This window comes from Poromitra crassiceps (assembly GCF_964638095.1).
Source record: "Poromitra crassiceps genome assembly, chromosome: 3".
NCBI classification, from domain to species: Eukaryota; Metazoa; Chordata; class Actinopteri; order Beryciformes; family Melamphaidae; genus Poromitra; species Poromitra crassiceps.
In genome coordinates, this window is record NC_139625.1 from 31,176,426 (window position 1) to 31,320,604 (window position 144,179).

Here is a 144,179-nt window from a genome sequence, read left to right on the forward strand (position 1 = left end):
AGTCAAAGGAGGTAGAGATAAAATGTCTAATAAAAGACTATCATATTTCTTGAAATAATATGACAAGTGCCTATGCACCCAGGGGCGGACTGGGATCCTAATTCAGGCCGGGCATTAGATACCAAGCAGGCCAGGCCGATACGGGCCGACGCGCGTGCCGGCGAAAAATTTGGGCCGTCTGAAGCTCAATTTGGGCCGTTTGAAGCCCAATTTGGGCCGTTTGAAGCCAGATTTGGGCCGTTTGAAGCCCAATTTGGGTCGTTTAAAGCCAGATTTGGGCCGTTTGAAGCCCAATTTGGGCCGTTTGAAGCCCAATTTGGGCCAAGTCCAATTTTACAATGAGATGCACCCACTTTAACCCTGAATAAAGTAATAAAACCACTAGTAAACCAGTAGGCGGCGCCTGGCCTGCTGTTCAGTGAGTGGCCTGGCCTGGAATGCAAAAAAAAAAAAAAAAAAAAAAAAAAATTTTTTTTGCAGGCCAGGCCAGGTCAGGCCACCGGGCATTTGCCCGACGTGCCCGATTATGCAGTCCGCCCCTGCATTTTCAGGCAACAAAACATTTGTTCTAGTTTTTAGATTAAGCTGTTATTTTGCTGTTGGGCGGTTGATATTTACATCAGCCACAATGTGCTAATTGTGGGGCAGGTACACTGTGAAAGCTTTCATAATCTCAGGAATTCAGCCTCCAGTCTGGGAGCCTGAAAAACCTGCAGGCTCATGTTTTATTTGCTCTGGCAGATCATTCGCATTTGCAAATTGTTCTGGCGATGTCAGGCTACCTCTAGCCTGCTGTCAAGTTAAACACTCAATGAGATTTGGTGAGCTGTGGCGTCTTGGTAGCGTCGAGGTAAAAGCACTCGCCTACCACCGCGGAGACCCTGGGTTCAATTCCCGGCAGCCGTTGGGGTATGAGTCCTGGTCGCTGCACTAGTGCCTCCTCTGGTCGGTCTGGGTGCCTGTTTGAGGGAGGGGAACTGGGGGGAATAACATGATCCTCCCATGTGCTACATCCATCCTGCTAATGAAACTCCTCGCTGCAGGTGAAAAGAAGCGGCTGGCGACTGCACATGTATCGGAGGAAGCATGTGCTAGCCTACAACTCTCCCCAGATCAGCAGAGGGGGTGGAGCCACGACCGGGACAACAGGGAAAATGGAAGAGCTTGATAAAAACAAGGTTTTGTGAGGCAATAAAGAGGGTCAGAAAGTTATCTCTTAGATTTAGACTTAAAAAACTTGAATGTCCTCCTCCAAGGACCAATCTCAGCCAGGACCATGTCAGGCCAAATTAGCATTACAGAGTTTGTGAGCTACTTTTAGAAATAGGAGATCCAACTTTTAGTGACCTAGTTTGTTACAGAAAGTGTTAGAATTGACAAGAGCGCTCATCGGGAAGCAGGCTTTCCAAATTGTAACTCAAAATAGCATGTAGGGTGACTTGATATGCCATCTGTATTCAGTCCTGACGCTAACACTATATACTGTACATGAGATCACCAAGTTGGGAAGCTGCCTCTTTCTTCTTTTGGCCTCTCTTTTGTTCTGCGTCATTGCAACACAGCTGGACCGGGGGACTACAGATCCCCATGCTACAGATCACACATACTGTAAAAGATGAGGAATTCATGATCGGGCATCAACGCCCTCGTAGTAGGCGCCGTAGGGCTGCACCGGCACAGCTGGCGAGCAGCTCCCCGAAAATGTGACTCAACACAGCTGACGTGAACAGCGCAAGTATAATATAATGCAGATGGGGACTGGGGAGGTAACAGGAGAGTGAAAGCTATTACCAAGTATATGCACTACATTCTCTCCATGGGCTAACTTCTAGTCATTGAAATCCTAGTGAAATCACACAATTTACCTGATGCTGCCAGATGGATGGTTTTGTTCTGATCTGATGATCTCACATGAATCCAGCTGCCTTGGCAGGTTAGGGGACTCCCCTGCAACCCCCTGCTCAAGCTGACGTTGGAGTAGACTAGAGACAGTAGTCTGGTCTACAGTAGGTCTAGCTGCTGTCGGCAACGCACCAAGTCGAGGCTGACTATCTGTTTCCAGTTTTACTTTGACATCAACCCAGAGACAAAATAACATGAACAGATAGTTCCTATAGTGACATGGATGTGGGCTGTCACATTGGCAGATGCATACTACATACTGTATTTGCACCATTTGATGCAATTTCATTGTTAATGACTTTGCCTGATGCGGTACGTCCAACCTTCTCTAAGACATTAACCCGTAATGCTTGTTCCGTGACTATTAGTTTGAATTATAGGAGCAGGAAGTGGGAACCTTCCAGTGTATGCAACCAAAAAAAACCCTGAGGGACTCCAACTGTACTCTATTACATTCAAACATGTTGTTTGGGTTGGGAGTACTTAAGTGGGCGTGTGAAAGGGAGTTAAGAAGTGGGAGCAGACAGGGGAGGATGGGGGGGGGGGGGGGGGGGTGGAAGTTCCATTTCCAACCTTTTTCTCATTCTCTGAGGTGGGGCTCAGAATAGTGAGCTCAGGCCGGCTGGGTTTCGGTTTGGGAGATTCACAAGAGTTGAAGAAGGACTGGATAAAAGGCTCCAGATGCTGCCCTTTCTAAGGAGGGAAAGCAGCAGAGTACAAGTGACAGTGAAAGTATCATTTCTCATCAAATGTTCTATTTGTTATATAGACGAACAAAAGTGACTGCTTGCATCTGCTGTGATGTGATGGAAAACATTCTTATCATGAAAACTTGGAAAACATTCCGTCCGCCTATCTAAGGCATGCACCCACCCACCCAACCACCCAACCAACCAACCAACCACCCACACACACCCCCCCCCACACACACACACACACACACACACACACACACACACACACACACACACACACACACACACACACACACACACACACACACACACACACAACTTACCTCTTTTATCAGTTTGCTGGGCACTGACTTAATGATTTTCCCTGTGAAACATAAATAATTTATCATATTTCTCATAGTGATGCATGTTCTGTCACATTATCCCTTCATTTGAGACACAAATATATTTTTCAATGCAACACAAGATCCCTCTAATCAATCACTTTCAGGGTGTGTTTGACACATGCTGCTGCTGAAACATAAGCCATCTCCCTGGCTTTGTCACATACTCTACATCCCATTTAGTCCAGACTGGGCCCTGTGTTGTACCTAGGTTGACATCGGGCAACATCTTGTCCAGGAACTGAGACTCCATACTGTGAGGGGACAGGAAGTCAGCCAGCAGCTGGCTGTTGCTCAGCTCGGGGTGCTGCAGAAGTTTCTGCAAGGGAGACGGATACAAATGACACTGATTATGTTTGGGTTTTTCTATACTGGGAGATCTTAAGTGGGCTGGTTTATGTAGTCCAATTAAGATGTTGTCAGGTTTTCTATGGAGCTGGGATCAAAAGTTGTTGTCAACCTGAAATCGGCGACTATTGACAGGATGTGATGTACTGTAACTGTCCTTTGTGCTTTAAAGTAGAAATGTGGCATGGATGACAGAAGAAAGAACGTGTGTATGGATGAATTGGTAGAAAAAAGGGCTACAGTTTGAGATGACATTTAGAAAAAGTGCAAATAAGGGAAATGAACAGCTGTCAGTCTGCACTTTAACTTGATAGCATTTCTTCATAGCCACTGTGTCATTTCACATTCCAAGTATTGAGAGTACACAGCCAAAACATACAGTAATTGCCATCCAAATACTTGAAATTCAGCTTCTAACATTCTGGAAGAAGAGTCAAATACGTTTGGCCCGACCCGTCAATAAAATGCACATTGGGGCAGGTAAACTTAAAATCAAGCAAGTGAAGTCAAACACAACTTATATTATGATTTTTGGGTAATATATGTTTCCTCCACGTATTCTGATCACATTCCCATTTCCCAGTAGACATGAGGCTTATTTCCCGGTCAAATTGAGGAATAGTATACTGTATGTTTGGTGGGAAATTAGCACGCGGTCATTTTAAAATCAGGGTCACTGCTTTCATTTTCATCTTAGAGACAGCACTCACAGCTGTATGTTCAAATTATTTCCACCTTTGATAGACAAAAGTATAAGGCTTCTTTTTGAATTCTGGCTCATTTACAAACACATCGACTGACGGGCGGCGTGCCTGTCAAATACAATTGTGAGTGAACTTAATGAACTTCCTCTGTTCTCCCAGACATCTCTACCTGAAGGTATTCCTGGAACTCCTCCCGTTTGGATGTCAGGAACTCGTAATTCTTTGGACCGATGATTCTCTTGGAAGGCAGCTGTGCGTCTGGGAAGGAGCCTACAGAAGGTGTTATGTTTTACAGAAAATAAGCATCTGGGACAGTGATACTCAACCTGAGGCTCTACAGCCACATGCGGTTCCTTTATGGGTAGTTGCTGTGGCTCTTTTAAGCCATAAATTTAAATAAATAATTTAATACAAATAAAATAAAAGTAAAAGGAGGAAAGGGACTTTTTTTGGATTGTGGCTCTTGCAAAGATTTTTTTTTGGTCACTGTGGCTCCTGAGTAGGGCAAGGTTGCGTACCACTGATCTGGGAAAACAATAAAAGCTATGTGTCTCTCTCCACTGTAATGTCACTGCCAATATCAGTCCCTAAACAATGCAGCACAGTGATGAAATTTCTTGCACCCCTAAGGCTGAGGTTCACAAAATAATGTCCTGTGATTTTATTAGGAAATCCCTCCCTTGCGCTCCAAAAGAGATGATGAAATACAGTGCAAACTAAAGCAATATTTTTGTAGAAAATAAATAACCTACCATGAAACTCAGTGAGCTTTGATTCAAGAACGTAGAACTCCAGGTATCTTCTGTACACAGACCAATGCTCAGTCTCATGCCCCACTGCAGACAAACACAGGGCAAACATATCATAAGAGGTTCTGCAATGACCATCTCTATATTAAATACATCAAGCTCAGTAAGGTAAATGACAACGGTAAACTCTTTATGAACGTAATCTAACAGTAAAAGGTAAATTTTTAAAGCGGCACTATGCCTCATCACACATTGGTGGCTCCGAGTAGCAGTGAAGGGTAATCTGAACTTCAGCACACTAATATTTACCAGCCTGACCGGGGGTGGATGGACACTCTTCTCTGTTGTAACCCTACTTTTTGATATAGGCTAATAAGTGTATTTGTACATAAAAAAGAAATCACGCAAAGTGTAGCTTTAAATGTGTCTGTGAATAGGAACGGAATGTAACATGTTCTACTTTTGATTTGTCAAGCTTTTTTTAGTGCAAGAAGGATGTCCTTTCTCTTCCAGATTAGAGGTCGACCCATATGGGTTTTTCAATGGTCAATGCCGATATTTAGAGAGCAGGGTGGCCGATGGCCGATATATAATGCAGATTATTTTATTATTTTATTTTTTTGCATTCGATAAAATACAATGATTTAAACATAATAATGAATGAGAGTATTTGGGTAAAAAAAACAAGTAGCCTATAATTCCATTCTCCATTCATGGACATTGATAATCTAATATAACAAATACATCTAATATAAGATGGTTATCTTAGCCCGTAACATGCTTTAGATTTTAACAAAGAGTTTGGAAGACGATTTGTCTCGCAAACTCTCTCAATATTATTACAAAAGTGTGTGGGCCTGAAATTCGGCGTGGGACTGCGGGAATCGTGCATTTTTCTGGAATTCACGCATATTTTTAATTTATAATGCGGGACTAATCCTGCATCTGTTTGCGGGGGCCGATGTCTATTCATGTAGTAATCGTGAACCTTGAGTATAAATTGTAACGGTACATGTTCTTACCCTGCAGGCATGTCATGCTACATGTTTTTACCTACGTAATAATCGGCCTTGTGAGCGCAGGCAGCGGCTGATGTCGATTAATTAAAAATGCCAACAGTCGGTCTAACTCTAGACTCAGCCTCACCTGCCTTCCGGTCATTGCGCTCCACATCGATACAGAACACGGGAATCCTCTCCCTCTTCACATCGTCGTCATAGAAGTCGATGTAAGGGATGGTGATGTTCCAGGCAGACAGGTTGCGGGGGGTGCTGGGGGTCGATGCCGCCTCCGCCTCCATAGGGGAGTCATCCTCCAGCACCATCGTGGCCTCCTCCACCTTGGACAGAGGGAAGCGGGGTGGGGGTGGGGGGGAGAGAGATAGAGACATTAAGGTTATGATAAATATTTGCTGGAGATATGGGTCAAACACATGCAAAGCACTGCAGGTATACTGTATATAATGAATAAGAATTAATGAATGTGTATTCCCAAAGTCACCAGTGATCTGTCTCATCTGTGTCTCTAATGGCCCATTGCCACCACTGGTATTAGCGCGGCCCCGCCCAGCGCCACTCGCTTTTTTGTCTCATTCCACCGGTCAAAAACCTGGACAACCCGGGTTGAGTCATGCTAGTTTTAGTCCCTGCTTTGTCGGGGGGTTCCAGGGCTGTGGACCTGGTACCATATGGCCCATTTCCACCGCAGGTAGTAGCGCGGTCCCACTCCACTCGACTCGATAAATGGTCTCATTCCACCGGTAAAAACCTGGACAGCCCGGGTTGATTTGGGGTTGAGTCGTGCTACTTTTGGTCCCTGCTTATTTGGGGTTCTAGGGCTGTGAACCCGGTACCATACGGTGACGTGAAAACATTATAGACGACTGATTGGTCAGGCAGAATCGTGTTTACTCTGTCTATCTACTGACTGTCAATGCAATGCTGCATACTAGGGATGGGCATTTCTAGCAAAAACACTATTCGAAATTCGCTGGCCAAATTCGAATTTAATTCGAATTTCGAAAATAAATAAATAAATGTAAAAAAAAAAAATTTTTTTTTTTTTTTTTTTTTTTTTGTGAGTGAAATGTTGCATTGTCTCCCCTGATTCTAAGTCTACGGCTTTATTAATTAATATAAAAAGCTTCTGCTGTGGATTTTTAGCTCAAACAAGCATTGCACCACTGAAGTAAAGAACATGTTACATGACATTGACATTTTCGAAAATAAAAAACAGTTTTGACAATCATGAGTGGTTCATTAAATATTTAGTAGGCTCAGGTCTGAGTGCCAAAGGGGTGCCAAAGTCACCCCCTCTCCCTCTTCATGGGATTTCATCTGCCATTAATTTTTCCATAAACCTTGCTTAAAATGCTTATAAAAATTGTTTTACTTGCTCAAACCAAGCGATTTGACTATACTTAGAATCAGGGGAGACAATGCAACATTTCACTCAAAAAAAAAAAAAAAAAAAAAAAAAAAAAAAAAAAAATCGAATTTCGAATTTCAATAATAAAAGTCGACCTTGATAATAACAACGATTATTCGAAAATTCGAAATTCGATGCCCATCCCTACTGCATACCAGTTTAGTGGGCTTACCTTCTCTTCTGTTATGTTATTTCCATGTCTTTTGTGTTGCTGCCTTCGCCTCTGGTGAAATAAAATCGTGACGGTGGTTTCAATTGTTTTGAGAGAGAAAAAGTGCCGCTGCTCAGGAAGCCCTTGTAGTTGAGTGCAGCGTCGGCTCCGCTAGGCCGCAGGCGCTTTGGTGAAGCCGCGGTCTTGCCTGGTGAGAGGCCGCCGGGGTAGAGGCTTCACTCTGTAGCGCAACCCCCGCCCCTCGCGCAGTGCATGCATGTGAGTTTGACTAACAGCAAAGTGATATCCATTCTCCTGGCCGATTGTCACATTTGCCCATGTAGGTCATTTAGAGGCACCAGTATTTCATAAACAGTTTAAAAGTTCTGTGGATGGATTTAATTTTAACGTTATGTTATAGCCTACTTCGGCTATAGGCGGAGGACAGATATACGGTCGCTATGATGACCAGTTGTGGGCGGGGGTGGGTGATCGGCGGTCGAAGCAGAACATCCATTGGGCCGAAACGAGTAGAGCCGAGTGGTGACGAGCTGTGCAGGGCTGTAAAATGTGGTGGAAATGAGCCAATAGAGTGACGTGAAAACACTGCAAGACGACTGATTGGTCAGGCAGAATCATGTTTACTGTGTCTGGATACTGTCTGTCAATGCTGGATACCAGTTTACCTTCTCTTCTGTTATGTCTTTTGTGTTGCTGCCTTCGGTTCTGGTGGAATAAAATCAATCTCCTTGCTCAGCCTTAACATGACGGTGATTTTCAATTGTTTTGAGAGAGAAAACTCCACTGCTCGGGAAGCCCTTGTAGTTGTGTGTTACGTCGGCTACGCTAGGCCGGAGGCGGGGGTTTAGCGGAGGCTTTTCCTGGTGTGTGGCCGCCGGGCTGGTGGCTTCTCTTCTCCCCGTAGCGTAACCCCCGTCCCCCGCGCAGCGCATGCATGTAATTAACAACAAATTGATATCCATTCTCCTGGCCGATGGTCTCATTTGCCCATGTATGTCATAGAGGCACCAGCATTTCATAACCAGTTTAAAAGTTCAGTGTATGGAGTTAATTTTAACGTTATAGTACAGATATGCGTTTGCACAAATGTGCAGTTGTGGGCGGAGGTGAGTAAACCTGCGGTGCAAGCAAACAGTCTATCAGGTCGAGATGAGTAAGGCCAAGTAAAGAGTAGAGCCGTACTGTGCTGTTATATGTGGTGGAAATGAGCCATAAGTTCACATTGTACCTTTCTGCACAAATAAGGCCTAGGCTTTCCCCCATCAAAGTTCATGTAGGACCAAGTCCACTGAGACTCGACAAATACGGGAAATGCAAAAGATAACATAGGAAGTCCACTTACAGTCAGTACAGGATGTGCAATTACCGACACCCAGCCAACTAACGGGAACAGCACTGTTTTACTGGGCCAGCTAATGAAGAGCAGTTATGGTTTCTACACACATATGTTGTGCCAGGTGAGCCCCTGGCCTATAGGCAGCAACAAAGGAAAAAGTAGAAGTCTTGGGTTCAGCACTGTGCAAATATAACATACCAGAGTTTTAGTTTAGCTTACTTTCCTCAAGCAAAGCAAATACTAACTCATTGTCATACGAGCCTGCATTGTGTTTTCACAGCAAATACTTCTACCTTAAAGGTCCCAATTCGTGCAGCTGTAACCTCTTAAAAACGTGTGTCTCTGGTCCATAAAACATGATTCTGGATTAATTTGTCGAAAATATAGCAACCCCGTTTGTTGTGACGGAGTTTTCACTTCCTCATCTCGTCGCTTCCCAAGAACGGTCTGTTTCTATAATATATTCAGAACTAACAGTTCCCATTGGCCGCTGAGGGAGAGCCCGCCCCAGGCTCCCAGCGGCCAATCAGATTAGCGTCTGTGGACCAGCACGCTAGGTTGCGAGTTATCGTTAACTTAACGGTTACTACGCTAAAGAGGACATCTCAAAATGCCTAGACTTACCGAATGCACCTCTGCAGTTGCTGGATCACGTACAGTTGGCATCGCTCCAGCTAGAAGTGTTAATTTTGTGGCTATAGACAAAATGGTGCAGGTAGCTTGTGTGAGAGAGACCCGCGCAGTATGCGTGAGGAAGCTTGTGACGTCCCAATAGACCCTTCTCACGGGGGCCATTTTGTGTCAAATTGGCAGGGTAAACACAGGTGCAAGCAACACACTAATGAGGGTTTCCAAATTCCAATAATGTTTTGCTTGCACCTGTGTTTACCCTGTCTTTTCGACCCAAAATGGCCCCCGTGAGATGGGTCTATTCCCCTCTGGGCAAACGAAGCGTTTGTGGGTGTGGCTTGGAGGAGACTGCAGGGGGAAGCTGGATAGGGACAAATCCAACTGTGGCAGTTCTGAGCTTGTGACCACTCATTACAGGGAGGGCTGACAGCAGTATATATGCATTTACAAGTAAAAACAGCTTTTGCACGGAATGGGACCTTTAACACATTGAGTGCCAAGGACGTCTGTGCACATCCTAAAAAAAAGTAACGAGGAGTGCCAAGGACGTCTGTGGACGTCCTAAAATCATAATTCATATTATTCCATAATTCTGCTGTTTAAGGTCGTACCCAGCCAGTGAGCATGAATCCCTTCAAGGGATCACACGGCGCCACCTTAAACATCGTCACGGAAGCTGCGCCACCCACCTCAGATCCTTTACTTTGTACAGGAGAAAGCGGAGAAAGCCGTGATCAAAGAGGAAACCGATGCATGCTTCAGCCAGAGCCGTATATATTGCTCTGTCTGCAGCGGAGAGTGGGCTCGGCTGCATCCGCGCTCACAACTGAGCTCTTATGCTTCTATCTATCTCCACACGATTTCCTGCCAGAAAGCCAGCATCCGAAGCCGAACGGCCAAGCCTTTTCGTTCAGTCGCGTTTGCCAGCGCGCATCATTTCCTTGATGCGCGCTGGGATCCGTCCGGGGCAAAAACGGAGTCGAGAAAACAAACTCTGTGCGTGTGGGAGGAGCCCGCAGCTCAGAGGTGGAGAGGGGGGGGGGGGGGGGGAGAGGGCACGCAGGCTGCACGAGATACATCTAATTGCAGCGCCGCAGAGCCAGCTGGCTACGCCTCTTGACACGGTCTGGCTACGCCTCTTGACACGGTCTGGCTACGCCTCTTGACACGGTCTGGTATACACATCACCCTTCAAAATAAAATACTCGTTATTTTTCTCTTGATTTAAAGAATTACAAGAACAATTATGCTTTCTATCTTCCACACTGAGCGTAGTTAGGCTCGTTTTCAACTCACCCAACACATTTTGTTTTTCATACTGTATATTTTATGGATTTGGAAAATGTTTCTAAATCATTTTTAAAGGTTGTAGACAGAGTAGAGTTTTGCTATACAGTATTTACATTTCTGTATAAAATATTTGGTCAAAATAATTACATTGTTCATTAAAAATTAAAATTTTTTACCTTCAATGAATATTCAAAATTTGACAGTTTCAAGTATAAATGGTGGTAGTGCATCAATGCTATATTTAATCCATAAATAAAAATAAATAATATAAAAATAAATAAATAAATACATACATAAATACAAAATAAATGAATAAATAAAAATAAATAAATAATAGGCTACAAAAAATAAAAAATAAAAATACATAGCTAAAAAAAAAATCAATAAAGTCTCTGCCTTTATACACTGTTCTCAAACTTTTTCATGTCAAGGTCCCCTAAACTAAAACAAATTAGACCACATGGACCCTCATTCGATCATATTTGATCAGGGTCCCCCATCTGATATTAGATGTTTTATTAGGAGATAGTGTGTGGCACCCATGGCCAACATTCTGTCATTGTCAACACAAAAACAGCCCTATATTGCAGCAGACAGACAGACAGACAGACAGACAGACAGACAGACAGACAGACAGACGGGGATCACAGACAAAGCTGTCTGTAGCAGGGCTGAGCAAGTGGCCCTGGCTGAAATATCAGTTCTGGAATGAAGGTGATTAACGTTATTTCGGTATGTTTTATGTTTGTCATTTTTATGTTGTCCTCTCCATGTGGCCATGCTTGCAAACTTATATCAGCTATAACAGATGTGTATGTTACATTAATGTGCTTTCAACAGGTAGACAGACAGTCAATATCCTACTTTCTGACTTTCTGTCTGTCTGCTCGACTGTCTCACTGTCTGCCTGTCTACCTGACTGACTGTTGTCAGACTGACTGCCTGTCTACCTGTCTGTCTGTCTGCCTGACTGTCTCACTGTCTGCCTGTCTACCTGACTGTCAGTGTCTGAACTGACTGTGTGTTTCACTGTCTGTCTACCTGACTGACTGATGTCTGTCTGTCACTGACTGACTGACTGTCTGTCAGACTGTCTACCTGACTGACTGACTGACCGACCGTCTGTCTAATTGTCTGCCTGACTGTCTCACTGTCTGCCTGTCTATCAGACTGACTGCCTGTCTACCTGACTGTCTGTCTACCTGACTGACCGTCTGTCTGTCTCACTATCTGCCTGACTCTCTCACTGTCTGCCTGTCTACCTGACTGACTGTCTCACTGTCTGCCTGACTGTCTGCCTGTCCCACTGTCTGTCAGTGTCTGAACTGACTGTGTGTTTCACTGTCTGCCTGTCTACCTGACTGACTGATGTCTGTCTGCCACTGACTGACTGACTGACTGTCACACTGGATGTTATGTAATTTAGTGTATAGCTTTGTTGCTTTGAATTTGACATTAGGCCAGGCATGACAATCAAGGCCTCTTTTAGGGCTGTGACGTCTGACCCCTTTTGTTTTTGCCCATCCTTAGTCGCCAGCTTTCTGCACCGCCCAGCCACCGTCATGGTCTTCGTCACCAGTGTCCGAGCCGGCATCCTGAAAGGTTCCGCCTGTGTCGTTGGTGTAGAGGGCGTACAACAGGTGTAGAGGGCGTCCGGGAGGCAGGGCCGAAGGGTGGAGCAACCCTGGACGATGGCCCGGACACCAACGACACAGGCGGAACCTTTCAGGAGGCCGGCCCGGACACTGGTGACGAAGACCATGACGGTGGCTGGGCGGTGCAGAAAGCTGGCGACTAAGGATGGGCAAAAACAAAAGGGGTCAGACGTCACAGCCCTAAAAGAGGCCTTGATTGTCATGCCTGGCCTAATGTCAAATTCAAAGCAACAAAGCTATACACTAAATTACATAACATCCAGTGTGACAGTCAGTCAGTCAGTCAGTCAGTGGCAGACAGACATCAGTCAGTCAGGTAGACAGGCAGACAGTGAAACACACAGTCAGTTCAGACACTGACAGACAGTGGGACAGGCAGACAGTCAGGCAGACAGTGAGACAGTCAGTCAGGTAGACAGGCAGACAGTGAGAGAGTCAGGCAGACAGTGAGACAGACAGACGGTCAGTCAGGTAGACAGACAGTCAGGTAGACAGGCAGTCAGTCTGATAGACAGGCAGACAGTGAGACAGTCAGGCAGACAATTAGACAGACAGACGGTCGGTCAGTCAGTCAGTCAGTCAGGTAGACAGTCTGACAGACAGTCAGTCAGTCAGTGACAGACAGACATCAGTCAGTCAGGTAGACAGACAGTGAAACACACAGTCAGTTCAGACACTGACAGTCAGGTAGACAGGCAGACAGTGAGACAGTCAGGCAGACAGACAGACAGGTAGACAGGCAGTCAGTCTGACAACAGTCAGTCAGGTAGACAGACAGACAGTGAGACAGTCGAGCAGACAGACAGAAAGTCGGAAAGTAGGATATTGACTGTCTGTCTACCTGTTGAAAGCACATTAATGTAACATACACATCTGTTATAGCTGATATAAGTTTGCAAGCATGGCCACATGGAGAGGACAACATAAAAATGACAAACATAAAACATACCGAAATAACGTTACTCACCTTCATTCCAGAACTGATATTTAAGCCAGGTCCACTTGCTCAGCCCTGCTACAGACAGCTTTGTCTGTGATCCCCATCTGTCTGTCTGTCTGTCTGTCTGTCTGTCTGTCTGTCTGTCTGTCTGCCTGCTGCAATATAGGGCTGTTTTTGTGTTGACAATGACAGAATGTTGGCCATGGGTGCCACACACTATCTCCTAATAAAACATCTAATATCAGATGGGGGACCCTGATCAAATATGATCGAATGAGGGTCCATGTGGTCTAATTTGTTTTAGTTTAGGGGACCTTGACATGAAAAAGTTTGAGAACAGTGTATAAAGGCACAGACTTTATTGATTTTTTTTTTAGCTATGTATTTTTATTTTTTATTTTTTGTAGCCTATTATTTATTTATTTTTATTTATTCATTTATTTTGTATTTATGTATGTATTTATTTATTTATTTTTATATTATTTATTTTTATTTATGGATTAAATATAGCATTGATGCACTACCACCATTTATACTTGAAACTGTCAAATTTTGAATATTCATTGAAGGTAAAATTTTTTAATTTTTAATGAACAATGTAATTATTTTGACCAAATATTTTATACAGAAATGTAAATACTGTATAGCAAAACTCTACTCTGTCTACAACCTTTAAAAATGATTTAGAAACATTTTCCAAATCCATAAAATATACAGTATGAAAAACAAAATGTGTTGGGTGAGTTGAAAACGAGCCTAACTACGCTCAGTGTGGAAGATAGAAAGCATAATTGTTCTTGTAATTCTTTAAATCAAGAGAAAAATAACGAGTATTTTATTTTGAAGGGTGATGTGTATACCAGACCGTGTCAAGAGGCGTAGCCAGACCGTGTCAAGAGGCGTAGCCAGACCGTGTCAAGAGGCGTAGCCAGCTGGCTCTGCGGCGCTGCAATTAGATGATGTTGGGCTGCACAGACACAACACCACGCCACCACATCAGAAAACACCAGCCAGAGTCAGTGAATGTGCTCGAAATTAGAGTGCAAAAGGTATTCATAAAAGTGACTATATCTTGGAAAGTAAAAAAAAACGACAGAAAACCCTTGAAAGTGCACTTTTTTCAGAGGCTGTCATTTCATAATGGAACTGTCTAGAAACAAAATTTATTCTTTGGAAGAAGCAGGAGTGTTCAATGTTTCATTAAAGTCCAGCCCCGTCAATATAGCCATAATAGAAAAAATTCTATAGCTGTTTTCAACTGAATGGAAGTGAATCTGGCACAGGCTGCAGACAATTTTACTGAAGCGCTGTGGCACTCAATGTGTTAAGGGAAAATGTGACATATTTTAAATAAATAGCACATAACCCTCAAACTTCAGAGCAGCACAATCACCTTCTATGATCATGAACAACTCTTTCAGTGCCAGAAAGCAGAGATCTAAGACCAATTCTGGACCAGGAAACACATGGAAGACAGCTTTTCCTTTTCTTACTCAGCTATGCCACCGTGTGGTAAGGAGCAGTTTCACTACATGTTGTCAAACTGGCAGCTACTTTTTGCCAGACCCATGGGGTCGGCCTACAGAAGGCTTTGTCGGTCGGTCTGTCTGTCGGTCTGTCCCTCTTTTCCTCCCTGGAGGTACACAGGGGGACCGTGCAAGAGTCATCCAGGCTGGGATGCACTATTGACGGATAGATTGAGCGGGATGAGAGCCTCCTTTTATGGAGCTTTTTTCCATTTTTTTCCATTTTTCGTGTGGTGCTCCAGGACGGACCCCCGTCATGGCGCAGAGGTATGCCCGGCCTCGGTGGCCCCCTCCCGGGTTGGGAGGGGGGTCTATCCCCCCCCCCCCCCCCCCCACCCAAAAAAATATTTTTTTTTAACTTTTTTTTTTCTTTTCGCTCTATCATGCAGAGAGGTTGGTCCCGGCCTCGGTGGCCCCCATCCCGGGTTGGGAGGGGGGGTCGACCTACCCCCCCCCCCCCACCAATTTTTTTTTCCGCTCTATCATGCAGAGGTTCGTCCCGGCCTCGGTGGAATTTGTTCCTTCTGGGTCTGGCAGAACCAGGTCTCCTGGTCTTGTTTCAGTGGTGGTGGTGGTGGTAGTGTAACGTGTAACAGAATTCAAATGGCATCAGGATCAGGTTTGAAGTAGTTACTTTTTTGTGCTTTTGAGTTGTTGTAAACAAAAACAAACAAACTGATTGGCAATGAAAGAAGGGATTTTTGTTTTTCACCCTCTTATTTATGCTTGTTATTTTTATTTACGTTAATTGTCAAGGTTGTACTGGTCAGATGTTACAAAGTACTTTCTATTTATACAACAAGTTATTTATTGTTCAGAAACCCAACCCAACTTGGGTTGTTTAGTTTGGGGATATTAAGTAAAAATGTAGGAATGATATTACATCCAAATAGAAAATTCCTTGCATTCCTTCCTCTGATGAACCCAGACACCCAGCGTCATTTGTGTTGACGTCCAGAGTCTAGTTTCTGACTATCGGACTATCCCCTATCAGAGTGTGGGCATTACAACACATTTTATTTCAAACATAACATTTTTGTTCATCCTTATCAGTGGTATTCTTGAATCTTTGCAGATGTAAATAGGGGCATTGGTTTGTAAAGCAGTTTTAACTACTTTTTCTAAAATGCTTCTTGAGGGCAGCTCTGCTGTAGTTCAATTTCTGTTGTCATTTTTCTGACATATTTTTGCATTGCAAGTTGGAGGAGATAGTTTTATCGGCAGAGGGAGGTTCTGCAGCACTAGAATTGAGTGGGTATGGGTTTGTGTGTAGCTCAGTCACCATATCATCCTCTCCCTCGACGAGGCCGTAGGATGGCAGCATGGCTCCCTCCATGGTGGTGCTCTTGAACACTCCTTTGATCTTACTGCCAATGCGGCTGATCCCAGAGGACTCGCCCCTTTTCGATGTGTTCCTGTGGGCCAGAGGGAGAAGTTATCAGATGCCGGAGCGCGGTGACAGAGGAGCGGCGCATGGCTTCGGCACAGCGCATGCAGCTTGGGAGAGGGGACAGGGAAGGAAGGAATGAAGGGTCGAAGGAGAGGAAGGAACGGAGGGAGCAAGGCGCTGCAGCCAGGTATCACGAGTATGCATGAGGAGAAAAGCCAAGGTAGCCAAACCCGAACCAAATATTCAATTCGCAGCCATTTCACAGAGAAATGCCTGGCTTGCAGGCTCAAAAGCGAACACTGTGCACAGTGAGCAGCCTTTTCATTAGCAGATATTGCAATGTCTGCTTCCATGGGGATCACAAAGTGAGACTGGTGGCCCAAGACTTTCAACTCAACTTTCAGCGATCACATACACTGAATGTGATCAGTAACCAGCCAATCAGCAAAGCCACACAATATCACAGGTGTTCTGAGTGACTGCCTGTCAGATAAAAGTGAAATAAAAGTCACCATATGGCACATGGTGATATACCCGATACACAAGACATACAATCTCATTCAGAAATGTAACACGCAAAGTCAATGCATTGTAAATAATAATAATAAAAAATAAAAATAAAGCACAGGCATGTTTATTACCTAATACAATACAACAGAGTATAGGAGGAAGGACATGTGACAAATACAGAAAAACAGGGTCCCATGCATTGGCCCCACCATGCAGGCATCTGGCCGGGACTGGGGGTCATGTGGGGGAAAGTGGACAGACGACATAACATCACACCGAGTGACCTGTAACACACTGATGGACCCTGACTTACTTGGGTGACGTGTGGCGGTGGGTTAGAGAGCCGTATGGGAAAGTTGTGAAGGTGGACTGGGCATGGAGGGAGTTAAAAGATGCAGGTGAAGAGCTGCCAGATGCGGTGAACAGGGAGGACGGGGACTCTGGGCTCCAGTCCCAGGAGCTATGAGCAGGATCACACCCCCCGCGGCATATCAGGGCAGGCGGGATCGGAGGGGACAGACAGTCACAGACATAGCACAGTCCATGGAGGTGAGACATGGATGGAATGACGGGCGGACAAACGGGCAGAGTGGAAGGGAGTTAGTGAAGAACAGACATGGAGGGAGTAAGCCAGTGAGGCTTGTGGTTGGTCAATGTTCATGAATGCAGTAGCAGTAAGAGAGCCATTCTCTACCATTTTCCTCCTTTGAGTGGCAAAACTCATGCTGCTATGATCACTGCCTTTATAACAAGATCGTTCTCTCAACCAGATGGAAGAAAAACGACGTAAAACCAACCAACACGCGACCTAAAGCACCTTCTCGGTGGACAATCTTCAGAAAATAATTCTGTAATTCTTTAAGAAAACCCAATAAAAAAAATAAAAAAGCAAATAAATGACAAATAAAACCTAAGCCTTTTATAATGCATATTATATCTGTGGTGAGCTGCATGATTCTTGCTTAAAGTTGATTAACATATTTGAATAAGGTCAATCTTCTCATGAGCCTGCATTTCACAGTACTAATACTAAATAGAATAAATATTTATCAGTCAAATTATATTATCAATCACCCAGTGGCATGTAGAATTGAACCCCTGGTTGCAGCAGGGAATTTGTTAAAAAGGCAGTAGGATCTTCCTCTGTGGACCACAGTCAGGCAAGTATATTGTTGCTTTTGTTTCTTGCGTGCAGCAGCAGTGCCCAGCCAGCCACTGTTCTGATCACTACATTGATGCCATATACTCACCGAATGTCATCCAAACTGAGGCTATTTCTGGAACAATATTCACAAGGAGTTAGTGGCAGGGCCCCACGGCTACAGAGACACCACACCCCGCGATAAAAACACAGGAGGTGACACCTGGCTCTGATCAATTCACTTTCAGTTCAACAAAAGCTTTCATTATACTGCACAATAAAATAAAATAAATGTTTTACTGTTAAACACATCCTTGCTTAACTTTTGGAACTGAATTAAGACAGAGCTGAAAGTGAATTTACATGTATATTGGAGGCAGCTGGCACATACTATATTCTGACTTTACATAGCAGTCGCCATTGCAATATAGAGATTTGTGAACAGTTAACAAATATGTCAACTAAACAAAGAGGGAAAACAAAAGTATCAAAGAATTTCAGAAAGGACAGAGCAACTTGAGTTTCACCTGGATGTAAATAGTAAACACCACAACTGATATTCTGATTCAAATCAACTACCCAGTAGGGCATTCTGTGTCCTACTGGGTAGACTATAAAGGTGATCTGTGCCTTAGGTCAGCTAACTCATCACTCAACATCACAGGTGAACATTACAGACAATACTTTGTTGTTGGGTCACGCACGCACACACACACGTGCACACACACACACACGTGCACACACACACACGTGTGCACACACACACACACACACACACACACACACACACACGGTGCAGTGACACCTGACCTACCTGCTCATTTTGGAGTTCCTGGCAGGGGACTCGGCCCCTCGCAGAAGCTGCCGGAAGTACTGGAGAAGGACATGGAAAGAGGAAATAATCCACACTCAGTGTTTAGGTATGTTAATGCACTCACACCCTCCGTATGTTACTACTGCTATATAATCACACCCTCCCTATGTAACTACTGCTATATAATCACGCCCTCCCTATGTAACTACTGCTATATAATCACGCCCTCCCTATGTAACTACTGCTATATAATCACGCCCTCCCTATGTAACTACTGCTATATAATCACACCCTCCCTATGTTACTACTGCTATATAATCACACCCTCCCTATGTAACTACTGCTATATAATCACACCCTCCCTATGTAACTACTGCTATATAATCACACCCTCCCTATGTAACTACTGCTATATAATCACACCCTCCCTATGTAACTTCACTGCTATATAATCACACCCTCCCTATGTTACTACTGCTATATAATCACACCCTCCCTATGTAACTACTGCTATATAATCACACCCTCCCTATGTTACTACTGCTATATAATCACACCCTCCCTATGTAACTACTGCTATATAATCACACCCTCCCTATGTTACTACTGCTATATAATCACACCCTCCCTATGTAACTACTGCTATATAATCACACCCTCCCTATGTTACTACTGCTATATAATCACACCCTCCCTATGTTACTACTGCTATATAATCACACCCTCCCTATGTAACTACTGCTATATAATCACACCCTCCCTATGTAACTACTGCTATATAATCACACCCTCCCTATGTAACTACTGCTATATAATCACACCCTCCCTATGTAACTACTGCTATACAACACACTCAGAGTGAAGGTATGTTAATGCACTCACACCCTCCGTATGTTACTACTGCTATATAATCACACCCTCCCTATGTAACTACTGCTATATAATCACGCCCTCCCTATGTAACTACTGCTATATAATCACACCCTCCCTATGTAACTACTGCTATATAATCACACCTTCCCTATGTAACTACTGCTATATAATCACATCCTCCCTATGTAACTACTGCTATATAATCACACACTCCCTAGGTAACTACTGCTATATAATCACACCCTCCCTATGTAACTACTGCGATATAATCAATATCATAGAGCAGCGCTCTGTATAACACGGTTTAATTTGGGACGGGGGAAGGAGTGGTGATGGGGTATATGTTTAAACTCAGAGCAGACACAAAGGCGTAAGTCGGCCTTTTTTATTTATTTAATTATTAGACATGGATTCTAAGAAACAAAGCTGGAATATGATTAGTTTCCAGACACATTATCCATGCAGGGCAGTGGCTTGCGGTGGACAATGGCTGTTTACTGGATTCAATGAGAGAGCCTGTGAGGAGTGAAATCTGGCTTGGCAGCTTGGCATAATGCCAGCGTGAGCCCATTGGGCAGTTGTGTGTCTGGTAGGATGACACGCTCGGTAGCGGTTGGTGGCAGAAAGATCGGAAGAGACCAGGGCAAGAGAGTCGCTGAATTCCAAATCGGCCCTCAATCCAGCATTTATCCCATATAGTCTTGTTATATCTAAGAAGACAATTGATAAGTATAGTGAAGATATAATGACGGGCCATATTAGGCAGATAATGCATTTATTGCCATATTTCTAATACCAAACAAATCATTTCAAAATGACAGAAGATATTAAGTCTTTTATGCCAAAACAACCAAAATGTCAAATGCAATGCATGCCAGATAAATGCCAGTAAGGGAAACAGACAATTAATAATTTGAGTTGTGCCTCAGATTGATTTGTTACTGAGTATAGACGCTAACCTCATCGCTGTGACAGAACATGGTGATTTGTTACTGAGTACAGACGCTAACCTCATCGCTGTGACAGAACATGGTGATTTGTTACTGAGTACAGACGCTAACCTCATCGCTGTGACAGAACATGGGGGTGAAAACATTCTCCAGGAGGGACAGGACGTGCTCATAGGCCTCAAACAAACACCTCATGGTCTGTAGCTTCACCACCTCCGGATGCGGGCCTTCAGCGACTGGGGAGCAGAACACAAAACACATTTGATCATACCATTTTATGCAAAAACTTTTCAAACATACAAGTTAGCAAAAAGAATAATAATAATAATAATAATAAATTCAATTTATATAGCACGCTTTAAAATCCAAGGATTTCACAAGGTGCTTTACAGATGCATGATAAAAAACACGATAAAAACAAAAACAATCAAGCAATCAAACAGGGAAAAAGATATAAAAAATAAATATAAAGGAATAGCTACTAAAAGAATAAAAAGATAAAAGGATAAAAACATAAAAATATAAAACATGTAAATGGAGAGGGAGGACCCTAGGGGAAAGCTAAAATAAATAAGTGGGTTTTGAGTTTTGATTTAATAGAACAAAACACATGCAAAAACATTGCCCTGATGAAGACTCTTTGAGTCGAAACGCGTTGGTATCCCCGTCTAGAATAAAGGATTTTTAATATTATTCCGAGTGCCTCGGATGTCCTTCTCTGCTCCATTCAATACCTGGGGAACTTCCTGCAACCACACTGGACAGCTACCTCTTTTTTATCTTACATGCAAAAACAATTGAGTTGAGAAGGACTCTCTTCCAAATATTCAAATTCTAATAGGTCAAGTAAGTATTTATTGGCTGGTGCCACCAGGGGCGGCTCCAGGATTTCAGTTTTGGGTGGGCTCAACAAATGTAGGCTGGGCCCATCAAGATGGGCGGCACCCGATTTGGCGGCACCCGAAGGGTGAATTTTGAGGTCTTTTTTTTTACATTTTTAGCGATATTTAGAGGAATATCTCATTTAAATTAATGATTTGAGGGCTTTTTTTGACCTTTTTTAGCTACACTGTACATTACAACAACAACTGAAGCGCCAAATTTAACTCCCGTCAGTACTTGAAGTCTAATATAACAGTTGTATTTTTCTTTTATTGTTAGAAAGAGTCAGGAAACGTTTTTGTGTGTTTATTTTGTATTCAAATGTTCGTTTTAAAAATTAATTAATTAAAAAAACATATATATATATTAAAAAAAAAAAAAAAAAAAAAAAAAATCTGATTGGGCCTGGGGAAAAAGTGGGTGGGCCTAGGCCCGCCAGGCCCAATACTGGAGCCGCGCCTGGGTGCCACAGTAGTGGGCTGTGTGCTTCTTCAAGAGCCATTTGACATACTATTGCGTATTTCTTCCACTATGAAGGGGTCGAAGCGGATCTTGTCGATGCTCTCGTCCAAACAGTAGGTATCGTAGATCTTCTTCACCTCCTCGTGAAGCAGCATCTTCTCGGAGTCGGACAGCTCCGGGCAGAGGATCTTATCATTGAATTCCTCTGAGAAGTTCAAAAAGACAAATCAAGCCCAACATCCCAGAAACAATAGTGCAGAACTGTGGTAACCATGACTATATGATTTTTCCATTTGTTTCTTGTACAATACCAAAGGTGGAGGAAGATTTTAGGGGGAAAGAAAAACTTAGGAACTAATTTCTTTCATTTCTGGTTGTCAAGGTGGTGGCAGAGAGAATAATTTGCTTTTTAGTTTATATGTTTAATTCCGTTTTTAACCCGGTTTTGGGTCGATTCATACAAACATCACAACTCGATTAGAAGCTTGATAAGAAGTTCATGCTTGTATTATCAGAAATCCAGTTAAGATGACTGACTTAACCCGGTATTAAACAGGTTACTAATGGCATGGAAACACCATACTCCATTCACTCGGTTTATGCTGTGTGCACAAACTCTGAGTGTTATGGGTGCAAGCAGTCATTTTCCGCCTGTATTAGAAATATTTAATAATAATATAAAAGATTCCCCTTTGGGAAGTCGGTTAGAGTGGAGGGGAGGCAATGTCAGACTGAAGAAGGAAATGGAGTGTAACGAGTTGACAATTCAGTCTGTTATCAGGCTAGAAATAACCTACGAAAGTGGACCTTTCTATCTGTGGGTGGGACATTACAGGAATATACTGTTCACTGGTTTAGTCATGGAAACAGGGATCCTCAGTTGCAAGGTTTGAAAGACCTTAACCAGAGTAGAGCTAATAGCTGGGCTACACATTAAAACAATGTGTACTGGGCTACACTTACCGACTGTGAGGCAGAACTGGAGGACATGGACCGCTCCCTCCTGCTTCAGAAAGTTCATGAAGCGAAAGAGCAGGTCTTGCTGCTCCCTGATCTCCCTCAGCTCCAGCTTCAGCACCTGGTGGAGGGGAAGGGGGGGGAGGTGGAGAGAGAGTGAGAGAGGGGGGAGAGGCATGAGGGGAGAGCACAGAAAGGCAACTGCAATGTTCGCCAAACAATTCCTAGATGTTCCTCCAATTTCTTGTTACTGCAAGTCGAGTGAAGCGTGTGAGGTGAGGCCGAAACTACAATACATTCAACCTGCAAATAGCTGTTGTCGGGGTGAAAAATTGTGTCTGAAAAATATATGTTTTCAGGAACTAAGAAAAACAAAAACAAGAACCCTTGTTTTTAGCTTGAATCGTGCATTTTTCAGCTTATAAAATTGGTTTTGAAAATGTTTCATAAACCCAAGGGTCATAGAACTTCACCTACCCATAGTGAAGCATGTAATCTGAAGTTAAGACAGCAATGATAATACATACTGTATTAGTACATTCTGCTGGACGGGACAAAGTACTTACTGAGGCCTTTGTGTTTCGATGATCAGAGTACTTTTGCAGGAAAGGAACCAAAGTTGAGGTCGGCTCTGTGGCTTCCTCGGGCTGCAGAACGGGTAGACAACATGGCAGCCTTATTCACTCTGAAGAATTAGATAATACTCTGTAGTAACATAGGCTATTTCAATACTCAGTACTCTGTAGTAACATAGGCTATTGCTATTTCAATACTCAGTACTCTGTAGTAACATAGGCTATTTCAATACTCAGTACTCTGTAGTAACATAGGCTATTTCAATACTCAATACTCTGTAGTAACATAGGCTATTTCAATACTCAGTACTCTGTAGTAACATAGGCTATTTCAATACTCAGTACTCTGTAGTAACATAGGCTATTTCAATACTCAGTACTCTGTAGTAACATAGGTTATTTCAATACTCAGTACTCTGTAGTACCATAGGTTATTTCAATACTCAGACTCTGTAGTAACATATGCTATTTCAATACTCAGTACTCTGTAGTAACATAGGCTATTTCAATACTCAGTACTCTGTAGTAACATAGGCTATTTCAATACTCCGTACTCTGTAGTAACATAGGCTATTTCAATACTCAGTACTCTATAGTAACATAGGCTATTTCAATACTCAGTACTCTGTAGTAACATAGGCTATTTCAATACTCTGTAGTAACATAGGCTATTTCAATACTCAGTACTCTGTAGTAACATCGGCTATTTCAATACTCAGTACTCTGTAGTAACATAGGCTATTTCAATACTCAGTACTCTGTAGTAACATAGGCCATTTAAATTCTCAGCAGTTGCCCGTAAACATCAATACACTGTTCAGCATTTACTTACAGGGGAGTTGTCGATGAATAGCAAAAGCAAATGATTCACTGTGTCCTGGAATTGAAAGACACCAGTCACAAAAAGTTAACAGAAATCTTGAAATATATTGTAATTATTTACTTTAAGCATATTTGTCTTGTCCTACTCCATATTACTCCTATAACTATTATTCCTATTAAGGTCCTAGTCCACAAATCCTTGTTATTCCAGTAGCATGCTATTATCCATGGCCTGGTTTACCAAACACAAATAAACACAAATAAAGAGTAGTCTTGGACTGAGATACTGTATCAGCTAGGGGGCGTCCAGTGATATCAGTTCAGGACTACGTTTGATTTGGGTTCAGAAAAGCAGCCCATAGTGTGTCTACACTCACAGGATCAGCCAAGTAGTCCATGGCGGGAAGGAAGACAGAGCCAGCCAAGACTTCTCTTATCAGCAGAGTAAGAGATCTGAGAAGAGCGGACAGACGAAGCAGTAGGAAGCAGAAAGAGGAGAGAATAACCTTTATCTACCTTTCTATAGGGTCAGCAGTGTCAGGCTTTCTCCTTAGGGGACAGCAAAGTAGATTGGTTGATGCTGTGATATTTTGGGAGCTATGTGGACGTTGCGTGACCTTTGTTGCACTGAGTTACCTGCAGTCTGAAGCCTTCGGTGGCAGGATGTAAGGGAAGAGCAGCTCGGTCAGCTTCCGGAGGTACAGGAGCTCGTCTCTGCGACTGCGGAGCGCCACGTGCAGATCAGGGCCGTATTCCTCCAGGGCAGCTTGCTGGAGAAACTCAGAGTTCTTCACTACAGAGGAGAGCAAGACAGAGAGCAAAGAGTTGGCTTCATTTGGCCTTTTGATTATGTGGTCATAAGAGAAAAGACGGCACATTAGCAATACCTTTCTGCCTCGCTTTGCTAATTATTTCAATGTGCTTCATGGAAACTTTAAGCAGTTTTTGTGTGATGAGGGACGACACATCCACCTGAAATAAACATAATACATTTAGTGTGTGTGTGTGTGTGTGTGTGTGTGTGTGTGTGTGTGTGTGTGTGTGTGTGTGTGTGTGTAATGTATTTGTCACCTTTTGGGTTCGACGGACCAACACAGCCGCAAAGAAACGCAAAGTCACTCTCAGCTCATCAACAAATGCCTCGTCATCAGTGATGTCTCTGCAAAAGAAAAATTGGAAATGTAATTTCTGTCAGCACATAAAATGTATAATATGACTGCATTATATATTTAGGCTAGCAAAGAGTACAGGAGCATTATCATACCTATACCAAGGATATACAAAGTTTTCCAGAACCAGCTCCAGAATCTTGAAACAAAACAGCTTCTATTAAAAAGATTATATTGGAGAGAAACTAAATTTAATAATGATCATAAATAATGTTCCATGTCGATACATTACCTCTGAAAGGGAGGCATCCACTTTAGATGGAACTTTCAGGTCAAGCCATGGCTGATAGTTTTCCAGTAATAACGTCGGTCTGTCAATAAAAAAGGGTGGAAAAAATCTTTACAACAGTACACAGAATAAATGCAAAGATATGAACAGGGATAAAAACAGTGACTGTCCAGAGTGTGAAGGCGGTCCCACAGGTGTAGGCGGCAGCCAGTCTCTCCCTCAACTTGTGTTTGCACCCAAAAAAGCCTTATATCAAATATACCATATGGCCAGTTTCAGAGGCTTACATCAATATATACCATATGGCCAGTTTCAGAGGCTTACATCAATATATACCATATGGCCAGTTTCAGAGGCTTACATCAATATATACCATATGGCCAGTTTCAGAGGCTTACATCAATATATACCATATGGCCAGTTTCAGAGGCTTCGGAGGATTTGTGACACTGAGAATGACTTTGAGCACCAAGCCAATGACATGTATTCTAGATTTGAACAGAGGGGTTACAACAAAAAGATTCTCAATCCAGTTCTTTACCAGAGTTTTATCTTGGACAGAAAGCAACTTCTGAACAAGAGACCCCCCGTGAACAACAGCCATTTAGAATCTATTTTATGACAGATAGTACAGCAACATGGCTTATGACATTAGGCACATCACTAAAAACTGGGAGTTCTTACTCAGTGACCCCTCCCTCTGTGCACCATTCCCGGAGCCTCCTGCCTTCTCTTTCAGAAGGGCGCCAACACAGAGAGACAGCCTGGTGAGGAGTCACCAACTGGCCCCCAAACCCACCACCTGGTTCCCAAAACCTAATGCCACTTACAGGTGTGGCTCATGCAGTCATTGCAATAACATAAAGAGAGACAACACATTTGTGGATGTCTTCAGTCACAGGAATTTTCAATGTCGGAGCGTTGCAAATTGTAATATACTACCTTTGTAGTTTACAGACTTGAATGTGAGTGTGGCTGCTTCTACATTGGCCGCACAAAACTTAAGTTGAGGGAGAGACTGGCTGAACACAAGTATGCCATTAGGACCAACAACCCCAACTACCCAATGGCTCAGCACTACAAGACTGTGGGCCATACCAGTCCTGACACTTTGAAGGTCATGGCCTTAGAGGTCATCCCAAAAACACAAGAGGAGGTGACAGACTCAAGCACCTTCTTAAACGTGAGACTTTTTGGATCAACACCCTCAGAGCTGCTGTCTTTCCTGGTCTAAATGAGGACAATGACTGCTCTCCCTTCCTTTAAAACTTTTCTCTAAAACTGTTCTATATAGGTGACATGCAAGTATTTTTTTTAATCAAAGTGTGATCTTGGCTAATGTGACAATTCACTTATCTGTGCTCACCCCAGCCCCCTTATTTTTAGATGGAAGATTTACTTCAGTGTCTTTTCCTTGTAGTTTGTTTTTATTGTGTGTGTAAATTGCTAAACTTGTTCATTTTCTTCTATACTGGTGTTTCCTTTAAATTAGTCTCGCTAGCCAGCCTCTCTTCCTTTCCGTCAGAGAGTCTGGCGTCGCAGGTTTCCATTGTGGGATTGCGAAAAAAAATGGTCTGTTTGGGTTAGCCAATCATCCTCGTCTTCGGGCGGTGCTTAGCGTTAGTGCCCTTGGAAAATAGTTTCGGGGTGGAACTTGTGTCGGCGGAACATTTACACAGGAGGAGGAGAGCTCACAGGCATAAAGTCACTGTTAGACAGCAAATGTTCTAAACATATTCTCTTGATATCTTTACAACCATCCACCGAAAGTGCCGAGCAGGCCTTCTTTATTGCACAATCCAAATTTTCTTCAAAACTTGCCATTTTCAGCGTGTAGCAATGAGTTAGCCTGTAGGTTTCTGCCGTTAGCTTTCTACGCTAGCTAGTTAGCGTTCGGCGGGAGCATTACAGCGACACACATGGGAGCGGAAGCCGATCTGATTGACATATGGTCGGAGCCAATGAACAGAGCGTGACAGAGCTTGCAAGCGGGGGAGCGGATATCCTGCTGCCACCGAAACAGCTGCTCGAATGGGAGAGCAGCTTTAGAGCAGGGGCGGGCTGATCCCCGTTGCCTGTTTCCACGGCGCCAGACTCTCTGATGGAAAGGAAGAGAGGCTGGCTAGCGAGACTACTTTAAATAGGTAACACCTCACCCATGTGACTCCACCACATGACCTCCCTGCATGCTTTAAATTCAGCACCTGTATGTTATTGCAATTATACCCTGATGAAGACTTTGTAAGTTGAAACGCATTGGTCTATATCCCTGCTTTATTAAAGGATTTTTAAAACTACTTCAGAGTGCCTTGGATGCCTTTCTCTTGGCTGCCGCCTACACCTGTGGACCTCCTTCACACTCTGGACAGTCACTGTTTTTTTTTATCCCTGTTCTCCCCATCCTTGAGGAGCACCTGATTTTTTACCTGACAAATTCTGATTGTTACTCTACAAACTCGGGTTAATTGACCCAATGCAGCACTCCCATCTCCATCTACACAAACGCAAAGATATGTTTGGCCACTAGAGGGGAGTGTGACATCGAGTACTGTTCTCTGTGGATTGAGCACTTTTAGCAATCATCATCACTATTATCAATTGTGCAATGCACCTAAAAAATTATATCAGTTACATGTTGACAAACCAGATCCTACTGAGATCAAGGCTGACATAGGAGATATTATATATATGTATTTATTTATTTATTTATTGACAGAGGATATTCTCTATTAAGCCAGAGAACATACCTTGCGGCCTCCAGGCAAATCACAGCAAATTCAAATACCCTAACCACAACAATGAATGCAGCCAGGTAACTCACCTATGCCTTTTGCACTTGATTTTTCCACAGACAGCACAGCTGTGGCCCAGTGGAAACAGCTCCTGTTGGTACGACTGATAAGAGAGTTAGATTACTGAAAGTGAAAACCCAGTGACAGTGTGATTCTGCGACACACTCAATGACCCAGACAGTGTAGTCCTACAGGAGTAATGGGGAGCCATATGCCTGACTCTTCACCCCAGAAGACACCAGACCTAACTATACCCATCATTAGGGTCAGGTATAATCCCATTGTAATTCCAATTCCAATTAAATATCAACTCATCTATCCTATAACACTCTTTCATCCACCTATTATTTAGTGTAAGGCTTACTGTAAGGACCCTCCCACTCTCCTGACTGGCTGAAGTTGCAGGAGCCTGGTGTTGGGGTCATTAGGCTAGTTGTTCTCAAAAAAGTGGGGTTCAAGGACCCCCCGGGGTCCTTGAAGAGGTTCCAGGTCGTCCCCAGCAAAAAGGGTAATTATTTATATTTACTATTATAAAATGGCTCTCTCAAATCAAGCAATCTGATTGGTTCACAGCCATTGTATAATTCCAGTAACCGAGTTCAATAACCCATGGCCATGGGTTATTGGTTGCCATGGCAACTCTCTTACTAAGAGAGTAATAATAAGGCTTACCTCAAATGACAACGTAGAAAAAAAAATGGCGGAGACAGCTGTCAGATCCTTGTGAATCGATCTTCGCTTATAACTTTACTAATACTTCGCAGAAAATGATGTTTTGTACAAGAATAGATGCGGGCTAATGTCTTCTTTGCAAAAGAAAGGCTGTTAACTCCGCATTTAACCCCGCATTTAACCCCGTAACGTTAGTTGGTGTCGGGCAAGCCCTGAGAATGCAACGCTGCGCTCGAGCTGCCTGGGTTTCCAGAAAGCTCTCAGCCAAGCGTCAGGATTGGCCAATGTCAACTTCAGTCTCCAGAACGATCCAATCAAATCACCCGCAGGTCTATCTTCTTGCTAGAGGTCCCGCCTTACAGTAGTGTTTCACCTGACTCTCAGAATACCATGCCAGTCGGACTTATAGTGTTATTATTATTATATTATTATACTTGGAACCCTTTTATAAAAGCAATATAGCACTCGAGCAGCGTGTGTTGTGGAATATATCCCCCTGCTCAGTTGTTATCCACGAGGCCGCAACAACTGATCAGGGGGATATATTCACCACAACACACTTGCTCTCGTGATATATTGCTTAAGTAGAATTCCAACCATAAATAACACCTGGGACCGTCTCAATGAAGTAACAAATAAGGGGAGTCATACACCAAAGCAAAAGTTAAAACAATAATTTATTAACTAAAACTAAAGAGAAAATAACTAAACAACACAAACTACAAAAAACAAATAAACAGAGCAAAACATGCATCGGTGACGAAGACTGGGCCCAGGTGCACCCAATCAGCCTAATGACCACAACAGCAGGCTCCTGCAACAGGGCCAGGAGAGAGGGAGGGTAACTTGTCACAAAAGCTAAGCTTTTGTGACAGGGGGGGACCCTGGGACAAAATATTATCAAATGGGGGTCTGTGATCTAATAGACCCTTTTCACAGGGGGGCAGGGTAAACACAGGTGCATACAAAACACTAATGAGGGTTTCCTACTTCCAATCATGGATGTTGGAAACCCTCATTAGTGTTTGCTCTTGCTCACCCTTGCTCTCTGACCTACCTTGATCTTTGGCTGGATGGAGACCAAGACATTGGGCAGCAAAGACTCAGGTCCCAGAGAGCAGTAGAAGGTGACGACTCCAGCCAGGAAGGACCAGAAGACCATTATTATGTGGATATATCTATGATAAACACAGGGAAATCAAGCTGCTGTTGACTAAATGGGAAAGTAAGAGGCTTTTATTGCACTCAAAATGATTCGCCTACAGGACAGGTGTGAGGTGAATTGGCTTGGACAGGACTGACCGGTTGAGCAGCACGGTGGACAGCAGCAGCAGCAGCAGCAGGAAACAGAAGAGCGGGTACTGTCTGCCCAGCTCTCTCAGCCGCTCCAGCTTCACCCTGTGCCGCATTCTCTGCACAAAAGCTCGGATGCATCCCATCATTGTGGCTTTTGAGTGCACATGTATAGCCTATTACTGTAAAATAACATGTAGCCTATATAAAGAACGCATTGTGGAACGACCGTCTTTCAAACATAAGGGTGTGCAGCTGCGACATAGCATAACGATCAACTCAAAATCTTGTCATCTCGTGCTACCGGTATTTCATATTTACTTGACCAGTATGGTGCAATAATATATACGCCCGGCATCAACTACACCACTTACCGTGAGTGGTGCTGTATGGCGTATGTTGAGGGCCATTTTTGCACTGTTTACGCAGGCTGCCTGTTTGTATAGGATCAACGCAGGATTGGCGACGTATACAGCTGTCAAGCCCCAGCCGGATCAGTAGCAATTATCCTACATCATCTGCGTCTGGACCCCGCTGCCAGTCTCTGCAGCGCCTGGAACGTTACAGCTAATGGCCGCTGTCCTCAAACTGTCAGTTCTCTCCATGGTGGAGCAACCAACGCGTGCTTCAGCGCTGCAGACGCATGATGTCACCTCCGCTCTACTGCCTAGTGCCATATTAAACAAACAAGGGCATCACCATGTACATCTTATTATCCCCATAAAACGTGCTATTTATCCTCCATGTACCCACCACTAGGCGAGTAGGAGGAGGGGGGGATAAAACAGATCCAAATTAAAAACCCCAATACGAGGGATCAGCCGAGCAGCATTTTGGTAAACAAACCGCGTCACTGGGTGGCAACGGAACCCTATGCAGCCTGTTTGAGCGTCTGACTCTAGCCGGCTGACCGTGTTTACAATTTAAAAACTGTGACAGCTCACACAACTTTAACACGACATGCATATATTGTACATCAATCTCTTGGGCTAATTCTGCTCTCACTCAGAATGTCAAAATATAAGCGATGTGATGTAGCCTATACTTTTTGAGATATTAAAGCGGGGTTACGCATTTTTGGGTGGCAGTGACGTCACGCTGATTCGGTAAAATACATTAAATAAAAATCTACAAAATAAAATTAACTTTAGTTTACCCACCATGCTGTACTCAAAGCAAATTCCACCAACCTCGTTTGTGTGGTCATTAATAAATGATTGATTGATTACATGTCACAACCTGATACTGACCTTGGTCTAATCTATATACATACATAGCTACATAGCCTACACTATATAAAAGGGGCTTAGGGTAATCTATTTAAATTGTTGTCCCACTGATGTCATAGGATGCATTGTGATATCACTGATGTCATCAGTGATGTCATAAGAGCATAGCAGGTAAGCCTAGGAAATGAGTGCACGAGATGTGCCTAGTGTTAAAAATGTGGGCTGGCAAAACAGTCCTAAATGCCACTCTGTAAATTACCAAACATACATTTGTCTAATGACAAGTTGAAACGGAGACCTGATATAGCATCATCCCAGTCCTTCATAAAGGGTTAAATGTGAGAAAACAATCCTAATTTGTATATTCCCTTTGAAATTCTCATAAAGGTAGATTCCAAAAGCATACAACATAGTACACGTCAGTGTTACCTATAGAAATTATGTCAAGACCCCAATAAGCCAATTGGGTCCCAGTTCCCTTGCCAATGTACAAAAAACAGTTGCCAAACCTGCGCTTTCCAGACATCAAAGATCAGCCAATTGGCTACTCAGGAAGATGTCATCGAAACAGTACGACACAGATAGAAATCAAAAACTTTATTACAAAAATAAGTTACACTCACCTCCATTTTACAGTATAAAACAATTTATTTGCAGGAATGCAAAAAACGTTGTTGGCCACCAACAATAGTTAAAATTGCTAACATCTTTTTTTCAAAAGGTGGATGTAATGATTTTATTGAAGAGGGAGTTAACTGTATACAAAACCGGGGATTGAATAGCACAGTTTCCTTTTTGCTATACCTGGAAATACAAATCATTCACTGCAGTATCCCTTCTACCACTAATGTGACTATGATCCCTCACCAAATCATAGCAGCTACAAGAGGCACACATGCTCGCTGGCTGGGCATTATGGCAATTCAGTCATCAACCAATCAAGATTCACTTGAAAGATCTACTGCACAGTTGCTGTCTTGGGAGCTGGGAAGGGATCATTCAAGATTTTACATGATTTGGAGAATAATCGCATTATGATGGGTGTTCTACATTACTTCTGACAATGTTCAAAAATGCTTTGTTGGTATAAAACAAATCCACTGGAATATACAGTGGCACAAAAGGGACACTGCAGGGCTTTATTTTTTTTTAATCAAAGGCAGTTGGATGCCCCTGCGATGTTGAAGCCTTTACAAAAGTAACATTTTATCCGAAAAACTATACAACCAGTAACTACATACTCTGAAGAAGCAAGGCGGCTAATTCAGTTCAAAATAGGATAAAAGCAGGGCTTGTTCAGACTCATCATATGAGATTGTTTTGCATGCCCAGTTTGACTGTTTGCAGTGTCAGAGCTGCAGCTAAAATGACTATATTACATTAAGTACATCGTTTTTTTTGCGCTGCTGCTCTTGTGCATATTTTGTATGAAAACAAGCCCTGCTTTCATCAATATAGTTTCCCTATTTACAGTACAGGCCGGGTAGTTTAGTCCTCTGTACTGAGGTAGTCAACCAACCCTTTAAAGACTAGTTCTGAAAAGAACCACTTTCCTGGAATGCCTGACTTCTCCATGCCAGGTGGGTACACCCTAAAAACCTGCAAATGTTCTCTTTCAAACATCCAAATCAAACGATTAAGATTAACATGGATATTCCGACAATAAAATTGCGATTAGCACAAAAATATACAATAGCATCAAGCTCCTTTGAGCCACTTCAAACCTAAGAAACTTAAAAAGTGCAAATTCTTCAATAATTATTTAAAAAAAAATGGCATGTTCGGGGACAGGGAGGGGGGAGATTGTTAGGGCAATTCATGGAGCCTGGTATGTAGGGGCGGGGTACAGGGGCTCGGGGCAAGGAGAGGTGGTGGCGAGTATTCAGAATCCTCCGGTCATCTTTTTAAGGTGGCAGTTTAAGAACAAAACAAAAAAAAAGGGGGGGGGGGGAACAGGGGGATGCTTCTTCTGTAAGGCTGGAATATCATTGGACCTTTTTGTCGCATTTTCTTCTGTCAACATCCATCGCAGCTTACGGTGTAACCCCACACAGCAAGTCAGTCTCCACTGTGACAGGTCAGGACCGCCCTCGGCCGCGTTTCCCTGCTGGACCAATGAGGAGGGATAAAATTAGAACAGAAAAAAAATCAAGACACCCACCTCACACATTCCACATCAATCAGATTCAGAATACATACTGACAGTTTCATGAAATACTGTGATATTTAGGATGAAACTGATTGTGTTTGATTGTGTTTTATGTTCTGAAAGATCTTTGTCTGCTGGCAAACGGAGCAGGCCGTCTGCTAGCCCTGAAAGAGGATACCTGTCAGGGAGTACTTATGAAGCCAATAAGCAGCTGTAACTTTTCAAATGAAATTAAAAATGTAATCGAAAGCAATGAGTGTGTACATTTGTGTGTGTTTGTGATTATTACCAGCACATAATTTCCATAGTATCAACACTAGCCTCAAAACTCACCTGTTCAAGATAGCCTACTCACTGTGATTGCTTCCCCCCCCCCCCCCCCCATTTCTTATCGTTAACCTTTATCTGTTGTTTAGTGTATTTGTGTTGCCTCGCCTCTATTGTTGCTTATTGCGCTTGTTTTTACCATGTAAAGTGACCTTGGGTGTCCAGAAAGGCGCTTGTAAATAAAATTTATTATTATTATTATTATTATTACTACTTGTGTTGTAGGAAATCATACGACTTCCCCAAGCCCTGACTCTTTTCATATACAGTAGGTTGTTTTCAGGTGACGTCACGTCAAGATGGCGACCGGGGTGAGACCACTGACTTGTTTGCAAACCACCTGATCATGCTGGTGGGCAACCAGCAGCAGGCCACATAGGAAGTGATAGGACAGCACTAGCAAAATCTGATAAGGTGGGAAAACTGCTTCTCTTCATTGCATATGGCTCATATCCTATGTTTTGCAATCTTCTGGCGATACCTGCAGCGTGGAGCGGCATCCAACCTCTTGCATACTCGCTTTCCTCCATTTTCCATAGTAGCTCTGGGAGAGCTGCCCCTCAAACGTCACCCGAATCACGTGGTCGACAACAAGCTATACCAATGCACGAGCCATGTGATTCCCCTGAACTTTCTGCTCGATATCCTTTTCTGCAAGCCGTGATTGATAGCCAAGTCAATTCAAGTAGCACTCTGACAATCTAAGCTTCTAAAAGTCTGAACCGGCATAGTTTGGTACCGGGGGGTAAAATATGCATTTGTCTGCAACTGTCAAATAGTGCTGAATTAAATTGATTGATTAACAACTTCACAAATGCTAAGATTCGCTTGCTTCTGTTTTGTATATTATAAAATGAATAATCAACAAATATTAATTTTATGAATTATAAAATATTTTTTCCCCATGGCACAAGCCAAATTCAGGTCAGTCAGGTAACATTTAGTGAGGCTTGCGTTCTAGGTTCCCTCCTCCTGCACGTGCACACCTGTTTGCCATTTTATTTTATTTATTCATTTGAGGGACAATGCACATTAACAAATATTACTGTGGATGTGCCAGTGTTAGCCAGATGGCTAATTTTCAAGTGCTGTACCTTGGAACTCCAGTTCAAATTGCCAGTGCCTCACACACACTGACAGGAGTATTAACCCTAACATACATGTCTTTGATGGTGGGAGGAAACCGGAGCACCCAGAGGAAGCCCACACAAACTCCACACAGAAAGGACCTGGGACAGACTGGGTTCGAATCCGGGAGGTTCTTGCTGTGATGCAGCAGTGCTAACCACTGAGCCACCTATCAGCCTGTTTGTCCTGTTACTTGGTTCCACGGCCGCCTTCACCTGCCTGCCATCAACCAATCAGCTCAGACTCATCCCATCCAGCCAGCTGTTCCCTGTTCCTCAAGCAGCACGGCTCCTCTCCATTTTTGCACAGGTGGTCTATTTTATTTCTCTCTCTATGTTATCTGCAGAATTGTGTTAATAAAATAAAAATTATAAAAATATTATTTATTTATTTTTGCTGCTGGTCAAACCATTTTAAGACATCAATTTGGGCTCTGGCAACTTGTGATGGCCATTTGATTTTTTTTTTTTTAATATTGACTGATTCATAGAAAAATAAATTCCTCGATAATGAAAATAATAAGTGGCACCCCTAGTGTCAAATATGGACCGATTCTCCATTCACTCCGCTTACCTCTGCTAGTCGCAGGGCCTCCTCGCTGGGAGAAGCCCACTCGGCCCCTGGGTGTGATCGAACCGCGGCCCCTGGTCTGGCTAGCACCACCACGGACTCCTCCCCTGGCTCCTCGTCCTCGCCCAGACCCCTGGAAATCCTCATAGCCATAGTAGGGGTCATCATAGCCGCCCCGGTAGTTATGGTAATCATAGCCATAGTAATCGTAATAGTCTTCATAGCCATAATAGTCAGGGGCGTAGGAATAGCCTCCTCGGCCACCCCGTCCTCGGGCTCTTGTGGGTGGAGGCATGTGGGGAGGCCCGTAGTAATAGTAATCGTCATACCTGAGAGGATACACACGTTTTACATCACTTGTCAATATCGCATCGTGCTTTACACTTAAGACTGTATGGTTCAAATATCATAGCTGTGAGTTTTATTTTTCCGTACATCTGTGTTTTGGCGGCTTGTCTCTGGGCTTTGCGTTCTTTCCTCTTCTGGTCAGGGGGCTTGGCGAAGACAATTTCAATGTGCTCTCCCTCAAGGTCTTTTCCGTTTAGATCAGCCAAAGCCTGCAAAGGTGATCAGATAACATCCAATTACCATAATCTCTGCGATAACACTGATTGAAGTCAGGGTTATAGAGAAACTGCTTGAGTGTCTGTCCAGAGACATGAAAGATCTTTCTCTCCATACCTTCACAGCACCATCTCTTTCCTCGAAGTGAATGAAGGCATAGTCTTTCAATTTCTTCACCCGCTCCAACTTGCCAAACTGACTAAAGGCCTTTTCAAGTATCTCCTCTGTAACAGTGCTTGCTAGGTTCCTCACAAACAGCACCTTGACCTGTGAATGGAAACGCAATGTTGAGGATATTGTAAAAAAGAAGAAAAATAAACTTCAAAGACAACTGCCAAGATAATTAAAGTCCCAAAGTTGTTCGGGATGCCCAAGTTCCCATTTTTAGAAGACATAAAAGCATCGTTACTACGCAGTGTTTGTTATAGTTTTTATTTTTTTGTGGGGATAATATGTAGCTCCTAGCCCCATTTTACGATAGGTTCCATTTTGGTGTTATTGAGTAGATATTATTTAAATATTTACATCATGATGCATGCAGAGCGGTGCTGCAACTGCATATTTTTGGGTGGGCTGACAAAGTAGATTACATTATACATTTTCCAGCTAGAGAGGCCACTATGGCTAAATCAATGTTAAATACCGCTTCTACCCCCTACCACATACAAAGGGATAGTTAACTTTTTAAAGTCTAGCCCTATTTGCTATTTACCAATGATTGTTGATTGGTACAAGTTCTTTCTCAGCACAATCCATACTGTTCCTCATGCACGGCTGCACGCTCTGGAAAGGTGGGCAAAAATGTATGCAAGGCCAAAGTGGTCACGCTCCTGTATGTACAAGCTGACTGAGGCTCACTAAAATGTCATCCACAGAGCACACAAAGTACATTTCAGTGAGCTTCAGTCAGCTTGTACATACAGGAGTGTGACCCCATTCACCTTGCATTTGTTTTTGCCCAACTTTCCAGAGCTACTATGAGGAACAGCATAGACCCTTTTTATGTTTGTAAACTGCAATTACATATTTTGTGGGCGGAGCCGAACTGGTTGCAGAAAGTTACAACTAGCGGTTCAGCTGTCATAGAAATCTGGAAGATCCGGACACCTCCTCCGCGTATTTTAAAGCTTTGACAGCAACAGACAGGTTATCTTAAACAAATTAGCTAACTCTTTCAAAGGGGTGAGGTTTCCTGACCCATACTCACCGTCAGGATTTGTCTACATCGCCAAAGTTGAAGTGCCGGACATCGTCATATTCCTAGTGGGAATGTCCAGCGTCTACCAGGGGTTCCCAAACTTTTTTGGCTTGTGACCCTATTTTGACGTCACAAAAATCTAGATTATCAGTTTAAACTCAAAACAAAACTAAAAATCGCAAGTGACCCTAATCATCTTCGGTAATATTAAATTGTGTGTGGTGTAAAAAACCAATCAATCAATCAGGCGACCCTATTTGAATTCCAGGCGACCCCACTAAGTTTGGGAACAACTGGTCTATACGGCACAAGATGTCTTTTTCCTGTATTCCGGGGATCTCTCTACATTACATTACGTCATTTGGCAGACGCTTTTATCCAAAGCGACTTACAATAACATATCTCTAGTTTCGGCTTCACTTGCTTCCTCAGAGTTTTGGATACCACGATGCGTGTGCAACTAACCCTGTGATGTCCACTCCAAGTGGGCCTATTGATTGTACTGAGAAAGAACTCCACCAATCAACATCATCATTGGTAAGTAGCAAATAGGGCTAGACTATCCCTTTAAGACAACATGTTAATGGGGACCTCTGACCCCGTGCCTTACCTTGGCCATGACCTCTGGATCTGGGTCCTCTATGGGATCGGCCCACTCCACGGTGACCACATTTCCCCACACCTTCACTTTGCCACTCATGAGCCGGCGACGTGCCTGAGCCGCCGTCTTGTGGTCTTCATACTCCAGGAAGCAGAAGCCCCTGTTCTTCTTCTTGTCGTCTGGCTGGTGGTACAATATGACATCATTTAGGCCCTCTGTGGAAACGGAAAAAATGGGAGAGACGGGGAGTAGAGGCGGCAGGTGGTTAACTGGATTCATTCTGGATGGTTGACTTTCCAGAAAGCCACCTACTGTAGACAACTAGTGAAAACAAGTCAGTGGTTGGGCCTTTCCAAACAGGCAGAGATGCAACAAACTACAAGTAAAGATTCATTGCATTTTCATAAGCACTGAAATGTGACTTTAATTTCAAAAACGCAAATGAAGAAAATAGCAACTTCTTGCTTGAAAGTCTTCTGGAGTATATCAAAGTGTAGGTGGACTTTGCTTTGATAAGGCTATAATAAAATGTCTGCAATCACAAGTACAACAAATGCCTAGTGTCTACCAACTTCAACAAGTTGGGAGTGCCCAGTCAGATCTAAGGCGGGTAAACCATCATGGTAACAAGACGGTAACACAAAGAGGATATGTTCCAACACACCTCATTTCACAATACAACTACACTGCCGTCAAAGCTTCAAGCACCAATCGTTGAGATAAAGGGTATTTACACACCGCAGGTCATATCTTGAATGCAGTGTGAATACAATTATAAATTGCATTATAAATGGCATTTATGCGAAGAGGTATCCAGTCAGATCTTAGCGGTAAGCTGTCAGTGTAACCATAGTTACTACAGAATATAAGAAAAGATTTCATCATTTGGATACCACATCAAAGCTAAATGCAATTGGCCACAAAGTTTAAGATAAATGAATTCACATAATCAACTATCTACTTGGGTGAGCCAGCAGTGTTCACACTGTGCTGAACACAACCACAGACACCAATGTGCCTTGTCCCCTCAACTCTACAAAAAGAAGAAGAGATCATTGTCAGTCACACTGTGGTGCTTAATAAATTATACCTAATCATCTAAGACACAGGTGAGGAGCATTGTACCTCTGTACCGATGGTGGGCTGTGCCCGAGTGGGCCGACTCTGGTGGGGGACCTCCATAGGATAGGAACAAAGAGGATATGTTCCAACACACCTCATTTCACAATACAACTACACTGCCATCAAAGCTTCAAGCACCAATCGTTGAGATAAAAGGTATTCACACACCGCAGGTCATATCTTGAATGCAGTGTGAATACAATTATACTTTTGATAAACAGGTAAATTATAAACTACTTCAAAATGCTCGGTTGAAGCTTTGAATAAAATGTTACAGTAAAAGTGTTGCATCAAAATGATGTTGACTCACCTGTGACTTTTGCAAATTCTTCAACAATCTGGTCTTTTGTTTTACTCTTGGGGATGGAGCCAACAAACAGCCTATTATTGGCCACAGAGATGCACACGCCAATGTGTTTGCCCGGTCGAATTTCATTGTTGTTGCACTGTGGAAGCACAGAGGACAGTGAGGAAGCACAGAGGACAGTGAGGAAGCACAGAGGATAGTGAGGAAGCACAGAGGACAGTGAGGAAGCACAAATTGAATGTAACGTTCCCAATTCTATGTATTAAATTCTAACCCTCGACCCTCAACATTTGGGAAGGCTAAGCCACACAACTAGTTCGTTATAATCTAACGTCATGCTTTGAAGGCAACTTTACGACGATGAGCCACGGCAACGGCCAATCACAACTCTCGTGCAGCTGACGTCACGCACGTATCGTCGCCGCTGAGTTACATTTTTGAGCAGCCCCCGTCATACGGGGAGGGCGGGGCGAGGCTCTGACGGATGAGTCTGTTTAGGCCTTTAGGGTGACTAGTTTGCATTCCTGTTTAAGAGAAAACAAGTTTGTCCATGTGACATTGCCGTAGCTGCTGCGCAGTGCGACTGCGCGCGCACTCATGTATGGAGCAGTAGCACCCAGCAGCTCCTTGGTAGAAACATAGTAGAAATGGTGTTAAACTATCTATCTTACAGCAACACTCAGCCACAAGGAAAAGGTTTCAAGGCTCATTACTGCTTGAAGAAAAGCTGATATTCTGTCTACTGTTCCCTGGGCCACCTCGGCTCCATTCAGGAAGCTACGCTAACGATGCTAACGTAGTCTTCCTAAGGTCTGGCTCCCTGTGTCAATAGAGTTCCAAAGTCACCCCCTCTCCCTGGGATTTCATCCGCCATTCGTTTTTCCATAGACGTTGCATAAAATGCTTATAAAATTTGTTTTACTTGGTCAAATCAAGCGATTCAACTATACCTAGAATCAGGGGAGAGAGACCACATAACATTTGACTTTTGTTTTTTAGGGGTGGGAGAATTTCAATGAAAAGTCGACTTTAAACTCACCAGATTTCCTATAGTGTTTTTGATAGAAATGCCCATCCCTATAACAGACATGGTTCAAATACATATTTCAAATATCATAGAGGTGCTGTAAGTGATTCTGGAGGAAGGATTGAGTCAACACGGTTCTCATTCCCAAGAAGTCAAATACTGGCGCTTTGGATTGTTGGTGGGATGATTCAGAACACCAACCCAAAGCCTTGAACACTTGGGAATGAGAACAGTGTTGACTCAATCCTCTTTGTGGAGTTCATTCTCCTGATTGGATAAAGTAGGATGGGATACCAGAAAAGTTTAACTTCCGGAGACCCATGTTACTGACTAAACACTATATCAGTGATTGCTGTCAGAATATAGTCAAAATACTATGTTACTGCGCCTACTCAGGGCATGAAAAACGCAGTCTTGGGTGCGTCGATATAGAGGACGGCAGTGGAAGTATCCACACTATCTCAATGAATTAAGGCTAGAAAAGCCTAAATTCATTGGTGTGCGGCTACATCCACTGTAAGAATATAGAACCACTTAAGACAAATATACCACTTACAGCAGCTTTAAGCATAGGATTTAGCCAAGAGAACAAAGTAAGCTGATGTCGCACCCCGAGACTTCAAACAGCCCACGTGTCTCTTTGTTGTTCTGATTGCTATTGAGGTGACGTACCAATTTGACGGCCTCCTGTGCAGCTTCTTTAGTGCAGAAAGTGACAAAGGCGTAGCCTCTGTTCAGGCCACTGAGAGGATCCATCATCAGGCGGAGGTCCCAGATGGGTCCTGCTTTCTCAAACAGCGGAACCAGCTCATCTTCAAAAAGGTCTCTTGGGATTTTCCCTACGAATATCTGCCAGGTTTGAGAGCAGAGATAATGGTGGGTGAAAAAAGCACTCCCGATTTAAAATGTGTTTGTGGAAAAGAAATTCAGATAGATGGCATTTATGCGAAGAGGTATCCCGTCAGATCTTAGCGGTAAGCTGTCAGTGTAACCATAGTTACTACAGAATATAAGAAAAGATTTCATCATTTGGATACCACATCAAAGCTAAATGCAATTGGCCACAAAGTTTAAGATAAATTAATTCACATAATCAACTATCTAACTTGGGTGAGCCAGCAGTGTTCACACTGTGCTGAACACAACCACAGACACCAATGTGCCTTGTCCCCTCAACTCTACAAAAATAAGAAGAGGTCATTGTCACACTGTGGTGCTTAATAAATGATACTTAATCATCTAAGACACAGGTGAGGAGCATCGTACCTCTGTACCGATGGTGGGCTGTGCCCCTGAGTGGGCCGACTCTGGCGGGGGACCTCCATACTTCCTCTGGCCTGTTGTCACATCGAGCGTGTAGCCAGTCCTCTCCAGCAGAGCCTGATCAACAAGAAAACAAGCTCACAATATTCAAAAGGTCGAATAAATCCAAGTCTACAAAAAGAAAAAAAAAGAAAAAATGAGGCAACAGTTGCTTCTATGAATGTGTTTTGAGTTGCATCCTTGGATGCATACAAACACACATCATCCGCCGTGATGAAAAGGTGGTCAGATGCAGCCTGTCATCCCTTCAGCACCACACACTGCAGGGACGCTGAAGCAGCAGAATACTGATGTCTGGCAGTAGGAGAACCTCTCATCACAGAGACTTTCTCCCCAACTGTTTCGACCCAACTGCCATCCGCCTCTTCAATGAGACCCGAAAGCCCCCACAAATAAGGACTTTATCCCCCCCCGGCTCAGTAACAGGTCGGGGAACCCCCCCCCACGGACAATGTCTGCCAGGTTGAGAGCAGAGATAACGGTGGGTGAAAAAAGCACTCCCGATTTAAAACGTGTTTGTGGAAAAGAAATTCAGATAGATGCCATTTATGCGAAGAGGTATCCAGTCAGATCTTAGCGGTAAGCTGTCAGTGTAACCATAGTTACTACAGAATATAAGAAAAGATTTCATCATTTGGATACCACATCAAAGCTAAATGCAATTGGCCACAAAGTTTAAGATAAATGAATTCACATAATCAACTATCTACTTGGGTGAGCCAGCAGTGTTCTGTGCTGAACACCCACCTCCCCATGATATGTCACTTTAAAGGACTTTATATTTTGCACTTTATAATTTGTGATTGTTTTCCTGTATTGCTTCGTATTCTACTATTGATGTAACCGCTGTGCTGCATACTTGCACTAAGTCAAATTCCTCGTTTGTAATCTGATTAGTTACTGTGTAAAGTGAATGTTGAAACTTCAAAGTGCTGTATTGCTACAAGCCTAAATCACATTTTGTCATGTTAGTAAATGCAGCATCAACTCTTACTTTGATTTTGGCCTCATCTGGTCCTTTATTGGAGTCTGACACTTTGGTCCCTTGTTTCTCTCGCTGTCTGTACGTCTTCATAACGCCACAAAGAAAGGCACTTTTGTTCTGTAAATCCAAACACAATCAAGTCAGTGCTATGGCAACAATAGTCACACAACTTTAAACCAGTGGTCCATCTTGCAGATAAGATCAGCGACAGCCAGGTACTCTTTGTGCAATCACAATGTAATTATATATTGCCAATGATGTACTACCACTTTTCTATACTGCTGGAGGGACCATCACATAGTATGAAGGTGCCAGAAATCAAAGTGCAAAGTGATTCAATCAATCCACTGTGCCTGGGTGGCACATGCATACCTGAACATGTGAGAGGTCGCTGTCCTTGAACTGCAAAAGGACTTGCAGAGCACCTTCCTCGTTGAACTCCTTCAGAGCCTCAATCGCTCGATCATCTAAGTCACTGTGTGACACCAAACCTGGAGGGGACAGACACACAGAAATAGAAAAGATAAGCTGCTGACGAGACAGAATGAGAAACATTGCATTGTGACTCCCCCTTCCCCATGTAGCTTAAGCCATTTAAGCACACAAGTGTCAACTGAAACAATCATAGAGAAACATTTGCATGCAAGTCAACTTGCATGGCAAATATCTTAAAATCATGCAATGTGTCAGTGTAGGCTATCATTGGGAGTGAGGAGCTGGATATGCCTACTCTTATGGAGCTGTATTCATTCACTCGTCAGGCTGCACTTTATTCTCCAACCAACACGTTTTTGCAGAACTAATCACAACAGATGTGACAGTGTAACGTGATATGCCAGTGCCCCTCTATACTGAGCCTGTCTGCATTCTGCTCTATGGAGGGGGGGCCCTTCACCTGTCCCAGGCAGCCACACACCAGACAGCTGCTGCCATTGTTTCTGGTTCAGCCCCATCTGGCCTGAAAAGGCCAGGCCAGTACTTTTCTAGATCTGACCCGCCAAACAAGTCCCAAAATGACCCCCAAAATTAGCTGCTGCAGCTCACCCCTGTGGACACTTTTGAAAGATCTGACCAAAGTGAGTGAAGAAGGCGTGTAGGCCTAAGAAGATCGGAGCCGAAATTCCACCTGCCACTTTTGGAGCCATGCTTATACCCATTCATCCCTCTATAATAAGTATAAAAAAAAAAAAAAAAAAAAAAGGATTTGGGGTGGGGTGGGAGATGTAGTGATGCGAGACTGGACAGGTTCACTGAGAGACTCCCTGGGAGACTAGAGTAAAAAAAATTCAAGGTATGAATGAAGACAAATAACTCGCCCTGACACCAGTGGCCGTGCACCTTATTAGGAATGCAAATGCAGCAATCATTCACTCATTTTCACACCAACTCTGTGTGATTTACAATTTTGTATCACTGCAGTACCCATTTTGGTAAGAAACCACAAAAAGTTGCTTCAGGATCCCAATTCCCACATTCAAAAAGGTGATAAAATGACAGCACATGCAAGAGCTTGATTGAAATAAAAATTTGTGTATATGAATATGCTAGGATATTCACTGTGCCTTACCTGCTATGTAAATTTCATCTAGTTTTTCAGCAACTTTCTGTGGTAAACCAGCTTCTAATAAAGTCTGGAAGTGCTCAGAATGGGTAACTGCAGCAGAGGTGTCCATTGGTTCTTCTGGACCATTTCCATTAATATGTTCTGTGGCCATGTCTCCAGAAATCTGTGTAAATGCAATGAGCCAAATTAATCCTGGGTCAAGGGCAAGACTTGGGATGTGTTCAGGAGAGTGCAAAGTCTCAGACGGAAGTTTGACCATTTTTGACCTTGCATACAGAGTTAAGTCATATTAATAACACACATTATCAATGCATAGGGAATACCATGCCAACGTTCAAAAACAGTATATGAGTCCTGTGGTCCCTGCAGTCAGGAGACTTTTCACTCTCCTGACTTCAGACCTGCAGCTCTCAGCTTGCATCAGGCAATAGACCTGAGCAACCCGTCAAAGATATGGGCAGTTGACACACATTTGGATATCATGCCCTACTCTCTAAACCAACATAAACATACCTAATTAACCCACAGGGATCAATACCTTGTCATCTTTGAAACATAAAGTAAGTACAGCTCGTGTCAGTGGTATTTTTTCTGTTCTGGTTTGTTTTGGGGTAAGAAGTTTGCGCAAAGTTCACTTGCTAACGTTCTATCTCAACCCTCTCCGCCGCTGCTGTAGAAGCCTGGTCTGGTCTCTAAATTACATGTTAGCTTACCTTCTCCCTGCTGACTTCAGCACTGGCTAGATAGCTGATACACGTGTTCCTTCAACGACTGAGCCCCCGTTTCCGGTGGCTGACCAGTGAGCAAGCATGTATCCTTTCGCATACTGTCGACTGACACTGTGGCAGCAAATACTTTAACACTGGCGTAAATTCTCCACTGCCTGGCCATCATACCAATGACCAAACCAGATGAATTTTGATCTATTCGTTTTAAGCGACGGAGAATCTGGGCCACTATGTAAAGCAGGGATCCGACTGCTCTCCATTCACATCAATGACAACGCTGCTGGCCTCACCAAAACGTGGAGGGGACTACCTTCTGTTTTGGCCTAACGTTAACCTAGCTCCACTCAGCTAGTATATTAGCTAACATGCAAACGACATTTTATAAATAGTTCGATAATAATCTGATTTTCTTCAACAGCACGTGCTCTATTTTTACTGTTAATGCATTTATGCAATGTTTTAAAGTACCCTAGCTAACGTAGAGCAGTCTATTAAAATCAGCGTGAAAGCGTGTTGCATGAGTTTATAAATTTCCGGGAATTAATCGAGCCTAATGTTAACGTTACATTTAGCGGGGAGGGACTGACTCGCACACGTTACAGCTAGCTAGCTAGCGTTAGTTTGTATTAGCCACTATTAACGCAAAATAGTTACTTTCATCAGGACATTGACACACCTCACTTGTTTGCGTTTTTTATGAACGCACCTGCATTTACTAATCCTGCAGGGATCGAAACATGCTGCACACGAGTAAGTTTGGATCGCAAATTCTTGCTAAGCTAACTGGCTTTAGCTAGCTAACGTTAGCATACAATGACAATGAGCATGTCAATTCCTTGATCTGTCAAAATAGGCTAGCTTAGGTTAGCATGCTAATTCGAACGGAATTTCAGTGAGCCCATTGTTACAACGACATTTGTCGGTGTTGACTTTAGCAATTGTCAAAGTACGACTCATAATTTTTATTAGATCTAACGAGGCCTTGGAGGCTAGAGGTCTAGCTAGCTAGATGCGTGGTTTGTCAACGTGCCGCCACATAGGAAGAGTCCATTTTCAAAAAGCCGGTCTGGAGAACTCGTTCCCAACCACCACCAGTTTCCACATTGTTTGAAACACCACCGCACGACTGAGAGTTTTAGCAATCAATTAAGCAACAATCACGTGACCAATTAGTAGCATTCGCCATACCTGCCGATGGATCACCAACTCGTATGGTGTTGATAATTTCGGAAGATAAATGTGATAATTAAAAGAGAGAAAAAGTGTAAAACTCCCGGCACGGGTCCGGCTTCAGTCATTCACTCTTGAGGATGTAAAATGGCTGCCACGTTCACGCCGCGAGTTTTGTCTCGTCGATGGGGTTTCTTGGACACCCCTGCACGGGCTTGCCTTGTATGCATTTTATACTACAGTACAGCAGCAGATCATCTGCTGTAGTCAGTGGACGTACATACAGCAGCACAGTGACACACATCAGAACTCAGAAACATGCGCTGCAGAGAAGCCACAGTTTTTATGGCAAACCTCGTTGCAAGGGACGTGAAGGAGGATAAACTTGGATTTGATTTATCCTTCTTTTATTCACAGCAAAGTTTAGATTGACATAAACAGGCCTATTCATGACATAAATTATTTGCGGACTAGTCATCAAATTATATATATATATATATATATATATATATATATATATATATATATATATATATATATATGTATATATAAGATATTTATTGTCACTCCGTTGTATAGCCTACAAGTGTGAAATTATTATGCTGTGGGCTGTGTTACAGACAAGGTGCAGTAGGTAAATAGGTACAAAATCACAGCAAACCACAAATAGAGCACACAATCACAACAACAATAGGGCAAACAATGTAAACAGTGTAGCCTATGTAAGGCAGTTGAGGGAAACAGTAAAATAAGAAAGGTAATAAAGAAGTACCGTAATAAGATAGCCTATTAAAATAGAATAAGATAGAATAGGCTACATATCAAAAGTGTCCACTTGTCAGTGGATGTGTGCAAATGACAATAATACAGGTGTTTGTGTTATTTATTGAGGAGTCTAGTGGTATTCAGCAGACGGTTTGTGCGTGCTTTCAGGGCCCTGTATCTTCTCCCTGTGGGCAACAGGGAGAACAGGCTGTTGTGCGAGTGGTTCGTGCACGGTGTCCTTGATGATCTTCCGGGACTTCCTGAGGCACCACTGATTGTACAGTTCCTGCAGTTTTGGCAGCTCACATCCTGTCACGTGCTATATATAGGCTATCAGATCCTTTCCAAAAAATTAGAATATCATGGAAAAGTTAGTTTTTCCCCATAATTCCTTTCAAAAAGTGAAACTTTCATAGATTATAGATTCATTACACACAAAGTGAAATATTCCTAGCCTTTATTTGTTTCATTTTTCATAATTGTGGCCTACAGCACCAGAACCCTAACCCCAAAACAGTATTTCAAGAATTAGAATAGTGTGAAGAAAATCAGCAGTTACTTCTCAGTTATGACTGACTTCAGCCTCAGTCCACTCCCTCTGAATCTCCGCTATATGTATGTATATAAATATATATATATATATATATATATATATATATATATATATATATATATATATATATATATATATATATATATATATAGTTAGACCTATTCGAAGTGTGGGTGTGTAGGCATAATGTATTATGCCTTATTTTGTTTGCCCATTGGAAGACAAAAAGTTGGGGCCTTTTATTAATTGTTAGGCAATTGGCAGAGCCCATGCTATCCTTACCATTTATAAGTAGGTCTACGTCTGCTTCTGAAAAGATGAAGTAGTTTGTGTTGCTAGTGTCTTAAATCTGAATCTTATTTAAAAGTTAACTGAAACATTTGCATGCAAGTAAAAACAAAGTGCGAAGAAAAATGTCACACTGATATTTCTTTGATATTCCTATAGGGACTACTTGTCTGTGGTATTCAACAGTGAGTTTATCATGACTTCATTCAATTGTCCCAGTGGAATTGGGCAAATTAAGCTGCCATGCCTATAACAAACCTCTCTCACACTATAGGTGCAAAATCGGTGGCTCACAAAGTCAACAAAGTGGGGATGGCATGTGGTCCTCCAGGGGTCATCGAGTTGGTTCCTTGGGGTCCCAGTAAGAGGTGGATGAATTTAGGGCAGTGAAATAAAGTTATGAAATGACTTCTAATGAGAGGTTTCTCTCCCCCAACAGTAGAATTGTCCAATTCTGTGCCGAATCATATCCCAACAACAAAAACCTTTGCGGATGGGGGTCCCTCAGACAAAAGCTGTACATCCAAATGTATATGTAGTGTGTGTGTGTGTGTGTGTGTGTGTGTGTGTGTGTGTGTGTGTGTGTGTGTGTGTGTGTGTGTGTGTGTGTGTGTGTGTGTGTGTGTGTTATACAAACATGTTTGGGAATCCCTGTCCTAAAAATGTTTACAGTGAACTGGACTGCAAGGTAGAGAGGTCCCACTTTCCACCACACTGTGTCACCCTCCTCATGGATTTAAGAGTAGCTAGATGAACAAAATAAGTAAGTGAGAGTGTGCACATACGGTATATGGCACACATACTATAGTTATGTTGATACGTTCCAAATCAAATCCGTTGATCCTGGTTCAGGCCCGGCGTTAGGGGCGGGCCTGACCGGGCCGGGCCCCCCCATTCAACAAACTGGCCCCCCCATTCCAAAAAAAAAAACCCTTTTTTTTTTTTTTTTTTTTTTGCTAAAAACGTTTTTCCGTTTTTCTGTTTTATAGTTTAACATGGAATCTGGCTGTCATTAGGCATTGATTAACTGAATGCTATTGCTAACTGTTACTTTGAACATCCATTTGCAATGATTCTGGCTGGATATTAACTATTGTAAATTTGTCACAATGAATGCAATTTGTGCACAATGTGTAAATACACTTAATATTAATTGTTTAGGCCTAATTATTTGTAAAGTCACAACACATTAGAGATGTGTGTAGTTCTTCACAGATTTAGCCTCTTCATTTTGCTCTCAAATGCACCAGGTTGACGAATTTTACTTTAAAATGTACAAAATCTTCTTCCGGGGGAGAATCCCCCCGGACCCCCCTTGGGTAGCTTGGCCCCCCCAAGCTAGAGGCAGGCCCCCTCTGTAACTTGGGTCTGGAGCCGGGCCTGTCCTGGTTAGATCTGGTCTAAGAGATTTCCAACTGACTTAACAGAAGTTAACAGAGAGCTCACAGACTCGTGCTCAGGAGGGTCGTCTCGTGCGTGCCCCCAAACAAATGGTGTACACACCACGTCTATTTTCTCTCCTCCTTAACCTCTAATGACTTGTTTCTTGCTGTTTGGATATATTTTATTATTATTGTTTAACTTATTTTCCAAAATAAAAAGGTTTATCCAAGATAGAACTATTTTTGTTCTTTCACTTAGAAGTTTTTGCATTCCGGTAAACTACATCTTTAGACTACAGTAGATATACACAGGACGCACTATGGTGTGTGTAATTGAACCACTGATTGATTGTACATCAGCAGTGTTAATATAATGACAAGGCACTGATATTGGTGCTGATATCAAAATGTGTCCATTAATTAAGATAGAAACTTGTCAATTCAGCTCTAGCAGGCAAAATATATTGGTTGCTAAATTTTGAAATGCAGGATTGCAGAGGCAGAAGGCTGAAATTGGGCATCGAGGTCAAGTGTGTATGAAGGTGTGTTTGTGTTCATGACGATTGATTGCCAAAATTGACTAAACGCAGGTTGGCAGAGGCAGAATATGGGCTGCCCCTACCATCCTGCATTTCGTAAATTTCCATGTGTGTGGGTGCAGCTATTACGAATTTGCGCTTGTTCTCACCAGTGGGCTAGCTCGGGGGTTTTACTAGTCTGGATGTTTCGGGACCCGGGGGCGTGATGCGGAATGGCAGGAACCAGAATCTGGTTACCAGATACGTGTGCACCAGAAAAATCTTCCGTGTAGCTAACGTTAGCTAGCTAAAGCCTGATAACACGAGGTGACTAAAAAGTTACATAGTACACAAAACAAAACTTTGATGCAATATGGCATCGTTGCCATTCGTGGCGACTAGTTAGCCTACACAACTCGAATCGGCGTTTCAACAGGGGAACGATAAAAATGTGGCACGTATCCGGTTTACATATTCCGGTTCCGGGGTATAGGGTGGAAAGACACACAAGAGGTGTAATTCACAAATGATGGGTGCCAGGCTCTTCTCCTCGGGAAGAGCCTGGGTTAGGGTTTTACAGAGGAAGCTGTGGAAGTGATCCTGAAAGCTGTAGTTCCTCGAATGGCCACTTGAGGCAGGACCCGGAAGTGGCGTCGTTCCTGTTCACTCCCATGTTAAAATGCCCCACTTTGTAACAGTGATTAAGCATGTTTACAACTCGACCGGAGCACGGTTTTGGCCTGTATAGTTAATTTCACCTTTCATAACAACTGTGGGGGGGGGGGGGGGGGGGGGGTATTTTTATATAACTCGCCCGTTTAGAATAAAATAGGCGATAGAAAAGACGATGTTTTGGGGGTGATTAACAGGTCGCCTGTCCAGTGATCACGCAGCGTGCCGATCACGGACCCAGAGCCGTATAATAGAAGAGTTCCGACATCTCCATTCACTCCAATGGACCAGTTTTTTTCCAGCAAGTAGAAAGTGGAACTCTTGAGTAAAAAAAGCAGCACTGTCGAATTGCAGGAAAATAGACAGTGTTGTACTTTGAAAGGGTTTTTCATCCCTTGAAATGAATCAAATTGTACATTATCGGCTTTATTTTAGCATGCAAAAGTAGCATGAGACCCATTCCTGGCTGTTCATTGGCTAATGAGTCTCGCATTTTGGTCCTCCGCTGACGCCACTCTCTTACTAGAGGACACTACACGGACCGATAGCAGGCAGAGCTGCGGCTCTGGGAAACCCCCTCGTCTCGTGCCGTCTCACGCGAGCTGCGCAAGGACCCCAAGATGGCCACGGACAACACTTTGCTTCCAAACGTGAGTACAAAAAACAATGGATGACTTTGTCTATAATAAAATATTTGGGTCAGTGGTTCTCTCACGCACGCACGCACGCACGCACGCATGCACACACACACACACACACACACACACACACACACACACACACACACACACACACACACACACACACACACACACACACACACATACACACACACACACACACATAAAACCATCCATCCAGGGAAAGTCAAATGAGTGTGAAGTGTATTTGCTTTTCCAGACACTTTCAGTTCATAGTTACACCTGGGAGCTGCCCCAGGCCTACAACTGGAGCCACTGAGCACCTCATTGGAGCAGCCTTGCTCAAGGGTACCTCAGCAGTAGTTATTGATGGAGGGGAGAGTATTACTCATTCACTTTCCTCATCTCTATTTTCCCCTGCCACTACTGAATTTGAACCAGTGACATTCATCTCACAAGCGCACTTCTCCCGTTGCCCCTAAGGTTAAGGTGAAATAGAAATGATATCTTAAAATTAAAATGTCATTGTCATATCCACAACAGTCAACATTGCAGAATACAGCATCTATTCCATCTATAGCACTATTGAGAGAGACAGACAGTCAAGTTTATTTATAAAGCACATTTACACAACCACAGTTGACCAAAGTCCTGGACAGGTTGCACACATCAAATAGAAACAACAGTTAATAGTAAATAGAAATGATAAAAGCGCAATAAACACAGTAAAAGGAATTTGGCACAATAAAAGATAATCGAGTGTCAGAGCTCAGCTCAAATCGAACGCTAACAAGAATAGGTGAGTCTTCAGCAGCAGAAGCTCGGTCGCCCCTAGTTTTAATTCTAGATCTTGGCACATCTAAGAGCATGAGGTGATTTGATCTCAGTGCTCTAGTGGAGTGTGATGGTGCAGGAGATCAACTAAATAAGCAGGTGCAAGCCCATTTAGGGCCTTAAATACAATTAGCAGGATTTGAAATCAATCCTGTAGCGGACAGGAAGCCAGTGTAGGGAGGCCAATACTGGAGTTATGTGCTCTCGCTTTCTTTTTCCAGTTAAAAGCCGTGCTGCAGCATTCTGCACCAGCTGGAGACGACGCAGAGACGACTGGTCTAGATCCACATACAAAGCATTACAGTAGTCTAGCCGAGAGGTAATAAAAGCATGGATGACTCTCTCCAAGTCTTTTGTGGAGAGATAGCACCTTCACTTTGGCTAGCACTCTTAACTGAAAGAAACTGGATTTGACAACAGAACTAATCTGTTTATCAAATTTAAAAGAGCTGTCAAAAAACACACCAAGATTTTTAACAGGTGAGTGATTGTAAGCAGCTAGAGGGCCAAGAGTACCAACACATTAATCCAAAAGATCAGGTCGTCCAAACAACAATCTCAGTCTTGTTTTCATTAAGGTTGTCGGTTGAGGAAGTTCAACTCCATCCAAGACTTGATATCATTTAAGCAGTTTAACAGAGGCTGCATAGGATTTTTACATTTTGTTTTTAGCGACAGATACATTTGGATATCGTCGGCAAAACAATGAAAGGGAATATCGTGCTTCTCGAAAATGGACCCCCCAGGGGCAGCATATATAAAAGAAATAGGATGGGGCCCAAAATTGAGCCTTGGATGACCCACAAGTAAGTGCGGCCGCAGTCGAGGAGCAGGCCCGCGGGAAGTAGGGGTGCTGCAGGTGCTGCAGCACCCCCTAGATTTTTTCCCAAAAAAAAAAAAATTTTTTTTTTTTTTTTTTTACAAATGTAATTAAAAATATTTTGCAGTGCACTATGTTCCTTTCTTGTTTAAGAATGTTTTGGGAAATGAAAATGTAGCCTATTTAAATAGAATTATCAACAATAACAATCAAGGAAGTTACATGCTTGTAGGCTAGAGAAGAAGAAGAAGCGCGCATGCACGCACATGTTGTGTTGAACCAACCAACAACCAATACGAATTGTTTAATCTGGCAATAAAGAAATGTGAACTTGACATGCTATTTTAATCACCTACTCAAAAATGCACCTCCCACTATACAGCAAAGAGAGGAGTCAATGTTTCTTGATATATGCCATTCAGATCAGAATAATTAGTCTAGTCATTAAGTTTGCTGATAATATTTCTATCATGTTAAGTCTGTGTCATGTGTGGCAATACTAGTGTATTCAGAGCAAATAGGGAGATATAGAGCATTATCATCATGCTATATATCTCCCTCTTTGCTCTGAATGAGTGAGAAAAGGAGAAAATACTGAATAATTACATCACAACAGTATCCTAATGTTAATTTAAAATGAGAGATTCCTCTAAATATGGCAAAAAAATGTAAAAAAAAAACGTCCAAATTTTTTTCGGCGGGGCCCTTGCGGGCCCCACCGAGAGTCCCTTCCTCCCAGCACCCCCTGCTTCAAATGACTTCCAGCGGCCCTGTCGAGGAGTATTCGCCTAGGGTGGATAGAGAAGCTCCCATCCGCCAAATTGGACTGAAGCCACTTGAGGGCCATGCCTTTGATGCCACACTGCTTTAGCCTTCATAAGAGGATCCACCGTATAAAACACAGCTTTCAAATCTAAAAGCACTAGTGCAGCAGGATTTCCTGCGTCAACGGTTAAAAGCTCATTAAGAACTTTTAAGAGAGCTGTTTCCATACTATGACATGCTTTAAAACCAGACTGAAACCTTTCATGGATGCCATGATTATTTAAAAATCTTTGCAGTTGGATGAGAACTACCTTCTCTAAGACCTTTGACAAAAAAGGCAACTTTGAAATTGGCCTGAAATTTGAGAGAACTGAAGGAGTGAGAAATGACAGAGAGACAGTGAGAAAGAGAGAGCTTACATTTTTCCATCAGGGGAAATGTAAAGTTGTGTAATGACAGCATCTGCCAAGACATCAGCTCTTAAAAGCCTCTGAAACAAAGTTAGCGTGGGCTGTTTGACAGGTTCATACTTTTCTTCTTGCTGATGTCCAGCCAACCAATAAGGCACTTAGCAATCCCGTGACCTTAATAAGGGACCTCAGTTTTAAAGCTCCCTTCAGTCCCATCATGACGTTTTCATAATGGTCAACTGCCATCCCCTATTAGGCCTCATTGGCACATTACAAATGAGATGAGATGTCATCTAGATATGGCATTCTGCTGATGTACACAGTACACACATTGTGGCATGCTAAGGCTTGGAAGCCCTCTGTATGTGTCATGAAACAAGGATTTAGCATTTGAAGCAAGTGCCAAATCCATGATGTACGATATTTTGAAATAGAGTAGGAACTACTTTAGTCAATACATTATGTCTGTGTCATACCAGTAGTACTGCATGATCATTACATATTATGCATGATCAGATCGTAACAATTCAACGTTACATGCCGGTGTTCTCTTTTACATATTGCATGGATTATTTCATTCAGAATGTCTTAAAAGTTGTATGCCGTTAAGTGAAGTATGCGTGCTGTCACTGTACATATCGCCTCCAATTGTATTTGCTTCTCTGCTGTGTGTATTTTATAGGTGATGGCAGGTGATGGCATAATTAACAGTGCGCATGAAGACTTGTCTTACTGCGTTTGCTTACTGTCCAATGCCAAACGGTCAGGTTAAAATGTCTCTGATGATTGTATCTTCAGACTGTGTGTAGCACATTTTTGTCACAGTACATGTTTACCAAAACATTATATTTAAAATTAAGTTTAGTGCTGGCACTGTTTAGTCTTGGCACGTCTCCAGATATAAGAGAAAACACAAAGAGCAGTAGCAAAGATTAGTAAATCACATAACATGGCACAGTCTATTGCCGTAAAGAACTCTAAACTTCTCCCAAATGGAACTAAGCACTTGCCTTCCCTTGTCTCCAAAGCCCCCCCCCTCCCGCCTCTCTCTCTCTCTTTCTCTCTCTTGCTCACCCCTCCTCTACACACATTCCTATGAACTGAAACTAAGTACAGTACTTGGAAAATACAGAGATGGAGCTGATGCACGAGCACAAACCTGACACCTTCAGCATGGTGAGACGCTTGATCAATCAGTGGAAGGGATCTGTTCCAGCATGCAGGTATGTTTTTAATCAATAGGCTTGTGGACACTTACCATGTTTGATGTCAAATTAAAGAGAAGCACCCTTCAATTCACACATGCATATATGTTATTCTTCTTGTGGTATAGGAGAGTTCCCTGGTTTCTGGCTATGGGAAAGAGAACGTTTATTATGCCTCCGGCGGCGATAGCCGAGCTCGGTTGTCCGTCCATACGTCCGTCCGATGTTCGTTAACGCGATATCTCAGGAACACATTGACGGAATTTGGTCACATTTGGCATAAAAACGTCCACTTGCTCAAGGATGAGCAGATAACATTTTGGTGGTCAAAGGTCAAACCAGTGGCATGGCAGCGCACAGTAGCAATAAGTGCAAAATTTAGTTTGTTTTTGTAGAAATGTTGTGCCCTGTCAAATGACCATTTCACAGCCATTTGCAGTTAAGCGGCATGCTATTCAGGATATTTACGGTAGTGACCCACTCTACTCTGGGTCTGATTGGTTGCCTTCCATGGCAGTGCAAGAGAAAGACCGTGCTGTGTATCTTGTATAGTGCTCTCATTCCAATGTCCTGATTTTGGATGGAGTAACATTACAGATCCGTTGGAGATTAAAATGTTGATGTGCGAGTCATTAATCTTGGTGTGGCACTGATTGACAATCCAATTTGAAAATGGCACTTCATATAAAAAGGTTGCTGACCCCTGGTCTAGGGGGATGTGAGTGGTGGTGGGAGGGGGCGTGATCAGTAAGGGGGCGGGGCGAGGGGGAAAAGGGACGTAGCTAGGGATAGGAAGGTTGTAGAGAGTCAGGGTTCGAGGGTTGGGTAGAGGGAGTGGATAGGGGCATGGGTGGTGGGAAGGACTGCGGTGAGAGGTGGGGCTAGGGGAAAGGGGCCGTAACTAGGGTTAAGAAGGTTGTAGAGCAGTGGTTCCCAAATTTAGGGTTGCCTGGAATTCAAATAGGGTTGCCTCAAGTTTTGAGTTTAAAGTGATCATCTCTAAGATTTCCGTTTTGTTGTCTTGGGTGACACCTGTGGTGGTGGGTGGTATTTCCAGGTGAGATCCAAACAGTGTAATGTCACATAATGTCACTATATATACTGCAAAAGCTTCATCCAAATGGACAGAGTCTCAATCAACATTGTGAGTGAAAATCTTTTAGATTATAACCTGGGGTTGGGGTTCGAGGGGTGGGTAGGGGGAGTGGTTGGGGGGATGTGGGTGGTTTGGGGGGTAGGGGTAGGACCATTTTCCGTGTTGAAAATGATTAGCCATGTTGTTGAGGTACTCCTAAACATTGCCTAATGTGCCATAAGGCTGAATGGCCGCACCACTGCGCTGTGGGCTTCAAGGTATTTGTGCTTCTATGAGTCTGGGCAGACATGGATGTAGACTGCTCACTTGTTGGCGGAGGCATAACAAATTTTTCGTTATCATATTGTCATACAAACTATGCATTGGTAATGTTTAATTTATTTGTTATAGTTTTTAAGTACTTAACAACTATAACAAATAAGAGTAGTAGTAGAAGTCTACTACTATTGAATAAGGTGAATAACTCTATAGCTAAACAGGATGATGTAGTATGTAAGTAAGTAAGTTGTTATTACATCATTTAAAGAAGCATAGGCAGTCTATTCTCTTCTTGGATACACGGAAGATAAACAAGAGTTCTGGGAAAGACTAGCAAGCAATGTGCAGAAGCTGACCTGAAGAGTGCAGGGCATCAGTTATGGTTAATTCCCCCTCTGTTAGATGACATTTAATTTATTTTATATATCTTATTATCTCTCTTATAGCTCTTCTTGTCTGTTTTCATACAGCCAGATAGACAGAGACAGACAGACAGATGTTCAGTCTCAGTACATCACTCCTAAAGGGAATGAAGGATTTGGCCCTTAGCTTGAGGCTGAAACAGTTGGGAACTGATCAACAACTGACCAACCCCCATCGAGAAAGAGAAAAGGCTGGAATATTTTGAGGAATAAGTTACAGAGACATTGAGGGATGTTGGTAAAATAATGATTTTTAGCCCACCTAGATTTTCTAGGGATACTGGCACATTTTCTCACATATTTAATACATATGGGATTTAATGCAAGCTGCTTTGCAAAGTGGACACACATGGACGGCACGGTGGATCAGTAGTTAGCATTGCCTTACAGCAAGAAGGTCTTGGGTTTGAACACTGGCCCATCCCAGGTCCTTTCTGTGTGGAGTTTGCGTGTTCTCCCTCTGTTTGTGTGGGTTTCCGCCATCAAAAGACATGTATGTTAGGGTTAAGACTCCTGTCAGTGCCCCTGACCAAGGCACTGGCAAGAGTTGGTCCCCGGGCGCTGCACTGTGGTTGCAAATGCTCCTAGGTTCTAGGTAAGTACCTATAGCATAGGTCAAATGCAGAGGATATTTCCTCACAGGGATAATACAAATACAAAAGAGGTATAAAAGCAGGGTAAAAAAAGGGGGAAATGTATGGTTGTTTTTGTCTCTAAAAATGGAGGCAGTGTTCTTCTTTGTATGATCTGACAAGGATTAAATTATCTATGTATGTTATTTTTCTTCCACCTTGTTCATGGTGCCAAGATGCCTATGCCAAAACAATATTTGCATATATTGCCAACCCATTCAGGGAAACAGGGTTCCAGGATACCAAAAGTCCTTTGGGGTTGGTCACTTTGGAGATATTAACCTGAAATTGTTTTTTGTTAATTGAAAAATTAGTTTATTAATTAAGCCAAAACTATACTAAATAATCTAGTATTCTATTTAAAATTGATAGTGGAGGAGTGGAGTGGCTATCAAATGCCACTCAGGCTCAATTGACTAATGAACTTGAAAATATTTATAACTGGCTTATTGATAACAGACTGTCCTTGCATTTAGGTAAAACCAATGCTATCCTCTTTGGCTCAAAGCACAAACTCCGGCTGCATCCAGATATGAAAGTTATGTGCAATAACCAAGTAATAATCAACAAAACATCTGTCAGTTATTTGGGACTTGAACTTGACAGTACCCTCAGCTTTGAAAATACAGGCAAATCTGTTATTGGTAGAGTTAACTCTAGAGTAAAAATTTTATACAGGAACAAGAACTTTCTTAATGCTAGTTCTCTGAAATTACTTGCCTCCAGTCTAATCTTATGCCATTATGACTATGGTTGCAGTGTATGGTACTCTGGCCTAAAGGCAAATCTCAAACAGAAACTCCAAACTGCACAGAACAAAACCATAAGATGTGTGCTTAATCTTCCCAATAGGTTTCATATTCGCGCTACTGAGTTTAGTAAACTTGGTTGGTTACCGATTGATTTAAGGGTGAAGCAACTTAAATTGTGTCACATATATCGCATTTTGAACGGCCTTAGCCCTGGTTATCTCAAGGAGGGTGTTGTAAGAACAAGTGAAATTCATTCCTATAATACCAGATCTGCCCAATATTCAATTCAGAAACCTATTGCAGGAAGCCAAACCCAAACGTCATTTTGTAACACTGCTATCAACTTTTGGAATAATTTACCTGCTTCAGTGCAAGGCATAAACACTGTGAATGTCTTTAAACGTGCTCTCAAGACTCATCTAAAAAATGAGATGTTGACTAGAGAGTAATTGCAACACCTTCGCTGAGATTTCATTTGTATATATCATATATTTTATGTGTCATCGATAGACAGTTCTTTTTTCTGTTTTTCTTTTATAAAGTACAATTGTGTAATACTAAGGTTTTGATATTTGAAGGACCCCAGTGGAAATAAGCAGGCTTCTAGTTTGTAACTTTAAGCTGCTTTACTGGGCTATCCTTGGATCATTTTACTTTCGATTTACATATTGTGTACTTTTTTTACTACTGTATTAATTGTAAATTTGTAATGGTTTTTATGCATTCTTGATCCGAAATAAACCATCATCCATCATGATTGATAAATCAAAGGCAGCGTTGTAAAATGTTCCATATGAAATCCAAGAAAGGTTATAGCTTTTTGTTTGTAACTGACCTGCTTCTCGTTTTGTCTGTTGATACAACACTGTGTAGACCAGGGGTGTCCAAACTTTTTTGAATGGGGGCCAGATTAGACAATGTGAAAATACTGGGGGGCCGGCTGCTTCTCGCATCATATGGGTTATAAAAAAAAATCACAATTGTACTATTAGGATTTTGTTTACCATCTGAAAACATTAGTTCAGCCTGTGTTGTTTCTACTTGGTGCTTGTCTACAAACTGTATGGTGTCACCATGGGTGAACGGAAAAAACGCAAAGTGAACTTGCTTGATTAACCAATACTGTGCGGAGGGCCACATAGTATATTTTGAGAGACAAGCCGAGGGCCGCTTAAAATGGGTCCTCGGGCCGCAATTGGCCCCCGGGCCAGACTTTGGACATGCCTGGTGTAGACAAACTAAAGCCCATTTTGCAGCCTCTGATGACTGGCTAGAGGCATGAACTCATTCAGTGCCCAGCACGTGTGAATATGCCCACTGAACTACAGGCTGTGAACTCAGCAGACGTGTCCCTAAATCCTACATCTCTCATGCCCACATGTGGACAGACTGTCTTTGTGCTCTTATCAGTAGGAGGGCTAAATGATCCTGCTCCTGAAAAACCTTGCATAGCTTATGCTGTTATTTTATTAATCACTTTAGTTTCAAATGCTTCATCCACTGTCTGATATAAAATATGATGTAGAATTATACCTGCAAGATGTGGAATTGGCTTTACAGAAATCATTACAGTTTTCTCTATCTAAAACAATTTGTACTTTTATTTCAGAGGAAAATATGATACAGCCAAACTGATTGTCAAAAAACTTTTCTTTCCATAGGTGCTGCAGCAAATAGGATGAAGGACAGTGATATCACCAGACCCGGGCTACAAGTTTCCGAGTGGCATACAAGACGTGTTAATTTGTCCTATAAAATCCCCAACAGACAGTCAAAACAGGGCTTTAACATGGAGAGAGACACTGAGGATAATTGTAGTTTTTTTTCAGCATCAGAAATGGCTCTGGTAGTGGCTGGAGACTTTGTAACAGGGCAAACCTGAGAGGGAGAATGCCCACGCTTCACCAGCAAATCCACTTCCACACCCGAGGCAAAAACACACTGGATCAATGTTACACAAACATCCGCCATGGTTACAAGACCACACCCCGCCCCCCCCTTCGGCAAATCGGACCACGCCTCCATCCTACTCATACCCAGGTACCAACAAAAACTTTAAAAAAAAACAGCCCCCAGCATTTCGAACCGCCCACTGCTGGTCAGACCAATCAGACGACATCCTGAGGGATTGCTTTGACCAAGTAGTATGGGAGGAGTTCAAGGCTGCAGGAGACCTGGGCGAATATGCAGAGACGGTGTCATGCTTCATAAAAAAATGCACCGAGGATATAGTCCCAACAAAGACAATCAAAATAATAATAATAATAATAATAAATTGAACTTGTCTTGCACTTTTCATTTTGGGTAAAATCTCAAAGTGCTACAGTAGTAAAAAGAATAAAAATTACTAAAAGAATAAAAATTAAAAGAGAAAATAAGATAATAAAAATTAAAAGATTAAAAGAACATTAAAAGAACATTAAAAGTTACAGTTTTAAGGAAAAGCTTTGCTAAAAAGGTGAGACTTGAGTCCAGTTTTAAAAGCGTCAATAGATTGTGGGGCTCTCAGATGGTCAGGGAGAGCATTCCACAAACGTGGGGCGGTGGAGCAGAAAGCCCGGTCGCCCATGGTGCGCAGTTTTGTCTTGGGTTGCTCCAGGAGGTTGGAGTTGGATGAGCGGAGTGATCGGGTAGAGGGTTTGAGGGTGAGAAGTTCTTTGAGGTATGGGGGGGCATTGCCGTGGATGCACTGGTGAGTCAGAAGGGAAATCTTGTATTCGGTTCTGGAGGTGATGGGAAGCCAGTGGAGAGAACGGAGGACAGGGGTGATGTGGTCAAACTTTCGCACTCTCATCAGGATCCTAGCAGCACTGTTTTGTATATATTGGAGCCTTTGCAGGCTTTTGCTAGGGATCCCGATGAGAAGTGCATTACAGTAATCCAGCCTGGAGGAGACAAAGGCATGGACCAGTTTTTCAGCATCGGGCATGGTGAGAGTTGGGCGGAGTTTGGCGATGTTCCTGAGGTGAAAAAATTATGTCTTGCAGAGGTGTTTTATGTGTGTCTCGAGTTGAAGTTGAGGGTCCATTTTTACGCCCAGGTTGGTGACTGTGGTTGAAAGGGAGAGGTTGTGGCCGGAGAAGGAGATGCTGGTTATGGGGCATGTTTTGATCTGGTGGGGGGTGCCTATGAGCATGGCTACAGTTTTGGATAAAATAATGCCAAATCAGAAGCCCTGGGTCAACAGTGATGTCCGGGCTGCCCTTCACGCCCGGACCACCGCCTTCAGTTCTGGTACACCAGAACAATACAAGCAGGCACAATATGCCCTCCGAACCGCAATAAAAAAAGCACGGAGAGATTATGGAAAGCAGCTGGAGTCAAAATTGGACACTAACAACCCCAGACACCTGTGGAGTGGACTCCATGCTGCCACAGACTTCAAAGGGGTGAAACGTCAGAACCCCAGCACGTCACCCACCCTGCCGGACGAACTCAACGCGTTCTACGCTAGGTTCGACCCCTCTGCCAGAGCGCCATTGTAGACTACAGAAGGGGGGGTGGGGGGGCGCACACCCCCCAATCACCATCAACGGCACAGTGGTGGAAAGGGTGGACAGCTTCAAGTACCTGGGAGTCAATATCCACCAGGACCTGACATGGGCCAACCACACCGCCACTGTTGTCAAAAAGGCCTACACGCGACTACACGGACTCAGGCGCCTGAAGAAATTCGGGCTAAGGCCAAAAATCCTCAGAGACTTCTACAGAGGCACAATTGAAAGCCTGCTGACTGGCTGCTTCACCACCTGGTACGGGAACTGCACCGGTGGACCATGGGCGCTAAGAAGGGTGAGGCGCGCGGCCCAGCACGTAACAGGATGTGAGCTGCCAGAACTGCAAGATCTGTACAACCAGCGGTGCCTCAGGAGGTCCCTGAAGATCATCAAAGACACAAACCACCCCCACAACAGTCTGTTCTCCCTGCTACCCTCAGGGAGGAGATACAGGGTCCCAAGAGCACGCACAAATCGCTTGAGGGACAGTTTCTTCTCACAGGCCACAAAACTCCTTAACATATACAAATAGTGTAGTAGCCGTACTGTACCGCACTGCAGTTGCTACCATCACGTATGACTAATGTTCAATAGTATGTTTAATTAGGTATATGCTATTTGCACCTAACAGAATATTATGTTTAATTATGTTTAAAGTATGTTCATGCCATTTGCACTATGGGCAGTGAATACGCCACTGTCTGTGGCGTGTCTCACTGCTTTATTGCTTGTTGCCTCTTGTTTTTATTTATTTATCTTTTATTTTTTGCACTATGTTGTAACGGAGCTTACAGCACAAGAATTTCACACGTGATACTTGTACTACGGAGTGACAATAGAAATCTTGAATCTTGAATCTTGAATCTTGAATCATCATGCTCTTCACTGCTTTACTAAACATTGGAGTCATACTGTTAGTGTTCTTCACCACCAAAAAACTACATCTCCCAGCCAACTACCTCATTTGTTCCCTGGCTGTCACTGACTTGTTGGTAGCCATCTTGGTGATGCCTTTCAGTGTGCTCTAGATCGCCACGGAGCGGTGGCTTCTGGGTGTTGTACTGTGCAAAAGCCTGGCTGAGTGTAGACATGACCTGCTGCACCTGCTCCATCCTGCATCTGTGTGCCATCGCCCTGGATCGCCACTGGGCCATCACCAACCCCCTGGTGTACGCCCACAAGAGGACGCAACAGTGGGTGGTTGTCATGACCATAATAGTCTGGATCATCTCCACCCTAATCACTATGCCTCCCCTGCTCTGGAGGCACGTCCTTCGCAGCAACAACGACAGTGTCGATGCTGAAGTCCCTGGAATATGTCTGACCAGTGTTTCATCAAAGCACCACCATGTTGGCTACACCATCTGATCTACTCCACATGTGGGGCTTTCTACATCCCTATGGCCCTTATCCTCACCCTCTACCACAGATTATTTGTAACAGCCAGAGCATTGTACCATAAAAGGAGAGAGCCTGGGGCGTTATGGAATAAGCAAACAGCAGGCAGCAACACAGAACTTAAACTCAGCACTCCTGGCTGTGTAGCTCAAGAGGAGGCTATGAAGCAGGTCAAGGAGAGAATTCAAACCTACGCTTCTAGAGAGAGGAAAGCGGCACTTGTCCTCGGACTAATCCTGGGTGCCTTCATTCTCTGCCGGTTGCCTTTTTTCGTCAAAGAGCTGCTTTTGGGCTTTAACGTGCTGCAGCCCTCCTCTCAGGTGTCAGTTCTGTCAGACATCCTCACCTGGCTGGGATACACTCACTCACTCATCAATGTGCTCCTTTACACCACTTTCAACCAAGATTTCAATCAGGGATTTAAAAGACTGCTCAGCTGTAAAAGTATCTGAGTATGATCTTATCTTAGAAACCCAGAATTTGTTTTTATTTCACTTCTTAAGACATGTTATTTATATACCGTAAAAGCTTTTATTGTGTGCGATGTTCTATTTTTATTTTATTTCTGTACAATTTGTGGTATATATCACTGCACAAATGCACCAGCAGTGGGTATCAATCTTATCAGTTCTAATTACAATGAATAACAATTAGTTGTCCTAAAGTTTCATTTGATTTCACAAAAACAATGTAACATCCAATTATGGGAGCTAGAATGGCACAAATATCATATAAGCCCAAAAGCCTTTAAATCTCTGTGATTTACCTCATCCTCCGCGCTTATTGAGTTACAGAGTCTTGTGCCAAGACTTTATCACCAACACAACCGAGGACACAAGAAAAGACATGGGTATGTAAGTAGGTAGAAGCTGAAATAGAAAAGACATTTCTATTCATCCTTGACATTTCCAAATCAAAATAACAAGCAATACTTACAGAGTAACAATGAACATTTTAATTTAGTAAGCCAGTGATGTAATTGCATGAATGTACCCAATTTTGAATTGCATCTATACCCTGGTGCAAATCATATTTACTCTTCCATTTTATCCTAGATGACGCACTTTGTCCCATTCATACATTATTGATTCATTCAATGATCATGGTTTCTCTCATCAATTTTCAGAAGAGGCACGCATCCATTGAATTTGAAGATCAAATCCCTCACTACTTAGTACATCCATCTTGAAATCAGAGAATAAATTAAAGTGTAGATGTTTTCCAGATCATGGAAGGATAAAGATTACTGAATTTTCCAAAAATATTCCTCAATTGAATGAAACACCATTAGGCTACACAAGTTCCTCAGTTGAACATAATTTAATTGCATTCTCTTAACCTGTTAGTCAAAGTTCAAATTTTCAAAAATTACATGTATGTTATTTTCTACTGGCTTCACACGGAGTGTCTAGTTCCTGTCGAATTAATTTAATTAATTTAGGTGGGTTTGGTTTAGTTGTTAATGTTGTTACGACAAATGAAAAACTTATGTTATGATGGTTGCAGATAATAAGTGGAAACATATAAATGGAGAATAGAGCCCAGAATGGAACCTCACAGGACTCCACAAGATGAGTTGGAAAGTATTATTTTGGAAAGGTAGCTAGGAGATGAACCAGTGAAGTGTCTTATGTTCGTGAGACCCACCCAGTTTCTCAAGTGAGCTAATCAAAAGTGATCTATGTTATTGAAAGCTGTGCAGTCACAAAAGTTTACAGGTGTGTAGTTGACACAGAAATAAAGGTCGAGTTCGAAAATGGGCATAATCCAAGCAACAACCCCCCCCCCCCCCAAATACACACACACACACACATTATGCCCCTGGCTCACACTCGTTTTATGTCACGACTGGTGTGATGCCATTGCAAGATGGTCTCTAGTTATATAATAATTCAGAATCATAATCCATAACACTAAGTGAATTAACATAACATATTAACATAGTAACATATTTCATTTGCGGATGATCTGACTGCATGAAAACAAATTGACCATGAAAATCAGAAACTAATAACCTCCTACCACCCCCCTTCCCCTTGCCATGACATGGCAAATGATAACAAACCTCAGTTACCAAGTAACAACAACCCAGGGATTAAAAGCAACATTCATAGTCAGGATAGAGGGATGATGGGAGTGTGTTTTGACTTTCCACTGTGTTCCGACTTTTCTTTTTTTTTTTTTTTTGCTTTCAAGGGATTATAAGAAAGGTAGTGACCAATGAGTCAGTGAGATCACTGATAAGGTTGGTGGGTTTTTATCTAATCCAGGCAGCGCATATAGAACGAGGGGCAATGGTATAAAATAGCATGCAGGGATTGTTGCAGCTGGGTCTTTAATAAAAGGCTACACAGCACAGAGGCACAAGAACGGGTAACTTTCTCGCAACATGGTATTGTTTCCATCTATGTCTTGCTCCTTTACAATGTTGTTTCCAGTGATTTTTCATTTGAATTACCATTTTGATCATTTGTTTTCTTCTCCCTCTATAGGTGATTGCTGCAACAGTGATGGGCTCAGTGAAATCAACTGGACTGTCTCTTCTTCTGTTATCTTTCCTTCTTTACATAGCTGATTCTTACCCCAACAGTGACATGTCAAACAGTAAGATTTGTTTATACCACTAGTGTGGGTTCTTTATTGTATAATAACTGACCTCTTAAAGACAAATCTAACCTCTTACTATAAGGCAATTATAGTTCCACATTCAGATAGTGGTCAAATGTAAATGTTTACAATTTGTGTCTACATTCTGTGGAATCTGATATAATGTAATTTAATGAATGGAGCTTTGTAGACTAGACACACTATGTATCTATCTATTTGAGTAAAATAACATTTCTGCTTATTTCCAGGCTATTTATTGCTATTATGTTAAATAAGAATATGTATTTATTGCTATTAATTATCAGATTTATTTACAAGGGCTGTACATTTTATTTCCAATGACAGGTCTTAAAATGTCCATCTTCAATAGTTTTACATTGTGGTTTTTAAACTTGTATATTTCCATTCCCCAGGGGGCTGTGAGGAATGCACACTGAGAAAGAACCTCCGTTTGTCTGTGGCTTTATCAGTGGAGCTTTACCAGTGTGTGGGCTGCTGCTTCTCTAGAGCATACCCCACACCTCTTAAGTCCAAGAAGACAATGACAATCCCAAAGAATATCACCTCAGAGGCAACATGTTGTGTCGCAAGGAACAGCTCTGAGGTACAGTCAAAAAATGCACATGCAGTGTTTCCTTTCAATATCATGTCTCCAGTGTAGGTTACAGGAAGATTAAAATTACCCTTCAAAATGTCTCATCACAGGGTGCAATACTATGAACGAAATATTACAGTTAGTGGTCTATAAGTTTTAGATCTTTCATTTGTTTTTATATTGTTTCAATTCAATTCCGGTTGAGTTATAATTACTATAGACCACTAACTGTATTACATTTAGTATTCACTGTGGGTTCAGTAGTTTTAATTCGATTTTTATTTCTCACAAATGTTGAGTTTTAGTTAAGTATTTTTGGTTGAGGTGGTGGTATGTTTTAAAGGTATTATAACAGAAGTTCAGAACATGTATTTTGTATGTTTGCAACAGGTATTGTGTAATAGGAACGGAAAAAAAATCACAATTTCTTTTGGAAATGTATTTATACATTTTTCAATTAGCATTCAGTAAACATGTTAACACTCAGGTTTATTTTAATTAACTATAATAGGCTAACCTTGGTCTAAGAAGATAATTTTGCTAGATCAGCCAGTGCAATAGTGTCAGAGCCCTGTCTGTCCACTCTTGTTTTTTCCTTGTATGCTAGGCTACCTCCCTCCACACCTGCCCTGACTTTTTCCATCCAATCAGTCTCCTTGTTTCTTCCCTGTTCCTCTGTCACCAGCTGTCCATTATGTGGTTAATTTGTTGGTCTTGTATTTATGCCTGGCTCCTTCCTCAGTTTGTCCAGTCATTGTTCATTGTTACAGACAGTCTTTGTCTGTGTCTATAGCCCAAAGTATTGATCTTGTACCTTGAGAACTTCAGTCAATCTTTTTTTTTCATTCATGAATCATGACTGCTGCCTCTTGTGTCGAGCATTTGCGTCCTCCTTGACCTTCCCCCTAACACTACGTAGAACATTATTTGGGAGATATATATATATATATATATATATATATATATATATATATATATACATACATACATACATACATACATACATACATACATACATACATACATACACAGTACATTATCCATATAATGTTTTGCAACTACTGTATCACCAGTATGTTATAGTCACCTACCTGGATGAAGGTGATACACGAGTAGCCTGGGTAAACCCAGCCTCCACGTGACCTGCTCTCAGACCTGTTCTCAGTCACTACGCTAGTGACTGGGAACTCTGAGAGCAGATCACGTGGGGGCTGGATTTACCTAGGCTAATACACGAGGCTGTCTGCTTAGTGCATTATTGGATGTTCCAGTCCCCTTTATTTTCCCCATAATAACATATTGTGCATTATATATTTTAGAAAAAGTAAGTGTTTTTAACCTTCACTCTTGATTCTTCCTCATCCATCCCTCTTTCAGATGGAGATCACTGGCATACGGGTGAGGAACCACACAGAGTGCCACTGCAGCACTTGCTATTTTCATAAGCAGTGAAAGATGCAACTGGAGCCATACCTTCTGCAATGATTCTTAGCAACAAATAGTGTTTGTTATACTGAGCACAAGCTTTTTACAATGAACCTTATTGTGCTGCCAAAATGGTCTTTTTTGTAGTGATCTTATGTGATGATATATAATTGTGTTGATATGAAATACATACAGTAGGTTTGCTTGTAGATTGAAAAGCAATTAAAATTTGTACACTGATTCTGCATTTAAATGAATTTGTCTTCCATCAAAGTGTATGTGTGTGTGTTTTTGGTTTGTTTGTGTGGGTGGGGGTTTGTTTTGAATAGTAGCATGAAAGTAAAAAAGAAGAAGATTGTAATGATGTTATGAGACAGATGTACAGTATAGGCTACACACACGTCTTTAGCAACTTGCTTTTTCAATCATAATTAGCAGCCAGCATGTACTTCAGTTAGCCTGAGCCTGTTGTCCAATGAACTCAGACATGAAATCATACTATACATCAGAGAGAAGATGCAGAATATTTATCCTTTGCAGTTTGTGAACTTGTGCAGGGATGTAGTGATGCGTAACCCCAGCAAAGCTCACCTAACTTTTTTTTTAATATAGCCTCGTGGTAGGCTACCATAACTGTATGTCTTTCGGGTGGCAATTTGGCCTGGTGGTAAGACAGCAAGGTTCAACTGGCTGACCCAAGTTCAAACCCTGTCAACAAACACCTGCCTTGCTGAAGTGCCCTTGAGCAAGTCACTGAATGAGGGGGGCTGTCTCTGGAGGGGGGCAAGCAAAAAGAGAACTGTCACATTATCATTTAGCAAAATGTATGCTTTCCAGACAAATGAAATTGTTGATTGTCTTATGATGGTCATTGGTCACTGACTAGAGTCTGGAGAGCCCACCTTTTTATAAACCACTACGCTCATCACTGGGCCAGTCTTTATATTTTATTAATTTCATTCATTTATTGCTGCTTCCCAACCAGAACTAGCAGCAGTGTCTATTTCAAGTTACCTACGTTTCGGACAGTTTATCCATGTGCTCAGAGAATGCAGACATAAAATCACATGATTAGATCCTGAAAAAAGTGTGTATTGTGATCTTGTGTCATTGTAAGGTCATGGATGCTTTGTGTTGACATCAGGGTTATGTGGAGCACACTGTGTGCTCTCCCCTCCCCCTCCTGCGTGCCCGTGCGTGTGCGTGCGAGTCTGGCAGCGTAACATCTGTGCGTACGCGGTCGTGATTGTGTTGTGAAGATGGCGGAGGGGGAGACAGAGAGGGAATATGATACACGGAAAGCTATCGAGGGGCTCCGAGAGCGGTTCCAGGGTTTGTCCACAGCGCTGAAAGATAGTTCGTTATCACCGTTGGAAGCCTCGCTGCATTTCTGCCAGGAGTTTTGCCAGGTTAGTCCGTTCGCCTGCTGCTCATCCCGGCCAGCCTGCAGCCCCTCTGGCTTCCTGGCCGAGGATGCGCGTCTACGTTTGCTACAACAATGTAGCTAAGGAGCTAGCTGGCTAGCTAGCTGCCTGGCCTTTCAAGATGGGGAAAAAAACTCCACCGTGATTTGCAGCTATTCTCCCAATTGCGTTTGTCAGTTGCCAGCGTTTATTTGCAAAGTTTGACTATTCTCGAGGGGAGAAGTTTCCCCGATGTGTGCGCACCGTGCACGTATTACTCGTATTTTCCAGGCCAGATAACGTTAGCTAAGATGAATGTTGCTAGCTCTAGCTGGTATGCAGGGTCCCCCTATCCTGTGCAGTGGTCATGCTGTGCAAAAAATGGATAGCTAGCGAGATTTTACTGGATGATTGCATGGATATGCATTGAATTGTAAAACTGTATGTCCATTAGAAAGTCTAATTCAGACGCTATAACATTGCATCTCGACTCTTGTTCAGAATTTAGGTTTGGGAATGAAAACGGTTACTTTTTTGAGCCGCTTTGTTGTACGGAAAGATCAATGATTTTTCCAAGGTGCTAGCCCAAGGCCTGCACTAATTAATCCAGCTAACCACATCACCGGACATATTCCATTGGGTTATATAGCCAGCAAAATGTGTTAAATGGGCGACAATTTGAGCGATGTGTGTGCAGCAGTCTGGGAGAGATAAAGAGGTTTGAAAGGGAAAGTGTGGCATTGGTCAGTGACTCCATTACACATTTTCTTCGTTTATTTCCCCTGACCACGTATATATCACGCTACTCCATATATAGCTATATTGCCCCAGTGATACAGTGACGATTTGTCTTAGACCACATTTGTTTGAGATTGCCGTGATATGTTTTCAACTCACATTACTGGAAGTGAGTAGCTTTAATTGTAAATTATCTGTAAATTCGACTTATAATTAACTGCAGAAAGGAGAGCAAATTGTTTTTGATGTGTCGTGATGCTATGCTATAGCTAGCCTTTTTCCAGTTTGATGATGTAGAGTTGTTTTATGAGAATGTAAATGCAGTAGGTTATTCAGCATGAATGGATCTGCATCATGAAAAAATGTTAATTGTGTCTGGAAAAAAACGACAGTTTTATTGAATGGAGGGTAGGAAGGGAGGATGGATGGAAGGGAGGGAGGATTAGGATGACCCCCCTTGTACCATAAACTGGTGCTTTGCTGTCTCTATTATTTATTTTAATGTATTACTGAAAAATGATCGAAAATCAGGTTAATCACTTCTGCTTCAAATTAAATGAAAATGTAATATTAAATGTTATAGCCAATAGTACCCCCCCTCCCTTGTTTTACTGCAGGCTTAGTGTTCACTGTAACAGTCATCAAGCCTAGTTTATATGTTTTGCTAGTAAAAACCAAACTTTGGTCGATCTGTATTTATTTGTGGGACATTATAAATGTAGTTATAATTTCATATAACCAGATTTTTTTTACACAATATTATGAGCATTTTTTTGACTCATGGTGGTTTTTTACCACATATCATTTCTAGAATCAGATTTGTATATATCAGAGGTTTTCAAAGTGGGAGGGGGGCCTCCAAGCAGTTCCAGGGGAGGATCAGTGAATGCAAATGAAAAAAATATTACATTAGTTATCAAGAGGAGATCACAGAATAGCCTAAATGAATGTTAAAGATAGTTCAGAGATACAGCAGTTTTGGGAAGTTTTACTGTTTCCCCACTTTCCCAGCGTCAGAAACAAATAAATGCCTTCAGACAGGCTTTCTTTATGTATTTGGTGTAGTCTGATGTGTGTCAAACAGCAATATCAGGCCATCTTGGCTCCAATTGTTGAGTGTCTATGGGATCAAATAACATAATCATTATCCCATAGGCATCCAGGAATTGAGTGAGGGGGGGCGCCTTTTCCCAAACTTTGTCTGAGGGAGGCCCACAGTCTCAGACTTTGAAAACCCCTGCTCAATAGCATTTTCAACGATCACAGTCTTAATAAAATGTGCACAATCAGCAACTAGCTTAAGCTTCTTTATGCTGTTGTGGGTGAGGACTAATTCTGATAAACAATAAGTGATTTGTGTGTGGATTTTATTGTTGTAGTACAGCTAATGATAAACAATCATTGATGGACTTGGCCTAACTGTACTGTTCTAATGTTCATTTTTTTTCCAGGTCCTTGTGGAACATGCCGGACGTTGGAAAACTGATGAGGATCCACTGCCTTTGCTGGAGGTGTACACTGTGGCCATACTCAGCTTTGCTGAGGCCGCTTCCTGTCTCTCCTCCCAATGTGAAAACGTGCCACTCCTACTTGAAAAGTTAGCACTGTGAGTAGAGCACATAAGTACCGGTAGATGTTTATAAAGTTAGCACTGTGTCAGTAGAGCACATATGATGTTTATAAAGTTAGCACTGTGAGTAGAGCACATATGTTTATAAAGTTAGCACTGTGAGTAGAGCACATATGTTTATAAAGTTAGCACTGTGAGTAGAGCACATATGATTATAAAGTTAGCACTGTGAGAAGAGCACATATGATGTTTATAAAGTTAGCACTGTGAGTAGAGCACATATGATGATTATAAAGTTAGCACTGTGAGTAGAGCACATATGATGATTATAAAGTTAGCACTGTGAGTAGAGCACATATGATGATTATAAAGTTAGCACTGTGAGAAGAGCACATATGATGATTATAAAGTTAGCACTGTGAGTAGAGCACATATGATTATAAAGTTAGCACTGTGAGAAGAGCACATATGATGTTTATAAAGTTAGCACTGTGAGTAGAGCACATATGATGATTATAAAGTTAGCACTGTGAGTAGAGCACATATGATGATTATAAAGTTAGCACTGTGAGTAGAGCACATATGATGATTATAAAGTTAGCACTGTGAGTAGAGCACATATGTTTATAAAGTTAGCACTGTGAGTAGAGCACATATGATGATTATAAAGTTAGCACTGTGAGTAGAGCACATATGATGTTTGGATTAAGTCAGTGGAACTGACTGCCTGTCTTCATTCTCTTTAAATGTCTATTAAATTTGGACTTGAGAAAAATGTGTATGAGAAAACCACCTGGGCTAGATTAGTTTGCATACAGCTGGGAATTTGAACTTGTACTGCATCAGGTTTGCCATATCGGATGTTCTTAGTGGGAGTGTGTTCACTTTTATTCAGGTCTCCATAACATCATGCTGACGTATTTTCATACTTGGCAGATACAGAGTTTGCAAACAGCTCCCTTTTTACAGTAATAAGAGTTAACTTGCCTGTCAGTAATTGAAGGCTTAGGCAACCTTCCAGTCCATGAATCACAAAGTGTCTTTCTTTGCTATATTTCTTTGCCATTTAATACTATTCATAAAGAAAAATACTTATTACAAGTATTTTTCCAAACTTTGGGCCTTAGCTGTAGCAAAATGAAGGGGTGATTATTCATGGATAGAAAGAAAGAATGGGAATAAGATTAGTCAAAATAAGTTGCACACAGTGTGCATTAGGGGTGTCACGATACACTAATTTCACGATACGATACACAATATTGGGTTCACGATAACGATACAATACGATATTTTAACAATATTTTTTTTTAACAAAAGTAAATAATTTTTATGTATTTATTTATCATTTATTTAACCATGTGAGTCCCGTTGAAATCGAAACCTCTTTTCAAGGGAGCCCTGGGAAAATACTGGAAAAATAGTCTTTCATTTGAAATACACAAAATACAAAACAAATGCTGTTTTTGGAAATTGTTATTATATTAACTAGAAAACAACATGGAAGATAATGCTTCTCTTGCAATAGAATGTGTCACACTGTCACAAACTAAATGTTTGTTGCATGGTGAAAGAAAAATAAAGTATACAATCTATTTCTTAAATAACTCATGCTCAAGGGTCCCTAAACTTATGTAATCTTATGTACCCCTTGAGCTGTTTTGCCATGCCAGTAGTAGTCTACCCCCTCACTCATGCGTGTTGATTCTGCTAAATTGGTTCTATTATTATTCAGGAGCAAAAAATATATATATATATTTTTTATGATATCATTTTTTTCTGACGATACGCATATCGTGACATTTCGATATCGCGATATATCGTGCGACGAAATATCGTGACACCCCTAGTGTGCATTGGTTGGGGTGTGTGTTCTCTCTCTCTCTCGCTCTCTCTATTTTGACTGAGACAATGTCTGAAATGAGTCTTTTATGATGATGGACAGTTTGGCGTTGTGAACACTAGTAGTCAAAATCTAAATGAACAATGGATATATATTTTCTTCTATTATTTTAAATAGCCTATTTCTCATGAACTTTATATATTAATGACAAACATAATGCTAAAGTTGTAATGTCAGAAAAACACTTCCATTATCATTCATGATTTATACAAAGATATTAACATGACCTGGAATTAGAAAACTTTGTTGAATGCCAGAGTTGTCTTGAGTTTGTTCTGCCATCTGACACCCTCAGTGCTGCTTTTGTTCTCTTTGCATTTGCACAGGTGTAGATTTTTCTTCTTTGAAAAGAACCGTCCTTATTAGCTGTTGCCAAGACACACTAATCTCCATGGAGATCACATTAAAGATAATAATAATAATAATACAATAACAATTTATATAGCACTTTTTTAAGTACTCAGTCGCTTTACACAATAAAATCATTTAATGCGTACAAAATAAAATAAGAACATAACAGTAACAATAAAACATAAGTATGTAATTAAAAAAACTTGTCACGAGATTGAGGGGAGGATGTTTAGCACGTGAAAGTGAGTTTCAAGAGGTGGGTCTTGAGGGCCTGTTTGAAGGAGGGTAGGGTGGTTGCCTGATGTGGATATAGGGAGGGCGTTCCAGAGGGAGGGTCAGGCAACTGAAAAGGCCCTGTTGCCCCAGGTCTGGAGCTTGGTCCAGGGTCCTGGGGGTTATCAGGCAGTTTGTGTCAGCAGACCTGAGGTGACGGATAGGGGTGTGGCAGGGGAGGTGGTCAGAGAGGTAGGGAGGGGCCAGGGGGTTTAGGGTATTTTTAAGGCAATCCTGTATTTAACCAGGAGCCAGCGGAGGTTGTGAAGGACAGGGCGTGATGTGATCTGGGTGATGGGTGGAGGTGAGCAGATGGGCACCGGCGTTCTGGACGTATTGGAGTTGATTGAGGATTTTGTTGGGTGAGCCGTAGAGGATGCTATTGCAGTAGTCGAGTCTGGAAGTTATGAGAGCATGAATGAGTGTTTTGGCAGTGGAAAGGGACAGGGAGGGGCAGAGGCGGGCAATGTTCCTGAGGTGAAAGAAGGCAGTTTTGGTGATGTGGTTGACGTGAGGTAGGAATGAGAGGGTGGGGTTGAGGATGATACCAAGGTCGTGGACGTGGGTGGAGGGGGTGACGATGGCGTCAAGATGCATAATATATGACAAGAAAACAAAAAGACTATGACTAAAACACATGCAAACAAAAGCCAAAGAAGAATGTGATGTAAAAAGTTGCAAACAACCATGCAATCTGTATGTCAGGAACTATGCAGTTATTCACATGGTGGGCTGTTGAAGGAGTCATAAAGCAAAAGTCCTTCAGGCTGTAATACAGAATATAAATGTAGGCTACCTCTTGGGGAGCTTAGACATATTTGGGATGGGCTGCAGTCAGAGCATACTTTGCACATAGACATTTACAGCAAGTACATGAAATGAAGGGCATCAGACTAGGCATGCACAAATTATTAATATAATGTCAAGGGTGTGTTTTACTTGAATTATTGATTACAGTTACTGGCCAGGCCACCATCCTAAAAGTGACATTGACTGTATTTAAGAACCCCTACATTTAGCCGTATTACTGTAGGAACAGTGACGGCCCCTCATCATCATCTGCATTATGTTCTAAAGAGCAAAACTGACTTTACATCACCACATTTACTCCATGAATACTTATTGTTTCCTTATCACTAGGGGTGTCACGATACACTCAGTTCACGATACGATACACGATATTGGGTTCACGATAACGATACGATATTTTAACAATATTTTTTTGCGATCGATTTGTAAGTTGAGGGGGCTTCCTCCACACTAATTTGAGTAATTTCACCATTTTCATCCTCCGTGTCTGTAACGTCCCTCGTCTGTTCAAACAAAGCAATGAAAAGGAGAGCGAGCATGCAATCAGATGCAGATCAGTGCCACCATGTTCAGCTTCTTTTTCTCGCGATAGGAGATTTCATCTCAACGATACATATTGTCACGTTTTGATATCGCAATATATTGTGGGACGATATATTGTGACATCCCTACTTGTCACCCTTAATTTGTTAAATTGTGTGTGCACATCCTTGACCTAAATCTTGCCTTAACAAATGATTGTGTTCAAATCACAGGAGCTGTGTGGAGCTGCTGCTCTTACTGCCCCAGCATGTCCCCGGTGCCTTATGGGAGGAGTTTCAGTCCTCCATGAAGGTCAGTATCCCCATGGCTGTTGGTACACTCGATTTTTTTCCTCCTTTCTTTCCAATGATAAACAATGAAAAAATGTGGGGTGACTACAATGTGTTTGCTTTAGCTCAGCATTGAAAACCAATAGAATTTTGATCTGCCTAGAAGAACAGGGGTTTATCAAAGTCTCAGACTCTGGGCCTCCCCTCAGACAAAGCTAGGAAAAAGGAGCCCCCCCCTCGCTCAATTCTTGGATGCCTATGGGATCTTGATTATGTTATTTGATCCCATAGACACACACCAATTGATCCAAGATAGTCTATTAACTGTTGACATACGTCAGACTACACCAAATACATAAAAAAAGGTCTGTCTGAAGGTATTTATTAGTTTCTGACTCTGGATCTGGGAAAGTGCACAGGAAAAACAGTCACATTCCCCAAAACTACTGTATCTCTGAACTATCTCTTTAACCAAATCACACATTTAGGCTATTCTATGAAATCTCCTTTTGATAACTAATTCAATAACAGATGTCATATTTTTTCCACTTCCATTCACTGAGCCTCACCTGAAATTGCTTGGAGGCCCGCCTCCCACTTTGAAAACCTCTGGCCTAGAATATTTTCCCTGACAGTTTTGCGTGTTAAGTAGTACAAATATATGGTTAAATGGTAAATGGCTTGCATTTATATAGCGCTTTTATCCAAAGCGCTTTACAATGAGTACGGTAGATACATTCACCCATTCACACGCACATTCATACACTGATGGCGGCAAGCTACCATGCACAGCCACCAGGAGCAATTTGGGGTTCAGTATCTTGCCCAAGGACACAATATGCGGTCTGGAGGAGGTGGGGATCGAACCACCGACCTCTTCTATCCAAAGTGATTAGTGGATGACCCGCTTTATCTCCTGAGCTCCTGAGGTAGAAATATTTGTGAGACAAAGGACTGTGGTTTCATTCCCTATACGAATGCAACTTCAAAAATGGGCTATTGTCTTGAATACTGTGAAGTCAGTAACAAAGTTGTAACAAAGTATTTCAGATTGTATGCTGAGTCTGGGCACATAGTAACATTTCTGAGTATGACATCAAAGTTTTAGCATTTTCATAACTACATGGTGACTTATCTTCTCCAGTCGGCACACAGCCTTTTGGAAGAGAGTGGGAGCACACAGCTTTGCATGCTTACAGTTCTGGCGCAGCAGGATGGAGTCTGGTCCAACACCACTCTGAGCAGCATTCTGTCCAATCAAACACCTCAAACTGAGCAAGGTTAGTTCTTACTGGCTTACATTTATATTAGTTTGGTGGCATAGCGGACAAACGTGTGCAGTTTTAATTTCTTTAATCCTCTGTGTGTGTGTGTGTGTGTGTGTGTGTGTGTGTGTGTGTGTGGGGGGGGGGGGGGGGTGGTAATTCTGATTGTGAATTGCATTGACTTTGTCTCTCTTCCCTGCTATTTCTTTGATTCTTAGTTCATGCATTTCTGGAATTGGAAGGTCCTACACTCCTTAACATGCGAATAAAGCATCTTATCAAAATGGACAGTGTTGATAAGGCTGCTGTACTTGCAAAGATGTGCTCAGAGTATCCGGGATATGAAGGAAAAGGGAACTTTAAACAAACCTACTTGGTTTGCATCTGTATGACAAAAAGTCAGGAGCAGCTAATGACTGAGGTGAGAAATATGACACAGACACAGTTTCTTACACATAAAGTCATTTCGTTCAACAACTGAGCCAGCACTATGCTGTTGGAACTGATCGGTCTTACGTCTTTGAGACTCTGTGAACCCCTCAGAGGGCACTTGTTCTGCAAGTAACCTGTAGGAAGGTTTGATAATAAAATGGGCACAACGGTGTTGTTAAATGTTTTGGATATCCATTCTCATGAATTTGACTGTTTCTTTCATTATTTTCTCTCTTTCTCACAAATAGATCACATCAGTAGACTGTAAAGATGCTCTTGAGATGATCTGTAACCTGGAGTCGGAAGGAGATGAGAAAGGAGCTCTTTGTTTATGTTCTGCCTTCCTCAAGCGACAGGTTCTCCAAGAAGATGTTTATTGTGCCTGGTAAGTGTTTTGACTACACTTGTCCTAATTGCTGTTGAACAATATCAAGTTGATGATGCAGTTCATCTTCACACCAGTCATTTCTGTAAGAAAAAATTGCAACAATGCAGTCATAACAATGTATAGGCACAACAAGTATCCTATATGGTTTGTGGTTATCTGTGACACAGGGTACGAAATTAACTTTTTTTAACAAGGGCTTTTTTTGCCCCTGTGAAATATGTTTCGGGGGCAATTTTTTTAATCAAAAGTTAGGAAATACCTTAGCGTAGTTCTTCTATAGTCATTTCTAAACATGAAGTCTGGACCGTGCCCGGTAAGTCAGGGCTGCGTATTTATCGGTTTTACCCTTCTAGACATGAGGCATCGTTGTTTCTAAACGTGGAAAATGTACCGTATTTTGGCAGGGTAGAGGGGGGGGGGGGATTGGGGGGGATGCTGGCTGCAGAGAGAGATGAGGGAGCGCATGCAGAAAGGAACAGAACATAGCCTACAATTCTCTGCTCTGGATCTAAATAAATGTTTCGAATATATTTATTCCTCTAGTGGTCTACTCTTTATAGCTCTATAGTCTGTCTTTATTCCAATGCTCTCATTAAGAGATCGACTTTACAGCGGGAATATGCCTATAGCTTATTTGTTCGGCATTCAACAGGCAAGTAATTCTGAAAAAGTATAACAAATTGGGAAATCAATTTAGGAAAAATCAAGACCCTTGAAAAGCATTAAAAAGTCTTACGTTTTCAATTTCAAATTCAAGACCCTTTACATTTGTTATTTTTTCGATGTGAATAGCATATATGTCCAAAGATTTTGTTAAAAGTTTACGTGAATTCATTTATTTTGGTCCTCACAACAGCGCCCATGTTTTGTTTATCAAGTCATTCTCCGCCTCCCCACAATATCAGCTTGAGAGAAAGTGCCCAGGTCGCTTGACAGACCTTCCCGGCCTATCTGAATTCTGTTGTATTGATACAGTGCATAGAAGTTATGGGAAACTAAGACCATTTAGTTTTGCAATATCAAACTTAAAATCTATAGTTAGTAAGTGTTAGTTAAAGGTGTGTCGCTGATGTAACCGGTTACAGCTCGAAGTGGCGATGGGGTCTTGAAATTTATTGGACAACACGCATGATCTGCATTTGCGGACACAAATATGAACCAATATTTCATAAGCCCTTTTCCCACATGCGCTTTGTACCGCAAAATGACCGGAACGTGGTCTAATGCCTGCAAGTGAGAAAGGCGCCGTGCCGGTATAAGCGCGACCCCGTCGTCCCCGACATTTCACCACTTTCGACCAAGTCAGAAGAGCGGTATGATCTTAAGGGGACGCAAGTGGAAACGGGTGCAGTCATTTTCCGCGACAGCGGTCCTTCAATCATGGGCGAGGAGTAGCCTACACACGTTGCTTAATGTTCCAGCGGGCATAATCTAATCATTCGCGCACATTAAAGCAAACTGGCGAAATGATCTTGTGATAGCCTAATAAGAGCAGTATGTCAGCTTGCTGATTTCCCGAAGGCAACCCCGGACACATCAAACGAAGCCAGTCTGCTTTCTCTACATACAAGCGTTGAGCAGCTTGCAAGCCTTTCTCGCTGTGTCTGTCTGTGGCTGCTGCTCTCGAGCAGACAGGGGAGGGGGTAAATCGGCTGTGTTTATTACGCTGGCGGCTTGACGCTGCTCTTAAGTCAAACGAGTGTGATTTATTGTGTGACAACTGACAAGCGAACTTATTTCGAGTTTTGCCGACCCCCCAAATAAGCTCCCCCTTCCCCCCGCCCCCCCCCCCCCAACATACAGGTAAATTCGCTGATAGATTCCCACATGCGCGAGCCGAAGTGTGAAGGGAAATGTCCGATATTGACTTACAGGTAATTTTCCGGTATGCATGTGGGAAAAGGGCTATAGACATTGCCTTGATTAGAAAACAATGCAGCTTAAAACATGTGTTGGCATTGGGGAATAAACTCAGTGGACAGTGGAGAGAGGAGTGTGAGCGCCAGCTTCTCTCTCCCTCCAACAGTGGCAGAAAAAAAATCGATTCACAATTCTCAAACGAATTATACACAGACCCATGTCGGATTAAGTGTTAGAAAATCAGCAGAAACAAATTTTAAAAGTTCAGAACGAAAATGTGCTTCTGGTCAACGAATTTCCAATTTAAAGAGCGCATCACTTCAGCCACCGCTGTCCGTGGCGAGAGGAGTGTGTTCTGGCTTCTCTCATCTCTGCCACCTGGCTGTGGCTGTCCTGAGTGTCCTCACTCGCTGATCATGAGTTTGCTGTTTAATTAATTGATATGCCGAACGATTCATTAATATATGTAGACGTTAATAGTGGGCACCTATCACCCAATAGCCTATGCAGTAGGCTATCATCTCCTTGTTGCATTTTCAAACTGGCAGATGGAGGAAAAGAAAGGATTCAATTTTTAGGCTACTTGTTTACTCACCAATTTGGCTCTCTTCCAAATAATCCATTCATGAAATTATTTAAACAGCACAGGGACATTAATGTTTGTATGTGCCATTTAACTACCCGGCCGCTCACGGCATGTTCCGGAACATGAGCTGAGCTGGGAGCTGCTAAACTATAGCTGCTCTGCCAGCGACGCGGACCTTGTACTAGGCCGGGGGTGGAAATGTTCCGCGCTCGCGGCAGTGCGCATATACGGGATATTTGTTGCTAAACATGTAGGCCGACCAGGTAGCATCTGGGAATATTCAGGAACTCACTGCATGTTTAGAAATGGCGTATGTTGCATGACAGACCAATATTCAATAACTCGTATCCAAACTTATTTTATTTCTAAAGGTAAGCAAAAATACTAAACAGCTTTCATTGAAAGAAGCTGAAAAAATTAGGCATATATCCTTATTTCTCTACTCTTTCCATTGCAGGAGCGCATAGAATCTATGGGTTCCTGTAACGGGGTTCACCAGTAGGCATCAATCCTTTTTAAGGGCTCACGAGTCTAAAGGTTGAGAACCACTGGTCTAGTTAGTCGATGAATATGACAAAATTAAAATTAGGGATGCATCGATTCCAAAATTCTGGGTCGATAGTACAGATTTGTTGTTGTTATTTATTCCCCCTTTTGTGACAGGGAAACAAAAACAATCTTCATTATAATCAAATACTGAACTATTTTGAAGCCCTTTACAATATCTTTGGATGAGCACAAATTGTATGAAACAAACAACCTTTAATATAAAAATTTTCCATGTGCCAAAGATTCTTGTTTTTTGAAAAATAACTTTCAAACGCCTTTTTAGCCTGCTATACAACTACCTACTCAACGTTGAATGTCTCAGATTACCAACAGCGTTTAGCACTGGTGGGTTTTATTTTGAAAATTCCGACCGGAGGTGTTGTCGTTGTATAGTACTTGGTTTTCTCTTTTTACAGTCAGCTGTTTATTTTGAAAGTAACAGCCAGAGGTGTTCTGTAGTTGTCGTCGCTAGCTTGACGCTGCAGCATGTGCAAGCAGTGCAGCCAGAACGCAGAGAAACTAATGTCTTCCTCCATCATGAACCAGAGTCTGTTCACTGACACAACTTTTCCAACTCTTGCTCTGTGTTTATTGACATACACGTGGATTGTGTTGTTGATATCGAAATGGACAATTGAACGGGCAGATTCATCGTTCATCCCGTCGGGGAAACCTGTGCATGCATGCTGAATTGATTGACGAATGCCAGCAGCCGCGGGGTAAAAAAGGAACATTAGCAGAGAAGGGAAGAGCATGGTTCGGTTATAACGTTACTCACTGTCTATGTTCGCCACCTTCTAAGAGCCAGCTCTCTGTCCTGGGAAGGCAGGCGGAGTGCAGAGGTGATTGTATGGTGCGAGGACACGCTTTGCAAAGATAGTACTTTTAACACACAGAAAGTGAACTCCTTATTTTACTGGGGCATTAAAAGCCCCCGTCATCCCAATTCCAAGGGCAATTTTAGATTTTTTTTTGCAGACATTTTGCCCCGAGCCCCCGCTGATTTCCGACACTGCTGTGACATTTCATAATCATTTACTGTTTTGGTTCTGCTCTTTTCCAGGGAACTCACACTGTTTTGGAGTAAGCTACTGATGCGTTTGGAGTCATCAGCTGATGCATTTCTCGACCAGAGCAAAAAGATGGCTCTCCTCTGCCGAAGTGTCTGTCACATTCTCTTTCTCATCAAAGTCGTCCAAAATGAGGTACAAAGAATTGTCTTCATTAAAACCAGAACAATTATACATTGCCAATTACATCGACACTGACTCATAGTAGGATGCCACATCTGCTTTCATGATCTTGAAAACGTATCCTCTGCATTTATTCATCTTTTTCGTTTCCTTAGGTTGGAGAGGTGGGGCTTCCAGTGTGCACCGAAATGTGCATTCAGGCTCTGAAAATGACCTCCAGTGACCAAAAGGACAGCAAGTCGACCATCTGCAAAACCATTTGCTGCCTCTTGCCAACTGATCTAGAAGTTAAGCGTGCATGCCAATTGACTGAATTCCTACTTCAGCCTACCGTTGACTCATACTACGCCGTGGAGTCGCTGTACAATGAAGCGGACCAAAAGCCCGAAGAGGACGGGAGTCTACCATTGCCCAACTCTTTACGCTGTGAGTTACTGCTGGCCTTGAAGACACAGTGGCCTTTTGATCCAGAGTTCTGGGACTGGAAAACACTGAAGCGCAACTGCTTGGCATTGATGGGCGAGGAGGCAGCTATTGTGTCATCCATTGACACACTCAATGACACAGATGAACAGGAAGCGGAAAGCGCAGTGAGCACCGGCCCTGAATACAAAGACCTGGAGGATTTTCTGTTAAACACTACAAACGAACTGAACGAAATCACAGATGAGAGGGAGAAAAACAGAGAGGCTAAAAAACTTAGGGAGCAAGGGTTTGTGTCTGCTCGATTCCGAAATTGGCGGGCGTATATGCAGTATTGTGTTTTGTGTGACAAGGAGTTCTTGGGTCATAGAATTGTTCGCCATGCTCAGAAGCATTTTAAAGATGGAGTGTATCTCTGTCCAATTTGTGCTGATAGTTTTGAAAGTAAGGAGGTGCTAGAGCCACATGTAGCGTCGCATGTAAAGCAGTCTTGCAAAGAAAGACTAGCTGCAATGAAAGCTGCTAGGAAGGTGACCAAACCACTTCAGTCCCCCAAAAGTCTATCTAAAAATTTGAAGGCTGCTGCCAAGACGAACACCAGCCCTGTTAAAATGGAGCCTTCGTATAGCAACCACGCCATTGCAGACACATCAATGAACTCGTGTCCTATTAAGCTAGAGCCAGCTACATCTGAGGCAGGGGCACAAATAAGTCAAGATTGTTTCTGTCCTGTTAGAAGCTGTTCAAAGGCTTTCAAGTTCTTCCGTAATCTCATGGCTCACGTAAGATGTCACAAGGATGACGAAGAAGCAATGCGCTTCTTAGAGATACAGAAGCAGAAAGTGGTCTGCCAGTATTGCAGACGGCAGTTTGTAAATGTCAAACATCTCAATGATCATTTGCAAATGCACTGTGGCCCCAAACCATACATCTGCATACAATTGGATTGCAAGGACAGCTTTAAATCCAATTCGGAACTTATGATGCATAGAAAAACACACTCAGAATTTAAGGCACAGTGCATGTTCCCTAATTGTGGCCAGATTTTCAATGAGGCCTACCTGTTGTATGATCACGAGGCTCAGCATTACCTTACCTACACCTGCCAAATGGATAAATGTGGGAAGATTTTCTACTCGCAGTCCCAATTCATGTCTCACCAGGAGAATCATGGTAGAAATGACACAAACAATTTGCCCGCCACAAATGAAAACCCTTCTGCCTCCAGAAAAGTTGATCAGCCACTCCAGAACACCCTCAACAAAGGTTTTGTTTGCCTTCAAAGGATTCATACAGTGGCATATATGAAGGAAGCACCAACAGCAAGCACATCGCCATCCAGGTCACCACAGCTTGCTAAAGAACCTGGTCCTGTAAGAGTCAAACACTCAATTGAAAGCATGCTGAATTCTGTGGCAGTTGCTGCAACAAATGAAGCAGAGAAATGTTATACTCCACTGACAAATCCCACTCCAGCACCAGTAGATATGAAAGCAGCACCTGAGGGTCCACATGCCGACCAAAACGTGGCTGGACAAGGTGAGATTCCTCCAATGTGTTCCCCACCGAGTGCAACGCATCCTCTGGAGGGTCAAAGGACAGAAGAGCATGATAATGGAGAAGCTTGTGCATTTGAGCAGGAGTTGCCACAGATCATTCCTCCATCTCAGATAAAGACAGAAAACCCTTATTCACTACAAGGATATCCTCCCAGCACGCCTGCTGTAACTGGCAGTGAAGAGAACATGCATTGCTGCCCATATAAGGACTGTACACGTGCGTACAGCACAAACAAAAGTCTGTCGCGGCACGTGAAGAAACAACACCCCGAAATATTTGAAGACTGGAAACTGGCTAAGAAATATAACAAAGTGGCCAAAATTACAGCAAGAAAGCCAAGTACTGGATCAGCCTCCTCTAGTCAGTCACAGGGCCAAAGGAACAGGCAGTCAAATCAGCGATCACCACTATGCAACAAAACTGGGATGCAGCAGATGGATTACCCAATGGGATGTTCAAGCTCACCAGCCCCATGTTATCCTGGCTCAATGGATCCAGTGCCTATCACTCCAATGGTGAATCCCACACTATACCCATCATGGGGAAGCCCAGATAATTCTGGGTCACTAATGCAGTCAGATTCATGGTCTTCACCTCCTGTCAGTAACTGCTTTCCAGATGCCTTCAACATGAATGACTACCCCTCCCGGAGCTACCCTCAGTGGCAGACAGACCCTTATCAAACCACAACCTCGTCGGCAGCTGTGCATAGTGCCACTGTGCCACATGCTGCTTCAGATTCAAGTTTGATGTCTCAATATGTGTCCAGTTCTCTGATGCTTGACCATGGAGGGCAGATGCACAATGGAGGACATCAATATGGACTAATTCATCCAGAGGTCAGTGGAGATGGTGTTGATGTGAGGAAAAGCAATGCCAGTATGACAGGCCAGCTGGGTAATGGAAACAGTACCTCAACAGTTGATAGCATTGCTAGTGGAAGTTACTACACTCCATATGGTCAAAATGCTACTTCTAGTCCCACTCAAAGATCATCAGTGGATACTCCTATGAAATGCCTGAGCCCAGAGGTTCAAGTTGCACTAAAAGCTACGACTGAAATAATCAAAACAGAGAATATGACAACTGGTTATGAACAGATGGACAACGCAGTGGATGGCATGCTTAGTCCTAACAGTGTAGTCCAAACAGATTTCCCTTATGAAGAGGACTGTACTGTTGAATGTGAGACTAACCATCCAGATGAGAAGAATGCTGACCCTGAGACACAGAAAGGAAAACGCAACAGGCTAAGCAAGCGAACCAAATGGCCAGCTATCATAAAGGATGGCAAAGTCATCTGCAGGAGATGCTTCAGAGAGTTCACAAGTACCAAGTCTCTTGGAGGGCATCTATCAAAACGCTCACAGTGCAGGCCATTAGATGAAATTGACTTGACAGGTGATCTGCCAACGTCATTTCTTGATTTTCTCAATGACCCTCACGTCCCTGATAACAATGGAGGAGGAGTATTCAACCTGTCAAATGGTGATTTCTCACAGGAAACGTCTAACTTGACCACTTTGACTACACCTTTGGTGAAACAAGAACCTCAAAGTGTGACTATGATTGACTCTTATCCATCAAACCCTTCATCCTCTGAAGCCCAGAAGACAGAGTTGTCTAACCAAGGCCATGTACCTTATCAAGAGGATCACTTGATGGAAATTTCAAAGGCCTTTCAAAGGCTGGATTTGATTGAGGCTGCGCAAGGGAGAATGCTTGGAAATTTCTCCTTAGAACAGAGTGTCGTTCATAGTGATCCAACCTCTGACAGTGAAAAAAGTAAGGCATTAAGAGCAAAAGAGAAAAGGGATGACAAGATACCGAAGCCTTTTAAATGTGACCAGGATGATTGTGAGTATTCATTCATGACAAAAGAGGCGTTATTCAAACACCTGAGTAAAATGCATGATTTTTCCAATGATATGATAGAAGAACTGAAAAGAACTCCAGTCAAATTTTCTCCGTATCCTTGTCAAATCTGCCCCAAAACATTTACCAGAACTACAGGCTTGAGAATTCACTATGAAAAAGTCCATCGCTTGTCAAAGCCAGAGATGCAGAGGCTAAAGATTAGTGCACGAAACAGGCGTGTATTCAGACTTAGCAAAGACGATGTGTATAGCAGAGATGATTTGTACAGCAGCCGTGCAGCCACTGAGGTCAATACCAGCCGTATGACGAGATCTTCACTTGCGTCTTCTTCAGTCATGTTACATGCTATAAAACAAGAACCACTTGACTTTGCAATTGAACCTCAATCAGACACTGAGGGATACCCAAAGGTGTCTGAAAGCAGGACAGCAGGAGATGCGGTAAAGGAGAGCTTCGCACATGAAATATCAACTGTTACACGACTACCGTCGCCTCAAAACTATTTGGGTGACGGGCGCTTTTGTGAGCAGGGACGAACATCAGATCCTGAACGAGTGCCAGAGGAACCTCAGGCAGCTGATGTAAGCAAGACTCCCATTTTGAAAAATAAATACAGTCCACTTGGCATAGCATGGGAGCATCGAGGAAAAAGAGATGCCTCATTTTTGAACCAGGCAAAAGAACTGGCATCCAGCCTTCCTGTTGCAGAAAAACCCAGCAGCTCAAAAAACACACCAACCTCCTCCCCAGAAAAACCCAGCAGCTCAAAAAACACACCAACCTCCTCCCCAGAAAAACCCAGCAGCTCAAAAAACACACCAACAAAGGATGAATCACAAAGGAGGGAGAGACCTCAGAAAAAGTTGATGGTGAAAATGTGTGACACAGATAATGCCTTCAGTCCATATAGACCATATCGCTGTGTTCATGAAGGATGCACTGCTGCTTTCACCATTCAGCAAAATCTGATCCTCCATTACAGGGCGATGCATCAGGCTTCCCTGCCCCCCAGCAAACCTGAAGCTGAAGCTGATGCTGAAGCTGAAGCTGAAGCTGAAAAGACTGTTGTTAGCAATGGCCAAGAGAGCAAAAGCAAAGACAATGAGGTCAGGTGTCAAGTGAAAGAGTGTTCAAGGGGGTTTGCGGGAATTACAAGGTTAGTGCAGCATTACCTATTGCTTCATAAGTTCACCCGTGACAAAGCCACCGCAATGATGGCAAGCATGAACGTAGGGACTTTCAACTGTGACCGGCCAGAGTGCGCTCTCCCCTTTGACTCTGTGGAAAACTACATTGAGCACGTGAAGGATTTCCACAAGGAAATTGCCATCTCTGAGAGCGGGACAGTGGAGACAACTTTCAGGTGTCAGTATGAGTCATGTGACCGTGTTTACTCTACAAAATCAAACCTCCTTCGTCACCTGATAAAAAAGCATGAATATGTGTATGATCCGAAAAACAATGATGGCAGAAGGTCTCGATCAGTGGGGCTGTTCAATGCGGTCAGCAATGGCAAAGAGAATGTTGAAAGCAAATACAAAATGAAGAAGAAAAACACAAAGAAGAAAGAGGGCAAGTCCATTGAACATTGGACAAGTTTCGGAAAGCCCACGCTGAAAACCCACGACGAGGCATCAGTCATGTGCACCAAGAAATCCTCTTTGCAGTACCCATGCATGCTAATTGGCTGTGATACGGTGGAACGGGCTGAAAGGAATATATTTAAACATTACACCACTCATGGCCTCACAGAGCGATACATTGAAGACCAGAGAAGCCAGTTCATATTCTGCAAGAAGTATTCACGCTCCAGGTTCAAAGATGCAAACAAATCGGAGGGCATGTCATCAAGTTCATCTTCTGAGGAGACCGAGCCGGAGGACAGTGAAACACCCAGTTCAAAGTCCAGCGATCAGAAGACAGAGGAGCTGGTGGAGAGAATAGCCCAAGAAGACGGCAAGTTGTCTAATGACGAGAGTACAGAATCCCAAGCTTCCACTGTGACAGAAGGGGGGAACAAAAAGAGCCGGCGCAGAAGAGCCGCACAGCCGACAGCAGCTTGTTCGGAGAGGATGCAGACCCTGAGGAATCGTTCCACTGTTAGCAGTTCAAGGGAGAACTCAAATCCTGGTACCCCTGCAGCTCAAGAAGAACAGCGTGACGAGGGCCTCATGCCAGGGTCGTTCAAGCCTTTAGGACTCGAGGATTCTTTCCTTAAGTTCTTGGAAACCTCCGAGTCGACCCACACTTCCAAACGGAAATTGACTGACCGATCCAGTGTTGAGTTGCCGTCCAAAAGACATAAACAAAAATCTGCTACGAAAAGTAAAATACATGATGAATTCGGTGATTGTGAAAATCTCGTAGACTTCAGAAATCCCCTCAAACTCAAATCAGTGAGCAATGTTAAGATTGTCATGGATAAAACTTTTTCAGACGGTGCTGACCTTTTACTAAAGCAGCTACAGCATATGAAGCCCATGGTTATAATAAAAAAGTGGCTTTATAGTGGATCATAGTCTGATGTTTTATTTTCAACTCGTTCTCACTCAGGATTTGAGAAGTACCATGCTGCAGAATGGTTTGTTAGTGCATCGGATTTCCAACTGTTAACAGTAATGGTCACAGTTAAAGATTAAATGGCCTATTTTGTACTTATGAAATATGTCTTGGATGATTTTAAGTATGTATGTTAGTTATAATAACCAGGTAATCTATAGGGCATAGGTTTTAGAAACACGTTTGTATTTATGATGCTTAGTATTGAAGATGTTTTTTTTCCTTTTGCTAAATGGAGACTTTTAAAGAAAAACAATGTTTTTATATATCCCTATGGGATTTCAAGTTCTGTTTGTATTTATTTTATTCTTTTTAAACACTAGTAGGCCTATCTGTAATATTTACATGTCTTCCACAAAGTGTTCAATAAAATGTAACTGGTTCCTTTTGTAAAATGTGTTCCACGGATCATTTTAATTTAGATACATACATTAGTTACATTCCAATACATTAGTTGATGTAATAGTGACAGGTAGTGTTAATTTATTGCTAATCACTAGATAATCAAATAATGACTCTAAATTAGGGAAATGACACCAGTCATGTATACATTGTCATGGTTGGATTTCAGATAGGAAGGAAAGAATGAATGGAGAACAAGCTCAATCACAATCATGCTGCTCTGCTGTACACTCAGAATAGGCTATGTATGTCTGTCCCATAGGCAGAACTAACATTAACATATTTTTGCAGGACATAATCAGAATATGCATGTAAAGATGATTATGGATAGTATAACTTCTCATTGCATTCTAGTTCATGGGCCAGCAGACCTACATATTTCAGCACTGACTCAATAGTTCCACCAGTTATGCATCTTCATCATTAGCCTACTCTAAAACTAGAATCTACTTGATAAGTTCTACAGTGCGCCAGCACCCCCCCCCCCCTTAATGGGACTTAATGGGATACCAGTCTAGTCTACCACTGACATACATTTTGGTTTATAAACTTTATTTCACACTTTATAGCATACACTTTAACAGATAACATCAGAACTGAAAACATGTAACCTACCTAGAGATATAAAACATTAAACGGCAGATGACCACTGGATTCTACGTGTAAAGCAAGGGGAGAAAGAAGACTCGGGATGTTCAAGATCAACACTGTTAATAAATCAACACCATGCTGCAGAGAGAAAAAATATGGACGTAAAACTCAGGTTTTGGTCATATTTGGGTATTTGGTAGATGGCTTCACTTGAATGTGATACCACCAACAATCAAACAGTGATTTGGTCTGGTCAATCTACACAGGTATAGGTTTGTTACGTAACGACGCCACTGAACACAACCTTTTCCGCCAACGTCATACTGGCGGGAAGTATGGTACAGGAAGTGGCCTGTCGGACAGCTATTATGTTATCTGTAACTCCTAACGTAAATAACATTTTCAAGTAACGTTACTGTAATATTTCGATGTTATCCAGCGACAGCATATTATCCTAACGTTACAGTTGCGTTACATTCAACGCTGGAATGTCTACTTCATCTGTATCAAAGGTAATGTTTACGTTGTCTTCATAATGAACATGTAAACATATCGTTACGGTTTCTTGAAGTTGTCTTTCTATTATGTTTTACTTGCTGACAACTGTTTGGCTATTGTTATTTCAGGGCTGCTTTGTTTTCAAGCCTAGTGCTAGAAAGAAACAGAAGACACTCGGCGTGGGTGAGTCCAGTGTTCATGATGAATCGATTGGTTGATTTTATGGATACAGAAGACAATAAAAACCATCAAAGAGATGACATGTAAAAGTGTAGGCAGACACTTATTTCCAACATGGTCCCTGGTCTGAAAAGTAACGTTAGTTTAGTTTTCAGACATGTGAGATATGTTTGCTAACGTTAGTAATTTTAGGTTTACCTTTTCTCCACAGAGGATTATTTCATTCATGGCTGTGAAGGTACTGAGAACAGTGAACTGCGATTCAAACTCTGTCAGGATCTATGGGACAAAATGAAAACTGACGCAGAGGTGAGAAGAAATAACCTGTATGTAGGACAGTAACATCGCAACAGAATTCACACAGTAAAACAATGTGGAAACAGTGCTATCTATCAAGGAGTTTGAGCTTGTCTTTAGCATAAAAATAGATACCGTACATTTGCTTAAATGTGTCAACTCCAGTTTTGTTTGACACAGGAATAGATTGAATTAAATGTGATGGAAGGTTTTACAAGATGAACTTACCGGATATATTTTGTTAAACACTGCCTGGGGCAGCAGGGGGAACTGGCCAAGTACAATTGGGGAGAAAATGATTTTTTTTCTCTCTCTTTTTTTTAACACATTGTCTTTGTTTGTAAGGTTTTACAGGATGAACTCAACAGGAAAATCCTGGACAGCTTGCTGGAGTTCACCAGAAGATTCTCGTCCACTTTCCAGAGTGGTGCAGATGACTGGACATTGCGGATGAGGGCCAGTGAGATTCCCACAGCGGCTCTTGTGCTTGGTATGTCGGTGATGAGACATTTGACGTTTGCATTAATCATATAACCGATTTCACCCAGTGCGATTTGAAATGATTAAAACAATGAATGGCGCTCTCCCTATCTGCATCTGTGGTGTGCTATGCCTTTGAGTGCTTATCATAACCCTAATATTAGCATACATTTTGTCTACTTGTCTTTTCCTTTGATATCCTTCATAGGGGTGAATGTGCCGGACCATGACATGACCTTCCAGAGCCTGTATGACTTACTCCAACAGTCTGTGACTCCTCATGTGGCCTCTGTACAGGCCAAAGAGTGCGGAGGTAAGGGGGTTGACTTCAAGAAATTTAGATTATTTCTGTTTTAGAGCAGTGGTTCTCAACCTGGGGGTTGGGGCCCCCCAGGCGGTCGCAAGATTATTTGGGGGGATCGCAGGATGATTGTCAAAAAAGAAAAATGGAAAATGTTTTTTCTCCCATGAGGATTAAATCTCCCATACCAATGATTTAATGTATTGTATGTAAAGCTATATCAACTATAAACTATAAAAAAAACATTCCACTGAGTGTGTGAAATCCGTGTGGGAATGCGTACACACTGGGAAGTCGTTGGTTTGGTTGGGCAGCGGCAGGAAGGGGGGCCACGAACCCCAGCCTAAAGGTTTTTGGGGGTTGCGGCTCAAAAAGGTTGAGAACCACTGTCTTAAGAGTAAGGGCATTGGCTCAATAATGATTTCTCTATGTACCTCGTTTACATTTAGTGCTTTCAACTCTATATCTCTGCTTTATCATCTCAGCTTTGAAGCATCTGATGCAGAGGGTTCTGGAGAGGCTGATGAACACTGTTGTGTCTGTGGATGAGGATGATGAAGAGGCCAAGCAGACCAGCACCCAGCTGTACAACAAGGGAGTGCACTGCTCCCTCAGTGCACTCTGTGACTGGTACAACACCAAGACAATGGTAGGACAGGTTGGAGTTTGATTTGAGTTGATGTCTGACATGTAACATAAAGAGCAAATACATGTTATGATCAATTGAAAGCACCTTTTTAATCCTGGTGTATCATGTGGATAATATATTTAGTTCGTTTTTATTTCAGAAATCCAACACTAATACTCCAGGAAAAAAGCGTAGTTCTCCTCTCAAAGACGAACACCAGCAGCCCCCCATTATCATTATCTTCAAAGACTTGGAGGCCTTCAACCCAAGAGTTCTCCAGGACTTCATACTCATCTGCAGGTAACTAGGAACTCTGGGATTATCGACTGTTTCCAGATTCTTGGTTTCAGTGAAATGGTCATGGAGTTCTACAGCTCTCAAATAAGTCTGCTTTAGTAGGCCACCCACTTAGAAATATAAAACAGCATTATTATCATCATCATCATCATCATCATCATCATCATCATTATTATTATTATTATTATTTATATACAACCACCATTAATACATTTTATTGCAATGTAAAAAATCCTCTGCTTTATATGGCTATCTTGCAGATGAAGCTAACACTGATGATGTGGTTTTGTAAAATTTGAAAATGATGCCCCACTGTGAAATTCTCATTTCACATGAAGCACTTAGCGTTCTCAAAATCTGTTGTCTTCATTGGACACAAACAACAAGAGGAGCTTTGAAGCTTTTCTCCCAGGTTAACTTAGCTAATTTTGTTAACAGTTTATAGCTGTGTTGTTTGTTTAGTCAGAAGATCAAGATGGTAGCTTGTAGAATTGTTGGAAGCAACACCACCAAATCAACATACTCTCAGAAAAAAGACTTGAAAGTAGCATCAATAAAATATAACAATTGTCGATGCAATAGTACAAGGCCAGTGTCTTATATTTTTGATTTTGTAACATGTTTTTCAGACTATTATGAGACATAACAAGATAGGAAACTTATTTGTATCCCCTTTGCTTGTTCATGTGATAGATTGTGATGTGTGTGAACTCTTTTCACAGTCGGTACGTGGAACATCTTCCCCTGATGTTCATCTTTGGCATTGCCACCTCACCCAGCACCATCCAGCATATGCTGCCGCACTCGGTGTCTTCCCTGCTTTGCATTGAGCTCTTCCAGTCTCTGTCCTGCACCCAGCACCTGGCCACAGTCATAGACAAGGTACATTTCACCCTGACATGCAGTACAGTCAGAGGAAACGCATCAGAGGTTCACAGAGGAAATGTATGAACATCACATGTTTTTGGTGTAAAAGCCCAGTGGCCATTCCTCTCACTTTTTTTGTATTTTTCTTCAAACACAAAGACAATGTGGTTCCAGAAGTGAAGGACTTAATGTATAGTAACCACTATCTCTGAGCGCAAGATCACACCTTTTTATCAAAGTTATGCTTAATTAAATATATGAGATTCTTGCAGGACCCATTGCACATGCTACGTACACTTTTAATTGAATGGCTGCTCCTCTTATACTTTGAAAATCCTACAATTTGTGTTGAGAATCAGTGGGATTTGTCATGTTTGTTTGAGGAGCTCATGCAACTGCTGCAGGCTTTTTTCTTTTTTTAACTTTCAAGCAACCAAGGTCCAAAGTATTCAGCATTTCCTGAATCTGTTCAACTGTAACGTTATTCTGCTTGATCTCATTGATAATTTAATCTTGTGTTTCACTGCAGTCCCTCTGTAAACCTGTGAGTGATTAGGCAACCAAGGGTAAAACAGCAGCAACAACATACATACTGTAGTAGACAGGATCAATTATGTCCTGTTTCCTTTTGTTATACTGTAGTAGACAGGATCAATTATGTCCTGTTTCCTTTTGTTATACTGTAGTAGACAGGATCAATTATGTCCTGTTTCCTTTTGTTATACTGTAGTAGACAGGATCAATTATGTTCTGTTTCCTTTTGTTATACTGTAGTAGACAGGATCAATTATGTCCTGTTTCCATTTGTTATACTGTAGTAGACAGGATCAATTATGTTCTGTTTCCTTTTGTTATACTGTAGTAGACAGGATCAATTATGTCCTGTTTCCTTTTGTTATACTGTAGTAGACAGGATCAATTATGTTCTGTTTCCTTTTGTTATACTGTAGTAGACAGGATCAATTATGTCCTGTTTCCTTTTGTTATACTGTAGTAGACAGGATCAATTATCTCCTGTTTCCTTTTGTTATACTGTAGTAGACAGGACCAATTATGTCCTGTTTCCTTTTGTTATACTGTAGTAGACAAGACCAATTATGTCCTGTTTTCATTTGTTTTACACAGTTTGGGATTGAGACAAATGTTATGTACTGTGGTATTTTGTAAAAAGAATTGGTGTTGGGAGGGTGTAAGTGATCTTTTTGTTCTCTTTTTCTTGTGTATTTTGTATGCAAGGTGGTCTAGTTTCCAATGATGTTTATTATATTACTTTGCTATTGATCATCAGCCTTTTCTTTTCTTAAATTACACAGAACTTAACATAAATACTAAATATTCTGATTAAAACTGTCTGCAAACTGTCCAGAATAGCCTGGTCAAAATGTCATACGAGTACAACAAAGCTAGGGATCCGTTGCTCTACACTAAATGAATGTTGGCCTCATATGGGCTTATTATGCTAATGAAATCCCACTAAGTCAATTGTATTTTCTGTGTTGCCTGTGTCTCCAGCTGGTCCTGACGCCTAAGTTCCCTTTCAAGCTCAGTGGTAAGGTGCTGCAGGTGCTGATCAGCATCTTCCTCTACCACGATTTCTCCGTGAGAAACTTCATCAAGGGCCTACAGGTAGGGAGTAGCAGTGTTTCCCATACATAAAGGAATTTGTGGCGGGCCGCCACAATAATATTTTGACCGCCACAATAAGATGTTGACCAATTTTTTTTTTTTTTTTTTTTTTACAGTGCACCTGAACGCAACATGCAAGATATCCGCTAAATAAGTGTCCAATAAATGTTCATGTCATTCTGGCCAATACTTCTGTTATAGCATTTCAGTCTGGAATATGGAATATCTTTCAATAATCTATGATTTAGCTGCTAAATTGTCAAATACCGCCATCTGCTCGCTACCCAGGCACTTATGTATGTACTTAACCTAACTAACTTAACCTAACTAACTATCCGGTGTGCACAACATTGTCAGCCTAAACTCCGGCTGATACCCCAAAAACCTACAATCCGCTACAGAAAAATTTATATTGTTTGTTTATTAACTGGCCCCTCGCCTTCTATCATTTCACAAAAGTGACAAAGCAAGTTGAGTATCCCTGACCTATATGGAGAAATTTAATTTGTCATTGTAAACCCACAGCACAGTAATGATGACATGTTCTTCATAGATCTAGCCTTTTAATTTTGCTCTTAAGCTTTCTCAAAGTACACCAAATTCATGCATTTTACTTTAAAATGTTTAAAAAAATCTCGCGGGGGGCATGTCCCCGCACCCCCCTAGGGGGTCTGCGGTCCCCCACCACAAATACTCAAAATCCTGTGGGAAACACTGGAGTACCATCCAAATGTCTGTTCTGTGTGTCTTATCTGTGTCTCTTATCTTTGTACTGTCTTCCTGTCTGTAGATGTCTTTTGAGTTTATTTCAATCCGTGTGAGATAAATCTCTGCTCTGTCGGTCTATAGCTGGCCCTGCTGGAGCACTTCCACTCTCAGCCTCTCAGTGTACTGTGCTGTAAGAAGAGGGAGGCCCTGGTTAATGTCATGCAGCTTGGTCACCAGGACCTGGAGAGGGTCAGGCAGCTGCCTTCATTCAGGAGGTACACACATAATTACCTTTCCACCAGTGTGCCATGCTTACTTCCTCTCCCCTTCACTGATTGACCTCGCATTGTTTAAGGAGAGGTAGTCAGGCAAAAGCATTCATAGAGACAGTCCGCTAGGGGTGTCACAATATATCGTCCCACGAAATTTCGCGATAGTAAAACGTCACGATATGTATCGTTGAGATGAAATCTCATATCGTGAAAAAAAAAAAAAAAATTTTTTTTTTTTTTTCAAAAGTAGACAAAGAAACGTCTTTGTTTGTTGAAGTTCAATGTGTGGAAAGTAGTTCAGTTGAACAAGTCTCTGAAGAGACACATGAGAAGTTATACAGGAGAGAAACCATTCAATTGATTTTCTGGCAAAACTGTTTACTTGACAGGAAAAACTGAAGATGCATAAAAAATAGACTAAGAAAAGTCTTGTTGTTTGAGTTTGAAGAAAAACTGAAGATGCATAATGAGAATTTATACTGCTGAGAAACCTTTTAGTTCAAAGTAAATCTAAGTGACGGTGTAACTCATTCTATTTCAAGATAAGCCTTATCTCCAATCTCATGTTTTTTCTAGTTGTTATTGTAATAACAATTTCCCACAACAGCATGTTTTGTATTTGTGCATTTCAAATAAAATACTACTTTTCCAGTCATATATTGTCATTATTCAAGTTTAAAAAAATATTGTTAAAATCGTATCGTATCGTATCGTTATCGTGAACCCAGTATCGTGATACGTATCGTATCGTGAACTGAGTGTATCGTGACACCCCTACAGTCCGCATGTCTGGGAATGCCCATACAGGCTCTAGGAACGGCCACAATAAACGCTGGGTTAGCCTGGGGGCGGGGTCAGGGTGGGGTAAATTCCCCCGTTCTATCCATTCAGCAAAGTTAGAATTTAGCTGATAGCCCAGCCCAGGCAGACACGTTTCGGGATTTAACCACCGAAGTAAACGCACATCTGAGCAGACGTCTTGTGTTCTGCTCTAGAACCCCCAAACATGTAGTTTAGAGCCGCAGCCCCGTCTTTTGGTGAGCTATATCGGCGGTTTTACCCCACTCGCTCGCCAGCCGTTTAACATTTTGTGGGCGTTCCCAGACATGCGGACTGTCTCTATACATAGTGTTTATGTTTTACACCCTTTCACATGTGAGAGACCCGGCCTTTCAATGTAATCTAAGCCTTGTGAATTCCGTCCAGGTATGTCGAGAAGCAGGAACCTCAGGAACAAGTGGATCTGTTGACTGATGACACTCACATAAAGGTGCACTCTTTATCTTGAGGCTAATCTGTAGCTCTGTACCACCAGCCATTAATGAGTGCACATTTCTTGACATGGTCTAAACACTTCAGGTTTATTTATAAGGCTTCTTCCTCTGTTTTCAGGAGGTGTGCCAGAAGCTGATCAAGAGCATTCACAAATACCACAAGAACTATTACCCCATCCTGAGGTGTCTGCACACTCTGACCTCATCATTGCCCAAGTACCCCCTTGGAAAACAGGCAAGGACCTATTTTGCTATGTTGAAATAATACTAATAAATGATTGACTGTACCTCTTCACCTCCATATGTTTCATGTGTTGGGACAGTGGTGAAGTTGTCTGTCTCTTTGTTACAGATCCGGGAGCTCCATATATTCTGTCTGGAGAGGAATGTATGGGAGAATGAGGAGTACCAATCAGCCCTGCAGCTTCTCAAGTAAGACTGGATAAATAACTTCTATCTGCCATCTGGGACTGACAGTGACAAGCAATGTATTAGTAGTAGTTGATATATATATACCGTAGTCATAAATAAATCTAAATGACTGACAATGTGGGCAGGTTTGAGCAGTCACTCATTGAAGTAAGAATATGCACAGAACCTACATGCATGCTATTTGTTGTGTAAATTATTCGTATGTAAATACACCTCACCAAAATGCTAAGATGATTTGCAGATCTTCCGTGTCAAACTAGCCACTTCCTCTTCTCTTCAGCCAGTGCCTATGGAAGCCAGGCCCACTAAAAAATTTTTTTTTTTTGCAATTTCAATCCTTCACCACGTGATGGCACTCTGCTCACATAAGACAGCAATAAAAATCCACTTGAATCCATGTCGTTGAGATTCACATTCCTGCCTGCCAAGGTGTGCCAACATCTCTATGTGCAAGCATACTCTCTCACACGTGTGCACACACACACACACACACACACACACACACACACACACACACACACACACACACACACACACACACACACACACACACACACACACACACAAGCACAAGCACAGTTTTCGAGCCATTCTGGCAAAATTTGGAATGGCCTAATTTTTGTGTTTCATGTGCTTGTGCATGCCAGAAGTAGTCAATAGATAATTTGACAAGCTTATGTACTTTGACAGCGTACACACTGTCTGATTGATTCCACAATATGAACCGAATGCATTGCGTAGGATCAGGATAGGTGTTAGGAGCTTTAATGGGGGACTTTTTAGCATAAATGAATGTAGTTGTACAGTACAGTGATGTCATCGGAAGATTGTAATTGATAGAACCCAGTGATTCAGTGCCTTCCGATGACATCAAGGGCAATCAACCTAAATCAAATCAACTCTCAATAACCATCAAACTAAATGAATGCCCGCTAAACTGTTTACAGTTTTTGGATATGTGTGAGACCATGTGCAAAATAAATCAGCATTGTTTTCGGCGAAGTGCCACTTTAAATGGCTATCAATATGAGCGAGACAAGACACCTCAAGGCTATAGTCTGCACCAACGATGGGCACACATACAGGTTAGCTATTTCATGTTAACACACTAGTCATGCAGACCCAAAAGTAGTTGGCCCATCTAGTTGGTAACACAATTGCCAGACACTTGAGTCCAGACATATCTTTTATGTGCAAGTGTCTGTTGCCACTTCTGTGTTGTGAATTGGATCAGTTTGACTGTACTAATACTTTATACTAGCTGTCTGTTGAGGTACCCTTAAAAGTGCACTAGTTTTAATGTATCAAATTAAATTTGACCTTATTTTCTTATTTGCATGGGGAGAATCTGTTTTATGCTGCTGTAGTTTCAAGCATTGATTTACACATTTTGCCACGAGAGGCCAGCTTACTGCGCCTCCTGGTGGCTAAACGGATTATAACAGTTGAATTCTATCTTGGCTATTTGAGATTTGGCTGTCGTCATTTAGGGGGAATCGACACCTCTGGACAAACCAGCCCCTTCTCCAGTAACAAGCCAGTGAAAAGTCAGACACTTTTAGCCCACCAGTCTGTATCTGTATGTGCCATCTCTTCACTGTAAACCTGCCACTTCTCCAGTAACGACCCAGTGAAATGTCAGACACTTTTAGCCCACCAGTCTGTATCTGTATCTGCCATCTCTTCACTGTAAACCTGCCACTTCTCCAGTAACGACCCAGTGAAATGTCAGACACTTTTAGCCCACCAGTCTGTATCTGTATCTGCCATCTCTTCACTGTAAACCTGCCACTTCTCCAGTAACGACCCAGTGAAATGTCAGACACTTTTAGCCCACCAGTCTGTATCTGTATCTGCCATCTCTTCACTGTAAACCTGCCACTTCTCCAGTAACGACCCAGTGAAAAGTCAGACACTTTTAGCCCACCAGTCTGTATCTGTATGTGCCATCTCTTCACTGTAAACCTGCCATTTCCCACCAGTATGTTGGCAAAGGATGAGGTGGTGGCATCGCTGCAGAGGTGTGCTGAGATCCTGAAGCCTGTCAAATCGAAGAAGATGAGGAATGTTCTTGTCCAACTGGAAGACCTGCTTGACAAATTTAATCAGTTGGACAGTAAGTAGTGATGATTAAGATGAGGGAGGGGGCATGGATATGGCCTTAATGTTTCCAGTACCTACACGGATTTGTCTCTCTTCTACTCTTTGCTATGCATGCATTCCCTTTCCTCAGATGATGCATCCATTTCCAGTGTTATAAGCAATGTAAGTATTCTACATATCCTTAACTCCATGCCTGTTTTTGTCTCTTGCATCCATTCTCAACAGAAGCCTCTGGTGAAACTGCTGCCAACGTGGAAGACATCACCTCTCCTGGGAAAAGTCTGAAGAAAACAGATCTGTTCCAGCTGCAGAAGGTAGCTCACCAATACACAAAAGAAGTTAGCTTCACTGTGTTTCTGTGAAAAGGTTCTCCACCTCTCTGATGTGTGACGGAATATCCCCATATACTCTAGACACTGCTGGAGATGAAGGAGACTCGGAGATCCAAGAAAATGAGTCAGTTTGGGATTCTACGAAATGAAGCCCTAGAGTTTATTGATGGCTTAGTAAGGTGAGACGGATTATATTCTAGCTCTGGAGTTTATAACACGACTGACAATGTGATGCAGCATAACATAAATCTTGTAAAAATACTTACGCAGCCTACATGTGTCCATCCTACCAGGTGTCACCTGTCCCCTCCAGAGTCTCAGACACTGAGCGAGGTGTGCTACTACAGTTCCTCTGCTGTTCTGAGACGCCACCTCAATGCCACGCCTCGCACCACCATTCAGACTGCACTAAGCAATCCCTACCACTACCTCCAGGTGCCTCTTAGTCACTGCTTTGTACTGTCATATGGGTAACCCACTTAGCACGAGGAGGGACTGAAGATAATGAAAATATGCTCACTGTAATACAACTGATACAACTACCAATTCCGATGTCTCCCAGGATGTTTTTTAGTGCTATCACTTTGGAAAAAAATGAGCTATGAGTGTCAAAGTGTGTACGACATACTGTATATACTTTGAGAGGTTTGACAACTAAGACCTTGTCCTTCTTATCAACCACTTTCACTTTTTTTATTTTTGAAAGAATGACAGCCTAACGACTGAAGACGGGACCGTCTCTAACGCCGCTCCTGATATCTGCATCGTGTACAAGCTGCATCTGGAGTGCGGCAGGCTGATCAACCTTTATGACTGGCTAGAGGTGAGTTTAAACCAAAACATTTGATGTCAGGGTGATGACTTAATTACCGGTACCCTATTTTAATGAATGCAAGTGACCTCTGTAAGTTTATAACCTCAGATTAATTGCCTTTTACTCACTCAACACCACTTTTCAACTTTGCTTTAAAATTTGCTTGACACCAGCACCTGAATCACTCGCTACATTCAGGTCGAAATGCTTCCATTAACAGTGGTTTTACGGAATACAAATCTGATCAGGCCAATCAGCATCCGTTACTAGGCAGAAATAGCCATTCAGTTTGAATATCAGACAATCCTGAGTTCCTTGGTCACATTTTGTATTTCAAATTGTTTAGAATAGCATTTTGGGCAGCAGGATGGCATTGAGGAGAGACACTGTCCTTCAAACAGAGGACCACAGTTAAAACCGATCAAGGAATGATTTTCCTAAAAGGATCAATAAAGGCTGACATTATTATTATAATTACGGTAGTGTTATTATTTATATTATTAGATATAACAGAATGTGCACAAAGACATACATTGTTGAGTTTTAAGACTGGAAACTGCCTACATGATATCCAGAATTTGAGAAAGATATCAAAAGTTCCACCCCCCCACCCCGCCAGTTATGTATAGATTTATTTATTTGCTAAAGTTGCATAGAGGTCTGACTCAACTCGGCAGCAACAGATAACAGAGCAGACTGGAGTGATAAGGTGATGGACAGGCTGCTGTTGAACAAAAGGCTGAGTGTGTTTGTGTTTATTCCAGGCCTACGCCACTGTGGTCTCTGCTGCTGAGGGTAAAGATCCCCATTCTGATGATTACGGGAAAGTGGACGAAGTCAAACAGTATCCTTCCATGACTTGATATACAAACATGTTTCCCCCCTAATTTGTATACATGCGTATAGCTTATCTGTGCAGGTAAATGAATAACATAACGTATAGCATAACGTATAGCTCATCTGTGCAATAACATAACGCTGAATGACAGGTCATGAGATGTGATCAAATGAACAAGGTACAAGGCAAGCTACTGCAATATTTAACAGTGATGCTGGTGAAGAATCTTTAAGAGATATTGAGATAATTATCAAGGGTTAGCTCCAGGGAAACGTGTAACAGGATGTGACAAATTGGTTGCTGTCAGTGTTTGATAAGGTTTCAAAATGCATGTAGTCTTCAGGGGTATTGATTTCCTTGAAAGCTCAAAGTAAGTCAGTGTTTTTAATTGTTTTGGTCAGGGGTTATGCCAGGGCTTCCCAACCTTTTTCGGCTCGTGACCCTATTTTGACGTCGCAAAAATCTAGGGACCTGTGACATTCAAATTCCGGCACACTGTCGATAATGTCATCAGTGACATTAGTATGCTTCTTTTCCCACGCAGAATTCTGACTTTAGTCTGAGAATTCTGACTTTAATCTCAAAACTCTGACTTTATTCTCAGAATCCTGATTTAAAGTTATAATCCCAAAGATTTTCATCAAAATAAAAAATATATAATTAAGAGTCACCCACAATGTTGGTTGAGGCTATGGTCCATTGATGGAAGCCTTTGCACTATATAGTGACATTATGTGACATTAGTAATGTCACATAATACAATGTCACCTGCAATTACCACTCATCGCCATAGGTGTCACCCAAGAGAACAAAGCTGAAATCTTAGAGATTATCACTTTAAACTCAGAACTAACACACACACACAAAACGCAAGTGACCCTAATCATCTTCGGTAGTATTAAATTGGGTGTGGTCTAAAAAAAAAAAGAAATCAGGCGACCCTATTTGAATTCCAGGCGACCCCACGTAGGGTCGCGACCACTGGGTTATGCCTTAATTTACACTTCTTATTCCTGAACTGTTCTGTAGTGCTCGTTTCATCCAGGCTGTGTCAGAGCTCGAGTTTCTGGGTTTCATCAAGTCCACCAAGCAGAAGACCGACCATGTGGCTCGACTCACCTGGGGAGGCTGCTAATAATAGCTTGAATCTCAAAACTCCACTTTGTCTGAGCTTTCTCCTTTCATCAATTACAAAGCATACTATTCACCCAAGTGCATTGAGTTGGACTTGGAGATTTACATTTTGTACTGTATAAATGTTTCCTTTTTCAAATAAAATATATTTGGTTAGCATATGATCAAATCATTGCGGGCTACTCTTTTTTTCTTTTTCTTCAGTGTGTATTAGGCTAAATGACACATTATACTTATAACATACGAGTACACTCGTGCAAAGTCCTAGAAAGTGATGAACAGTTCTAGCTGCAGTGATATGGAAAAGCTAAATTCAACTTGTACTTTTCTGACTCAACCAGTACAGCGCCATACTGGAGGCATGGCGTAGATATGTAATCAAAAGACACGATCAAACTAATGTAACCAGGAATAGTTTCTCTCCTTCCATGAAAAATCTGGAATAAAGGTGTCAGGTGTAGACATCTTTGTTCACAAACTTCCCTCTACCTTTGGGGAAAGGGAATAGCTTTTGGACTTAAGTTTAACAGTGAATATATTATCCTGAAAGCTCTTAAAGTGTAACAGAATATCTCTTATCTTCTTTATAACTAGAACTGAATGAATAGCTCAAAGCAAATAAATAAATCTGAATGGTGCTAACAGTACATCAGTTCATTAGAAGCATACCATCAACACCATAAAATAAGCCTCATCAATTCTTAAAACACTTTATTGTTTGTTTTTTCCCACTAAGTACATTAATTGGTTTGAAAGTAATACCAGGAAAACAAATGTCAAAATAAATAAAATATTGATAGGGAGAGAGAAAAAAATAGCCCGCTTATGCTCAATTCCAAAGCTATGAACTGGGGGCAAACTGCAAACTCTTTCTCTTTGTTATACTAACTTGTTTCTTCCACTTGCTTTGAGATTGACCAGCAAACCTTGTGTAAAATTCTACATTGCTTTATCATATATACATGTAACAAAAGAAATCAAACAATGAATAACACAGCTTGGAATGCCGGGAATCATTACAAAAGTGAGATAACTGTAGATACACGTACAGCAGGAGAAACATAGGCCACTGGTAGAGATAGGGTCCATAAATTTACATTAGGAAGCACCTAGTTGCTTACAACAGAGTGGTAACCACTGACAACGGCTTCATATAAACCTTTGCCCAAAGACAGAAATATGGCACAGTAAGAAAAGTTTCATTTAAACTAGCTAATCTGAATCTCTTGCATTGATGGGCTTGTTTCCTTTCTCAAAGTATCACTTGATAGCTTGCAGCAAGAGAAAGTTGTCTTGCAAAGATTCGGTGCCACACTCAGGAAACATCTGGAGAAGAAGAAATAAAATAAAGAAACCAGACATATTAGCTTAAACGTCATAGGTGGAATTCAAGCCAAATTCCATTAATTTCTCATTGTCTCGTGATGACAATTTTAGATTGATGAAAACAAAACTCACAGCTTGCAGGTTGCTCCCCAAATCGTCGCATCAACTGATCATGTGTGAACTTCACAAAGGTGTCATATTGTTCTGAAATGTACAGGACAGGAGACAGCAGAAGCAGTGTCACCATTAGACAGTTCTTTAAACCACAGGTATTCAGACCACACACCAACAACGATATACAGTTAAAATAGGTAATGAGACATCAGTCAATCCATGTATTAAATCTGAATTCACAAAGCAAAAACAGCCAGTTGCATCATCTAGTTGTTGACCAGCAATATTTTGTATTGCAATTTCTCATCCTGAATTCATTTATTACATATCAGGACAGAATCTTGTTTATTTAGACACATCTATTCAAATTAAGCATTTTATCGAGAAAGGAAAACAAAGTGTATATTAAACATTTGAAAAGTGTACCCACCTGCCAATTTTGAAGTCATAGTCTCCTCGTATTCCTCCCGCACCTTCTCTTCCCTTTCTTTCAGCAGGCGTTCACAGATCATCCCAACTTGTCTAAGGGTGAATAATGGTTGTTCTTTCCTAGTTGGAGAAACCCCTCCAGAAGATGTCCCTGCAGAAAATAATAGTGCCACGTTACTGTGATTATACTGTGTGTAACAATCATAGAAATTCTGGTTACCAGAGTGTAGTGTCACCGTTTATTGTATTGGTCTGACAATGCCTTTCCTTTACACAGTGTGTTACTTAACCAACCTGGCATGCTGGAGCCACTCATAATAGACGACTGGGATGGGGATTCGGGAGAATAGCAGCACTCTGGCTGTTGGTAGCTTCCATCTAGATGCTTCCTCTTTTGGATGCGTTTGTACTCCTGCTTGATGTTGGTCAGGATTTGTTCTAGTGAGACAAAAGAAAACAAGAGGGGAGAAGGGGGGCTGTTAATCAAACAATAGGTGTCATCACTTCAGGGAGGCCTCTAAACTTTGCATGTCGACACACAACACACATGACCGGCTATGAAATCAAAAGTTAACTTGATCATCGGGAATGTTGCAAGCTTAGCTTGGTTTTAAATCACCTGGCTCAACATGTTGCTAACGCCTAACGTTAAGTCCCTACTCGGCAAGCAGGCCAAGTTGGTCAACATTACCTGCAGTAAGTCTTGACGACGATTCCCCAAATGGCGAGGGTTCCATGCGGAGGTACTTCCTGGGGGATGAAGAGGATGAAGATGACGGGGACACGGGGATGCATCTGCGTCTTTTCGGGGATGCTGGGCTCATCAATGGATCAAAATCCATGGTCCTCTTCAGGGTGGCTCCACACGCCATGACTTCAGTGTTGGAGGGAGGAAGGAAGGGTGGCAGGGGAAGGAGGTTATAAAATATCGGAACAAGACAATTATGAATTATGAAGCGATAATGTCGGCGTTTGCTAGCCAATTTTGGTTTATCCTTATTGCCAATTTCAACGAGAACTGCTCCGCTAAAATAAGCTTGCTCCGCTAACGAGCACAAGCAAAGCAATTCGCCTAGCGAAGGCTTTGAATATTCGCTAGCAAGCTAACGTTAGCTATGCTGGCTAGCCAACACTCGATCCAAACGAAAACAAAGCTAACGTTAGCTTTCGACACAATTGATAGGACAGTATGCTCTGGTGTACAGCTGAAGAAAGCGGTCTCTTACCTTTTGGGGGGAAAGTCGCCCTCTCCAATTACCTTCAGCAACTTGTTGTGCTCTAAAAGTTGCTTAGTAAAAGTTCTGGTGACGGTGGGCCAACTGTCTACGTTAGATAGGGTAGCTAGCTAGCTAACGTAGCTGCTTGTTTTTGATATGAAGCACTGAGCAGTAGTCGGCTTCTACTCCTAGTGACGTCACACGTGCAACGTTCGCCTACGTAGCAATGCATGATGGGTTTTGTAGGTTATATTTGGAAAGAGACCAGTGGACTACAAACTATGGGGAATTTGGGTCATTGCCTTGCCGTACATCATCTGGAATTCTTGGTAAAACGCCGGCCTGTTTATAGTGTTTTCTGACATGAAATATTTCTACGTCATCTGTCCGTATCACATCGCCTCTTTAGTCAGCATCCACGTGAGGGCAGTATTATACAATAAAACAATGGTTCTCAAAGTGGGATCTGGGGTCCTTGAGGGGGGTCCCTAGCAAAAACATAGTTTATTTCCTATAATTCCATCCATAAGTAGCACAATGACAGAATGTATGACTATTTTGGTCATGGGTTTCATACACTTTATGTAGGCTAATAAAACAACTAAAAGCAAAAAATCTTATCAGATGGGGGACCCTGGTCTAATTTGTGTCAGTTTAGGGGTGCCTGATGTGAATAAGTTTAAGAACCACTGCAGTAAAATATAGAATGAACATTGATGTTGTGCCTGGTGCCCGCCTCCACACACACACACAAACACCGCACAACAGATTTTGTAATGAGCATTCATAATGTCCTGGATTTGCCAGTATTGTTTTATTGGGGGGGGGGGGGGGGGGGGTACAATGATAAAAATAGACAAAGTCATCATTCACATCCTCTGTATACACACACACATTTTATGACTTTATTTAGGACTAGTGGCACCATGGATTATGGCAGTAGCCTTGCACAAAACTTCATCATTGCTTTACAAGCACATTATGGATGGTTGTGTAAGGTCATTATTCAGAATAAAGTTTTGTTTTGCTTTAATTTAATTTAATCAAAAATCCATTCAAAATGCAAATTATGATTCACTATTTTTCTTCACATTGAACGTGACAAAGAACAATAATTCTAAAGAAGATTTGCGCAGCATTGAAGAATAACCAAACGGCATGACATCATCAACATATCGCCGAAGAGAGGCTAATTTCACTCACAAGCAGCGTAATACTGTGAATCAAAAGAGAGCATGGTGGTAAGCACTAGCCTGGGTAAACCCAGCCTCCACGTGACCTCTATGTACTATCAGTCACGAAGAAACGTATGTTACAGGCATAGCTCTGTGACGTCACGTTGAAGGCTGGGTTGACCCAGGCTAGATAAGCACAGTTTCACCTTGTATTACTGTCACAACATTGCTATGATCGTAAATAAACAAACCAGAAAGAATAACTGCCTGCCACATCTTAAAGGGGCACTTCGCAGGAAAACAACACTGATTTTATTTTACACAATCTCACACATCCGAAAACTGGGAACAGTTTTGCAGATATCATTTAGTTTGACAGTTATTGAGGGTTGATTTGAGTTAAGCTGATGCCATTGATGTCACTGACGTAAAACAAAAATTAACCTCTGTAAAACTGTTTTGAGTTTTCGGATATGTGTAAGATCATGTGCAAAATAAATCAGCACTGTTTTTCAGTGAAGTGCCTCTTTAAAGCAACAAAAGCTTTCTTTTTACAGATCTGTATTTAAGTTATTTTGTGTGTGGCACATTTCACAGTCACAGAGCAGTGCATTGTTAGGGTAGGGATTATTCTACAATATTTCTCCTTCACAGTTGTACCGGAGGATAACGGCTCCTATGCCTGTCAGACGGGCTCTGCAGTCAACGTCTCAGTGGCTCCAGACAGACTAACCTGTGCTACTTTCACCCTGCTAGTCTTTCCACAATCTGCCTCACTGCTCCCCATCGCGCCTGCTGTCACTGTGCCTCTCACGCTCCTGCTGTTCCAGTCACTCTCCCCGCTGTTGTCCAAAGGCTGGCTGCTTCTCCGGCACATCCGGCAGATGTTGAGGAAGGCCCTGCGCAGGTCTTTACTCCTCATGGCATAGATCACAGGGTTCACAGTGGAGTTGAGCAGGCAAAGCATGCTGCAGAAGGCGAACAGAGTCAAGACGCGGTCGTCCACCTTCCAGAAGAGGTCGTATACCATGATGGTGAGAACGGGGCCCCAGCAGATGATGAGGGCTACCAGGATCAGAACGAGCGTCTTGGCCAGACGGAGGTCCATGCGGGCCTGTTCGGGCCTCAGAGTCTGAACCTTGGTGCCATCTGCGGTGTAGATGACCACGCTCCTCTGGGAGCTGCGGCTCAGCATGCGCACCGCGTGGTGGTGGGCTTTCCACAGGATGAACATGTAGGCGTAGACGATGAAGAGGAGCAAGACGCTGGTCATTCCGATCCAGAACATCAGATACGTCCGGTCGATCAGGGGGAAAATGTCAGAGCAGACGGAGTTGAGACGCTTGCAGTTCCAGCCCAGCAGAGGGAGAAAGGAGACGGCGATGGAGATGGACCACATCACGCTGAAGGCAATGACCGCCTTAGTCTTTGTAACAATGCGCTTGTACGCCATCGGCCTGTGGATGGAGATGTAGCGGTCGATGGCGGTGAGGAACAGGCTGCCCACGGATGCTGTGAAGGAGGCAATGACCCCAGCTAACTTGAAGAGGAACACATCGGGGCTGTCCTTCCTGTGGAGAACATGGAAGTCCAGGAAGCTGTAGACAAATATGATGCTGCCGATCAGATCAGCCACAGCCAGGCTGCCTATGAAGTGATAGGAAGGCCGGGCGCGCAGGGTCTGGGAGTGCAGGATCACACACAGCACCACAAGGTTCTCTAGCACTGTAAACGTGCCAAGGGTAAGCGCCAGAATGGCTACTGCAAGCTGCTGACTGGGAGTCAGAATCATAAAACACTCCATGTTGTCTCCCGAGTCTTCCCCGCACTGTGCCATGCCTCCAATCCCCATAGAGGTCCCATTACCCAGCAGAAAGTCTGATATGTTGGTTGGGTAAATAGCAGGGAAGCCATTGAAAATCACCTCCTTATTTCCGGGGACGAGTCCAGAGAAGGAGTTGCTTATGGAGGCAGAGTTGAGTTTCTCAAAGTGGAATGCATTCTTGGTCAGGCTCGAGTCGACGGAGGGGTCGTCGTAGCTGGCATCGTTGGAGCCGAGATACTGCACACCTGTTGTTATCGCGCTCACTGTGGTGCCTGCTATCCTGTTCAGAGCCAACTTCATGGCTGTTTGTTGGCTGTAGGCTGCTCAGTGGAGACGTGCGGTCTACAGCATTAGAATAATTCAAAGGGGATCTATAGGGGGGAAGCAGAATATTTATTCATAAAGAATGCAACACTACAAAAATAAAAATCAGTGTATAGATTTAGATAGAAAATATTTCATAAATTAAGAAATTGGAAAGGAATGAATCAATTTAACCTATATGGCTGTTACCCAATGTGTGTAGTGGAGCTGAGCTCTATGGGTGTAATTTGTTGCTGGGTGATATGAGGGAATCTGTATCGGCCAGCTGACTATAGCAGATGCATCCCAGACAATAGTGGGAAACTGAACAGTTGATGACAAACCTATGCTGCCTCAGGGGAATTCATTGCATTAAGTATGTAGGCCAGCAGGCTTTCTTATTAATTAAAGAGGTCATCAAGCATTATGCTTTTTCCAATAATCATTGGATTAATTAGGCATCAAGGGAGAGCACATAAAGAGCTCACAGATAAAGAGCTCACATATCAGTCAAACCAATTAACCAATTAGGTCCACTGTCAAGGCATAATGATGACATTATCTATTCAAGTTCATGCGAAAAGATTAAAATAATGAAATAGTTTATGAAAAATAAGAAGAAACTGAGAACTGATTTCTGAGAGTCAAAGTCTGACATGTAGGCTAAATTGGGCCAATAATTACACTCATTAAGGACAAATAGGCACCAGATGGACCTGTACTGTGATCTTAAATAAATCAACAATTAAAAAGGGAAATACAAAAAATAAAGCAGGAAAAAATCATGTCAACTTAATGAAACAAAAGAAGCGAAAACGGGCCATACCTTTATTTTCTCAGCACAAAGAACTTGTGTCGATCCATGACGTAAACATAGGAATCAAGTAAAGCCAAATTAAAGCCTGTTGTCCTCTCCACTCTTCATCAACAGTCAGCAGCAACTCCAAGAAACTGAAAGCCAGTTTGAAATATGAGTTGGTTTTGGTGATTTGCTGGGAGGTTTTTCCTATCTTGCTTCGCCTGTTACTAGACAGACAGTTATAGCCGCAAACGGCGGCGACTCGCGAGTCTGTTATAGGAGCGCCGCTTTGTGCGCCTGGTCACGTGGTGCGAGGTGTTGGGAGCGCAGGAAACCTCAGTCTGTCACCCAGCATCTAAACGTCGTCCAAGAGACAATCATCTTCACTTGACAAAGTTTCGACATATTTGCTGCCTTCATTTCAATTTTGAAAAAATAAAATTAAATAAAATAGGCAAAATAAATAAACAAACAAACAAATAAACAAATAAATAAATAAAGAATATTACAATTCATAAAATATATTATCTTTGTTTAGCCAGCAAATCAACAAAATAATATAGCTATAGGAATGTTATCCACTGGAGATAAGAAATATGATGTAGGGAGGTCATTTATATTCATTAAGCAGCACTTAAGAGAGAAAGGTAATGTAATGCCATTCATTAACCCATGATTCAGTTATACTGGTCCAGTGCTATGTCTCATGATGAGTTCTCATTTTGAGCCAGATCACTGAGGGGATGTTTTATTATGGCTTTGCTTGGAAAGTGCCATCTGTTATCTCTCAGAGTGGGGAGCAGAATATGCAGTCCACATCCATCATAATAATTATCATCATCATTCTCAGCAAAGCTTCATATCAGTGAGCATCAAAGAGCTGTCTGTGATGACAAAGGGCTGGACTGACTGTCATAGCAACTAGGCCTACACCATGATACAGTTTTCTAAATCCTCTTCCACCAACAGCACTTGTCTGGAAAATGTTTGCCACATATGGGAGGCTGTTCTAGGACTATAGGATAATAACAGCTATTACTGTTTCACAGTCATGTCCGTCTGTCTTTGCTGGTGAATGATATGTGTGATCATGATTCATGCGTGCAGTGATTTAGGCTATTACTTGGCCTCCTCATGGAAAGCTCCATTATCGCTGAATAATACTGATCCATTATATCGTCATTTGTTATTTGAGAGTTACATTTTTAAAATCAATACTTTCAAGTCTATGGGCTAAATTTCTGTCAGTGCATTACAAATTAGGCTTCATACATGTATTTTTAAACAACATGGACAACTTGGACAAGCAGTGATGAACCAATACATTTATATACAGTTTATATGCAGTATGTCTATAATTTTATCAAATGTTTCCCCCCCCTTCAAAAACAAGTAGCCTAAATATGCATCCAGAGGACACGCAGGGAGTGGGAAGTCACTTATTTCAGGGAGACAAAGGATTTTCTGGGCTCCTGAGAGAGCTGAAGCACAGTAGTTACATGACAGCATGTCACCACCACACTCAAGAGGAGGCTGTCTGTCTGTCTCTGATACGTTTGTGTCAAGGGGCTGGAAGATGGGAGAATGGAGGGAGCGAGGGAAAGGAGGAAAAGATGCATAAGGGGAGGAGGATCCACTGCAGTTCTTAATCTGGGTTATTATGTGATAGTGATTACCATTTCCACATTCTCTGGTAGTTGATTTTAGTTCATGTCAGTTCATCATCAGTTCAGTGTCAGGGAAAAAGCCCAAATACAGTTTTTGACACAAATAATACTGCAGGTTATCATTTGATTATCTTTTGTATTTGAAATACAGCATCCCATCATCAGCCATCAACTACATTCACATTGTTCACTCCATCAAACAATAGACCCCTCTCACGGGGGCCATTTTGTGTCGAAAAGGCAGGGTAAACACAGATGCAAGCAAAACACTAATGAGGGTTTCCATGATTGGAATTTGGAAACCCTCATTAGTGTTTTGCTTGCACCTGTGTTTATTCTGCCTTCTCGACACAAAATGGCCCCCGTGAAAAGGGTCTATAACATTTTGTGAGCAACACACACACACGCACACGCACATGTGCGCACGCCAATAGAGCAGGCAAGGCCATGCAGCAGCCAAGCTGCGGGCGAGGCCACGCAGCAGCCGAGCTGCGGGTGAGGCCACGCAGCAGCCAAGCTGCGCGCGAAGCCGCTCAGTGGCTGAGCTGCGTATGCGAGCTGCACGGCCAGCTCGGCGAGCTACAGAGCGAGCGAGCCCGCACAGCGGGCGAGCCTAGGAAACATGCTCGCGTAGCACGCGAGAGTACCTAACAACAATGTGCATCCTGATGAGATGTGATGAGATATTTAGGTGTTTAACAAATTACTAAGAATGTACCATTCTAATTTGATGCACCTGTTTTGTTTGCAGTTTAAGCTGCAGTCGCCATGTATGAATTTCCAATGGAGAAACGGTGGATTTGTTTGCTGCAAGATAACTCACGCAACTGTGCATCGACTGACTAACGCTGTCATGGTCAGTGGGTAGTATCCCCTTCATGCACCATTTAGTCCTATAAAGACTTTTTTTTTCATCTCAGCAGAACACAGTGGTAATCACAAAGACTTAGCAGGTGGTTCAGTGAATGCTCACTTGGGCAAGCTCTATGCAAATGCACGCTAAAGGCGTAGGTGAATTACTCACAGGGCTTCAACTCACAACTCAGCTGAGTTATTTTACCTCTGTGTTAATCCCTCAGGGTTTTCAGAGAGGGAGAGGACACTGTGCAAAGTCTCCCTGTGGGTGTGAGCTATAGACCTTATTCGATTGAATAAGGTCTATACAGTATAGCTGGCTGGAAGACATACACAGTAGCTACATAGGCTAATGGTAGCCAATGATAGTGCTGTGCAGTGAGTAAATCTCACTTTCCCAGGCTCTAGTGACAGACGTTCTAGAGCCCATATGGGTTTTACCCTCCTTGCTAGAGCATCCACCTCCCATGCCGGAAGTTCCGAGTTCAATTCCCAGCTGCGGGGTCTACAGCCTTAACATATTCCAATTGTTACCTGGCTGAAGATTAATGTCCAGCAACTGTTATGACCGCTACCCGGTCTGACCTACAGTTAGCAACTACGTTACACTATGTTCTTTCCCTCAGGTGATGCATTCAACCTGAATTATATTATATATACAGTATATGCCTCACTCGCTTATGTGTTTCAATTCAATTTCAATTAAATTAAATTCAAGTTTATTGTCATTAACAATGTGCAAGCACATGATAACAAAAGGAAGGGAAGGGCTATGACACAGTACTAATAGAGGAGACACATCAACGAGTCAACAACAACAACAACAACAACAACAACAACAACAGCAACAACAACAACAACAACAACAACATAATACAAGCTTAGCTGAGCAGCTTATGTGCTGGTATTTTAGGTAGGCTTAGGCTATATCATCACCATCAGTATATAAATGGGAGCTGGGGCTCTGTCTGTTTGTTTCTCTGTCCCACTGTGATTGTCCCACTGTGATGTCATAAATCCCACTGTGACATCATCCGTGATGTCACAAATCCCACTGTGACATCACCAGTATCTATAAGAATCTCCACTGTGGCTTGCCACGTCATAGCATCTATCTATAAGAATCTCCACTGTGGCTTGTCACGTCATAGCATCTATCTATAAGAATCTCCACTGTGACTTGTCACGTCATAGCCTCTATCTATAAGAATCTCCACTGTGGCTTGTCACGTCATAGTATCTATCTATAAGAATCTCCACTGTGACTTGTCACGTCATAGCCTCTATCTATAAGAATCTCCACTGTGACTTGCCATGTCATAGCCTCTATCTATAAGAATCTCCACTGTGGCTTGTCACGCCATAGCATCTATCTATAAGAATCTCCACTGTGGCTTGTCATGTCATAGCATCTATAAGAATCTCCACTGTGACTTGCCATGTCATAGCCTCTATCTATAAGAATCTCCACTGTGACTTGCCATGTCATAGCCTCTATCTATAAGAATCTCCACTGTGGCTTGTCACGCCATAGCATCTATCTATAAGAATCTCCACTGTGGCTTGTCACGTCATAGCATCTATCTATAAGAATCTCCACTGTGGCTTGTCACGTCATAGCATCTATCTATAAGAATCTCCACTGTGACTTGCCATGTCATAGCCTCTATCTATAAGAATCTCCACTGTGGCTTGTCACGTCATAGCATCTATCTATAAGAATCTCCACTGTGACTTGCCATGTCATAGCCTCTATCTATAAGAATCTCCACTGTGGCTTGTCACGTCATAGCATCTATCTATAAGAATCTCCACTGTGGCTTGTCACGTCATAGCATCTATCTATAAGAATCTCCACTGTGGCTTGTCACATCATAGCATCTATCTATAAGAATCTCCACTGTGGCTTGTCACATCATAGCATCTATCTATAAGAATCTCCACTGTGGCTTGTCACGTCATATCATCTATCTATAAGAATCTCCACTGTGACTTGTCACGTCATAGCCTCTATCTATAAGAATCTCCACTGTGACTTGTCACGTCATAGCATCTATCTATAAGAATCTCCACTGTGACTTGTCACGTCATAGCCTTCCACTGTGGCTTGTCACGTCATATCATCTATCTATAAGAATCTCCACTGTGACTTGTCACGTCATAGCATCTATCTATAAGAATCTCCACTGTGGCTTGTCACGTCATAGCCTCTATCTATAAGAATCTCCACTGTGGCTTGTCACGTCATAGCATCTATCTATAAGAATCTCCACTGTGACTTGTCACGTCATAGCCTTCCACTGTGGCTTGTCACGTCATAGCATCTATCTATAAGAATCTCCACTGTGGCTTGTCACGTCATAGTATCTATCTATAAGAATCTCCACTGTGACTTGTCACGTCATAGCCTCTATCTATAAGAATCTCCACTGTGGCTTGTCACGTCATAGCCTCTATCTATAAGAATCTCCACTGTGGCTTGTCACGTCATAGCCTCTATCTATAAGAATCTCCACTGTGACTTGTCACGTCATATCATCTATCTATAAGAATCTCCACTGTGACTTGTCACGTCATAGCCTCTATCTATAAGAATCTCCACTGTGACTTGTCACGTCATAGCATCTATCTATAAGAATCTCCACTGTGGCTTGTCACGTCATATCATCTATCTATAAGAATCTCCACTGTGGCTTGTCACGTCATAGCCTCTATCTATAAGAATCTCCACTGTGACTTGTCACGTCATAGCATCTATCTATAAGAATCTCCACTGTGGCTTGTCACGTCATAGCATCTATCTATAAGAATCCCCACTGTGGCTTGCCATGTCATAGCATCTATCTATAAGAATCTCCACTGTGGCTTGTCACGTCATAGCATCTATCTATAAGAATCTCCACTGTGGCTTGTCATGTCATAGCATCTGTCAGTTTTCACACTGGTTCCGAACCTTTTTTGTCTTATGTATCCCTTGAGCTGTTTTGCCCCTCACTCATGTGTGTGATGATTCTCCTAAATGTGTTCTATTAAACTAATATTAAACTGTGATTATTAAATGAATGAACCATTCTACAATTGAAGCCATTTAACCAAGTTTGCTAAAGCTAGTTGGTTTGCATGCAGTTTTGACATGCGTGAACGGTGACCTCTTCAATAGTGTAGTGGACACCTACCAGGGCGGGGGATCTAATCCTAATAAATACTGAAAATAAGTTGGACAAGATGATATTCTAAGAATTAAGGAAAGTCCTCTCAGACTGATGTTATGACTGTGACAGGTTACACACACACACACACACACACACACACACACACACACACACACACACACACACACACACACACACACACACACACACACACACACACACACCACATGGTCACGACACTCCTGCCCTGCATACCCAGAGTACATTTTGATCTGTAATCACCTTGCAGAGTCTGACTGACTGATTCACAGGCAGGGAATAATTCATTTGCCTCACGCCCAGCTGCAGAGCTTCTGAGACCGACAAACACAAACAAACAAATGGACACGACTGCCATGACGCCAACAGTCACTTCACCTGCAGTCACATGGTCCTTTTCTGTCATTGTGAAGAAACATTGTGAAATTGAGCCTATTTTTAGTCATCTGCCTCCTCGTTCCTAATTCAGATTTTCTATTGAATACATCTTGTCATTTTAAATGTTGTACTTTTATGCCATCATTCAGGGTTTGTTGTAATTTGACATGTCACTGTCAGTCAGCCGAGCTTTTTTGTTTGCGCTTGATTCCTACACAGCACTTCGTTGGAAGGGTCTCACACAACCTACACATCTGTTTCCCTTTCTGATCACTTCCCCTGTGTTTATTCCCCTGTTACTTGAACATGTTTGTCCTAAACAAATTCAGAGAACGATCAAGGCTGTTCTTCACAGAAGAGTTATTTCATCTCAGGGATAGCGGCCTTCAGCTTTAATCACAAGCGGAGTCTATCAAAAATCAACAAAGCACAAATTGTTTTAAAATGGGTTTTGAAATTGGTTTTCTTATGTGTTACTTGGTGAATGCGACGGAACAATAACATTAGCTGCAGCTCCACAGTATGGGCTGCAGCTCCACAGTATGGGCATTAGCTGCAGGTCCACAGTATGGGCTGCAGCTCCACAGTATGGGCTGCAGCTCCACAGTATGGGCTGTAGCTCCACAGTATGGGCTGCAGCTCCACAGTATGGGCTGCAGCTCCACAGTATGGGCTGTAGCTCCACAGTATGGGCATTAGCTGCAGGTCCACAGTATGGGCTGCAGCTCCACAGTATGGGCATTAGCTGCAGGTCCACAGTATGGGCTGCAGCTCCACAGTATGGGCTGCAGCTCCACAGTATGGGCTGCAGCTCCACAGTAAGGGCTGCAGCTCCACAGTATGGGCATTAGCTGCAGCTCCACAGTATGGGCATTTGAAGCAGCGAAAACATTTGGAGTGCACTCAGAGTGAGGTTATGAAAAGAGTTTCACAGCATTCTGAAATGAAGGACAAACAAAGTGATGCCTCACTGAAGATAGTGAATGGATCTGTATTGGTGCAGACTGCATTTTATTGCATAGTTTAGGAAAAAAATAATCCTAGAGGCTAGATAGAGTCTAGACTAGAGATCATCACTAATAACCAGTGAAAATGCATTTGTGGTCAACATTGAAAGGCAATTTGACAGCAAAGTATTGGTATTGATTGTCAGTGAGATGTGGACTGTGTGTGCAATCATCAGAGTGCTGGGTGAACAACTCCAAATGGGTATATAATTGTTTTTTAAACTGATACAGCTTCCTTTTTCACTTGAGGTTTCTTATTTTCCCTTGAGTTGTTTGCTTTGTGAGAAAACAACTCTTGAATGAGCACTTCAATCCAATAATATTTTACAGGGTGACAATAATCAGCAAGATACAAGTCACCTAAAGCTTATAAAATCATAATGATAATATTTCCCATAAGATCTTAATAGAAAGCTATGGTGAAAAATTAGATGAGATGAGATGAGATGAGATGAGATGAGATGAGATGAGATGAGATGAGATAAGATGAGATGGCATTCATCCCACATGAGTCTCTAATCTGTCATAAACTTTTAGGCTCAAGATGACTCTCCAAAATTAAGTCAGTGGTTTGATAAAGTGGATCCAATCCATGCCAGAAAAAAGCATTGCATATACCATTACAGAAATACCACCATTGCAGATTTCTTTTTCTTTTTTCTTATTTTTTTAACTTCTGTGTTGTTATTATGTGAGATTTGGGGTCTTTAACCTTAATTAGAACACGGCTCTCTTGAATACTCGATTCTGATTGGTCAATCAACAAGATTCACCGGTCATTATTTCTCGACAACCGACCACTGCTCTGCCACACCTGGATTAATCAGTTGATAAGAGCATTTTGTCTGCAGACACTACTAATTAGGCCAACCAGTTGCAGCTGTGGTGTCTTGTGTGCCAATTACGAATGAAACCGCTTTGTCGTTGAAAACGCTATTAAAAAATCTATTTGTATAATTATTTTTGTCAGATTACTGAAATAATTTAGTTGTAGGCCATGTTCTAAGCGGGATAATGTATAGTGAGCCAGTGATTACTGGAAATAATGACCTTCAGGTGAATCATTAAGCCCTCCGCTGCGCATCGGGCTCAATCATTCACATGTAAACAAGGATTGTGGGAAGTTCTTGGTCCCACTCCATTGCCTGGAAAGGATGTAAAGGTTTATCCATATGTGTTTTACTTTGAAACAGGATGTGTTGTTTGGTTCACATTGTGTGAGTGAGGTTTGTGGAGATATTAACAGGCAAAAGTAGCATTGATTGTTAATTTATTATATCAATTGCTGGTCAACAAAAGGTAGCCATACACCAGTTAAGTGAGAGTTAATTAAAGCAATATTTGAAAAATAATAGGTCATGACAACAGATGTGATTATAATCCTTGTCATGATATCTCCCCTTCCCAAAGTAATCCCAGCCATCTGGGCTGGAAAATATCGATTGCCACAGAGGATAAACAACCTGGCTGGCAGCCAGGCACACGCCATCATGCTGAGCTGGGAGAACAGAGATGAATGCCTTCAAATGTAGGCTACACCTACAGCCCTGCAGCTATCACTCCACAGCTTGCGTTAGAATCTGTGAATATTATTCATTGTTTTAACACTATAGTAAGACTCCATGCAGTCTGAGGCAGCTGGTGTTTGACAAAGATTTTGCAATTTTCAAATTTCAATCATTCTCCTATCACAATTCTCACCTTTCATTATGATCTCTCATGGCTGAGGCATGTAATATTATCCTCCAAAACTCTAATTTACTGTCCCTGGTACAAATACCTATGGGAGAACTTGAAATTATTTGTCCTTCTATTCGTTCACATTCTGCTTTCTTGTCCCACTGCTGTGCTGCTATACATATTTGTTATTTCTTATCCAGCCCTCAGGCAAAGACAGTGAAGTGCTGCAGAAGGCTGTTCTCTTGTGTCTAGACAAAAAGCAATCTTAGCAATCTGAGTTACAAGCTGGGAACATTATGAAGATGGCACGTTGGCTCTGTTTGCGTTTCTGGTGCGTCTCCATGGAGACTCTGCTTCATCACAATTGTACAAGGTCACCTGGCTTACACAAATGGCCCAGTGGCTGCTTTTCCTCTAGTGCTTGAATCCTGTGCACAGTATTTTAGCGACACATGAAAGTGTTGATGAGATTATAGATGGTTTTCATGGAATGTTTTGCTAGAGAACAGTTTGAAACCTTATTTCCTGTCAGCTATAGCAAACGCTGCAACAGGAAGTAAGCTAGGGATTGAGAATGTTTATGTCGTCAAGATAAAACCGTTTTCCCTGAACTGTCAGTCCTGTCCTATTGCATTAGCAAACACTGTAACAGGAAATGAGCTGGGGTTCAATTTAGAATGTTTATGTTGTCAAGTTAAAACTGTCTATATGTTTGGCATTGTATGAGACTGTTTTGCATCAGGTCTCACCAAAGGGTCAGTGCCCAGGGTCACGGTCACAAACTGGTTTAAATATTTTGGCCAAAAAAAAAGTAGCACAAGACACTCTTCCCACACAAAAAGTAAAAAGCCGTTATAATTTATTGGTGAATGTATATTTTCTAATGGGCTTTTTCTATGGGAAGAATGCCTTGGATTTTTTTCCTGCAGAAACGTCAACTAGACTTCAATAGGCCTTTTTCTCAGCAGTCAAGCAGTTTTGTGTCGAAAAGGCAGGGTAAGCACAGGTGCAAGTTGGAAACCCTCATTAATGTTTTGCTTGCACCTGTGTTTACCCTGCCTTTTTGTAACGAAATGTCCGCTGTGAAAAAGGCCTATAAGCACCTCGCCATATACAGTAATTGAAGTCAAAGCTGTGGCCCTCTTTAAATTGCTATAATGTTTTGTTCAGATAAATAATTTTTCAGTGTCCCAGTATAGAATTGTTTGAAAAAGCACAATAAAACTGTAGCAGTGGTCAGCATTTATATTTTCCTCTTCTATAGCGCTTTGATTAAGATGCAGGTTACATTTGTGATATAAATAGTTCCAGTTCCACAGTTCCAATGTCCCAGTATAAAATCCTTTACATATATATATATATATATATATATATATATATATATATATATATATATATATATATATATATATATATATATATATATATATATATATATAGTTTACAGTTCCAATGTCCCAGTATAAAATCCTTTCAAAAAGGGTCATACATCTAGGGTAGTGGTCAGCATTTATATTTTCCTCTTCTCTATGCATAGGTCTACTTGTTTTGTATCTTTGAATCTTGAATAATAACTTCTATCTGCTGCAGGCTTGCTAAGCTCATCCTGCAACAGCACCAGCAATATTAAGTGACATCTTATCGGTTAGGTTTTGGCTGTTTAACACAGTTTTGAGTTCACCCAGGTTCAAACCTCATCAGTCTCATTCAAATACATGTTCATGGATGAGGTCAAAGGTGATGACCCCCCTAACCAGGATTTCATTGTTAAGTTTTGAATGATTAATGGGTGTGTCACACGACGACACCTGTTCCCACAAGTGAAATCAGCATATTATCTTTTCTTATTACGTTCAAATTCAAATTGATTGAATGCAAGGCCTTGTGTGCGATCGTCATGAAAATCTCAGTTTGCCGTGCTGCTAACCATGTGTGTGTGTGTGCGTGTGTGCATGTGTGTGTGTGTGTGTGTGTGTGTGTGTGTGTGTGTGTGTGTGTGTCTGTCCGTCTGTGTGTGTGTGTGTGTGTGTGTGTGTGTGTGTGTGTGTGTGTGTGTGTGTGTGTGTGTGTGTGTGTGTGTGTGTGTGTGTGTGTGTGTGTGTGTGTGATTCAGAGTCAGAGAAGGTGTCTTGTTTATCTTGTCTTTGATGTATGAGCTTTGGGAGCTCGGGACAGTTAGTCCAATATCACATTATTGAAGCAGACAGGATCCAACGTATATCTCTTGTGAAAGAAACCAGGCTTGAGTATTAAAGAAAGGTATTTATTGTATTTATTATTTATAAATATTTATTTGAAACTTACTGAATAATATCTACAATAACTTAAAAATAATTTAAAAAAGTGTCAATGTTGTGTATGTATGTTTTCCTCTTCGCTAATTCTTCTCAGTGGAAAGCAGAGCTCAATTGAAACAACAAATTAATCTTCAAATGTGCTGAAGACAATTTATGTGTAGATTGGTCTAATCTGTGTGATTGACAGGAGGAGAGATGATCGGAGGGGTGAAGCTTTTACCACCATCATGACGAAAGGGACAGAAGAATGGGTATAGAGCTTCTCAGTGAAGGTGCAGCCTGTAAAGGAGTAGATCAGAGCTGCAGCATCTACGTCATAAAAGGAGACCAGACCCTTCTCATAATCCACAAACACCCCCACCTTCTGATGCTTCGGTTTTGGAGAGAGGAGGACATAGCCATGCAGCATCTAGTACTCATTTCCATTCCTCAAACATAAAATCCAGAAGCCATTCTCTGGGTTCAGTCTGATGCTTCCCTTCCTGTTGATCAACCCTCTGGCCACTCCTAAATGACAGTCAGTTTTCCCTTTAACATGAACCTCGTTGTAAACGCTTCCTCAAGAGAAGCTCTGTTTTCCTGGGTTGTCTGGAAGAGTCTTCTTTACAGCACCATGATTTACATGTTTTCCATCATCAGACAGGATGATTAGGATGTGCTGTATCAGGATCCAGAGTCACATCCACTGCACTGCTCGACCCTCTTCAGCTCAACCTCAAGCAGCTTCTCCATCTCCCTCCTGAGTGTCTCCTCCAACTTCTCCACAGCTCTCCTCACAGTCCCCTCATATGACAAGCGATGGACACTGACCTCTGTCCAGTCCTTGGTGTTTGGAGGAGTGTTCGGGGATGGGAAGCTTTGGAGGAGGTGGAGGTGGTCTTCAGTGTGTGAGAGCTGTTCCACCTCAGCGGTTCTCTTAATCAGCTCAGAGATTTCCTGTTCCAGCTCTTTGATGAAGCCTTCAGTCTGTTTCTCTGTTGTTTTCTGCTTCTCTTCGATCATCTCAATGAGCTCAGACAGGCCTCTCTCCAGACTGCATCAGAGCAGTGAAGACCCTGTCTGGATGCTCCTTGCTGAGCTCTACTGAGTGTTTGATCTCCTGAATCTTCAGTCGTCTCTCCTGGATCATCTACTGAATTACAGCCTCTGTCTTCCCCAGCTTGGCCTTCTTTCCTTTATATTCTTCTTCAGAGGAACAATTTGATGTGACTTGTGGTCTAAAACAGTGCGGAGCAGACATACACACATCTGGTCTGTCTTGCTCGAAGGGTTTATGCTCTTTAGTCTTTACACATCCTGCCTTCCAGGTTCTCCACAGGATCGATCTGCTTGTGTTTTGTCATCCTTTTGATTCTCTGGTGAGGCTCCAGGTGAGTCTCACAAGCTGACCAAGGCTCACTAAAATGTCATCAACAGTGCACAAACTAAATTTCAGTGAGCTTCAGTCACCTTGTACATACAGCAGCGTGACCCCATTAGCCTTGCATTCGTTTTTTCCCAACTTTCCAGAGCTACTATGAGGAACAGCAGCATGGATTGTGCTGAGAAAGAACTTTACCAATCAACATCATCATTGATAAGTAGCAAATAGGGCTAGACTTTAAAAATGTGAACTATCACAATAATAAGTTAACTATCCACTAGCTGGGTGACCGTGACACAACCAATATCTATACATACTTACATGTATGTGACTGCTGGTCTAAGTTAAGTTAAGTTATCCTTTATTTATCCCCTTGGGGAAATTCATCCTCTGCATTTGACCCATCCTCTACTAGGAACCTTCCTAGAACTAGGAGCAGTGGGCAGCCACTGTGCAGCGCCCGGGGACCAACTCCAGTTCTTTTGCCAGTACCTTGGTCAGGGGCACTGACAGGACTAGTTTGCTTGCTGGTGCTTACGATGTACTACGTGGATGCATTGAAAAATCAATGCCAGTAATATGGAGTGCATGTTAATACGTATTGGTCTTATTGATAACCGATTCCTGCTGAAAGGCTGCGGAATTTCTTAAGATTGTTTTTTGTTTTTTAAAAACATTTTTTATTTTTTGCTCTTGAAATGAGACACATCGATCCAGACGGATCAATGCCGGTTTCATCTCTGTCAAAAGTAAGATCAAAATTAATGGAATGCTCTTAAGAATGGGATTATGCTTGTGACAGTATCTTCTGGAATATCCAATTAGAATTCATACTTTATCTCCTTACAATTATAAGGCATGTCTGTTATTCAATCATGAGAGACTAGTAGAAAGTTTAACAAGCTTTAATGATACAACAAATTAATTTTGGCGTATGACTCCATGATATGATGACGCTCTCCTGAGATGATGAGAGGGTATCGTCAGTGAAGAATAGGATAGGAAATCCCCCATAGGGAATTCTTCAATCAGGAGTCATGACGATGGTGGTGGTCAGGGAAGGAGGTGGGGCAGAAACTGCTTCAGGATGATGATCAGCAACTGAGAATGACATATGGCACATACACAGCACATAGCAAACAGAGTACAAAACATGGACCCTGATATACTACGCTGATTAGGTGATTGGGATCAGCTGGAGAGGAATAGCTTGGGCTGATTGGTTATTGCCACATGTGTGGTAAACTCTGAATGGGTGAGGAGACAGCATCAGAGAAAGGGGGCGAGCCTAACAATGAATGGGTTATACAACGTCAAAGAAAGGTGGCGTGCACTGTGATATGACGTGAACTGGGCGTTAGCTGTTAAGTAGTCTTCATTATTGAAAATAGTCCAAGACATTATTTCATGCATGCAAAGACTCCAGCTCCCATGCATCTTCTAACTCAGTATAGTGCTGATAGAAAGACACATTATCTAAATCAAGATTGCAAGAAAAAAAATCAAGAAAACTGCGGTCAAGTCTTTCTTATGAGGAGTGAGTTCAACTTCATACTTCATCTTTGTCTGGGACAACCATGTGATGAGACCAACGACAGAGGATGAGAGCCTGCTATTAGGCCTACCGTAAGCTGAGTTTCACTCTGAAACCCCATGAGTCCTATGCTTGTCAGCATGCCAAATATGAAATATAGTATTTCTACAAGGATCTATTGAGAAAATGAAAACACTAAAACATTAATGGTGTGTGAGAGAGAGAGAGAGAGAGAGAGGGGGGGGGGGGGGGGTGGGGCGGTGGGCATGCATTGAAACATTGTCATGAAAACCCTGCAACAAAACAGCCACAGAGATGGAACAATATTATTTTTCATATTCAGTTGTGTCAGCAGGGAGTTCATTTTTACCACCCCTGTTATTTATGCACAACAGGAATATTAAGTATGTTCATTATTTAGAGGCAGCTATGAATATGAGAGAGCCGTGGCAATCACATTAGCAAATAAACACCAAGGACAAGGAAGACGCCTACGAGTTCCCGTGAGAGAGAGCTTCCAATTAACACTCAGACTCTCCCTGACATGTTGCCTGGCAGGAGTGTGAAGAAAGACTGGGGAAGAGAGAGAGAGAGAGAGAGGGAGGGAGAGAGAGAGAGAGAGTTTAATATTCGGTGTGGAAAGGCTTTGTTTGAAGTTGTCTTCCACAGAGACTTCTTGAGTCCTTTGTATTACCTTATGTATTTCATATATATATATATATATATATATATATATATATATATATATATATATATATATATGCACCCCCCCCCCTCCCCCATGGAAATGAATAAAGAAGGTTTTCATGGTGTGGTTCGACATCTTTCCAAGAAGGTGTATTGGTAATCTTTTTCAACCTGCAGAGCGAGTTCATTCTGAGGCAGCAGTTTCCCCTTGTGCCCCTTCAGATTCAGGAAACTAACAGTACTGTTGGCTCGGGCCTTTTCGCTATGCAAAGAGAAACTGCTCCCTGATTCAGTTCTTTATGCTCTGCAGACCTTCAGCCCATGTCCTCCAGCATCACCATATTCATAGGTTTATTTATACAGTTTGTGCTCCGGGCAACATTTCAGAGCTGGAGGGTCCTCTAGTCTAAAGAGGCAGAGGTGTGTCTTCCCTCTTTTGGGGCACAAAACTGGAATTAATCCTGCCTCACAGGAAAATATTATGTGACGTTTGAAGACTCAAAATAAAATTTGTAAAGTAACAAAGAGAATATAAGCTGTCAAATGAGGTATCTGTGGGTTTTAGGAGAATCAGGCTCAGATGTTTCATACTCTATCATACTCTAGACAGCTCACCCTAAAATCCAAAATACATATTTTATCTAGCTATTTATCTGTTTATCCATCTATATCGTTTTGTGTTAGTTGGCTGAGTTTTGGAGAGATCAGCTGTAGAGATGGCTGCCTTCTCTTCAATACAATGGAACTGGATGGCACTCGGCTTGTAGTACTCAAAGAAACAAAAATTTGAAAAACTCAACAGCATATTGTCTCTTTCCAGAAATCAAGATAATCCACAGACTTTGTTGTGAGCAGTTTCATGCAGGAACTATTTTAATATTTTCTTTAACTAGCTAGCAGCTAGCGGGTGTAGTTCGGTCAAAAGAAAATAGTTCCTACATGAAACTGCTCATAACAAGGTCTGTGGATTATCTTGAGAAACGGGGTCATGATTTCTGGAAAGAGACATTGCTGTAGTAGAGTTTATCAAATGTATTTCTTTGGCACTTTGAGCACCACAAGCCGAGTGCCATCTAGTTCCATTGTATGGGAGAGAACCCAGAAACTCTGCGGCCGATATCTCCAAAACTCAGGCAAATAACACAAAACGATATAGATGGATAAATAGCACTGCAGGTGAGAGGGAAAATATGTATTTGGGATTTTAGGGTGAGCTGTCCCTTTAAATGTCGCAGGACTTTACAATGCATTTGAACAGGCCACCTTCCTCTGTATCTCCCCTTTATGGCTGAAGTGGAATCTGATAAGGAATCACAGCTTTTAAATGGATCGGTCTATGTGAACAGCTGGTGTGTTAATAGTGTATCATTATGTGGAGTGATCACAGAAAACCAAATGTTGAGAAGCGATGCTTGTTGAAAACAGCATTAGGCTATCCTCTCTTCAAAATGTCACTTCCCTTTGTTATCACACACTGGTTTATTTCAGATTTTGAATTCCCATAAAAGACAATTGTACCAACCACCCCGCATATTATGACTTAGTAAATATATATATATATATATATATATATATATATATATATATATATATATATATATATATGTCATTAAGAACAAATTCTTATTTACAATGGCGACCTTTGACATTTTACCTTAAATTCCCCCCTGCACCCAGCTGATTCTGGCTCCTCTGTGGTTCAAGGGACAACTCATATCTCCTGTTCTGCAGGCAAAGGCTGATGTTATTGGGTCAGACAGCAGCCTTTTCAGTGCTGTCAAACACAGAAAGGGCATTGCTGTTGCAGGGTTGCATGTGAGCGAGGTCAGCTATGTGGACTCTGCTGAGGAAAACCTCAGATGGGCAAATACAGACCCAACCTGTAGACTAACATGTATCTATTAAGGACAAAAGACAGCAAACAAAGGGGGGAGAAATTTAATGATTTTTTGAAGTGTCAATCTGCAAGATCTGAGCTTCTTACTTTGGCGACATCTTCGGTGATAAGCGGACAATGCTGTGGTGTTTCTGCAGCAGAAGGCACTTGGTAATCAAACGGTGTCCAGTCCAGCTTTCATGAACTGGATACAGTAAATTGAATAACAGAGTTACGTCAATTGGTACTGACATTGTAAAAAAAGAAAAAAAAAATGTTTTTGTGTTTTGTGGAGGTGTGGTGTGGACACAAATGCAGGACAGCAAGGCAGGTTGACCTACCTTGTCTTCAGATAATATTTTTGCCATCTTTATCTTCAGATTGAGTTTGTGTTCTAGTGAAGAGTAAAACCACTTTGTTTTAATGTTTGTATCTAATGTGTTTTACTCTAAAACATTTCCACATGAACTTCATGCTGTTTGCTGTGGGTAACTGATGCTGTGGAAATTAAAGCAGAGTTAAAGCAAAACTGAAGACTTTATTCTCTGGTGGATTTCATTTGTCTTTCAACAGTATCAGTTGCAGGACAAAACAAACCACATTTTGTGTTTAACCCATTGATACCTGATGCAGCATTTGTGTGTGTATCCCTTTAAGACTTAACGCGGTTCGCGGTCTTAAAGGGATACGCACACAAATGAGGGATATACACACAAATGCTGCATCAGGTATCAATGGGTTAAATACTTGCATAACCTTTCCTCTGAAGACAGTAACAAGGTCATCCCTAACTAAGCAAGTGTTCCATTCAGAGTGACCCAGACAAATGAGCTCAGCAAAGACTATTTTGAAGTATTCCAAAAGTATTCCAAAGTATTCAGAGTATTCTAATGAAATATGTTACAAAATAGGGCATGTATTCAGTATTCTGTAACATTTTAAAAGTAACCTTCCCAACACTGGTGATCAAACCCCATGACATGGCTGTTTAACCAAAGACAAGAGCTCTTCACACATAGCCTACAGTAAACCGACATGTTACAAGACTGACTGGGGAACACAAACTAGCTGGGGCAGACAGGAAACATGGTACACATAAAAGTAAAAGAAGACAGGAAACATATTAATACACAAAGACATAATGAAACCTCAAAATGAACAAAGGCAGAAAGTCACAACCATGAGAAAACTAAACGGAGGCGTTTATGTATTGGAGCTCAAAGAGAGAGCAGTGACACGCTGTGTGCACTTATGTGACTTTAATGTCAGAAACAGGACTGTCAAGTCACTCACACTTGACAGGCCCTTAGGGGATGTTTTCCAACCACCCAGCCGCTTCGCTTGTTGTGGGATATCCAACCTGGAGGCAGGCTTGGGGACTGCTGGAGAGGCACTCTTTGTCTAATAGCCATTCTGACAGGACAGGACAAGCACGACTGACAGCTCTCCTCAGTCAACTGGAACCTCATGTTTAAAATCAGGCTCGCCAGTGGGTCTGGGTGTCTGCTGGAGAGGACATGGACTTGCTGACTTGAGGTTAAGGCAGAAAAACATTAGTATTATGTGGGCCACACATTCTTATAATAGATAGATAGATAGATAGATAGATGGATAGATAGATAGACGGACGGACGGACGGATGGACGGATAGATAGAGTACTTTATTTATCCCCAGAGGGAAATTCTGGCGTTACAGCAGCAGTAATCATCATCAATAACAATAACATCAATGACTTTCAGCAACAATGACAGTAACAACAACAACAACAACAACAGCAGCGACATAACTTATGCCAAAACACACAAAGAGGCAGGTGTCGGCAAGAGCTTAGAAAACAATATATTGACATAAAAAAACAGTATATTGACACAGTTACTACAGCGCTCTTGCATTTTCCGGAAATGTCCACTGTAGAGCATATTGTATTATTAGCCTATATAATAATATGACTATGACTGTACACTATAGAGCTATTATATAAAACTAAACTATGACTGTACATTGTAAGCACAAATTGTGCAAAGTGGACATAGTGTATACGTGTGCAATGTGCATGAGCAATATGTGGGTTATAGGAGGGGAGGGGAGGGGAGGAGAGAGGGAGAGGTAGGAAGAGGAGTCTCCTCTCCCTGCATGTACGGGTTATTGCATATGGTTATTGCGGTGGGCATGAAAGACCTCCTGTAGTGTCTTTACTGCAGGGGAGCTGACGGAGCCTCTGACTGAAAACACTCTGCTGTCCAGACAGTAGGTTGTGTAGGGGGTGTGTTGTGTCATCCATTATTTTGAGCAGCTTTTGCAACATCCTCCTTTCCACAACCACCTCCAGGGGCTACAGAGTGGTCCCCAGCACAGAGCCGGCTCTATCAGTTTGTTCAGTTTTAGAGTCACTGTTGTTGTGGACACACACAGTCTGTTGCCGGTTTTATCTCCCATTTGAGAGGCACGCTGCCATGGGAAGCAGTGAGCACCCCCATACATCGTAGCTGTCAAGCCAACCTTCCTAGGGACTTCATGTTGTTGTGATGCCTGCCTGCCTGCCTTGTATCTTATAGCCAGTCTCATCTCTCTGGCTTGGCCTGATCACTGTAATGGATCAACTTGAAATATTGAACGCTTGTTAACGTGTGATAATGTGGAGATTGGACAGAGGTTTTATTTGCTGCATCACTCAGTTGGTGCAATCACTTTTACAATTGTCTCAGTATATCATCCCCCTCCCCCCCTTCCGTGAAACCAATGTGGATTTGTCAAGCATCTCTACTTCAATATCAGGCTGTATAAAATTATGATAATTTCTATTGAGCCTTTGCTGCAGAGGTAGTACACTCTAATAACGTCAGATCTAAATGTAAAAAGCAACATTCATAACAATCTAAATATAAATCTCTTGTTCTCAGTTTGCAGAGTCAGAAACCGATGTGGGCTTGTCTCACCTATAATTTCATCATCAGGAAGATGATGAGTAGTCTAATATAAAGATGTAAAAAAGCACGCACATCCAAACGATTACTAGCTGGACACAAAAACAAAAAGGCAGACCTAAAAACAAACAAACAAACAAACAAACAAACAAACAAAGAATCTAATAGATCCCCTCAGGTTCACAGTTCTGCAGAATTGTCAGCCAACACAAGGCCAAAAACACGCGTAATCATGTGAAATAAAGCACATGGCTCACAGAGCAAATCCTCCCCTGAAGCCAAGCATGATGGGCGCCTCCCTTCGATGGCACTTAATTGACACACAATGCAAAGAATGGCACCAGCGGGGCGTGAAGTGAGCTGACTGACAGTGACAGACAGACAGGCTGTCAGGACGCCATGTCGCTGTTCAACACATCTCCCCCTGTGACTGACAGCGACCCCCAATTAACCTCCAACACAAATACAGACAGAAAACACATACATGTACACCTGCTCTCTCTCTCACTCACTCACTCACTCTCTCTCTCTCGCTCGCTCGCTCGCACACACACACACACACACACACACACACACACACACACACACACACACACACTAGCAGGGCATCTGACAGCTGTGCACCCTTGTCTTTATTCATTTAGCACTAATTGAGCTTGTTCCACTGGGTCATCCTCACCGAGGCAAAGCTTTGTTTGCTGCATGAGTGCTGTCACCTGATTGGCTATGATAAACTATAGCCTATATATAATTGCAGAGGAAATGTTTTATTGCTGGGAAGCTTTTTCTATCCATTCATAATTAAGTGCATCATTGATTCAAGGTGAAAGGTGAACAGGAGTAGCATACTGTTTTTAATCCCACAGCAACATACCCAGCCTTTGAAATGATTGCATGTATTGGTGCTGTGGGACTCCTTTAACAAAGTGTCACTGACACTCTGGGTCCCTCTAGTGTGGCAGCAGAGTGGTGTGGAATGGATTTTAGCCCTCATACCCATTAATACCTCCCTTATTCATCACATAAGGCCTGATAACACTAAATGGTATGGGGACAGCATGTCTCATGGTCTTATCCTTATATGATAATATGAGTAGTCTCGCTTGCTTTGTTTTATCCCTGTCTGCAATCCAATGGTCCTACACGGGAAAATAAAGATTGGGATCAAATCGACTTTGAATATGTAGCCTTTTTTTTTTTTTTTTCATTGTCAGTAGTAGTTCTGATTCTAAAGGTCGAACTGAGTGCAACCCCATCCAGCAGATGGCGCTCTGTCACTGTGTTGGTCCAAAAATACCCTGGTACTGGAGGTTTACTGTAAACAAAGAGCTCTCACTGAGTGTGTGCTCATCTTGTCACTACACAAAAAGTAGGGTAGGCACTAGGCAGGCTAAAAACAATCTTGGATTGTGACTTTTACTGCGCTACTTTCCATGTTTAGCCTACACCACTAGCTTCCAGACGGCAATGGAGAAACGACAGCAAATGAAAACCAGCGTCCAGGTCTGCATAGACAGCCTCCAGGACAAGCTGTGGGATTTAAGCCGGGACATATGGAGCTGTCCTGAACTCGCCTATCAGGAGACGCGGGCTCATGACAGACTGGTCCGCTTCTTCTCTGAGGACGAGGCCTGGAGAGTGGAGAGCCACTACATACTGCACACCGCGTTCCGGGCCACATGGGGCCCGGCTGGCAGCGGGGAGGGTCGAGAGGTTTTGAATGTTGGCTTTCTGTGCGAGTACGACGCCCTGCCGGGGATCGGGCACGCGTGCGGGCACAATCTGATCGCTGAAGTGGGCGCTGCTGCTGCACTCGGGCTGAAGAGAGCTGTGGGAGAGCAGTCTGAGCTCCCTGTCCAGGTCAAGGTAATCAGGTGGTGGTGCGTGGTGGTGCTGTGCTGAACATGATTGCATGGCTAAGTTGAACTTAACTGGGCTGTTCAAAAGCTATGGACAGAGACATTTGATAGAGACATCCCAACTTTAAGTAACTTCCTGTTTCGCCACTGCCACGCCCATTTAGGAGACTGGTCAGCCAATTAAGTTTCATACCAATGACAGACAGCCAATCACAACTGCTGATGACCACGCCCATTTATGAGACCGGAAGATTACGTGGCAGTTTTTTTTATTTTTTTTATTTTTTATACATTTTATTCAAGACCATATCATACAAAAAACAGATAAAACACACGACACACACAGACAACATCTACAGTACAAGGCTCAGGGCCAGGGGTACAAGCAAATAATACTAATAAGAAGAAACAACAAGGTAGGCTATACTTCATGAGGTCACAAAAGTTGTAAATAGCAGCACAGTCCTGATTGCTTTGGTATTCTTTGAGTGTTTCATAGAGTCCATATATTCAGTGAAATCATTTTTAAACACAGGGAAGAATGGTTTAGAACCATTGAATTTACACTTGTGGTAAAAACAAAAGATTAATTATAAAACATTTCCCCTCATTCTCCATCGTGAAATCAAATACACCAAAGAAAACATCCTTAAAACAGAAAGAAAAATCTGAGATGAAATGCAGTTGGATGAACTTCAAAATCTCTGACCAAAATTTCTCTGTATGAGAACACTTCCAAAACATGTGAGACATTTTCATCAGAATCTTTACAAAATGAGCACTCAGACTCAATGTCCCGCTTATATCTTTTAAGAAAGGATTTTGCTGGGTAGAACCTGTGTATTCATTTAAATGTAACTTCTCTCACTTTATTGGTAATCAAATATCTGAGTGCCAAGGACCACACTTTTTTCCAATACAAGGCACATTCTCTACTATACCATTCCAAAAGGAGATTATGTAAGGGAGTGTGACAATGTCCCTTTGGAATAAAGCCCGAATTGTGCGGTTATCAACCCGATGCTCTGTTGAAAAGCACAAACCACCAATAGCAGTACTAGATAAGTTGACAATGGGAGTAAGCGGCCATGGGAAGTTCATACCCCCCAACAGCATTGTGATTCCAGAAGGAATTGCATCAAAAACGACTGCAAATTCTTTAACTGTTATGGGAATTTGAAACCGTCTCAAAAAATCTGCATAGTTGTACAGCCTACCATTCAAGTCAAATAGTTGACCAACAAGTAAGATATTGTTTTTGAACCAATTCTCATAGAACAATGACTTATTTTTGTAGAGAATGTCCTTATTATTCCAAATACAATATCTATGTTACGTGGCAGTTCTCGTGCATTCCTTTATAACTGGGAACTGGCAATTACAGTTCAAAGGTCATGAGCTGAGACGGTGACGTCACCAGAGCTGGTATTTCCCATTCCAAACTCAGCAGCCCCGACCTCAAAAATCCAAGATGGCTGCGCCGCACAACAACAGTAGTATAATCGTAGTAAATGTTGTTTATTAGCACTTCTGTCTTGTTTGTGTCTCATTAAATCAGCTGTACACACAGCACTGCCTAACTTCTATCGGTGTGGACATGAGGCTGCAGTGTTTGTATGCGCAAAATGCAGCGAAATGCCTTGTTATAACTGTTATTGCTAACAATGGCTAGCCTGGCTAGCGACTGGATCTGACCAGTTCAAGTTCAAGTTTATTAGTGTCCCAAAGGGCAAATTGAGTTGCAGCAGATAAAGGCATACAGATAAAGACACAGACAAGAAGAACAACAAGGTGACATGTTTACATGTTACATACATGTAGTTGATCAGTCACAGAATAAGAGGCTAAGTGAACGTCAGGAACCTTGGTTACTACACTCAGTGACCGATAAAGTGCACAAGGTAGCATTAAAGTGCACAGCGATCAGTAAAGTGCACAGAGTAATAGAAGAAATAGATCAATGTGAACAGTGAACTTCCCAGCTCAAGTTTTCTGCAAATGGAACGCTAACAAAACGGATGTGACATCATTTAGCCTCCACATCCCAGTTATTTTGCGATAAAGGAACACACGATAATTCCCTGGGAGTTTGGCTGTCTTCATGTGGCCTCGTGTTTACCATGAATACGAGACCGGAAATTGTGTACACGACACGCTTGGCATTCAAGTGGTCAGGTCGTGAACATGCGCAGTTGACTAGAAGCCACTGATGCTAACAATGTACAGTAGCTACCACTAGCTAGCGAGTGGCTGAGTAGGTTAATGCAGGAAATGCAAAGGCATAATGACAGAGGAAACAAGATGAGACTGTTGAGAATATCAACATGTTCCTCAGACATATTATAACATGACTATGAAAAGCTCTATACAGCTAAAATGTCAATATATTTACTTTCTATCAATCCATGGCGTCCGCCATTTTGGGAAAACGTCACAAGACACGTCACAGGTTGTGAGCTTCGAAGCTTTCAGAAAGATTCCACATACCAAGTCATGTTCAAGTGGATTTATGTCATATTCACGGTAAAAACAAGCCCACATGAAGCTGTGATGATACAAAATAATAATAATAATTTCACATATATCTCAATATTTCAAAGATTTGATTCAACATAATAACATGTAGCCCATTTGTACATGTATCATATATGACATCAGAATTAGAATCAGAATCACTTTTATTGCCATAGTATGCAAGTTACATACAAGGAATTTGTCTTTTAGACTAGTGTCTGTATACAGCGTAGCGGTCAGATGAAGATTCAAGATTCAAGATTTTTATTGTCACTCCGTAGTACAAGTATCACGTGTGAAATTCTTGTGCTGTGAACTCCGTTTACAACATAGTACAAATATAACAGGGCATATGAGTGCAAAAACAACAAGAGACACAACTAGTAATAAGGCAGTAGAGTGATAAGACAAGTCAGAGACAGTGGCATATTCACTGCACATAGGTGCACATGTCATGTGCATACTTTGGACGTACTTAAATATTTTAAATTTGACGTATTTGACGTACAGGTGCAAATAGCATATACCTAATTAAACATACAATTAAACATTAGACATACAGTACATAATGGTAGCATCTACAGTGCGGTACAGTACAGCTACTACACTATTTGTGTATGTTAAGGAGTCTCGTGGCCTGTTGGAAGAAACTGTCCCTCAAGCGATTTGTGCGTGCTTTTGGGACCCTAATAATAATAATAATAATAGATGGGACTTATATAGCGCTTTTCCAGGGCTCAAAGACGCTTTACAATAGGCTAAACAAAACTAAACACTGGGGGGGGGGCGGGGGGAGACGTTAGTGAACATATAACGACAGAGATTACACTAAACACTGAGTACTATGTGGGGGGGGGGGCGATAGTGGTGGGACAAGACAGTAGACAGAGACAGCACACAAGCAAGGATAGGGGGAGGGAGCAGAGGGACTAAGGGAAGGCGGTGGAAAAGAGATGGGTTTTGAGGCGGGAGTGGAAGACTGTGAGGGACTCTGAGGTTCTGATTTCTTGGGGGAGGGCGTTCCAGAGTCTGGGAGCTGCCCGAGAGAAAGCTCTGTCCCCAAAGCTGCGGAGTTTGGACTTGGGGGTGGAAAGGAGGTCGGCTGAGGAGGATCTGAGGGACCGGGAGGGTTGGTAGGGGGAGAGGAGGTCTGTGAGGTAAGGGGGGGCCAGTTTATGAAGGGCTTTGTAAGTGATGACCAGGATTTTGTAGTTGATGCGGTAGGGGATGGGAAGCCAGTGGAGTTCTTTGAGGACAGGGGTGATGTGGTGCCAGGATTTGGTGTGGGTGAGGAGTCGAGCTGCTGCATTCTGAACCAGTTGGAGTCTATTGATGAGGGTGGAGTTGATGCCGTGGAGGAGTGAGTTGCAGTAATCCAGGCGGGAGGAGATGAAGGCGTGAATGAGAGTTTCAGCAGTGGAGTGTGAGAGGGAGGGGCGAATTTTGGCAATGTTACGGAGGTGGTAGAAGGATCCTGCTCTTCCAATCTGGAGAGCAGGATGTTATGGTTCACGGTATCGAAGGCTGCACTCAGGTCGAGGAGGATGAGGATGGTGAGGGATCCGGAGTCGGCAGAGGTGAGGAGGTTGTTGAAGACTTTAAGGAGTGCTGTTTCAGTGCTGTGGAGGGGGCGGAAACCAGATTGGAGGGGTTCGAATAGGTCATTGGAGTGCAGGTGGTGTTGAAGTTGGGTGGCTACTATGCGTTCCAGGGTTTTTGAGAGGAAGGGGAGGTTGGAGATAGGCCGGTAGTGATTGAGGCAGGATGGGTCAAGACCAGGTTTCTTGAGGATGGGAGTGATGGCAGCAGTTTTGAAAGCAGAGGGGACAGTGCCATGGGAGAGTGAGGAGTTGAAGAGGTTTGTGAGGTAGGGGCAGATGACAGGAAGGCATGATTTCAAAAGGGGGGTGGGGAGGGGGTCAAGGGAGCAGGTAGTGGGTTTGGATGAGCTGATGAGTTTGGAGACGGTGGAGGCAGTGACAGGGGTGAACCGGGAAAGACGGCGGTGGGGGGGGAGGCTAGGAAAGGCAAGCGGGATGGAGAGGAGAGAAGCAGGGGTAGGGGCAGCTGGGGGGGACAGAGGGGACAGTGATTGGTAGATGTATCTCCTCCCTGAGGGTAACCGGGAGAACAGGCTGTTGTGGGGATGGTTTGTGTCTTTGATGATCTTCAGGGACCTCCTGAGCTGGTTATATAGTTCCTGCAGTTCTGGCAGCTCACATCCTGTTACGTGCTGGGCCGCGCGCCTCACTCTTCGTAGCGCCCTGCGGTCCATGGTGGTACAGTTCCCGTACCAGGTGGTGAAGCAGCCAGTCAGCAGGCTTTCAATGGTGCCTCTGTAGAAGTCCCTAAGGATTTCTGGCCTTAGCCCAAATTTCTTTAGGCGCCTGAGTCCGTGTAGTCGCTGTTGGGCCTTTTTGACAACAGTGGCGGTGTGACCGGCCCATGTCAGGTCCTGGTGGATGTTGACTCCCAGGTACTTGAAGCTGTCCACCCTTTCCACCACTGATTGTGATGGTGATTGGGGGGGGTGCGCCCCCCCCCCCCTCCTGTAGTCTACAATGATCTTCTTGGTCTTGGAGACGTTCAGAGAGAGGTGGTTGTCCTGGCACCACTGTTCTAGGGCCTTCACCTCCTCTCTGTAGGCCGTCTTGTCGCCCCTGGAGATCAGCCCCACGACTGCTGTGTCGTCTGCAAACTTCACGTTGGTGTTAGGGATTTGAGTCGCCACGCAGTCGTGGGTGTAGAGGTCGTACCAGAAGGGGCTGGAGACGCATCCCTGGGGCGCTCCTATGCTGATGGTCAGTGGGGAGGAGGTGAGGTTGCCCACTCTCACCACCTGGCGGCGGTCTGTCAGAAAGTCCAGGATCCAGTCACACATTGCTGTGTTTAGTCCCAGGACCTTGAGCTTGCTTACCAGCCTGGAGGGTACTATGGTGTTGAATGCTGAGCTGTAGTCCACGAACAGCATTCTCACATAGGTGTCCTTCCCCTCCAGGTGTGAGAGGGCAGTGTGGAGTACGTGTGCTATTGCATCCGCCGTGCTCCTGTTGGGGCGGTATGCAAATTGGAGCGGGTTGTGGTCCGGGGGGAGTGTGGGGCGGATCTGTATATATCAATATACAGACATAAGAAGTAGGAAAGCTAGATAAAGACAATCACAACATTGCAAGTGCAATCAAATCGAGTAAATATATATACAATATGTACATGAGTGGAGGAGTGTTCCGTGGATAATAAATATGAATTTACGTTGAATTTACATGAGATTTACAGACTGAGTTAAATAGGCATTAAATAGGCAGTGAATGTACATGAATTTAGAGTCAGAGTTAAATATGAGTTTACATTGAATGTACATGAAATTTACAGTCTAAGTTAAATAGGCATTAAATAAGCAGTGAATTTACATGAATTTACGGTCCCAGTTAAACAGGCATTAAATTAGATATGAGTTCAACAGTTTTATAGGGGGTCCTGGCTGCATGCAGCCAGGACCGCTTTAGTGTCCTGGCTGCATGCAGGTCCTGGAGGGATGGCAGGTTGCATCCGATTATCTTCGTTCTCAGCACAGCGGATGATGCGCTGAAGTCTGTTAATGTCTTTGACTTGACATTGATTTTAAATATATTTTGAGTGGCCAAAACCTATTTTCAGAATCAGAATCAGCTTTATTGGCCAAATATGTACACATACAAAGAATTGGGCTCTGGTATGCTTCTGCTTTTGGTAGTTATACATGTATATGTATGTATATATATATATATACACACACACACACACACACACACACACACACACACACACACACACACACACACACACACACACACACACACACAGATATGTGTTGTCAACACAATACAAAACATGTATTTCCAGTGTCCAGAATATATTTCAAATTAATTTATTCTACACTATACATTACAGTGTACAAACAAATAGTACACTGATAATGAGATGAATCCAGGTAAATGCCATTATCCCATCTTGATTTCCAGTGATTAATTGTTCATATGAAAAGACGACTGTAAACCAGCCATATGACACGTCACAGTAACATCACATGACGTCTCTGAAGAAGACTGCAGGAAATCAGCAGTCGAAACTGTCCGATATGACGAACAAAACCTGTCTTTTCATAATGAACAATTAATCATTGTTAATTTAATTTAGATGATATCAACCTTTTTTTGGACCATCTTGATTTCCATTATTGAAACTATATACCAATCACAAAGGAGATGTAGATAAAGAGAAGCAGATGAGTTAGAGAAGGATTTTTAAGTTTTGAGACAGTTAAAGATTGTGCAAGACTCAACTGATGATGTCTCAATGTTTTGCACATTCAGTGTACAATAGGCTACATGTACTAATACAGTTGGTCCATTTTTGTTCTACTTTGAAACATCTAAACATCCTCTGAAATGTATGTGAAATGTCCCCCCCCCACCAGTAGCTATAGGTAAGTAAGTATTCAAGTAAGTATTCTCATTATAACAGTCAGGCACTATGGGTCTGGGATCGACCAGAGGTATCTAATGGCTGAATTGAATTCAACCTTGTGGTGCCAGATCACTGTTCTGGGGACTCCTGCAGAGGAGGATGGAGGTGGGAAGATTGACCTGCTCATGGTGGGAGCCTTCGCCGACATCGACCTGGTCTTTATGGCTCACCCCGCTCAGCAGGACGTCCCCTTCCTGCCATGTGTCGCACTCACAGAGTGAGTTCTGGCTGCTCATTGTCACATGATGAGGATTTATGACTACTGTATATCCTATGATGTTCTCTTTTCTCCTTGAGTCCTCTAACCTCTACATATCGCTGAGGTGATGATTTTGATTTGGCCCCTAAACCTCTATTTTGATGTTACACAGCGTGACAGTGAAGTACCATGGGAAGGCATCTCACGCATCTGCATACCCTTGGGAGGGAGTGAATGCTCTGGATGCTGCTGTGCTGGCCTACAACAACCTATCTGTCCTCAGGCAGCAGCTCAAACCAGACTGGAGACTCCATGGTGAGGGCAGAGGAGCAGCAGGCACAAGTGGAACTTTACCATTTGGGATTACACTACATTTAGCTTCATTTTGTAGCTGCTGACAATGGAAAAATTGTGACTTGAAATGAGAGCAGCTCTTAAGAATGACTATCTGATATCATATTTTAACCCTGTGTTTTCGTTATATTATTGTGAAATCATACAAATAGCACCGCCCCATACCACCTGTTCTACGATATAAGGCTTGAATAGGAATGCATTGTCAAAGGTAAAAGCAAAACAAAACAAATATCCCACTTTTTAATGTAATGGGTCAGACAGGTTGCAATAGTAGTTGTGAGAAAGGTGTTGTTGTTGTCCTTCCATCCTAACACTTTTCCAGCAGCCGTTCTTATCCTCCATCTTGTGTATTCTCTCTGTTTTCTTCACGACAGGCATCATCAAACATGGTGGGGTAAAGCCCAACATCATCCCCTCCTACAGCGAGCTGGAGTTCTCTTTGCGCACGCCGCTGTTTAAGGATCTTTGCGAGCTGAAGGCCAAAGCTGAGGCTTGCTTTCAGGCAGCTGCTGCGGCAACTGGCTGCCAAGTAAGCTTGCCTAAAAATAGCATTAATGTCTTCTGTTCCACTTTTCCACTCAGTGACTCCCCAATGTCCAGATTAACAGATTAACATCAAAGTAAACATGATAAAAAACTAAAACAAATAAAGAGTGATCTGATGACACGGCAGAGAGGCAGGAGTTGACTCCTGGTTTTCAACATTGTCCTTCTTAACATATTCATTATGCCCATTATGTTACATTATTCATCATCACCTGCTTTGCCCGCATTTAAAACACAGAGAGCTAGGACTTAATTTATTCCATTGCTACCAACAGGCTTAACACTTACAGTATGAAGCAGTAGTATATTACAGTATATAGGTGTCTGGTTGTAAACTCAATCAATTGCACTTCGTACTGTATATTTTATATGTAATTGTGATATCTTAACCTGATGTGTACCTCACATTTTAGTGTATGTCCAATAGGCTTGCTTGTGTTTTTTCTAACTTCGGCTGCTAATCTTTCTCCTGGCGGAACACTAAAGATTGATTGATTGATTGATTGATTGATTGATTTCATCATTAGGTGGAGATAACCTCCTCAAACCATGACTACTCTAACATTCTTCCTAACGCCACACTGGCAAACCTGTACGAAAATAACGGAGAGGCTTTAGGGATTCAATTTCAAGAGGAACCAAACAACTTCTCAGGTGGGTAAAAAATGACACATTCTGTCTTGCAACATGCAAATCACTGGGTCTCTTCTCTCTCACCCCTCTTTCAATCACTACTGGCCACTGTGAACAGTGAAGCAGAAATGTCATGAATGCTCTATATCGTGAATCGTGAGAGACAATGGTGCGTACTGTATATCTGATGTTTTGTGGCACAGCAGTGACGCTAGGGCAATAAATGCCAGGCGTTGGCACAGTTGGAGGCATGTCGTTTTCTAATTGGACAGCGCATATTTCCCCCCTTGCGCCCCAGGCAAAGCTAAAATTGGCTGGGTTAAGTAGTAGAATTATTAACAGGTGTGGTTGGGGGTTAAGATCTATACAACCAATCAGATTCCCCTCTCTCATTCCCTCTAATCAGAATCAGAATCAGAAAGACTTTAATGATCCCCGGGGGGAAATTGGGACAGGTTACAGTAGCTCGCACTCAAAACACAACATAGCATAAAATAAAACAGTAGTAAAATGCGATAAAGTAAGCAAAAATAAAGCAAAAATTAAGTAGAGTAAGTATAAAGTAAGCAAAAATAAAGTAGAGTAAGTGATGTACATTACGTGTCAAATTGCATTTATTGCACACTGGACTTATATTAAGTCAGCTTGCCCATTACATTACATGTGGCTCAGCCAGGCACAGTTAACCTATCGGCTGGCTCAGTCTCAGGGAGACTGAGCGTCTCCGAGGTGCTCTTTTAAGAGAGGCGTTAAAGAGTCCAATGGCCACAGGCAGGAATGATTTCCTGTGCCTCTCCGTATTGCATCTAGGTGGGATCAGCCTCTCACTGAACGTGCTCCTGTGTTTGACTATTTGTGCAATGCCATAGGATTCCCAAACTGTGGTCCAGGGACCACTGGTGGTCTGCGAGGCTCCACCTGGTGGTACTCAAGAGCCTTGCTGACTGCCATCACCCTATTAGCAAATAAGATGTTTATCTGTTTATGTGTTGGTTATTTGCGGTCTGACTTGCAACAGTAGCCTACTAGTATTTAGCCTTTCTGATGCTTATTGCATGGTTAAATCAGTGATTTTTTTAATGGAGGAAAAGTTGGTAGCCACAGTGAGAAGTGGTACTTGGGAAATTTGGTTTGGTGCATGTGGTACTTGGTCTGAAAAGTTTGGGAACCTCTGCCATAGGATGACAGCGGGCTGGTATTTTCCGTGCCTAATTGGACATCTCGTCTAACAGTGCTCATTATAGATATCTACCAATAACACTTTTAAAAACATTTAGAAACAAGTAATTCTGGACATTCTGGATGCAGAGGTGAACAGATGTTGCTTGAGGGCGGCTGTTCCAACTACAGATTGTTTAGTTTTATTTTTTCTGTATGCGCTCATCAATGGAGAATAGACCCTTCTCACGGGGGCCATTTTGTGTCTAATTGTTTGTGTTGAATTTCGTTCCACCAGCACACATTTTCTTTATCATCCATTTTGTATTCGTTTCTATTAATGTATATACATTGAATCTGACCAATTATAGTCCGTCATTTTCCCCTTGGCGCACATGAAGACACATGCTTCCGTCACTGTCTGCTTGATGGCGAGAGGGACTTCAGCTGTAGGTTACTCGTGACAAAACCAGACATCGAATTTTCAACATAGTTAACTTTTGCACTAGGCCTAGGTTACTGGCTATTACTAGGAGATGAGACAGTTAAGTTGACCTGGGTAGTAACGTTATAGGCCGACAGTATGCCCCATGTCTCTCTCTCTCTCTCTCACCCCCCGATGAGGGAAGTGGAGAGGGCTATTGCGGTGCTATTAAACATAGCCTAATCGTTGGAAAAGATCAGCATTTGCTTTTTATTTTCTCCTACCTAAAGTAATCTACTGTTACCTAACACCACAGACCTGTATGGCTGGGAATTATGTAGCCTAATAAAACCATGAGAAATTAATTCTCATTTTTAAATCAAGGTGTGTGTTTTTTCTGCAAGGCTATAGTTGAAAATCAACGTGGCATTCTGGGAAGAGTGTGTGCGCGCGAGGTGTTGGAGAGAGAGAGAGAGAGACATCCATGCCGTGCGTAATGTATCCAAGCGAGGATTTCCTGCACTGCTCGGAGAATACTGTGTGCTCAGGCGTACGCCTGGTGTAGTGTTTTTTTTTGCACTAAGACCTGCTATTACGTGGCGTTAAAATTGAGAGCACCAAAGGCCCGTTTTTCTAACACATTGCGCTGGAACGCCTATTTTGGCAGGGGCAACGCCAAAACATGTGTTTACGCTCGGAACATGGCGATGGTGTCTTTGCCAGAGTGCAAAATGACACTTGCGGGAGGCAGATGATAGGCTAAGAGGTGCACGGACACGCCTGGGACACGCCTACACCTGTGTCTGCGCTTAGATGTTTGCGCAAACGGCTGCGCAAACGATAGCGCCGTACGACGATAAATGTATCATTATTATCTTTGCAGGCTCCACTGACTTCGGCAATGTATCCTTCGTAGTCCCTGGCATCCATCCTTTCTTCTCCATCTGCTCCAATGCATTGAACCACACCGAGGAATACACCAAAGCAGCAGGTATAAGAGCACGGGTCTTTTGGGAACAGGTGTCTTCTTGTAATACTAATGATGATCACCTGACAGACATATCCATCCATCTCTTCTTCTCGGTTCACTGGGCTTGTTTATTTCGCTTGCGCTCACCCGTGCTTTTATTTTTCCTTCTCCACTCTCTTTCCTCTGCCAGGAGCGATAGAGGCCCAGATGGGCACCCTGAGGACAGCCAAAGCCCTGGCGATGACAGCTGTGGATGTGCTGTGCAGCCCGGATCTGCTGAGGCAAGTGAGAGAACACTTCACCCGGGCCAAACTGAAACAGGCGGAGAAGTGACAGAAACGCAGCGATACAGCACTATAGCTTCATACACCCTTATTGATTTCCTTTATTAATCCTATACTGTCACAAATGAGGAGATAATCAGTTAGAGAAGGATTTCTCAGCTTTGAGACCATTGAGATGTGGATCGACATCAGTGGCTGCAAACCAATATCAGGAAGATTTTTCTAATATTTTGCACATTCAGTGTATGCAATATTTGATTGCCTTATCTCTGATCTGCTGATGCAAATGAGCCTTCACCCAGGCCAAACTGGAACATGAGAAGAAATGGCTGCAAGGCAGTTGTGTTGCTCTATCTTCCGTTACTGAATATTTATATAGGGCCCAATTTGCACGGCTCTTTTCTGCAGATTGAGATCTGCTTCTTATAGCTGCTCCTATACAGACTCGGCCAATTCACTGTGCCTGCTGAGGTTGTTTGCCTTCACCTGCATGCAGGTTGATTCAAAACCTTGAATTCCTTATCTTTCCATTTAATATGGTAGAGAATCAGGCCATGGATATTTGTGGACATTCCTTTATCCTTTTCATGTCTTTCAGCTGAGGTGCTGCCTAATTAAGTTCCGTTTAAGACGATGGTGCACAGTTTGAATTGGCACCATGCCCCTGGAACACTGGATAATTGGATAAAAACAAAAACCAGAAATAATTTAGCACATTTTGCCCTGTGAGAAATCACGAAAAGATTTTTTTTTGTATATACTGTATATCAATTCAAACATTTTCAACTGTTCTCTACTCAACAATGCCCTGCACATTGTATTGAAACTTTAAAACCTGTAGCCAGGTCTGCATCACATACCAGTAAAATGTCCATTGAATGTTGTCTTTTACTGTTCCTATAAAACTGCTGTTGTGCGCTCAGCAGTAAGTGCCACCCTACTGCCAGTTTTTATTCAAGTGACAGTCTGAATCTATAGGCACATCTTCTTTTTGTTAACTTTGTTTACTTTTAATTGATTCATGCGTATAAAAGGTTTGGTTCCATGCATTTCAATGTGTTTCCTTTTGCACTAAATAGATGTGTTACCTGCAGAGATTTGAATTGTGATTCTATTGCTTAATTCAATTGCAGCATTCTGCACATACTTGCTCAAATAAATGTCTCATTTTCAGAAAACATCACATTTATTAAACATCTGTCCCCATATACTGTAACATCTTTCCAGAGTTGAGTTATATAACTATATTTTTGGTAGTGGAATTGTATAAAAATAAATAAATAAAAAGAAAGAAAAAAAATTATAATTAATATTTTGGAGTTTGCTAAACATATATCTTCTTTTTACATTTGTATTCTCGTTTACTAAACTTTGTCATATCACACAAATGTGATACAGTAGCTTGATGGCAAAAATAATTGCATTGATACAAGGATCACAAGAAAATGTATAACATCTACTCAATCATACTACAGTACCATAAAAGAAAAAGGAAACTTCAATATAAAAGCATTACCCCATTATCAGGTATGGAGACTTTTAGTGGGTCATGAATTGTCAAGGCTATAACTAGTTAATATGGAGTGAGGGAAAGGGGGTTTATATCTGTACATTGGCAGTGTCTGAGATCCACACCTCCAGG

The 144,179-nt window shown here is 42.3% G+C and overlaps 8 protein-coding genes and 1 pseudogene across 15 annotated transcripts in view; 5 read left to right on the plus strand and 4 right to left on the minus strand.

Annotated features, from left to right (window-relative positions):
* Positions 1–30,866, minus strand: part of LOC310773834 (sorting nexin-14-like) — a 40,002-nt gene extending 9,136 nt beyond the window's left edge. For 2 of the 6 annotated variants that reach the window (XM_083633798.1, XM_083633796.1), the window contains exons 1-23: positions 30,298–30,866; positions 30,053–30,173; positions 28,353–28,426; positions 25,535–25,613; positions 25,398–25,441; positions 25,205–25,292; positions 25,021–25,105; positions 24,770–24,926; positions 24,511–24,586; positions 24,144–24,188; positions 23,303–23,383; positions 22,743–22,857; positions 21,829–21,984; positions 20,547–20,671; positions 18,613–18,671; positions 16,971–17,117; positions 16,040–16,172; positions 5,928–6,120; positions 4,785–4,868; positions 4,202–4,302; positions 3,188–3,299; positions 2,921–2,961; positions 2,476–2,595 (exon numbers count right to left, since the gene is read on the minus strand). In XM_083633798.1, the coding sequence (XP_083489924.1) occupies positions 2,476–2,595; positions 2,921–2,961; positions 3,188–3,299; positions 4,202–4,302; positions 4,785–4,868; positions 5,928–6,120; positions 16,040–16,172; positions 16,971–17,117; positions 18,613–18,671; positions 20,547–20,671; positions 21,829–21,984; positions 22,743–22,857; positions 23,303–23,383; positions 24,144–24,188; positions 24,511–24,586; positions 24,770–24,926; positions 25,021–25,105; positions 25,205–25,292; positions 25,398–25,441; positions 25,535–25,613; positions 28,353–28,426; positions 30,053–30,173; positions 30,298–30,437 (2,376 nt within the window). In that variant the 5' untranslated portion in view covers positions 30,438–30,866. Of the gene's footprint in view, positions 1–2,475; positions 2,596–2,920; positions 2,962–3,187; positions 3,300–4,201; positions 4,303–4,784; positions 4,869–5,927; positions 6,121–16,039; positions 16,173–16,970; positions 17,118–18,612; positions 18,672–20,546; positions 20,672–21,828; positions 21,985–22,742; positions 22,858–23,302; positions 23,384–24,143; positions 24,189–24,510; positions 24,587–24,769; positions 24,927–25,020; positions 25,106–25,204; positions 25,293–25,397; positions 25,442–25,534; positions 25,614–28,352; positions 28,427–30,052; positions 30,174–30,297 lie in introns of those variants that run through there. The other 4 variants (XM_083633800.1, XM_083633799.1, XM_083633797.1 and 1 more) reach the window with 3 other exon arrangements.
* A 1,233-nt stretch (positions 30,867–32,099) lies between these two features.
* Positions 32,100–46,427, minus strand: LOC310773848 (heterogeneous nuclear ribonucleoprotein Q-like). Of its 2 annotated transcripts, XM_083633824.1 has the most exons (12): positions 46,299–46,427; positions 44,386–44,545; positions 43,191–43,309; positions 42,828–42,935; positions 41,777–41,890; positions 41,183–41,359; positions 39,487–39,622; positions 38,064–38,269; positions 36,373–36,522; positions 36,127–36,248; positions 35,695–36,020; positions 32,100–33,624 (listed from the first exon to the last, which is right to left on the minus strand). In XM_083633824.1, exons 2-12 carry the CDS (start codon positions 44,531–44,533, stop codon positions 33,596–33,598), a joined length of 1,635 nt encoding a protein of 544 aa, XP_083489950.1. In that variant the 5' UTR covers positions 44,534–44,545; positions 46,299–46,427; the 3' UTR covers positions 32,100–33,595. The 2 variants fall into 2 exon arrangements, with proteins under 2 accessions (XP_083489950.1, XP_083489951.1); XM_083633825.1 differs by lacking the exon at positions 44,386–44,545 and having other exon boundaries at positions 46,299–46,420.
* Positions 46,428–62,665: 16,238 nt separating this feature from the next.
* LOC310773072 (5-hydroxytryptamine receptor 1E pseudogene) lies at positions 62,666–63,640 on the plus strand (annotated as a pseudogene). Its single transcript has one exon. The product of its transcript is annotated as a 5-hydroxytryptamine receptor 1E pseudogene (transcript).
* Positions 63,641–65,698: 2,058 nt separating this feature from the next.
* On the plus strand, positions 65,699–67,842 carry cga (glycoprotein hormones, alpha polypeptide; the record flags this gene model as incomplete). Its single annotated transcript, XM_083632993.1, has 3 exons — positions 65,699–65,792; positions 66,209–66,399; positions 67,768–67,842. The coding sequence occupies 3 exons, from the start codon at positions 65,699–65,701 to the stop codon at positions 67,840–67,842; spliced, it is 360 nt and encodes a 119-aa protein (XP_083489119.1).
* A 1,232-nt stretch (positions 67,843–69,074) lies between these two features.
* znf292a (zinc finger protein 292a) lies at positions 69,075–88,751 on the plus strand (the record flags this gene model as incomplete). The annotated part of the gene is made up of 8 exons (XM_083633672.1): positions 69,075–69,224; positions 71,408–71,562; positions 75,616–75,694; positions 76,817–76,952; positions 77,156–77,358; positions 77,618–77,754; positions 81,816–81,957; positions 82,101–88,751. 8 exons carry the CDS (start codon positions 69,075–69,077, stop codon positions 88,323–88,325), a joined length of 7,227 nt encoding a protein of 2,408 aa, XP_083489798.1. The 3' UTR covers positions 88,326–88,751.
* Positions 88,752–89,732: 981 nt separating this feature from the next.
* orc3 (origin recognition complex, subunit 3) lies at positions 89,733–102,494 on the plus strand. The gene is made up of 20 exons (XM_083632757.1): positions 89,733–89,870; positions 89,985–90,039; positions 90,248–90,345; positions 90,679–90,823; positions 91,022–91,126; positions 91,600–91,763; positions 91,903–92,042; positions 92,762–92,921; positions 94,419–94,532; positions 95,382–95,515; positions 96,719–96,782; positions 96,905–97,021; positions 97,139–97,218; positions 99,201–99,334; positions 99,547–99,635; positions 99,735–99,832; positions 99,947–100,088; positions 100,360–100,476; positions 101,232–101,311; positions 102,335–102,494. The coding sequence occupies exons 1-20, from the start codon at positions 89,847–89,849 to the stop codon at positions 102,438–102,440; spliced, it is 2,166 nt and encodes a 721-aa protein (XP_083488883.1). The 5' UTR covers positions 89,733–89,846; the 3' UTR covers positions 102,441–102,494.
* Positions 102,495–103,135: 641 nt separating this feature from the next.
* Positions 103,136–105,698, minus strand: LOC310773892 (akirin-2-like). Its single transcript, XM_083633888.1, has 6 exons — positions 105,535–105,698; positions 105,000–105,182; positions 104,603–104,746; positions 104,310–104,459; positions 103,898–103,969; positions 103,136–103,765 (listed from the first exon to the last, which is right to left on the minus strand). Exons 2-6 carry the CDS (start codon positions 105,178–105,180, stop codon positions 103,755–103,757), a joined length of 558 nt encoding a protein of 185 aa, XP_083490014.1. The 5' UTR covers positions 105,181–105,182; positions 105,535–105,698; the 3' UTR covers positions 103,136–103,754.
* Positions 105,699–107,385: 1,687 nt separating this feature from the next.
* Positions 107,386–109,767, minus strand: LOC310772837 (cannabinoid receptor type 1B-like; the record flags this gene model as incomplete). The annotated part of the gene is made up of 2 exons (XM_083632766.1): positions 109,655–109,767; positions 107,386–108,896 (listed from the first exon to the last, which is right to left on the minus strand). The coding sequence occupies exon 2, from the start codon at positions 108,823–108,825 to the stop codon at positions 107,386–107,388; it is 1,440 nt and encodes a 479-aa protein (XP_083488892.1). The 5' UTR covers positions 108,826–108,896; positions 109,655–109,767.
* A 20,787-nt stretch (positions 109,768–130,554) lies between these two features.
* On the plus strand, positions 130,555–142,618 carry LOC310773649 (peptidase M20 domain-containing protein 2-like; the record flags this gene model as incomplete). The annotated part of the gene is made up of 7 exons (XM_083633574.1): positions 130,555–130,953; positions 138,035–138,183; positions 138,338–138,480; positions 138,897–139,051; positions 139,596–139,722; positions 142,167–142,274; positions 142,444–142,618. The coding sequence occupies 7 exons, from the start codon at positions 130,555–130,557 to the stop codon at positions 142,584–142,586; spliced, it is 1,224 nt and encodes a 407-aa protein (XP_083489700.1). The 3' UTR covers positions 142,587–142,618.
* Positions 142,619–144,179: the final 1,561 nt, after the last annotated feature.

Excerpts from the sequence above, each read along its gene's own strand:
- LOC310773848 (XM_083633824.1), bottom strand. The coding sequence starts at position 44,533 with ATGGCCACAGAACATATTAATGGAAATGGTCCAGAAGAACCAATGGAC. Across the intron at positions 36,021-36,126 it reads CAAGCCGCCAAAACACAGAT|GTATGACGATTACTATTACT; the intron begins GTACGGAAAAAT and ends GTATCCTCTCAG. Across the intron at positions 33,625-35,694 it reads AGGCCCTGCGACTAGCAGAG|CAGGGAAACGCGGCCGAGGG; the intron begins GTAAGCGGAGTG and ends TCATTGGTCCAG.
- orc3 (XM_083632757.1), top strand. The coding sequence starts at position 89,847 with ATGTCTACTTCATCTGTATCAAAG. Across the intron at positions 91,127-91,599 it reads ACAGGCCAAAGAGTGCGGAG|CTTTGAAGCATCTGATGCAG; the intron begins GTAAGGGGGTTG and ends TTATCATCTCAG. Across the intron at positions 99,636-99,734 it reads ATCTGTTCCAGCTGCAGAAG|ACACTGCTGGAGATGAAGGA; the intron begins GTAGCTCACCAA and ends CATATACTCTAG.
- LOC310773892 (XM_083633888.1), bottom strand. The coding sequence starts at position 105,180 with ATGGCGTGTGGAGCCACCCTGAAGAGGACCATGGATTTTGATCCATTG. Across the intron at positions 104,460-104,602 it reads GAGTGGCTCCAGCATGCCAG|GGACATCTTCTGGAGGGGTT; the intron begins GTTGGTTAAGTA and ends TATTTTCTGCAG. Across the intron at positions 103,970-104,309 it reads TATGACTTCAAAATTGGCAG|AACAATATGACACCTTTGTG; the intron begins GTGGGTACACTT and ends TGTACATTTCAG.